General features: G+C 40.0%; 2 protein-coding genes and 1 pseudogene across 5 annotated transcripts; 1 reads left to right on the plus strand and 2 right to left on the minus strand.

Moving 5' to 3' along the window:
* Window positions 1–27,521: 27,521 nt before the first annotated feature.
* LOC134742756 (uncharacterized) lies at window positions 27,522–73,396 on the minus strand. The gene is given in 21 exon segments (XM_063675944.1): window positions 27,522–27,749; window positions 28,204–28,318; window positions 28,918–28,988; window positions 29,685–29,829; window positions 30,214–30,414; window positions 30,722–31,295; window positions 33,784–34,009; window positions 40,568–40,658; window positions 40,872–41,032; window positions 41,370–41,936; window positions 45,003–45,190; window positions 49,064–49,361; window positions 49,706–49,906; window positions 50,169–50,423; window positions 52,040–52,580; window positions 65,181–65,752; window positions 65,882–66,067; window positions 67,339–67,527; window positions 67,828–67,977; window positions 71,960–72,123; window positions 73,220–73,396. Coding segments are annotated over 21 exon segments (5,181 nt in total). The 5' UTR covers window positions 73,278–73,396.
* A 5,377-nt stretch (window positions 73,397–78,773) lies between these two features.
* LOC134742870 (protein vestigial-like) lies at window positions 78,774–120,810 on the plus strand. Of its 4 annotated transcripts, XM_063676055.1 has the most exons (7): window positions 78,774–78,996; window positions 90,482–90,634; window positions 94,117–94,279; window positions 95,331–95,492; window positions 101,150–101,264; window positions 105,739–105,974; window positions 116,218–120,810. In XM_063676055.1, the coding sequence occupies exons 2-7, from the start codon at window positions 90,530–90,532 to the stop codon at window positions 116,265–116,267; spliced, it is 831 nt and encodes a 276-aa protein (XP_063532125.1). In that variant the 5' UTR covers window positions 78,774–78,996; window positions 90,482–90,529; the 3' UTR covers window positions 116,268–120,810. The 4 variants fall into 4 exon arrangements, with proteins under 4 accessions (XP_063532125.1, XP_063532126.1, XP_063532127.1 ...); XM_063676056.1 differs by lacking the exon at window positions 78,774–78,996 and having other exon boundaries at window positions 90,470–90,634; XM_063676057.1 differs by lacking the exons at window positions 78,774–78,996; window positions 90,482–90,634 and adding an exon at window positions 91,033–91,109.
* A 13,234-nt stretch (window positions 120,811–134,044) lies between these two features.
* Window positions 134,045–139,786, minus strand: LOC134742757 (uncharacterized; annotated as a pseudogene).
* Window positions 139,787–144,179: the final 4,393 nt, after the last annotated feature.

A 144,179-nucleotide genomic window follows, 5' to 3' on the forward strand; every position in this document is an offset into this window, starting at 1 on the left:
AAACTGTCAAAATTTCACAAAATGTCAATTTTGACAGATTTGACAGATAGTATAAATCTACACTTTACAATGTCACTTGGTGCTAAATTATATCCCAAAATGAGAATTTTCACTGAAAATGGCAAAAACTGTCAAACTGTCAAATTTGACAGATATGTCAAACAACACTAAGTACATTAAACTATGTCACTTAGTACCAAACAATAACAAAACATGTTAATTTTCAGTAAAAATGACAAAAACTCTCAAACTGTCAATTTTGACAGTTTTGACAGATGCGTCAAACTACATTTTCCATCCCATGACCAATGTTGAAAGTCCTATCAAAATCGGACCAGCCGTTTAGAAGATACAGAATTTTTCCTCAAACTGAATTTCGGTCAAGTTCGAGTCGGAATTAGCTTTTTCCATACAAAATCGGTCGAGGCGCCTGATGAAGGTAATAGCAATGTTTCTCTATATTTTTACCTCTAAAAAATTAATATTTCAAAAACGGTAAGAGATAAAAAAAAATGGACTTGAAATTCGAGCTATCGGCACCACGTAGTAGGTGCACGAGGTACGGCATGCCTACCTTATATATTTTTTTCAAAATTTTTGGACGCTAAAAAAAAATTTAAAAAAATGCAAAAATAATCTAACCCGGGTCTAAAATCTTTATTTATTATCCGATTTTAATGTAAAAAACGTCATTCGATGCGCAATTATAGAAATTTTGGGGTAGGGTAGAAACCAAACACCTAATTATTATAAGTTTTTAATAAAAAATTAAAAACCGCAAATTTTCAAAAAAAATGTATGGGAGGTACCAGACGCAGGGCGATTCAATACCAAAAGCGAAAGACCATAGATAGATCAGGTAAAAAAAAGCCCCTATGCCAAATTTGAACGAAATCGACCGAGAATAGACCCTATAACCTAACCTAACCTAACCTAACCTAACCTAACCTAACCTAACCTAACCTAACCTAACCTAACCTAACCTAACCTAACCTAACCTAACCTAACCTAACCTAACCTAACCTAACCTAACCTAACCTAACCTAACCTAACCTAACCTAACCTAACCTAACCTAACCTAACCTAACCTAACCTAACCTAACCTAACCTAACCTAACCTAACCTAACCTAACCTAACCTAACCTAACCTAACCTAACCTAACCTAACCTAACCTAACCTAACCTAACCTAACCTAACCTAACCTAACCTAACCTAACCTAACCTAACCTAACCTAACCTAACCTAACCTAACCTAACCTAACCTAACCTAACCTAACCTAACCTAACCTAACCTAACCTAACCTAACCTAACCTAACCTAACCTAACCTAACCTAACCTAACCTAACCTAACCTAACCTAACCTAACCTAACCTAACCTAACCTAACCTAACCTAACCTAACCTAACCTAACCTAACCTAACCTAACCTAACCTAACCTAACCTAACCTAACCTAACCTAACCTAACCTAACCTAACCTAACCTAACCTAACCTAACCTAACCTAACCTAACCTAACCTAACCTAACCTAACCTAACCTAACCTAACCTAACCTAACCTAACCTAACCTAACCTAACCTAACCTAACCTAACCTAACCTAACCTAACCTAACCTAACCTAACCTAACCTAACCTAACCTAACCTAACCTAACCTAACCTAACCTAACCTAACCTAACCTAACCTAACCTAACCTAACCTAACCTAACCTAACCTAACCTAACCTAACCTAACCTAACCTAACCTAACCTAACCTAACCTAACCTAACCTAACCTAACCTAACCTAACCTAACCTAACCTAACCTAACCTAACCTAACCTAACCTAACCTAACCTAACCTAACCTAACCTAACCTAACCTAACCTAACCTAACCTAACCTAACCTAACCTAACCTAACCTAACCTAACCTAACCTAACCTAACCTAACCTAACCTAACCTAACCTAACCTAACCTAACCTAACCTAACCTAACCTAACCTAACCTAACCTAACCTAACCTAACCTAACCTAACCTAACCTAACCTAACCTAACCTAACCTAACCTAACCTAACCTAACCTAACCTAACCTAACCTAACCTAACCTAACCTAACCTAACCTAACCTAACCTAACCTAACCTAACCTAACCTAACCTAACCTAACCTAACCTAACCTAACCTAACCTAACCTAACCTAACCTAACCTAACCTAACCTAACCTAACCTAACCTAACCTAACCTAACCTAACCTAACCTAACCTAACCTAACCTAACCTAACCTAATAGGTTTTCCATTTTCCATCCCATGACTAATGTTGAAGGTCCTATCAAAATCGGACAAGCCGTTTCGATTTGGGAACCAAAACGGACAAAATGTCACAAACTGTCAATTTTGACAGATAGTATTAACAATGTCACTAAAACAGACAAAATGTCACAAACTGTCATTTTCACTGAAAATGACCAAAACTGTCAATCTGTCAAATTTGACTGATATGTCAAACAACTCTATACTATGTCACTTAGTACCAAACTTTAACAAAACATGTTAATTTTCACTAAAAATGACAAAAACTGTCAAACTGTCAATTTTGACATTTTTGACAGATGTGTCAAACTACATTTTCCATCCCATGACTACTGTTGAAGTTCCTATCAAAATCGGACCAGCCGTTTCGATTTTGGACCCAAAACTGTCAAAATTTCACAAAATGTCAATTTTGACAGATTTGACAGATAGTATAAATCTACACTTAACAATGTCACTTGGTGCTAAATTATATCCCAAAATGAGAATTTTCACTGAAAATGGCAAAAACTGTCAAACTGTCAATTTTGACAGATATGTCAAACAACACTAAGTACATTAAACTATGTCACTTAGTACCAAACAATAACAAAACATGTTAATTTTCAGTAAAAATGACAAAAACTGTCAAACTGTCAATTTTGACAGTTTTGACAGATGCGTCAAACTACATTTTCCATCCCATGACCAATGTTGAAAGTCCTATCAAAATCGGACCAGCCGTTTAGAAGATACAGAATTTTTCCTCAAACTGAATTTCGGTCAAGTTCGAGTCGGAATTAGCTTTATCCATACAAAAACGGTCGAGGCGCCTGATGAAGGTAATAGCAGTTTCTCTATATTTTTACCTCTAAAAAATTAATATCTCAAAAACGGTAAGAGATAAAAAAAAAATGGACTTGAAATTCGAGCTATCGGCACCACGTAGTAGGTGCACGAGGTACGGCATGCCTACCTTATATATTTTTTCAAAATTTTGGACGCTAAAAAAAATTTAAAAAAATGCCAAAAATAATCTAACCCGGGTCTAAAATCTTTATTTATTATCCGATTTTAATGTAAAAAACGTCATTCGATGCGCAATTATTGAAATTTTGGGGTAGGGGTAGAAATCAAACACCTAATTATTATAAGTTTTTATAAAAAATTAAAAACCGCAAATTTTCAAAAAAAAGTATGGGAGGTACCAGACGCAGGGCGATTCAATACCAAAAGCGAAAGACCATAGATAGATCAGGTAAAAAAAAGCCCCTATGCCAAATTTGAACGAAATCGACCGAGAATAGACCCTATAACCTAACCTAACCTAACCTAACCTAACCTAACCTAACCTAACCTAACCTAACCTAACCTAACCTAACCTAACCTAACCTAACCTAACCTAACCTAACCTAACCTAACCTAACCTAACCTAACCTAACCTAACCTAACCTAACCTAACCTAACCTAACCTAACCTAACCTAACCTAACCTAACCTAACCTAACCTAACCTAACCTAACCTAACCTAACCTAACCTAACCTAACCTAACCTAACCTAACCTAACCTAACCTAACCTAACCTAACCTAACCTAACCTAACCTAACCTAACCTAACCTAACCTAACCTAACCTAACCTAACCTAACCTAACCTAACCTAACCTAACCTAACCTAACCTAACCTAACCTAACCTAACCTAACCTAACCTAACCTAACCTAACCTAACCTAACCTAACCTAACCTAACCTAACCTAACCTAACCTAACCTAACCTAACCTAACCTAACCTAACCTAACCTAACCTAACCTAACCTAACCTAACCTAACCTAACCTAACCTAACCTAACCTAACCTAACCTAACCTAACCTAACCTAACCTAACCTAACCTAACCTAACCTAACCTAACCTAACCTAACCTAACCTAACCTAACCTAACCTAACCTAACCTAACCTAACCTAACCTAACCTAACCTAACCTAACCTAACCTAACCTAACCTAACCTAACCTAACCTAACCTAACCTAACCTAACCTAACCTAACCTAACCTAACCTAACCTAACCTAACCTAACCTAACCTAACCTAACCTAACCTAACCTAACCTAACCTAACCTAACCTAACCTAACCTAACCTAACCTAACCTAACCTAACCTAACCTAACCTAACCTAACCTAACCTAACCTAACCTAACCTAACCTAACCTAACCTAACCTAACCTAACCTAACCTAACCTAACCTAACCTAACCTAACCTAACCTAACCTAACCTAACCTAACCTAACCTAACCTAACCTAACCTAACCTAACCTAACCTAACCTAACCTAACCTAACCTAACCTAACCTAACCTAACCTAACCTAACCTAACCTAACCTAACCTAACCTAACCTAACCTAACCTAACCTAACCTAACCTAACCTAACCTAACCTAACCTAACCTAACCTAACCTAACCTAACCTAACCTAACCTAACCTAACCTAACCTAACCTAACCTAACCTAACCTAACCTAACCTAACCTAACCTAACCTAACCTAACCTAACCTAACCTAACCTAACCTAACCTAACCTAACCTAACCTAACCTAACCTAACCTAACCTAACCTAACCTAACCTAACCTAACCTAACCTAACCTAACCTAACCTAACCTAACCTAACCTAACCTAACCTAACCTAACCTAACCTAACCTAACCTAACCTAACCTAACCTAACCTAACCTAACCTAACCTAACCTAACCTAACCTAACCTAACCTAACCTAACCTAACCTAACCTAACCTAACCTAACCTAACCTAACCTAACCTAACCTAACCTAACCTAACCTAACCTAACCTAACCTAACCTAACCTAACCTAACCTAACCTAACCTAACCTAACCTAACCTAACCTAACCTAACCTAACCTAACCTAACCTAACCTAACCTAACCTAACCTAACCTAACCTAACCTAACCTAACCTAACCTAACCTAACCTAACCTAACCTAACCTAACCTAACCTAACCTAACCTAACCTAACCTAACCTAACCTAACCTAACCTAACCTAACCTAACCTAACCTAACCTAACCTAACCTAACCTAACCTAACCTAACCTAACCTAACCTAACCTAACCTAACCTAACCTAACCTAACCTAACCTAACCTAACCTAACCTAACCTAACCTAACCTAACCTAACCTAACCTAACCTAACCTAACCTAACCTAACCTAACCTAACCTAACCTAACCTAACCTAACCTAACCTAACCTAACCTAACCTAACCTAACCTAACCTAACCTAACCTAACCTAACCTAACCTAACCTAACCTAACCTAACCTAACCTAACCTAACCTAACCTAACCTAACCTAACCTAACCTAACCTAACCTAACCTAACCTAACCTAACCTAACCTAACCTAACCTAACCTAACCTAACCTAACCTAACCTAACCTAACCTAACCTAACCTAACCTAACCTAACCTAACCTAACCTAACCTAACCTAACCTAACCTAACCTAACCTAACCTAACCTAACCTAACCTAACCTAACCTAACCTAACCTAACCTAACCTAACCTAACCTAACCTAACCTAACCTAACCTAACCTAACCTAACCTAACCTAACCTAACCTAACCTAACCTAACCTAACCTAACCTAACCTAACCTAACCTAACCTAACCTAACCTAACCTAACCTAACCTAACCTAACCTAACCTAACCTAACCTAACCTAACCTAACCTAACCTAACCTAACCTAACCTAACCTAACCTAACCTAACCTAACCTAACCTAACCTAACCTAACCTAACCTAACCTAACCTAACCTAACCTAACCTAACCTAACCTAACCTAACCTAACCTAACCTAACCTAACCTAACCTAACCTAACCTAACCTAACCTAACCTAACCTAACCTAACCTAACCTAACCTAACCTAACCTAACCTAACCTAACCTAACCTAACCTAACCTAACCTAACCTAACCTAACCTAACCTAACCTAACCTAACCTAACCTAACCTAACCTAACCTAACCTAACCTAACCTAACCTAACCTAACCTAACCTAACCTAACCTAACCTAACCTAACCTAACCTAACCTAACCTAACCTAACCTAACCTAACCTAACCTAACCTAACCTAACCTAACCTAACCTAACCTAACCTAACCTAACCTAACCTAACCTAACCTAACCTAACCTAACCTAACCTAACCTAACCTAACCTAACCTAACCTAACCTAACCTAACCTAACCTAACCTAACCTAACCTAACCTAACCTAACCTAACCTAACCTAACCTAACCTAACCTAACCTAACCTAACCTAACCTAACCTAACCTAACCTAACCTAACCTAACCTAACCTAACCTAACCTAACCTAACCTAACCTAACCTAACCTAACCTAACCTAACCTAACCTAACCTAACCTAACCTAACCTAACCTAACCTAACCTAACCTAACCTAACCTAACCTAACCTAACCTAACCTAACCTAACCTAACCTAACCTAACCTAACCTAACCTAACCTAACCTAACCTAACCTAACCTAACCTAACCTAACCTAACCTAACCTAACCTAACCTAACCTAACCTAACCTAACCTAACCTAACCTAACCTAACCTAACCTAACCTAACCTAACCTAACCTAACCTAACCTAACCTAACCTAACCTAACCTAACCTAACCTAACCTAACCTAACCTAACCTAACCTAACCTAACCTAACCTAACCTAACCTAACCTAACCTAACCTAACCTAACCTAACCTAACCTAACCTAACCTAACCTAACCTAACCTAACCTAACCTAACCTAACCTAACCTAACCTAACCTAACCTAACCTAACCTAACCTAACCTAACCTAACCTAACCTAACCTAACCTAACCTAACCTAACCTAACCTAACCTAACCTAACCTAACCTAACCTAACCTAACCTAACCTAACCTAACCTAACCTAACCTAACCTAACCTAACCTAACCTAACCTAACCTAACCTAACCTAACCTAACCTAACCTAACCTAACCTAACCTAACCTAACCTAACCTAACCTAACCTAACCTAACCTAACCTAACCTAACCTAACCTAACCTAACCTAACCTAACCTAACCTAACCTAACCTAACCTAACCTAACCTAACCTAACCTAACCTAACCTAACCTAACCTAACCTAACCTAACCTAACCTAACCTAACCTAACCTAACCTAACCTAACCTAACCTAACCTAACCTAACCTAACCTAACCTAACCTAACCTAACCTAACCTAACCTAACCTAACCTAACCTAACCTAACCTAACCTAACCTAACCTAACCTAACCTAACCTAACCTAACCTAACCTAACCTAACCTAACCTAACCTAACCTAACCTAACCTAACCTAACCTAACCTAACCTAACCTAACCTAACCTAACCTAACCTAACCTAACCTAACCTAACCTAACCTAACCTAACCTAACCTAACCTAACCTAACCTAACCTAACCTAACCTAACCTAACCTAACCTAACCTAACCTAACCTAACCTAACCTAACCTAACCTAACCTAACCTAACCTAACCTAACCTAACCTAACCTAACCTAACCTAACCTAACCTAACCTAACCTAACCTAACCTAACCTAACCTAACCTAACCTAACCTAACCTAACCTAACCTAACCTAACCTAACCTAACCTAACCTAACCTAACCTAACCTAACCTAACCTAACCTAACCTAACCTAACCTAACCTAACCTAACCTAACCTAACCTAACCTAACCTAACCTAACCTAACCTAACCTAACCTAACCTAACCTAACCTAACCTAACCTAACCTAACCTAACCTAACCTAACCTAACCTAACCTAACCTAACCTAACCTAACCTAACCTAACCTAACCTAACCTAACCTAACCTAACCTAACCTAACCTAACCTAACCTAACCTAACCTAACCTAACCTAACCTAACCTAACCTAACCTAACCTAACCTAACCTAACCTAACCTAACCTAACCTAACCTAACCTAACCTAACCTAACCTAACCTAACCTAACCTAACCTAACCTAACCTAACCTAACCTAACCTAACCTAACCTAACCTAACCTAACCTAACCTAACCTAACCTAACCTAACCTAACCTAACCTAACCTAACCTAACCTAACCTAACCTAACCTAACCTAACCTAACCTAACCTAACCTAACCTAACCTAACCTAACCTAACCTAACCTAACCTAACCTAACCTAACCTAACCTAACCTAACCTAACCTAACCTAACCTAACCTAACCTAACCTAACCTAACCTAACCTAACCTAACCTAACCTAACCTAACCTAACCTAACCTAACCTAACCTAACCTAACCTAACCTAACCTAACCTAACCTAACCTAACCTAACCTAACCTAACCTAACCTAACCTAACCTAACCTAACCTAACCTAACCTAACCTAACCTAACCTAACCTAACCTAACCTAACCTAACCTAACCTAACCTAACCTAACCTAACCTAACCTAACCTAACCTAACCTAACCTAACCTAACCTAACCTAACCTAACCTAACCTAACCTAACCTAACCTAACCTAACCTAACCTAACCTAACCTAACCTAACCTAACCTAACCTAACCTAACCTAACCTAACCTAACCTAACCTAACCTAACCTAACCTAACCTAACCTAACCTAACCTAACCTAACCTAACCTAACCTAACCTAACCTAACCTAACCTAACCTAACCTAACCTAACCTAACCTAACCTAACCTAACCTAACCTAACCTAACCTAACCTAACCTAACCTAACCTAACCTAACCTAACCTAACCTAACCTAACCTAACCTAACCTAACCTAACCTAACCTAACCTAACCTAACCTAACCTAACCTAACCTAACCTAACCTAACCTAACCTAACCTAACCTAACCTAACCTAACCTAACCTAACCTAACCTAACCTAACCTAACCTAACCTAACCTAACCTAACCTAACCTAACCTAACCTAACCTAACCTAACCTAACCTAACCTAACCTAACCTAACCTAACCTAACCTAACCTAACCTAACCTAACCTAACCTAACCTAACCTAACCTAACCTAACCTAACCTAACCTAACCTAACCTAACCTAACCTAACCTAACCTAACCTAACCTAACCTAACCTAACCTAACCTAACCTAACCTAACCTAACCTAACCTAACCTAACCTAACCTAACCTAACCTAACCTAACCTAACCTAACCTAACCTAACCTAACCTAACCTAACCTAACCTAACCTAACCTAACCTAACCTAACCTAACCTAACCTAACCTAACCTAACCTAACCTAACCTAACCTAACCTAACCTAACCTAACCTAACCTAACCTAACCTAACCTAACCTAACCTAACCTAACCTAACCTAACCTAACCTAACCTAACCTAACCTAACCTAACCTAACCTAACCTAACCTAACCTAACCTAACCTAACCTAACCTAACCTAACCTAACCTAACCTAACCTAACCTAACCTAACCTAACCTAACCTAACCTAACCTAACCTAACCTAACCTAACCTAACCTAACCTAACCTAACCTAACCTAACCTAACCTAACCTAACCTAACCTAACCTAACCTAACCTAACCTAACCTAACCTAACCTAACCTAACCTAACCTAACCTAACCTAACCTAACCTAACCTAACCTAACCTAACCTAACCTAACCTAACCTAACCTAACCTAACCTAACCTAACCTAACCTAACCTAACCTAACCTAACCTAACCTAACCTAACCTAACCTAACCTAACCTAACCTAACCTAACCTAACCTAACCTAACCTAACCTAACCTAACCTAACCTAACCTAACCTAACCTAACCTAACCTAACCTAACCTAACCTAACCTAACCTAACCTAACCTAACCTAACCTAACCTAACCTAACCTAACCTAACCTAACCTAACCTAACCTAACCTAACCTAACCTAACCTAACCTAACCTAACCTAACCTAACCTAACCTAACCTAACCTAACCTAACCTAACCTAACCTAACCTAACCTAACCTAACCTAACCTAACCTAACCTAACCTAACCTAACCTAACCTAACCTAACCTAACCTAACCTAACCTAACCTAACCTAACCTAACCTAACCTAACCTAACCTAACCTAACCTAACCTAACCTAACCTAACCTAACCTAACCTAACCTAACCTAACCTAACCTAACCTAACCTAACCTAACCTAACCTAACCTAACCTAACCTAACCTAACCTAACCTAACCTAACCTAACCTAACCTAACCTAACCTAACCTAACCTAACCTAACCTAACCTAACCTAACCTAACCTAACCTAACCTAACCTAACCTAACCTAACCTAACCTAACCTAACCTAACCTAACCTAACCTAACCTAACCTAACCTAACCTAACCTAACCTAACCTAACCTAACCTAACCTAACCTAACCTAACCTAACCTAACCTAACCTAACCTAACCTAACCTAACCTAACCTAACCTAACCTAACCTAACCTAACCTAACCTAACCTAACCTAACCTAACCTAACCTAACCTAACCTAACCTAACCTAACCTAACCTAACCTAACCTAACCTAACCTAACCTAACCTAACCTAACCTAACCTAACCTAACCTAACCTAACCTAACCTAACCTAACCTAACCTAACCTAACCTAACCTAACCTAACCTAACCTAACCTAACCTAACCTAACCTAACCTAACCTAACCTAACCTAACCTAACCTAACCTAACCTAACCTAACCTAACCTAACCTAACCTAACCTAACCTAACCTAACCTAACCTAACCTAACCTAACCTAACCTAACCTAACCTAACCTAACCTAACCTAACCTAACCTAACCTAACCTAACCTAACCTAACCTAACCTAACCTAACCTAACCTAACCTAACCTAACCTAACCTAACCTAACCTAACCTAACCTAACCTAACCTAACCTAACCTAACCTAACCTAACCTAACCTAACCTAACCTAACCTAACCTAACCTAACCTAACCTAACCTAACCTAACCTAACCTAACCTAACCTAACCTAACCTAACCTAACCTAACCTAACCTAACCTAACCTAACCTAACCTAACCTAACCTAACCTAACCTAACCTAACCTAACCTAACCTAACCTAACCTAACCTAACCTAACCTAACCTAACCTAACCTAACCTAACCTAACCTAACCTAACCTAACCTAACCTAACCTAACCTAACCTAACCTAACCTAACCTAACCTAACCTAACCTAACCTAACCTAACCTAACCTAACCTAACCTAACCTAACCTAACCTAACCTAACCTAACCTAACCTAACCTAACCTAACCTAACCTAACCTAACCTAACCTAACCTAACCTAACCTAACCTAACCTAACCTAACCTAACCTAACCTAACCTAACCTAACCTAACCTAACCTAACCTAACCTAACCTAACCTAACCTAACCTAACCTAACCTAACCTAACCTAACCTAACCTAACCTAACCTAACCTAACCTAACCTAACCTAACCTAACCTAACCTAACCTAACCTAACCTAACCTAACCTAACCTAACCTAACCTAACCTAACCTAACCTAACCTAACCTAACCTAACCTAACCTAACCTAACCTAACCTAACCTAACCTAACCTAACCTAACCTAACCTAACCTAACCTAACCTAACCTAACCTAACCTAACCTAACCTAACCTAACCTAACCTAACCTAACCTAACCTAACCTAACCTAACCTAACCTAACCTAACCTAACCTAACCTAACCTAACCTAACCTAACCTAACCTAACCTAACCTAACCTAACCTAACCTAACCTAACCTAACCTAACCTAACCTAACCTAACCTAACCTAACCTAACCTAACCTAACCTAACCTAACCTAACCTAACCTAACCTAACCTAACCTAACCTAACCTAACCTAACCTAACCTAACCTAACCTAACCTAACCTAACCTAACCTAACCTAACCTAACCTAACCTAACCTAACCTAACCTAACCTAACCTAACCTAACCTAACCTAACCTAACCTAACCTAACCTAACCTAACCTAACCTAACCTAACCTAACCTAACCTAACCTAACCTAACCTAACCTAACCTAACCTAACCTAACCTAACCTAACCTAACCTAACCTAACCTAACCTAACCTAACCTAACCTAACCTAACCTAACCTAACCTAACCTAACCTAACCTAACCTAACCTAACCTAACCTAACCTAACCTAACCTAACCTAACCTAACCTAACCTAACCTAACCTAACCTAACCTAACCTAACCTAACCTAACCTAACCTAACCTAACCTAACCTAACCTAACCTAACCTAACCTAACCTAACCTAACCTAACCTAACCTAACCTAACCTAACCTAACCTAACCTAACCTAACCTAACCTAACCTAACCTAACCTAACCTAACCTAACCTAACCTAACCTAACCTAACCTAACCTAACCTAACCTAACCTAACCTAACCTAACCTAACCTAACCTAACCTAACCTAACCTAACCTAACCTAACCTAACCTAACCTAACCTAACCTAACCTAACCTAACCTAACCTAACCTAACCTAACCTAACCTAACCTAACCTAACCTAACCTAACCTAACCTAACCTAACCTAACCTTTTTTTTTTTTTTTTTTTTTTTTTTTTTTTTTTTTTTTTTTTTTTTTTTTTTTTTAACCCAGGGGAAATCCGTTAGGGATCCCACCCGGCCCGGGAGAGGCCGAGTGGGTATGTCCGACTCGCACGGACTAAAACCCCTGGGGTGTTCCGACGCTCGCTTTTGGGCGGGGTTACGGGAACAACTTTGCAGACCTCCGAGACCCCGCCGGCGTTGCCCTTGCGGGCCCATCAATTTGGGGCTGCTCCAGCAGCCTACTCCGCTGAAGGCACTTCGGAACACTTGAGGGCCTTCCAGCTCGGAAACCTCTTCAGGCGAGTGATGGGGCTCCCGACCCATCACTCGCAGGTTCTGTCACTCGCAGATTCTGTCACGCAGTTTCTGTTAGGGTGGCAGCATTCGGGCTGCGAAGGCTCTTCGCCGCCTGCCTGGCCTCCTTCGGCGCTGAGGGAGCGAGTTGGCGTCGTCCTCGCGCATTCGTTCAGCGGCCTCCTTTTGCGTCAGGACGGTGACGCTAAAGGTGGCCACTGCCGCCCATGCCTCTTCACTGCCGATCATACGGCGTATCAGCGCCGGCAGTGAGAGGTCTCTTCCTACAGCCATGGACAGGACAGCGCGAGGCTCCGCCCACGCAGGGCACTCCTCGCGCGTGTGTTGGGCCGTGTCCACGGCTCCTCCGTCACAATGGTGGCACGCTGTCGTCGGCTCTCTTCCAACCCTCTCACACAGGTACCAGCCGAAGCAGCCGTGCCCCGTCAGGAGCTGTGTGAGATGGAAGGAGGGTGTGCCGTGCTTTCGTTCCACCCATTCTTTTAGAACGGGCCGAACAGCGGCCACCAGGTCCCGGCTAGCTCCCGGGATCTCCAGACGTTCCGACCATTTTTCGAAGAGCACATCTCGTGCTTCTTCCCGCCAGTGTTGAACTTCTTGGGGGGCGGGCCAGTTTTCATTCCTCCTAGCTGCCAGCACCCGCCAATAGACCGTGGCCTGAACGCCGGCTTCAAGGTCCCAGGGCGGGCTCCCAGCCAGCAGGCAGGCTGCTACATGCGAGTTATCGCGGTATGCTCTAGCCACCCTGAGAGCTATGGCCCGCTGCGGCCGGCGCAATAGGGCCGCACTTCGAGTTCTCAGGGTGTCCGCCCATATTGGCGCCCCGTATAGCGCCATTGAGCGCACCACGCTCATATAAAGCCGCCTGCAGGCTCCTCCTGGACCGCCCAGATTTGGCAGAATCCGCCCAAGCGCTCCGGCTGCAGCTAGCAGTTTTGGAGAAAGGCTCTTGAAGTGCTCCTCGAACTTCCATCTGCCGTCGAGAACGAGTCCCAGGTACTTCATCGTTGACCCGACGGCGATGGAAGTTCCTGCCACAGTGATATGTGCCCCTTCTGGTGGTTTATTTCGAGGCCCATGGAACACGATGACCTCGGATTTGTGTAGAGCCACTTCTAGGCCCAGCGCACGGATCCTATGTACCACATATGCCACTCCTGCTGTGGCTATGTAGGCGGCCTCTCTGTGGGTCCTGCCACGGGCCGACACGAGGGTGTCGTCAGCATAGCACGTAACGCTGATTCCCCGCAATGTGGGCCCGCGTAGTACCCAGTCATAACCGATGTTCCACAGGAGCGGCCCTAGCACCGAGCCCTGTGGAACACCGCATGTCATTTCCCGCCTCCCCCAGCCGTCTTTTGTTGGAAATACCACAACGCGTCCGGCAAAGTAGTCCGCTACAATTCTTTGTAAATATTCGGGCACGTTGTGGTATTTGAGTGCCGCCTTTATTGTCTCCCAGGGCAGAGTGTTAAATGCGTTGGAGATGTCCAGTGATACGGACATCACAACCCCACCCTGAGAGACTTCCTCCTCTGCTAATTCCCTTACGCGGGCAATCGCGTCCAGTGTCGAGCGCTGCGGGCGAAAGCCATATTGGCATTCGCTCAAGCCCGGCTGCATGCTTCTGACTAGACGAGACGCGATTATCCGCTCAAAGAGCTTGCTCGTCTCGTCGAGCAGCACTATGGGGCGGTAGGCCGAAGGCTGATCAGGTGGGCGTCCCTCCTTCCGGAGGAGCACCAGCTTGCCTGTTTTCCACCTATCAGGGAACCGCCCCTGAGTCAAGCACGAGGTGAATAACTCTCGGACGCTTTCCTCCAGCTCACTGAGTGCGACTGCCAAGGCACGCCCAGGTATGCCGTCGGGCCCGGGGGCTGTCTTTTTAGAGCGGAGCTTGACGACTGCCACACTCATTTCGACCTCTGTCACCGGCGGTACTTCCGTCACCATTTGGCGTGGTCTCATGGTCGGCGCCATAACTGGTGGCACGAATTCACCTCTTTCAGGGAAGAGAGCGCCCACGACTCGGTTTAAGAGCTCTGGTTGGAGGCTGCTTGTTAATGGGGGTGCCCAAGATCGGAGCTTTTGCCTTACAGCTCGATACGGCCTGCCCCACGGATCCCTATTGAGCATATCTAGCCACTCCTGCCAAGCTGCCTCCTTGGCCTGTGCGATTGCCGTCTTTAGGTTTGTACGAGTGGCCCTGTAGGTGTCGTACAGAGCATCTTCCTCGGCTGGGTTTCGGATCCGCCTTCTTCTGTACCTGGTGTACTGGCGACGCGCGGCCACGCAAGTGTTCCGCAGTTGGCGGAGTTCAGGTCGCCACCAGTACACACGACGCTTTGGACTGAAGGGTTTGGCCCTGGGCATTGCTGCGTCACATACGCGAGTCAATGCGGCGCTAAGATGTTCGGCCTCTCGTTCTACCTGCGCTGCCTCCGCCAGGCCAGTGCTGGCATTCCAGGACTCGACAATGGCCGCCTCTTTTGCAAGCTCTCTATCCATTTTTGACACTAACCATCTTGGGCTGTCCCCTGCAGCGGGTCGGTTTCCCCTCCCAGCGGCAGGATGTGTCGAGACGTCGAACCGGATATATCGGTGGTCCGATGCCGTCTCTGCATCCACCACCACCTTCCAGTTTTGAGCACGGCGTGCCATGGCGTTTGACGCAAAAGTTATGTCCACTATGGACTCGCCTTGTGGCCGCACGCACGTGCTTTCCGACCCGGTGTTGAGGACAGCCAGTCCTAGTGATATAGCCCACTCTTCGAGAACTTCCCCTTTGACGTCTGTTGCTCGACATCCCCATGCCGTGGATTTCGCGTTAAAATCTCCGGCGACCAGCACAGGTATAGGGGATATCTGTCCGACCAGAGCGCCGACATGTGAGATCACCTGCTCGAACTCAGCGAGCGTGAGACTGGGTGGGAAGTACACGCTGATGAAAGCAATGCCACCTATGACGGCAAGCACGAACCCTCTCCCCCTCACGATGTTCTCAAAGGATCCAGATGTAGCGGATGTTATGATGGCCACTGATTTGTCGTGGTCTGAGACCCAGTCGTCCCGATTGGGAATAAAATAAGGCTCCGAGACCATAGCTACTCCTATATCCCACTCTGCCATGGTTTGCATCAAGAGGTCTTGGGCCATGACACAATGGTTGATGTTCACCTGCAGACACTTGAGAGCCATATTATTATTGTCCGGTGTCCATCTGTTCCGCCTCGTCCGCTTGGGATTGGTTGTTGGACCGATCAGGAGGTTGTGATCGAGAAGATCCATTTTCTGTCGTTCCTCTACCTACTTTTTTGCCCTTTTGGGGCTTCCCGCCACAGCAACCTTTGCTGCCTAGCGAGTGTGTCGCCGGTTTTCCAGCAGCCTCACAGACAGCGCAGTGCGCTTCAGCAGCAGAGCAATCTCGAATCTTGTGTCCGGGTTTTCCGCAGCGGAAACAAATGCTACTGCGGTCTATGCCCCTGTCACATTTTGCGCCTACGTGTCCTTCCTCCAGGCAACGGTAGCACCTTAGAGGCCTGGCTTCCAGTAGCACCACCCGTGCTGAAACCCATCCCACTTTGAGACGGCCTACGTCTACCACTTTCTTGGCTGCTGCTACCGGACAGCTTAGCCAGAGTGATCCATTTCCATTTTGGCTACGTGACATAACGCCTGCCTTAATTGTATCAACGGCGCAGTCCCCCTCTGCAGCCAACGCTGCGATTACCTCTTCGGTGGTTGCGGAGTCGTCCAGTCCGGTAACTCGAATTTCCGCGCATTTGACGGGCCGCTGAACCTGCACGTCTGTGCCAAGAACTTCTCTGAGTTTGGCGGCCAGATCATCTGCCGCCTTTACGGCGTTTTCGGTTTTAGGGGGAATCTCTAGCATTCGAGCGCCTGTTGCCGTGATTTTGAAGTGCAGTTGGGAGATGCCGAAATCCTCCAGCTTGATATTAGCCTTGGCCTTGACCAGGACTGCATCATATTTTGCACCTTTCTCCATTGCCTCCGGTTTCAGCGTCAGGGTAATGGCGGCAGTGCGGGGAGGCTTAAGTTTAATTTTCCGCGGGGCCGTCTTACTGGGTACCCTGGACCGATTTGCCGCCTGTGCTGTCGGCTTTTTACTTTTCTTGCCCCCTATGGTACTCCAATTTTGTTTAGCGGGCACCGGATCCGGTTGAACGGTGGGTGCCGCAGGTGTCTGTGTAGCCGCGGCTGCTTCCTGCGCTGCCATACTGGGACGCTTGCCCTTCTTACCTTTCTTGCCGTTTTTGTTTGTTTTTGCCTTCCCGTCGGTAGGGGCAGGACCAGTGACCGCCGTTAGTGTTGCTGATACCTGGGATTGCGTGTTCGAGGTACTAGGACCTACCTCATCCGGTGCGGCACGAACAGCTTCCGCTGCTTTTTTGTCGGCTGCTAACGCAGGGCGCAGCCTAGGTTCTGGCAGAAGCCGACTCTCAAGGCCCTCAAGACGGGCGTCTAGCAAATTGTTAAATTGATCGCGGGTGGAGCGCGATACTTCCTCCATAATTCGCCGAATGTCGGCCTCAGCCACCGCTGCAGGCTGGTTTCGCATCTCGTCCACTTGTTTGCGCAATTCTGCCAGCTGCCATGAAAGCTGGGCATTTGCTACCTCTAGGCGGGCAACCTCTTCCGTGGCAGTGCGAGATCTTACCTCAGCGAAAGCCCCGCCAATAGCCTCCACCGAGGCTTTGAGTTTTTGTTGGTGAGTGCCTTTCAAGTGGCCCGAAGTATTAGTCACGTATATGATGGCACTAAGGGCATCCTGCACTTTTTTATCTATTGCAGCCAATGTCTGCTCCCCAAACTGGCTGCCAGCGGGAAGATCTCGACTCATTAGACGCTCGGCTCTTTTCCGAGCCGCTGCTTCCGCCGATGCGTTAAGGGCAACCAGGTTTTTCTCTGCCTGTATCTGCCTTTCGTGCGCTTTTTCTTCGCTTATCGCAGCCTGGAACTTTCCAAAGCCCACGTAATTGCCTGATGTGGGCGGCCGGCCTCTGCCCCGTTTTGGGGTTGGTTTCAAAATTTTGCGGTAGTTTGAGATCGCGCCTTCGCTTAGCGCTCCGATGTGCACCCCAACCTAACCTAACCTAACCTAACCTAACCTAACCTAACCTAACCTAACCTAACCTAACCTAACCTAACCTAATAAGTTTTCCATTTTCCATCCCATGACTAATGTTGAAGGTCCTATCAAAATCGGACAAGCCGTTTCGATTTGGGAACCAAAACAGACAAAATGTCACAAACTGTCATTTTCACTGAAAATGACCAAAACTGTCAATCTGTCAAATTTGACTGATATGTCAAACAACTCTATACTATGTCACTTAGTACCAAACTTTAACAAAACATGTTAATTTTCACTAAAAATGACAAAAACTGTCAAACTGTCAATTTTGACATTTTTGACAGATGTGTCAAACTACATTTTCCATCCCATGACTACTGTTGAAGTTCCTATCAAAATCGGACCAGCCGTTTCGATTTTGGACCCAAAACTGTCAAAATTTCACAAAATGTCAATTTTGACAGATTTGACAGATAGTATAAATCTACACTTAACAATGTCACTTGGTGCTAAATTATATCCCAAAATGAGAATTTTCACTGAAAATGGCAAAAACTGTCAAACTGTCAATTTTGACAGATATGTCAAACAACACTAAGTACATTAAACTATGTCACTTAGTACCAAACAATAACAAAACATGTTAATTTTCAGTAAAAATGACAAAAACTGTCAAACTGTCAATTTTGACAGTTTTGACAGATGCGTCAAACTACATTTTCCATCCCATGACCAATGTTGAAAGTCCTATCAAAATCGGACCAGCCGTTTAGAAGATACAGAATTTTTCCTCAAACTGAATTTCGGTCAAGTTCGAGTCGGAATTAGCTTTATCCATACAAAAACGGTCGAGGCGCCTGATGAAGGTAATAGCAGTTTCTCTATATTTTTACCTCTAAAAAATTAATATCTCAAAAACGGTAAGAGATAAAAAAAAATGGACTTGAAATTCGAGCTATCGGCACCACGTAGTAGGTGCACGAGGTACGGCATGCCTACCTTATATATTTTTTTCAAAATTTTTGGACGCTAAAAAAAAATTTAAAAAAATGCAAAAATAATCTAACCCGGGTCTAAAATCTTTATTTATTATCCGATTTTAATGTAAAAAACGTCATTCGATGCGCAATTATTGAAATTTTGGGGTAGGGTAGAAATCAAACACCTAATTATTATAAGTTTTTAATAAAAAATTAAAAACCGCAAATTTTCAAAAAAAAAGTATGGGAGGTACCAGACGCAGGGCGATTCAATACCAAAAGCGAAAGACCATAGATAGATCAGGTAAAAAAAAGCCCCTATGCCAAATTTGAACGAAATCGACCGAGAATAGACCCTATAACCTAACCTAACCTAACCTAACCTAACCTAACTCAAAACCTAACCTAACTCAAAACCTAACCTAACTCAAAACCTAACCTAACTCAAAACCTAACCTAACTCAAAACCTAACCTAACTCAAAACCTAACCTAACTCAAAACCTAACCTAACTCAAAACCTAACCTAACTCAAAACCTAACCTAACTCAAAACCTAACCTAACTCAAAACCTAACCTAACTCAAAACCTAACCTAACTCAAAACCTAACCTAACTCAAAACCTAACCTAACTCAAAACCTAACCTAACTCAAAACCTAACCTAACTCAAAACCTAACCTAACTCAAAACCTAACCTAACTCAAAACCTAACCTAACTCAAAACCTAACCTAACTCAAAACCTAACCTAACTCAAAACCTAACCTAACTCAAAACCTAACCTAACTCAAAACCTAACCTAACTCAAAACCTAACCTAACTCAAAACCTAACCTAACTCAAAACCTAACCTAACTCAAAACCTAACCTAACTCAAAACCTAACCTAACTCAAAACCTAACCTAACTCAAAACCTAACCTAACTCAAAACCTAACCTAACTCAAAACCTAACCTAACTCAAAACCTAACCTAACTCAAAACCTAACCTAACTCAAAACCTAACCTAACTCAAAACCTAACCTAACTCAAAACCTAACCTAACTCAAAACCTAACCTAACTCAAAACCTAACCTAACTCAAAACCTAACCTAACTCAAAACCTAACCTAACTCAAAACCTAACCTAACTCAAAACCTAACCTAACTCAAAACCTAACCTAACTCAAAACCTAACCTAACTCAAAACCTAACCTAACTCAAAACCTAACCTAACTCAAAACCTAACCTAACTCAAAACCTAACCTAACTCAAAACCTAACCTAACTCAAAACCTAACCTAACTCAAAACCTAACCTAACTCAAAACCTAACCTAACTCAAAACCTAACCTAACTCAAAACCTAACCTAACTCAAAACCTAACCTAACTCAAAACCTAACCTAACTCAAAACCTAACCTAACTCAAAACCTAACCTAACTCAAAACCTAACCTAACTCAAAACCTAACCTAACTCAAAACCTAACCTAACTCAAAACCTAACCTAACTCAAAACCTAACCTAACTCAAAACCTAACCTAACTCAAAACCTAACCTAACTCAAAACCTAACCTAACTCAAAACCTAACCTAACTCCGAACCTCACCTAACCACTCTATTTGTAAAATCGCCACATGATTCGGTGGAAAATCTTAACAGCGCCATTTATCTTAGACGCTTGTATTGATTAGTGCCATCTATCGGATGCATATTATTACTACATTTTTAATTAGTTCCCTGTGTAGAACTATATTTTATTAAAATCTTAAAATCGTACATGGCTGTGTCGTTTCGGTCGGGTCATAATTTTAGTTTAAATATCATTTGTCTTTCCGAGATCTGTAATAAATCTCAAAAAAAGTTTTATCTGATAGGACTACTAATGCCATCTATGAATCGGTTGGAATCAACATACTATTGAGGCGTAAGTGTTTGTTAATATTAAGCATTTTTAGTATAGTGGAGATATCGTGAGGACTTGAAAGAAAACGTGGGAAGTTCTGTGCACAGAAATTTATGATAATATATGATATTGTCATGGTGTAACGCGAAGCTTTCCCAGATACATCAATAAGCCCATATGATTAAGTTACCCTTAGGACAACCAGATATCGCTAGTAGTCTTCGATATCAATGTAAAGTATAATCAAATTTTACCTTCCCCGTGGCTTTAAAATAACGAAATCTTGTGTTTTATTGTTACCTATATTTTCATGAAATCGTACCGAATGTTAAAACATTCGACTAGTCGAGATTAATAAATTTATTAATTTAGCTTGAAAAATATATTTACACCATCATTCTTTCTTTAAATTTTTTAATCTTACATTTTTTTTATTTAAAATATACATTTTTTTAGTATAGATTATTAAAATATTAAAATTCTTTCTTAATTTTTTAAAATAAATGCTTATAACAAGCTCATTAATTAGTTAAAAATTTAATTATCTCAATATTTACTTAATAAAGTAAATAAAAGTAAAATAAATAAATAAAAAAATAAAAATAAAGTAAATAAAAAAATTATATAAAGTAAGAAAAATAAGTCCTGTAATAATTATAAGGTTCTTCTACAGGTCGAGCTCCAATTCAAGTTAATAAAATAACTGTTGTTAAATACTATAGATCAAAATAAAATTTGGTTGATAGGGTAGAATTGAATTCCTTGAGTTCTTTTACTAAAAGTTATAGGTAACCCAGTCAACCATTAGGTTAATGTGTAGTTCATCAATTTGTTACTAGGTGTCGCTATTATAATTCGTTATCATGGGAACCGATTTCAACAATTTTTGTTTTATTTTAAAGAAGGTGTTTTTATCTTACTAGACAAGTATAACATGCAAATGAGCTGAAATTGCAAATTAAATTAGAAAACGTTTTGTTAATTAAAAATAAATTTATTATTAATATTAATTATTATGTTAAAATTTTATAATTTTTCGTGAGATAAGGGGGGGGGGATGGTATTTTTTTTCACATTTTATTTCTATGTAAAACAAACAAAAAATTGTTTTGTTATGTTCAATCCGAGCTCTTTCAGATGATATCCCACTCGAGCTAGTAACTAGTAGACTTTGAAATTTTGCGCCCTCTTTATATTGGGCAGTTCATAATTAATAAAAAAAAACACTTCCAATGTGTTTGGGTTAGCGTTGTTCATAACTATTCGGAATCGATAGCTTCAGTAGTTCTCGAGATATTTAGCAATGTGACAGACAGACAGAGTCGAACCATAACGGTTCCTTTTATACCTTTTTGGTACGGAATCCTAAAAACAAATTTTACAGGTTATATTTTTATTTATCTACTACCTACATTAAAATAGTTGTATTGAATCTTGTTCTTGTCGTTTTGGCCAACGGTGTATGCCTACTACCTATGCCTCTTTCATTTATATCAATTTCGTTGCGCTTGAGCCTCAGCTTGCATAAAGTTCGTGCCTGCTGCTTCTCGTCCGTACGGTCTATTCATCTTCGAAGTCTCCACTTTAATGTCTCGAGGAAAATTCACAAGAACGTTTTACATACAATTGTTCAAAATAAAGTATTTAGTTTTCTAACAATGAATGCATCAATGCATCATAAGGCCAGCCAGGCTACGCGAGTGGAGTAGGTATAGGTACGTAAGTAGGTAGGTATCCTAAATAAAACACGTAATAAATGTAAACATTATTTAATTTCATCCCTGTCGTACATAGCTCTAGGAAGTTGTGACATTAACTTATTGTACTAGATATACTTTCAATCATCGTTGCTATTACATTTATTCTGCGGTCAACCCGTTATATATTACTTGAAGTTCAAACGATAGCAAAAAAAAAGAAATAAGCATCGTGAAAACTATAAAATTATTTGCCAGTTAGGTAGATATGCAACTTAATGTCAGATATTGCTATCATTTGTAATTGAATAAAAGGATTATTCGGAACCTCTGAAATACGAGTAGGTTACTAATAAGATAGTTTAAGCCTCATCGGATAAGTGATGATGGTTCATTTTATTTGGTCCGGCACTAAAGCATAACAAAGTCAATAAGTATAGGCTGGCGCCAGCCCTTACGAGTCAACCTACAGGGCCCCGTTGATCAAAAGCTTTTAGCTTGTAATAGGTACAATACAAGTGGAAGTCCCTTTCTAACAAAAGCTATCAAAAAGGGACTTCCACTTGTATTAAAAGCTACAAGCTTTTGATAAACGGGCCCCTGATATCAATTAATGTATGTATGTATGTATGTATCTCTCTACGTACCTATGTACACAACCTGCAGTCGCAGGGAGGAAGGAATAAATAAAACTACGTATAGGTACAGTCATATCCTATGTACTATAAAAATATATTGTATATAATGAATATAATATCGAGTTAAAGCGATCAAGTCTTATCAGTAGCCACGAGTGCAGTTGGGTTTGTAGTACTTGGTAGTACAAAATTCATTCAATGGAACCTGTTTTTATTCGTCTTAAAGAGGTTTCGAGTTACAGAGGTAAAATGAATGAAAAGTTCGTATTACAGAGGTGATTATACATACGCTTAAAGTACCTACGGTCTTATTATTTTCTTCGCGTTACAGAGGTTTGTTGAGATATAAATTCGAAATAGACGTGATATAAGAATATAGGTAAGTCTATTTTTCGAGTTATAGAGGTCAAATTTCAGTTTTCGAGTTATGGAGGTTAAATCTGTACTGGACAGCCAAGAAGGGAATCGTTGGTTACTTCGTCTTAATGAGGTTAAATATTTCAAGTTATGGAGGTTTTGGGTTTTGAAGGGAAGGGAATAGCATTTTATTTCGAGAATTTCGTCTTATCGAGGTTCCATTGTACCATGCAATAAACTGGGGTTAAGGGGCGGGGTGCGGGGTTACTGTGAATCGCGGGGAAACATTGATTAGGTATCGATTTTTAAACTATAAGGAATTGGTGTCTGAACGCTTCATTGTGCATTTCTGTTAAGGTGTTCAACCACTTCAACCATGCATGCATAATTATCATAAAATTCTTAAGCTTGCGTTCATAAATTAACAAGTGCGCTGGCGCCAAAGAACTTTCATTACAACATCATATCATTTAATAAACTAGTTTTGCTGCAGGGTTTACTGCTCTAAATATGTACCTTCCTTGTATACTTACAAAGACTTGCTTAAAACTGAGTTTTACGCGGCCTTACGCGCCATTTCGCTTGCACGGCTTGCACCAATGTCAGCACTAGGGAGATGCATTGTGAGTTAGTTGATGCAGTCGCTAGCGAATATGTCAAACTCATGCATGGTTTATACAGGTAGGTATGTAGGTAAGGTAAGGTAAGGTAAGGATACAGGAGCTAGGTTAGGTAACTGGTATGTCACGATCACCACTCGTGGCCCGATAATACAGATACCTGCGGATACTTCGCTCACTCTAACAATATGTTCCTATTCATTTTTATAAAAGTGCGTTTTATTTATTTTATTTGATATCAACTTGACGATATATGTCGGACCAAGTCGGACTAAGCAGCACGTCTGTAGAAAACGATATTTCATTGACAACTATCGGTAAAAGAAATTGAAAAAGAACTTGCTCAGCCGAGAAAGAATCTTATTTCTTGCCGATGAAGTACAGAAATTCATGACACCTATATTTGACCTCGTCTGATAACAAATACAATAAATAAACAAAGTCCAAAATATACTCGTATATTTATACAATAATATTTAATAATATGATTAATATTAATAGGTACGAGTATTTCACGTGACGAAGCGTACAAAAATATGAGACACCGTTTTTGGATTTTGCAATACGAGTAAGCTCACATTACTCACACATTTGTGTGCGTTTCGGCGTGTAATTCTATTAGCGTAACATTTGTGACGTGCCACGGGTAAAGGTACCTTATGGCGCGGCTTACGTCGCGTAGCACCGGATTGATATTGGAGCGTCGTTAATAACAGCCTAACAACCAACAGCCAACCGCCATCAGGTACCTTTACCCGTGGAACGTCACATTCAGCCTCACGCCTCGCAGTAGGTACTCACAGGTAAATCTTAAACCTCACATAATAAAACATTATAGGTAAATATAATCACTATTGAGCACATTGAATTGAAGCTATATACCTACCGCATAATAAACATTCAATAAAAAGCACCATCTTAGGTATATTACAGCGAGTAAAATTAAGATTAATTTTAGCTTAGGCCTAAACTCGGAATAAATAGGTGATGTTTTCTTAAAACACATATATTCTAATACCTAGGGGTAAACAAACAAGCACAAATTGTCACGTTTCTTAACTATCGAAGTGTGAGCAGAGAACGTATACTTTTACGTATAATTAATTACTTAAATCTAGTCTGTTTAAATGTAGGTTATAAGACTTATAAGCTACTCGCAGAGTTGAAGCGGTAAACAGAGCAAATGGATGATCCCACTTGATACCCCTTGTATGTAAATTTCCATACAGCGTGACCTATTTTCATTGTTCTGTTTGTACATACATAATTTTAAGTTTGAGGTCCAGTGTTCGCCGTATCAACAAAAAAACGCAAAAAGGAATTCTTAAAACAGCACCATCTTTGTCCTTATCCAACCCCAATAAGCCTTGTTTCTATACATATATATACTCCGATACTACATTTAAAATTTATTTTCTAATACGATCTGTCATTTTAGTACAAAACTGGAACAATAACAAGATGATTGGGTAAATACGTAATAAGTTGCCCAATTGAGCTGTCATATTTAGTGGGATATATATAAAAACAGCTTATGTATACAAGCAAGTGATAGTCGCGCATCGAATAGCCCTCATTCCCAAATATAGTAAACTCATGCGAATCACATCCGCGTTGGCAAGAAATAGTACACCTTACCTTACAACTTGTAACGTTAACAATTTACAGCATTGGGAAGAGCGAAAGAAGCTCTCATTCACTCATACAATTGTACCTACATAATAATATAATAAAATGTATGACCAAATAAGGCTAAACAAAGTTAGGTACTTAACTACAATATTTAATTAGAATGTAATTAAAACTAGTGCACAAATTGTTCTATATATTTCACATAGCTAACACACGAGCGTCATCGTCATCATCATCACATTCATTTACCATTATATTATATCTCACGGAGTCTAGTTTATTAATTCGTGTTCTATCTACTCGAGTAGGTATAGTATGCAGAAGTGTGACAAGGATTTTTTTCGATATATGTACTTCATAATTTTATGCTTTAAAGATTCGTTCGTGCCTTCATGATTATTTTAAAATTTATTCGTCATAAGTTTTCCGTAAATCTATTGTGTTATTTACCTAAAGACATGATTATAAATAATGTATATTGTATATGTAGGTATATACTCGTATTGAGAGAAACACATGCAGTATACTTTTTGTTTTAATAGTTACATAATAATTGTTTCGGTCGTCACATAAGATTTAGGTTTTTTATTGTTTTTTTTTTTTCAGGTGTCATCAAAATATACATAAAAGGACAATCAACGATGTTAGAGCATTGAACTCTGTCGCAGATAACAACATGCCTGCTCCAATGGGAACTCAGGTCAGGAACCGGTTTTGGGAGCTTCACAAAGAGTAGAAATAGAAACTGACAAGTAGGTACCTTATAAATATTAAACACAACTCTTTCATTAAGGCGTTAAAGTGTGTCGCAAATAATTATCAGTTATAGATTGTGCGTTTAATTTTTCAAACGTTTGAAATTCCATTCTAGTCATTTGATTTTGAACCGTAATACTGAGGAGATGCGTTTTTGTTTTAAGTATTATGTGAAGTATGTTGCCACTGTGGATTTAAGGACCACTCGCACCGTTCACTACCCCGGGGTTTATAAATCGGTTAAACCTGGAGGTACCACGGTGCCCGGTACAATTTAACCGCTTAACGCCGCAAGGGGCGCTAAGGATTAAAGAAGGCTTTCTATTTCTATTAGTCGCGCTATATCTAGTAGATCGTTAACAGAGGGTCAAAACTATGCCCTTCACTCGAGTTAAACGCTCTACTTTTCATTTCGAATACGAGGAAAGAAAAATGATATTTGCAATGTAACCGGAGGGCCGCGGAGGGCACGTTCGACGATGACGCCAACCGCCACGCATTCGTTTTAACCAAAGCACGGAGCTCGGCGTCCGCGTCGCGGCCGATGCGCGCGAGCGGAGCTTCGGCCAACATCGTCGTCACGTCCTCCGTCCGCGAGGTGCACCGCGACCGCGCGTGCAGGCGCTCGGGCGGGAGCGGGAGAGGGAGAGGGTGAGGGAGCGGGCGGCGCTCATCAGGAGGGCGGGGGGTGCGGGCGCGGGCGGCGCGCGGCCGCGGCCAGCGAGTACGTCTCCGGCACGAACGTGGGCGGGCACTGCAGGTGCGGGTAGTGGTGCGTGCGCCACGCCCACTCCGTGCGCGTCCCCGCCCCCGTCCCCGCCCCCGTCTCACCCACCCCCGCCCCCGCCCCCGACCCCGCGCCCGAGCCCGCCGGCGGCGTGCCCGCTGACGACGACGACTCCTGCGATCACACATGCTTATAAACATAGTTTACCGAGGAGAGATATAAGTACATATGCATTTCTTTCATTGCGACGGGAACTTGCCGATTCGATGGCCGTGGCCGGGGGCCGTATCGGTTCCTTTCCGTGGACCAGAAGTCAAAGCTCGCGAACTGGATACGGCCATCAGATCAGTTCGAAACAGCTTTTTCTCTCCTGGGCCGTTCGTATAAAAAATATTATTAAAAAAAAACTACTTATAAACTGCACGGTATCCTAATCCTTAGGCCGCTTTCCCCCCGACGTTCAGTTTTTTGCGGGTACGGTTTTCTGCAGGATCCAGTTTTCTGTAGTATGAGTGCAGTATCCCGCAAACAGGACGCTCGCGTGAACGTTGCTATATTAGCTCGTATACTACTAAAATGGAATCCTGCAAAAAACTGGACGTCAGTGGGCAGGAGCTGTTAGTGTTACCTGTCTCGAGGTGTCCCTCGACGCGCTGCGCCCGAACATGAGCCGCAGCCGCGACACGCCCGCGCCCGCGCCCGCCCCCGCGCCCGCCCCCGCCCCCGCGCTCGACGCCGGCGCACTATGCAGTAACAATACTACATCGTGATACAAGTCTGCTAAGGTGGTTACTACAAACGAGGCGATATTGTGCACGCGAGCTGTAAGCGAGCGCGCAGTAAGAAAGCCGATGTGTGTAATTACCAATGCCCACACGTTTCATACGTTTTTCAACACACTTGCACACAAAAAAAAACTTCCATATTAATCAAATTTGAATAGTTAAAACAATTATTATTGTGTGTAGCATCTGTCATGCTGCCGGCCCTCGCTCGCCCCGGCCGGGCCGCGCGCCGGTGTCCGACCAGAGGGCTCCCTTTCCATGCATAGTACCAATCAGTTACCTTCTTAATTAACTCAGTCGGATAATATAATGAAAAACCACGAGTGTTATAATATACTAAAAAAGCACGCGTGTTTAATATCTAGGATTATGAGCCAAAAATCGGTGGAATAAAAACGTCGTTTTGAGCAAGTGTGTTGGAAACATTTATTATATCTCGCACATTCCCTCCCTCCCACTTATGTAGCAAAATGTATGTTAACACTACAATGGTAAGTTAATACTAAATATGAAAATAATCATAATAAATATAGTATTCACAAATAGTGTTATGTTACCTGTCCGGTGTGTGGGGCGCGGACGCGGGGGAGTGCTGCAGCGGAGCCACGCGCCGCGCGCCGCTCGGGCCCTGCCACATGCCACCGGACACACGTTACAACACGTTACAACACGCACACCACAATACCACTACATACAACACATCAACAACAACGTCTCCGTTCTATCCAACATTTGTTCAGTAGGCCACAAAAGTTTCCCGTTTGAAGTAATTCATTCAGCAACGTTTTCTTTTTAACCCACTACATTCAGCCCCCAGAGTTAAATTCTAGCGTACTTTAGGGTTCCGTAGTCAACTAGCGACCCTTATAGTTTCGCCATCGCCATGTCCGTCTGTCTATCCGTATGTCCGTCCGCGGCTTTGCTCGGTGGTCGTTAGACGTTAGAGCTACAAAGCTGCAATTTGGCATGGATATACATATGTAAAATTAATTCTTAGTATAAGTATGTTAACTCATGTAAGTGAATTGTAATATTCTTATGAGTAATAAAATTTGTGCCGACAGAGAATGTAAAAAAAAATGTTCTAGAATCTAATCCCCTCCCCTCTACGTTTCTTAAAACGTAAAGCGGGGGTGAAATTATTTTTCTCTTGAACCCTGCGGTGTAGGGTGTCGTCGGATGGCTGTTTAAAAACTAATATGGGTCTTCAAGAACTATTTCTGATAAACATAATATTTTCGGAAATAATCGCTCTGAAAAAAAAAGCTCAGTGCTTATCGAGCCGCAAGTACCTAAGTAGATTAGTGAAAACGCAATGTGTTACCTTATCGTGCCTGGGGCTGGGGCTGGGGCCGGGGCCGGGGCCGGGGCCGGGAGTGCCGGCGCAGGCGTGGTCGGACGGCGGCGACGGCCGACGCATGCGCTCGGCTCCGATCGGCTTCTCCCCTGTGTACACTATCTTCTCATATCTGGAACGACACTAACATAAATACCGTGTCACATTCGCTTGCTAAAGTGGTCAATAAAATAGTAATAAAAAAAAATCGTCATATGTTATAATGGGTAATAAAAAAACGTCGGTATTTTATCGGCAGTTCTTGGAACTTATGTACGAAATATCATTTGATATCACATAGTCTAGAATAGTATTTTTTCCATGAAGTAAGAAATCGGATTAATTCCAACAAGGCCTAGTTTTGTCCTGAGTTGGCGGGTCATATCAGTCGCTTTCGTACAAATGAATGCCTGCGTATTGACAAATGTAAAGCATCGTCCTTGGATTCGATTGCCGGTTGCCGGGCGGGCCTCAGGCTTTTTAGTGAGCTGCGATAAATAAGGATCGGTAGTCTCACCCATCCTTGCCCTTGACGGAGATGGGCTTGAGGTCGCGGGCGGGGCGCGCGGCCACGCGTGGCGGCGGCGTGCGCGGCAGCGAGCGCGCCTGCACGTGCGCCGAGTGCACGCCGTGCGCGCCGTGCGTGCCGTGTGCGCCGTGCGCGACGTGCGCGCCGTGCGGCGGGAGCGTGCGCGACGCGGCCGCGGGAGGCTCCGGGCTGTGTAATGTTCGAAAGTGGTAGGTATATCCGATCAACATATTTGAAGTAAACGAGCACATTCGAAGGTATTGACGCGAGTCTGAAGTGACATAGAGCCCTCTACATCGCAGGGATATTTACTATGACTATAAATAATCCAACAGCGACGCAGCGAGCCCGCCTCCACGCCCGGCAGCACCCTGTCGTAGTCACCTGTGCTCGGGCTCGACCCGGGAGGTGCCGTACAACACGTCGGGCACGACCCGGTCGAGCCGCCTCCGCAGCGAGCCCGCCTCCACGCCCGGCAGCACCCTGTCGTAGTCACCTGTGCTCGGGCTCGACCCGGGAGGTGCCGTACAGCACGTCGGGCACGACCCGGTCGAGCCGCCTCCGCAGCGAGCCCGCCTCCACGCCCGGCAGCACCCTGTCGTAGTCACCTGTGCTCGGGCTCGACCCGGGAGGTGCCGTACAACACGTCGGGCACGACCCGGTCGAGCCGCCTCCGCAGCGAGCCCGCCTCCACGCCCGGCAGCACCCTGTCGTAGTCACCTGTGCTCGGGCTCGACCCGGGAGGTGCCGTACAGCACGTCGGGCACGACCCGGTCGAGCCGCCTCCGCAGCGAGCCCGCCTCCACGCCCGGCAGCACCCTGTCGTAGTCACCTGTGCTCGGGCTCGACCCGGGAGGTGCCGTACAGCACGTCGGGCACGACCCGGTCGAGCCGCCTTCGCAGCGAGCCCGCCTCCACGCCCAGCAGCACGCGGTTGGTGTACAGCTCGCGACGGTCCTCCTCCTGCTTCTGCAGCATGAACTCCTCGAGAGTAACGAAGCCGGAGAAGGAGGCGGGCGCGGGCCGCGGGATGAAGATGCGGGACGCCACGATGTCGTTGTTGCCGAACTCTGCATGGGGGACGAAAACAATACGTTTCACTTTTTTACACAGACCACCCCCTATAGACCGAACTTATAGGACGACTCGCGGTCACCGCCCGTATGGTGTATAGGTCTTATATAAGATTGCTCGCGCGCCGCTCCGATCAGTTGCGCCCAAGAATACGACACGAAAATAAATCGTAAATAATTGAATTCGTTCGCTAATAATTTATATTGCAGTGTAAAATGGTGTGGCAAGTCATCTAAGACTTCCAAATACAAAACAGATGGAATAACATTCCAGTTAATTGTAAAATTCATTATTTTGTTGAAAATTGTTTCTTGTCCGCGGGGTTCATTTTATACTGGTCAATACGGTTGTACTGAGCAGCAACGAAGTATGCCCGTCCCTTTTCGTCAACATGAAAATGCAATGTTTCTCATTAACGACTAGTGATGTGACGGTGATGCTTTCGTCAGTTGCGGAAACTTCGTGCTTTCGTTCGAACCGTATTGTACCATTTTAAAAAATATATTAGAAAACTGGGATTATTTTTTATTGATAATTATTAATATGTAGAATCTGTAGTTTTATTTAGTTGGTAGTTTATCTTAGTAGGTGGATACCTACCACATACCTACGCAGTTTAGTTTTTAGGGTTCCGTACCCAAAGGGTAAAAAACGGTACCCTATTACTAAGACTCCACTGTCTGTCCGTCTGCCACCAGGCTGTATGTCATGAACCGTGATAGTAAGACAGTTGAAATTTTCACAGATGATGTATTTTCCGTTGCCGCTATAACAACAAATACTAAAAAGTACCTACGGGAGTTACTCAGAAGCACCTTATTTTTTTAACGCTTTTACGAAGTACATACTGTGTATTAAATGTCATGAATGTATATTTCACCACGAAACCTTATTGGGTACTTTACGTTTAGAATCTCATATCATTAATATGCTAAGTAATTTTTTTTGGTACATTTATAAAGTACCTACTTAATGAATTATTATATTGTTTTAATATTAGTATTGTTTCTGTAGACTTTATTGATAACAATTTTACCACAATAAATTACGGTACAACTGTTACGTACCACTGCCTGTAATGAACATGTCCCATCCCTACGCATACACGTGTCGTTTGGAACGACCAATCACAACGCCGTGAGCACCCGCCCCGCACCCGCCCCGCACCTCAGAGGTTGGTGATTTCCGTCGCGAACAAAATGGCCAATATTAGGCTTCTATAGGCGGTTTTCTGTGTCTTCTTGCCGAGTTTCTTACAAACTAGCTAAACTGTTTATTTTTATTCCGTAGACTAAAATGACAATGACAATCATAAATGTCAAACGTAGAAATAATGTGACCAGCTTAAACCAAACAGTGCTCATCTTTGATTTCGGTTTGTGAGTACATTTCGATGCTAGTGCGGAAAGTATGTCATTACTTCAGGAGTACCGAGATAACTAAGAAAGACTCGGGATGAGTGAAGAATCACATTTCCGCACGTGTATCGAACGACGTTTTTTAATACAGTTGCGAAAAAAAAACAAGAAATAAAAACTTTGGAAACTTAAAACGCCTCTTAGTAGGTAGTAAAAGTAAGAAAAAACACCTCTTCTTTGACAGGCGTTTCGGCAGCTATTCCTACCTCTACCTTCCATAGCTATTCCGTTCCATTCAGACAACTTATTAAGAACGGTTTTTCAATATTCAATATTAAGAAATAAACGTGTTATAATGATGATGAGGTAAGTAATTAAATTATAAAATATGTATATTTTTCATATTCTTACATTAACAGTAGGTTTTTATGTTGATTACGACGTTTAAAGGAAACTAATATTAACACTCATCAATAAGTAGTCATGAATTGGAACAAGTATAAATTAAAAAAAAATTTGAAAAAGTAAAAAGCACTAGTTCGCGAAAACCAACTTTCCGCACGCTAAACAGCTACGTAAAGTAGCACTTTATGAGCAACTGTATTAAAAAAAATAATTGTTACTCAGTGCGTTTTTTCTCGTCTTTATCAACAAATATAAGTACCTCCCAATAGGTAGTTTATTTTCGGTTAGTACCGGTTGTAGCACATCATTATTTTATAAGACGTAAAAAACTAGCAACACATGAGATGTGTTGTGTGTTGTAGACGTAAAAAACTAGCAACACATGAGATGTCATTTTAGTCTACGGAATAAAAAAACCGACTTTACAGACAGCGATAAAAGGCTGTGTATAAAAAAAACACAATAAAAATATACATATAATGTGCATATAATATACCTACCCAGTACATATAATCTTCATCATCGCTGTCGATGACGCAGTACGGCGATAAATAAACATTAATTAATGAAGGCCAACCTTGCGTCTAAATAGTTTATTGCACGATTTTCACGTGACAATGGAGTCGGCCAGCAGCGTACGTTAAACCCGTATACGTGAAAGGGCTCAAAAGTCCCTCTTTCTGTAGCAGTCATTTTACGTATGAGGTGGTGGATTACCTACCCAGCAAATTCGGATTAGAAGCGTGCATATAATTATGCGGCTTCCTCGGCGGCGCGGGCGGAGCCTGCAGCAGCGGCACCTGCGGGGGCTGCGAGGCCGGGGAGGCCGCGGAGGCCGAAGAGGCCGCGGAGGCCGGGGAGGCCGGCGAGGACTCGGCCTGCGACTGTGACGGCCGCCGGTAGCTGCGGTAGTGCTCCGTCGGCACCGGCACCAGGGACTGCTTGCTCTTTATTGATTAACAAAAACACATGTTTATTTGAATTTGCCCAGTTTTGATTTTAACACAGGGAGAGGCCATTCTCCTGAACCATAAAGCAATGTCGCTCTAAACGTCGGAGATAATTTTTAAGATTTACACGTGACGCAATCTGGTTTTAGTAAATAATAAAGCCCTTGATTCTGATTACATATTATTTTTCAGCAGTCAGGCGTTTTGTAACGTACGCATGTAAACTGCATATTGTTAACTGGTCACCTTGTTGCCTTATAATGTTACTTTTTACATTTCTCAGTAGGTACAATTATCTTGTAGTGGCAAATGCTTTAGCTTAGCTTGTTTATAGCTGCAAGCTGGGGAGGCGACGATGCTGAATGTGCTCGAGCGTTGTAGAGACCTATTGGAATCTAAAGATTAGACGATGGGAAGAAAAAAATGTTATATAATATTTTCTTTTTTAGCGAGCAGGAAAGCGTCTACAGATTTTTTTTAATGCAAAAAAAAAACCACCATGTGGAGTTACTCGAGCGCGTCAGATATTGGTAGTGTCAGTCGCGCAACATGTTTCTGATAACAAGGGTATGTTAATCTGCCGGTTTACATAGGCAGGGTGGTCTTACGGAAGGGTAGAAAATTTGGAAAAAAATAATTTACTCGAGCGCGTCAGATAGTCAAAGGGGTTGTTAAATGGACCCTACAAAAGTGTCTTTTTCAATAATCTGACAATTTCAGCGAGCAGTAAACAAATGGCAGAAACACAAAGTTGCAAAAAAAAACCGCCATCTTGAAATACTCGAGCGTGTCAGATTATTATACAGACAGGCTCAGATTGATGTCTCAGTTATGTAAACCCTTAATCTGACAATAATGTGGAGCAGTCTCTTATTCTAATTAGAAAAAAAAAAATTTTTCAAGATAATTTTAAAAATTCCTGTCGTATGTATTTATTTTATTTGTAATCTTTTTTTGTACCTAAAAAATTGAGCAGAATGTCGCTAAGTAGATCAAAATCGACCAAGGGGTTCAAGAGATTTTGGAGTTTAAATACGCCGAAGCTAGTTCTTAGAAAACTAGGAATTTCCGCGAATTGTGTTGAACTTTGTTGAACTTTTAACCAGTGCAAGCGATTGGTTACAACTCTATGAAGACCAACCGACACCTACAAATATTCAAAATGTTTAATTGTCCAGGGTGTGATTTAAAAGTAGACAGAAATGAGCGCCTCTTTTGCACAACATGCAAATTGTGCTACCACTATTCATGCGTTAACATAACGTCGGCAATGTTTCGAGAAAATCAGCCACGGTTAAAAAAAGAATGGATATGCCCTACCTGTGTTCAGACCACACGACGCCCGCGCCGGCGGGATGATAATACCCCTGCGTCCCCGGCGGGTCTGAGACTAATGGAACGAGAATTAGATGACGCTAATAAGACCAGCGACACGGACATTTTGAATGTGGTGGGCGGCGATACAGACACAGACAATACACCCACTTTCTCCACACCCTCAGCACCCCGCCAGGCTAAAACCTCACAGCAGCGTGCAGCAGAGGCGAGTAACGCAGATAACATAACCTTTGATAGATTTAGCCACCTGATTAAAATGGAATTTGAAGCAATGAGGGAAACTTTAATAGAATCTATAACGAACAACATTAAGCAGACACTCGTAGCAGAGTTTACTTCAAAAATAAACGATCTCAAACAAGACATATCTCATAACACATCTACGTTGACCCTGGAACAAAGACGACTGCAACAGAGCATTAATGCAACGAGCGAACTGATAAAAAAATTAGAATATGAAAATTTGAAATTTCGGACCGAGTTAAATGAACTTAAAAACAAGGTTGAAGAAAAAGAACGAAAAACTACTGATGAAAGTTGCCTAAATAAAACAATAGTACTTTACGGTTTGGATGAGTACCCAGAGGAAAATTGGCACGTACTTATACAGCGTGTAACCAATGTGTTTCGTGAATTCTTGAGCACAGATATCAATGCATTTATTGAGGACTTGAAAAGAATAGGAAAGCGTGGATACCGACGGCCTGTTCAGATAGAACTAATAAGTAAACGTATGAAAAACTACATTTTACATAACAAACATATTTTTAAGAACACAGGCCTCGCAATCTCAGATTTTTTGAACACACAGGAACTGAAAAAAAGACAAGCACTCAGGGATACCATCAGAGACGCGCGTAAGCGCGGTCTGCACCCGATAGTAAAGCAAGACAGAGTATTTATAAATGGTTGCGAATACTTACCACCTCCGATAATCGAACATGGACAACACTGTGCATCTGTTCGAAGCCTCAGCCCCCTCTCTCTGATGAACACAAGCTCTGCCGACTGCACCAAAAGCTCACGGATAACTCAGCAATCTAACAATGCCCACACGAGTGCATCGTCGCACTCTATCCCTGAGAGCTCTCAGTTGATAAATGACAACAGTAGGAATAATTTTCGTCACTAACAAAAACTTTTCTGTCTTATTTCAAAACATGCAGAGCCTCAATAATAAAACACACATTTTAGAGAGTTTTTTAGAAGATCATTGCTTTGATGCGCTTTGCTTAACGGAAACCTGGATGAAGTCATTACAACTTGATCTAGTTGATATACCGGAATATGAGGTAGCCACAGATTTTAGCCGAAGCGAACATAGTGGAGGAGGAACTTGCATTTTGGTTCGAAATGGAATAGAATACGTTGTAAGGAATGACATTAACAAATTATCGACTGAATTTGTATTCGAATGCTGTTGTATTGAATTACCCAAGCTAAACACTATACTTTTATGCATCTATAGACCTAATAGAAATATTGAAATATTTTTTAACTGTATGGAAACCATATTAGAAAATATTAAACACAAAGAACAGAATAAAAATATTGTGATAGGGGGTGATTTCAACATTAATATGCAACAAAAATCTAAATATTCTCGCCGGCTTTCTGATCTTATGCTGACTCTTAATCTGCTAGAAATAATCAAAGAACCAACGCGAACAACATTGAACTCTGCCACTTGTATCGATCTGGTTTTTACTAACAATAATTCGTACGATACTTTAATCAAAGACTACGGGCTATCCGATCACACAAGCATTATTTGCAAATTTCAGATTCAATCGTACAAGGACATAAACAGACCTAATAAATCTTATATAACACATAAAAGAATCCATAATCTGGAAAACCAATTGTCGTTTAAAAATGAACTCTCAAAAATCAACTGGACCCAAGTACTTACCTGTAATAATATAAATGATAACTACAATACTTTAGCCGAAATTTTAAGCAAAATATTAAACGATACAATCCCCATTACACGCCTAACTGTTAAAAGAAAACAAAAAAAAACATGGCTTACCCGAGGACTTAAAATATCTTGTAAAAATAAAAGATTATTAAAAATACATGCTTGTAAATCAAATAGCTCCATTCTTAAAACACATTACAAGCAATACACAAGCATTTTGAAAAAGACGGTACTAAAATCAAAAAGATTAAACTACATACATGAAATGCAAAAATCAGTCAATAAAACGGCTACAATGTGGAAAATTATAAATAACTTAAAAAATAATGTAAAAGTGAAGAAAAACCTAAAAATTACGGTCAAGTCACAAAATATTACAACAGATAACCCTAACCTCATAGCAAATACCTTCAATAATTTCTTTGCTTCAGTTTACCATAGTCAAGATACTCACGACGACAATCCTCAAGTCGCCCCACGTGGTCGTCCAGTTCGCACTCCAGTTACTACATCTATGTTCTTGTATCCTGTCTCAGAGCTTGAGGTTTTTAAACTTATACGCGGACTTAAAAACACACATAGCACAGGAATTGACGATATCCCTTCAACATTAATCAGATTGTGTGCCACCGAACTTGCAACACCACTGTGTATATTAATTAATCAGTCTTTTAATGAAGGGGTGTTCCCACAGCAACTTAAAATATCAATTATAAAACCTATACATAAAAAAGGTAGTACTCTGGACACTAACAACTATCGGCCCATAGCTCTCTTACCCACCCTTTCTAAAATATTCGAAAAATGTATGTGCAACCGTGTCTACAATTTTCTGGAAAAAAATGAGGTACTGGACGACAGACAATATGGCTTTAGAAAAAATCGTTCAACTGCCCTTGCCCTAACCAACTACACACAAGAAATCATGGAAACCATAAATAACAAACGCCTGGCCGTCGGATTACTCTTAGATCTTACAAAAGCATATGATAAAGTTTCTCATGAGATTATGCTAAATAAGCTATACGGGTCAGGAATTAGAGGCATAGCTTATAACTGGTTCAAATCTTACCTGGAAAACCGAACGCAGCTTGTTCAGATAGACTACCTAAATCCATCCAGTCATGAATTAGAAACAGTTCGGTCTGACATTACAGAAACAAAAGGCTCAATCCCACAGGGCAGTGTTTTAGGCTGTCTTTTATTTCTGCTATATGCTAATGACCTACCGAAAGAAATTGATGCCAAATGTACATTATTTGCAGATGACGTCTCCCTCCTTTTTAGTTTTAATAGAAATGAAAACTACAACGTAAAGCTCGCTCATACCTTAAATAATATTAACCAGTGGATGCGCGACCATAATCTCACAATAAACTCAAATAAAACAAAATTAATGCAATTTTATCCATATCAAAGAACACCATTACAATTAAAACTGTCACTTAACAGAACAGATATTGAGGAAGTAGATAATTTCAAACTCTTAGGTATTACCCTTGATAACAATATTAATTTTAAAACACACATAACATGCACTAAAACTAAGATATCCCAGTTTCTATATGGACTTTTTACGCTTCGCAAAACCACAAATTTAACAACAGCTCTAACTGCCTACTACGCCTTTGCAAATTCATGGTTACGATATGGGATCTTAACATGGGGTAACAGTACTGATGCACACGACTTATTTGTGATGCAAAAAAAATGCATTCGTGTATTAATGGGAATTCGAAATAGGGATAGTTGCAAACCTCATTTTATTAAACTTGGCATACTTACTCTACCATCTATATATATTTTTGAATTGGGCATGTATGTAAGGAAAAATATTAACTTATTCAGAGAGCTACCAAACAAAAGACTAAAATATAAGCTTGAGCAACCTGTCCCAAATCTAGAAATATATCGGAAAAGCCCTCATTATGCAGCAGTAAAATATTATAATCACATCCCAAACCATATAAAAGCAGAGGAAAGAGACGCGACATACGAAAAAAAGTTGAAATCATTCCTTGCAGAAAAAGCATACTACTCAGCCACAGAATTCCTAGATGATATTTTTCATAAGTAATTAATATAATTTTGATATACCGCTATTATAAGGCTTGTTAATGTTCCAAAGTTAGTACGTAAGTAAACTTATTAATACTTAGCTTAAGAAAATGTTTGCAACACCCTTCTGGGGTCCATGTGATACTTATATACTCTGTATTTTTTTGTAACAACTTTTTACCATGGTGCAATAAACGATATTATGATTATGATTATGATTATGAGATGTCACAGATTGAAGATTTCTAATTAAATGTTGGTTAACGACGAATTTATAAGCACGGGTTACTTCAAATTTAGCATCTTGGGCTCCCCTGTTAATAACATTGTTTAATTATTTTGTTAAAAGCGTATTATTAGAATAACGACAACGGAGGGCTATATGGGAACAGTGTGAGAGAGAAAGAAAGGAAAAAAAAAATGCAACAACTAAAAATATAAACAACAATAAAATTTTACACCCATAAATTATACTTAACCTAGATAAAATCTATAAAAGAGCTTAATTTACAAATAGGAGTCAGATATAGCGAAGGAGTTTAAAGGAAAAAGAACTGGGTGCTCTAAAACTTCATAAACGATATTTGACATTTCTGCTTGCTCAAATCGGCAGATTTTTTTTATTTAGTTATTCTTGCATTATTCCCTTCAAAATAAAATAAAAATCAAACGCGCTCGAGTAAGGTCGCGATTTTTTTTGGAAACTTTGTGACCCTGCCACTCGCTTACGGATCGCTAAAATCGTCAAATTATTGAAATGGGCACTATTTAACAAGTAATTAATCCACCATATCTTAATCTGACGCGCTCGAGTATTTTAAGGTGGCGATTTTTTGTACTATTCTGACGGGCTGTTCTCGACTCCCTGCTCGGTCGGTGTCAAGGACGCATACTTAGTGGAGGTACTCAACAGGATGCAAGGTATCCCCCATATTTTAATCTGACGCGCTCGAGTGACTCCAAAAATCCCCTCTTGGGCTCCCCGACCATTATGTTTGTAAATACGTGTGTACTTAAGCTGTTAAATAAGAAATGAAATATTTCTATTTCTAAATACCTATGAAATGTACGTCTTAATTTAATTTAATCATATATTATCATGTAATTCGTTTTAAATGTTTTAACCTCATATGGAAATATTTACTGGATAAAATAATTTCACTCATTCGTTAATTATTTAAAAAGGATAATTGTAGTCGTTTTGTAGGTTTCCTGGAGGACAAAAGCATGGTGCGTACCTTTTTGTCGTCTTTGTTCTTGTTCCTTGAGAAGAAGCGCAGATACTTGCGGTCGAGACTCGCCGCGCCCACCGTCTCCGTCGACTCGCTCCTGCAACCGACACCAGACACCAATACAGAACACCGAAGCCTACTTACCACATACCACATAAGTCGGAGAGTTTTAATTCTTAGAACAATTCAAGGAAAACCGCATAATGATTGAAGGCTTATAGGAGCTTTATTGTGAGGCGCGTTCGGGTAAGGCTTATCATATTTGTAGCTATTTTTTATAAAATAATTTGGCATACACATATTCTATTACCTATGCATGCGATGTGTCAGTTTCTTAAGCGAGCCGAACTTCGACTTGTCCTTCTCCTTGTCCTTGTTGTCGCGTTCGCGATCTCTCGGCCTCTCGGCCTCGATGTCCGAGTCCGTGGAGTAGTCCGTCTCGGAGTACTGCTTCAGTAGGTCCGCTGATAACTGTAACACGAATGGTCTGTTAACATTGGGGTTTCTTAGAAACAGTGGAAAAAAGAGGGCCTAATAATAACTTTTACAGCTTATTTATCACGCGAAATAACTCATCGGTCTTCATGTGTCATTCCATATGGTTGAGGTGAGGTGCATTGGTTGTGGAAAGAGAAGAAAGTTATGTCATTATCATACAAACTGATTATAATAGCCGATCCGTCTCGATTAGAATGAGTGAGAAGAGTACTGCACAATGAGGCAGGGTCGCCATGTGATGCACGGAGCACTCATGGGCGTCGCTAAAAGACTAGGCAGATGTGGTAGCCCTGCAGGGAGCAACACTCACGGGCGCGGGCTGGTCGTGCGTGGCGCGGGTGATGAGGTCGAGCCAGGCGCGGGTGGCGTCGGCGCTGTCGCACGCGAAGTAGAAGGCGGTGCCGGTGTGGTAGCCCTGCAGGGAGCAACACTCACGGGCGCGGGCTGGTCGTGCGTGGCGCGGGTGATGAGGTCGAGCCAGGCGCGGGTGGCGTCGGCGCTGTCGCACGCGAAGTAGAAGGCGGTGCCGGTGTGGTAGCCCTGCAGGGAGCAACACTCACGGGCGCGGGCTGGTCGTGCGTGGCGCGGGTGATGAGGTCGAGCCAGGCGCGGGTGGCGTCGGCGCTGTCGCACGCGAAGTAGAAGGCGGTGCCGGTGTGGTAGCCCTGCAGGGAGCAACACTCACGGGCGCGGGCTGGTCGTGCGTGGCGCGGGTGATGAGGTCGAGCCAGGCGCGGGTGGCGTCGGCGCTGTCGCACGCGAAGTAGAAGGCGGTGCCGGTGTGGTAGACCTTGAAGGCGTGCGGTCGCGACTTCACCTCCCCTGCTGCGGCGGCGGTGAAGCCTGCCAGCTGGATCATGCAGTCCGCCCGTGTGCCCTGCGATGCGATTCATTACATTTACCTATTCATTTCATAATAGTAACTATACCAATATTAATTATTTTAGTTTTAGACAAAGGCCGTAGCAGGATAGAGGGAGAAAAAATGCCCTTTAATGATTATGAGCTGAGTTTTTTTTCTATAGCCTGTGCCAAGTTTTATTTACAAATTCCCAGTGGTTCAGCCGGGAAAAAATAAAATCCGAATTCATAAAATATGACTTTTCTCTAAAACTATAAAATTTTGGGAAGTAATTAAATGATCAGCCATTTTTAAAACTGATCTGCAAAAAAAAAGCCATTCAATCTTTGGGCAGCATACAAATATGTTGCCGGCAATAAATAAAAATCGAGCTGCAACTCTTGTTCAGCAAATAAATCACAAACGGTCAACATTATAACCAATATCCATCTGCTTAATAAATAGTTGAGCTGCAAAATTATTATTTGGTCAGCAAGATTTAAAAATTGGTTGGCAGTTACTTGGCATGCATATTAAACAAATGGTAATCTGATATAATAAGATGGGTTGCGTTTGATTTGAAAAATCGGCAGGGTTGCAGGCGGAGCGGAATCGTGTGCGTGCATTTCATTCGATGATTATTAGCAGTCACATTGCGGTGTTCTAACGTATTTGTTGGGGATATTATTATATATTATATGAGAGTATTATAGGTGTAAAATGGAAGATATTAGCTACTAGAAAAGTGGGTTAGATTAGGTTAGAACTGCGACCTTCACAGAAAACATTTTAACGCTGCCGTCCCTGTATATCTTTGAGGTAATAATGTATGTAAGGAGAAATTTGTACAATTTTCCAACAAACGCTGATAAACCAAAGGTTACCAGAAATTGGGGTAAACTGAAAGTTTCTTCCTATAGACTTGTAAAAACAAAAAAGACCTTCGTGGGAAATTGTACAAAGTTCTACAACAAAATTCCTTTAGAAATGTGTGAGCTCACGGATGCAAAATTTAAAACCGTTGTAAAACGAGCACTGATTGCAAGGGCATATTATAGAGTTAAGGACTATATCACAGATCGGGATGTATGGAAAATTAACTTAAGTGACAAACCAAGTAGTCAAAGGGCAAATAATTGAAATTGATTTTATTTATAATTCTGTTATATATTTTTGTATTAATTGTAATGTTTAATATGTTAAATAGGTAATTGAAATTGATTTTATTAATAATTCTGTATTTTCTAAGTATGTAAATTGTAATGTATGTTGTGATTTGTGATTATTTGGATGAATGTTTAATTTTAATTTTGTACAACTGTACTTTTTTGACTTTCATAGGTGCATTATGTTAATTAGAGTTTTGAATGATTCACGGTTAGTTTCACTAGACTTATATTGACCGGGATATAGACAGTGATTACCTTTTGTATTATTTGTGAGCTCCCGATATTTCGACGCAGTTACATGCATCATGTTCACGGGTGACTAAAGATAGCGGGTGGGTGTCAAAGTTGTGTAGACAGCGCTCGGTGTACCCTCAACAAGTGTGAATGCGACCGATGGTAACGTTGAAAGTGAACGCAGCCGACACGGTCTATATCCCGGTCAATATAAGTCTAGCATTATGTTAATGCCTAAATTGAAATAAAGAAAAATTGAATTGAATTGAAATTGAAGCGCTTCCACTGGGTAGGTCAGGGGAATAAAAAAGGGTAATAGATCCTAGTCAGGATAGCCGCTGCGGGGTCGCGGACGCATTGCGTGAGCTTCCCCGTAACCCCGCAACCACAGCGGCGAGAGGACACCATGGGGTGTAGTGGGTAGTGGGGCCTCTATACAGCCCTGAGTCCTACATAACCGTCCGGGCCCGGCGGCATGCGTAAAAGCATTCCCCATGTAAAAAAAAAAGGTTAGAACTGCGACCTTTACAGAAACCAACTGCTACTAGAAAAGTGGGTTAGGTTAGGTTAGAACTAATTTTTGCGGATCAGTTAAATTGTAATCCAAAATGAAATAATCCGCTTACTCACTGACTGCTTAACAAAATTTGATTAATGGTGGACCGCTTACTGCCGATAAAATAATTAATTTGCCAACCAAATCAATTTAGAGCAGCTCATTATGACATTAATTGCGAACTGATTTTGAAATACTTGCTAACCTTAAGTTGTTGATCAAATACACATTTTGGCTGACCAAATATATATTTTTGTTCATCAAAATAGGAATATTTTGCAGATCGATTAAATAACACCCTTAAATTTTATCATACCGTCTTTTTCTTTCAGTTCGGTTAATTAAATAGTATACAAGTTACTGTATACAAAGATTCCCCTATACTTGCATTTGTGAATTACACCAACGTTTTTGACAGCGTTACACATTCCGCCATGGTAACTGCACTCGAAAATCAAGGTATCAATTCCATCTATTGTATAAATCTAATCAAAGCCATATACAACAATAGTACAGCGGACGTTAAGCTACAGTCATCCGGTCCATCGTTCCAAATACAGCGAGGCGAGGTGTCAAGCAGGGTGACCCGTTGTCTCCGGAATTATTTACGAGCACCCTAGAAGAAATCTTCAAGAGCCTAGCAGCTTCCTGGCAGGATAGAGGAGTGGTCATCCGTGACAGGGTGATCACTCTTTGCCTTGCCCATTCCGCTGCAGAACTTCAGATATCTAATGCTACAAGACCTGAGCAATGCAAGCCTTCAAGTTGGACTTCAAATTAATCCAACCAAAACTCAAGTGAAGAACAACAGTAGGAAACGTAATTACGGTAGACGGACAGACTCACGAATTAATAAACTAATGGATATGAAATGACAGCTTTTTAGTATGAAAACCAGTGTCGCCAAACTCACACATTCATAGTTAATTATAACACGACACGGCATACATTAATAGCAACTTTATATTCCAATAGGGTTTTACCGGTTGACATTTTTAGAATGAATATCAACTGTATATAGGTATCATATATATACTACGGTCTGAACTAAAATATAATGTCAAAGTTTTGAGACATAGTTTTCGGTCGTGAATACATGGAACGATTGTGAGTTAACCGTGTGGACAATGGTACTGTACTCACCTCTGGGCTCCTGTAAGCGTACAACGTGGTGTCGGCGAGCAGCAGATGCCTCCTCGCCCAGCGCGCCTGCTGCTGCCCGCGCGCGCGCACTCGCTGCCACACGGCGCCCCCCGCGCCCCCCGCACACCCCGCACCGCCCGCACACCCCGCACCGCCCGCCAGCGCGCGTGCGGCCACGCCGCGACGTTCTGTAACACACCGGACACGGGACAGCCTGCAGTAGCAGTACCGATCGAGATTAAATCTATTTTTTCTACTCGTCCTCGGGGGCGCCGGGCCGGCGGCCGCGGCCGGGGCGCGCGCGAGTATGAAGGTATCGCGGGCCCTTCGGGTATTTGCCTCGTAGAAAAAGTATTGTATACAATAGTGATATAATCGAGCTTTTCAATCTCGTACCTTACTTAAGCAACTCGGCAAGCTTCGTTGCTTAAGAGCGTTCTTACAAGAAAAGTCGAAATAATGTAAAATTGATGATATTCCCGACAACATTTAAGGCTTTCCGCTCATTATTAGAAACAAAGAGTACTTGTTTCAGTAAGAGCGTCTTCTCTTTAGGAATATCGTTGTACATTTTAGAAAAAGGACTAATTAAATTAGTAATGATCTTTTTTCTGATGGTCGTTTACGAAAAACCGCGTGAAGCACTGAATTGTGAGCTCTTATTTGTAAATTTTTAGAAGTTTATTTTGCTAAAGTTGGATATTTTGTATTACTAATATCCTGCACTTTAGGAATATCGAATGATATTCTTCCTACATGCTTTTGAGAAAGAGAAAATCAATGTAAAACGAATTGAATTTTCTCTTCGAAACAAGTGTAAATTCCTACAAAAATCTACTCAGTATCGAAGTCATTTTTATACACGAGCAATCTACAACGTTTGCTTATACTGTTGGTATACATTTGTGTTTATCAAATTCTACTTTAATTTTTTGGCAATTTTTTGAAAACTACTCTATATCACCAATGACGCGCGCCCGCGATCTCAGTACCGCGGCAGAGCTTGAAGAGGTCGGACCTGTGTCGGTCGGCTCCGCACGTTTTCGACGGCGACAACGAGGTTTTTTATCGTTGTCTGCGGCAGGCGCCGTGTAAAACGCTATACTGTGTGCGTGTAAACTGCGACTGAGAAACTTTGATCCGAGTACTGTATTTGTTTTTATAGTATTATAATATAGTATAGTAACATAACAAACTACCGAACAACATTAAAAATATTTGAAATGACCTGACATTTTATAGGTAGTAAATTTAAAAAAACAGCCAAGTGCGAGTAGGACTCGCGCACAAAGGGTTCCGTACTATTACGCACAAAACGGTATTTTATACGGCTATTTTATTCTGTTTTTAGGGTTCCGTACCCAAAGGGTAAAAACGGGACCCTATTACTAGGACTCCGCTGTCTGTCTGTCTGTCCGTCTGTCACCAGGCTGTATCTCATTAACCGTGATAGCTAGACAGTAGAAATTTTCACAGATGATTTATTTCTGTTGCCGCTATAACACAAATACTAAAAACAGAATAAAATGTGGTATTTCCCATAAAAAGGGACCTTATTGTCGATGGCGCTTACGCCATTATAAACGATGCTCCGATATAACTAAGACTGAACTTGTATAAGTTTTGAATATGTATTACTCATCCTCCTTATGAACCCTGGCAGTACCTAGTGGAACTTAGGTTTGGTGCAACATAGGCGCACACTGTTTTAGTCATCCGACTGGTCTTGATGAGCACTTAGGAGAGCAGTACCCTTTGATAGAGCTGATGCTGAACCCTGGCAGTACCTAGTGGATCTAAGGTTTGGTGCAACATAGGCACACGCTGTTTTAGTCATCCGACTCGTCTTGATAAGCACTGAGAGCAGTACCCATGATAGAGCTGATGCTGAACCCTGGCAGTACCTAGTGGATCTAATTAGTCATTTGCAGTGAAAATTATCTTTTTGGGATATAATTTAGCACCAAGTGACATTGTTAAGTGTAGATTTATACAATATTTCAAAATTGTCATTTTGACATTTTTGGATCCGAAATCGAAACGGTTTGTCCGATTTTGACAGGACCTTCAACATTAGTCAATCAATCTTTAGGTAGTATGGCTCCATCGATACTGTCGATGATTTCGCCAACGTCAAAGTGGGATCCACGTGGGATCGAATTAATATTTCAGCCAGTGTACGGTAAATAATAAAATAATGGGCCTCTAGGGCTCTAGCCAGACACGGTTAGAGGTAGAAATACCAAATGATCTTAAAGCACGACGTTGTTCGGTAGTTATTATTTGTAGTTGACTCGTAAAACCGATAGCTGGATTTTACGAGAAGCACGTGGACTACCGGCCGTTAACTCCAAAATGGTGGTTAAACACGCTTTGAGATTAATTCTCCATTCACTGCACACTACTACATTAGATTACTGTATAATAAAGCTATCGATATTACACTTTAAACAATATTAATGAGCAAAAAACAAAGTAATTAATCACGAGGCTACTATCAAGATGGCGTTCGAACCGGAATCGGAAGTCCATTTTAGGAATTCTCAACATTAGTCATGGGATGGAAAATGTAGTTTGACACATCTGTCAAAACTGTCAAAATTGACAGTTTGACAGTTCTTGTCATTTATAGTGAAAATTAACATGTGTTGTTAAAGTTTGGTACTAAGTGACATAGTTTAGTGTTGTTTGACATATCAGTCAAATTTGACAGATTGACAGTTTTTGTAATTTTCAGTGAAAATTATCTTTTAGGGATAGAATTTAGCACCCAGTGACATTGTTAAGTGTAGATTTATACTATCTGTCAAAATTGACAGTTTGTGACATTATGACAGTTTTGGATCCCAAGTCGAAACGGCTTGTCCGATTTTGATAGGACCTTAAACATTAGTCATGGGATGGAAAATGTAGTTTGACACATCTGTCAAAACTGTCAAAATTGATAGTTTGACAGTTTTTGTTTTTTAGTGAAAATCCCAAAAAGATAATTTTCACTGAAAATTACAAAAACTGTCAATCTGTCAAATTTGACTGATATGTCAACCAAACCTTTGTTCCACTAGGTACTGCCAGGGTTCAGCATCAGCTCTATCATGAGTATGGCTCTCCGAAGTGCTCATCAAGACGAATCAAATGACCAAAACCGCGTATGTCTATGTTGCACCATGGTTGCACCAAACCTGAATTCCACTAGGTAGTAGTTACTGCTACTACTGCCAGGGTTCAGTCAGGGTCATTTTACTGTCTCATTTTAAAATATCACGAATTTAATTTTATTAAACGTTAATGCAATTGAGAGTAATTCTAATTATTTTTTTGAAACTTTAATGGCCATTGAAGTTAATGGCCATTAACTTCAATGGCCATTAACGTCTCAAAAATTTAATTCGAATTAACTTTAATGCAATTGGTTAATGGCGGAACTAATGGTTAATGCAATTGATCAATGGTTAATTAAAATTAACAATTACGGCCAACACTGCTACATATAGCTAAAATAGTTTCGCTACCCAAGCTGTACGGTTACCCTGTACCTGTACCAAATGTAATGACGAAACATGTAAACAAGCGAGTATAATTTCTTTCTAGTATAAAATAATTCTTTTATAATACAAAAGTAAGTACATTTGCACTGGATTTAGTATTTTCGTACCAAATAACAATAATTAGGATTTTAAGTTGGTGTCTTTATAATTGTTTTCAATATGCTTCACGAAGGATCAAGATTGTTTAATCCATCATTGTAGTGCTAGCGAGAGGGAAAACGTGGTAGAAGGGATCGGCATACTGAGCTCGCACAGCCCGCCGCAGCGCGTTAAATACCTAAACTAGCTCAACGCCGAAATGTAATAGCGCTCTTAAACACGGTACTCGACTGAAAAGCTCTCTATTATATCACGATTGTATAAAATACTATTAATTATACTTAAAATATAAATCCACGAAATACACAATAAAAATAAATATTCAAAAATAACTTGAAAAATAAAAACTACAAGAACACCATAACTTCACATTCATTTCCGAATCTGTATAAATAAATGTAATATAGAACTCACTGGCAAGTAGGGAGTTCTTTTTCTTCAAGCTCTTGGACTTGTACGTCGGGAAGATGCCGCGGGTGGGTGCGTTGGTCGCGCCGGGCGCCTCGGGCCGCGGGCCCGGCAGCCCGGAGCCCTGCGGCCCGGAGCTCTGCGGCCCGAAGCCCGGCGGCCCGGAGCCCTGCGACCCGGAGCTCTGCAGCCCGGAGCCCTGCGGACCGGGGCCCTGCGCACCGGGCGGGGCGGGCCGCGTCGGGGGCTCCGCGGGTGGCACATGCAGGTCGTGCCGCGTCAGGTGCCGGAGCGGTACGGATATCTAGGAGGGCAGGCAGATAAATCTTGTTGATTTCCCTTCGCGAATTACCGCCACAACAGCGACTTGTTTAGACCATCTGTACTTAAATTTATCGATTGGCTCAGTCACGGTGAAGCCAGTTACCAGTAATCTAAGCGACCACCTTGCTATCAAGGGAGAATTAAAATTACGTAATGGAACTCTCACAGGGGGCTCCTGGTGTACAGCTCGCCTGCGACACGTCGGTCCTGTGCGGCCTGGGCGGGCTGGTGGGGGCGGGCTCGGGCGGCACGGGGCGCAGCGCGGGGTAGGGGAGCGGCGCGGGGGCCGGGGCGGGGGGAGGGGGCTCCTGGTGTACAGCTCACCTGCGACACGTCGATCCTGTGCGGCCTGGGCGGGCTGGTGGGGGCGGGCTCGGGCGGCACGGGGCGCAGCGCGGGGTAGGGGAGCGGCGCGGGGCGCGGGCGCGCGGGGGGGTGCGCGGGGCGCAGGGGAGGGGGCGGCGCCCGCGTCAGCGACTCCTGGATGTTGCGGACCGCCTCGCTCACGGACAGCGAGCGCTCCTCCTGAACAACAATCATTGTTTATATCAGAAATCATCTAATTTTAGTTTGACCAAAAAATTAGCTAGATAGCGTAGTTGTTGCTCCGGCAGCCTTCAGTAAGATTGTAATGCCTGCAGACTCTTAGCGGACAGTCGCTGCACACGGCCCTTGGCCTCGACGTTGACATTAACAACCTTAACCGTTTCTAGGCTCGAGTCGGCTTCGAACGCGAACTAGTCAGCCTTTCTCCCGTAATATAGTTCTATATCTACTGAAAAAGTACCTGCGGACTTTTAGCCGACAGACGCCGCACGCGCCCTTTGACATTGACATTAACAGCCTCGACCATTTCCGGACCCGTCTCGGCCTCGCCGAATGCGAACTCGTTGCTCTCGTCCGTGAGCCTCCTCTTCTGCAAAATGGCCTCTTCGATCTGCGAGCTGGACTTTTTGAAGTCGAGGATCTGGTCGGCCTTCTCGGCGGAGTGCACGAACACTGTCGGCGATTCGGCAGGCGTCGTCGGGGATTCGGGGATCACCTTGGTTAAAATGGACAATGTCAGGATATGACCAAAAGTGACGTCATCAGATTATAAATTACCTCAATCATTTCTTCTGTTATCTGACACCACAACGATCCACACTTCTTACTTATGATTTTTAAAACTGTGGGAGACGATCGACAAAACCCAGAGCGAAATGGAACAGACGTTTGCTTGGAACCTGGTTTCATATACAGGGTGGAAATAGATTTTGGGTCAGTGAGGGCAGCTACCAGATCCCCTGTTGCTAGGCGAAAATGGTCTTAGGAGACCTTCCTTCGATTTCAAATTAATGAAGATTGGCGTTTACAGATTTTGGAGAAAACATACAGGGTGCGAGAAAACGGTCATTTTTGACAAAAAAAAATTTTTGGTGCCAATCGATCCCATTCCTGTCGAGGATCAAAAGCTTGTATGGGACCAAAAAGAAATTTCCGGCTAGAAAAGCCATAAATCGGGAAAAACTTTCCCCATACAATTTGTATGAAAATGAAAAAAGTTTTTTTACATGTATTTTTTTATGTCAATCGATTTCATTTCTACCCAGTATTAATAGTTCCCTTGGGGTCAACTTTCGTGAAAGGACAAAAAAGCCAGAAAGTAATGAAAACTGTTTTCATACATTTACTATGGAGAAAAAGTAAAACTTTATTCTCATTTATCATTTATATTTTCGATATTGGCAGGTTACAATTGCGTTGAATTTTGAGTTTCAATTCTGATTCGGATAGAAGAAATTTGTTTTCTTCGGGGTACTTGAGATGGATTTTGAGATTGACGTGTAAAGATCTGTTTGTGATTATATTAGATTTTTTCCTTGTTTTCCGTCAAAGTTAACCTTTTAATCTAGAGGAACGTTTTCTTCTGAAGTTGCCAATAATAACTTGGAGTTCGCTTTACTTCCCGTCGTTCCGCGGCCTTGTTGGCCGTAGTTGCCTGCACCAGGACCTTTTTTAAGGCCACCGTCGAGCAGTGCTCCGGTGGTGCGTGGTTGCCGTAGCAACGACGGGGCGCAGCCGCCGACGCGCAGTCGGCTGTGGATGGTCGTCGACCCCATCAGTCAGCGGTCAGGTATCAGACCCACGGAGCACACGAGCCCGCGTACTGCGTGGTTCGATAGGTCACGGTACAGCTTTGATTGGCCAAACTTTTTCTTAGGAAAGGAACTAGCAAATTGTCATCGTCTACGGAGCTTGAATATTTTTTAACGTTATGGAATCGGTTCCCGTTTAATAACCCTATAATTGTTCATTGTTATTTTTTGTGCCATATTTCTTTTAATTCTGTTAAGCCGCTGTTATCCGTATTCCGCATTTCTTTAAGGCATTTTTTTTAAATTCTAATCGCCCCTAATTGTCAGGCGAAACTAATATTCGGCATTAAATTTAGGTAACTATCACCCGTTGAAACAGCCATTATCGTCCATAATCTCCATCTCATTAATCCATTTCTTTCCTTCTACAGCTAAATTTATACGCCGATATCTTTCGCACGTACACCAGTTCACGCCAGTGCGGAAAGCGGACCGTAAAAAAATATTTGTTTTGGTTGTTAATTTTTTTAAATTACAAATTATACGTGTTGTGCAGAAATAAGTGTTTTTACTGCAATACCTGCTGCGTCAGCGGGCCGGGCGGCTCGGCGTGGAAGTCGTAGGCGGGCGTGGAGTGGCTCTTGTCGAGCTTGCCGCGCGGGCGCTCCTCGCGCCGGGGCGGGTCCGGGTCGGGGGCGGGGGCGGGGGCGGGGCCCGGGGCGGGGGCGCCGGGACCGGGACCGGGGCACGTCAGCGGACGCGCCCGCGGGGACAGCTCCAAGCCCGTGCTGCACGACACCGCCTTGTCCCGCCGGTAGTGCAGGTCGACGCGCGCCTGCTGCAGCGAGCACCACAGCTGGTCGAGGCCGCGCCGAGGCCGAGGGGCGGTGGGGGAGCCGCCGCAGACGGAGTGGCGCCGCGCGGCGAGCGCGCGCGGGGGCGGCGGGTACATCCTGCGGTCCAGCGGGAGCGTGGGCGACGCGGGCTCGTCGGAGGAGGAGTCGTCGGGCGCCGGCGCGGGCGCGGGCGAGGGCGCATGCGCATGCGCGGACGCGGACGCGGGCGCGGGCGGCGCCAGGCGGACCCCGGGCTCCGGCTCCAGGCGGCCGGCGCACACTTTCCTGCTCACAATATCACCATTATTTAGTCTGTTGCCCTGAAAACCAGCGTCGGGACACCATGTCACGTCACAAGCTGTGTGCCATTCTTTTTTTGGTGTATTATTTACTTTAGTTGTAATAAGTTTTTTTTCTACTCGTCGAGTATAATCTGTGTATTACGACTTCATATGGAACTCTACAACCTTACTCTTTTCAACTTTGGATAGTCTATGGCACTTCCGACTTAAGCATAAGAATTTTATCGATACAGTTTAGTCAATTATAAAAATTTTGAAAATAGACCTGTACCAATAACTTCTGAGGTTATAAGAATATTAATGTTGCTTATTTTTTATATATAGTTTCCAGACCATATACTAAACCTAAAAATAATATTTTGTGTCATCCTAGGTATTTGCTTAGGTAGAAATTTAGGTATTTCTATTTTCAATCAGCATTCTGTAAAAAAAATATTAGAGACGAAATTCTTTGTTTCCCTGTAAAGGCAAAGTGGCTTCCGACGTACACACGCATTTTGTGTCATTTTCATCCACGGGTATAATGGCATTTAATAAATACCTAATATTGATCCTAAAACGCCTAAAAAAATATTAGAGTCGGTAAGTGAAGTGTTGTACTTTACAGAACATTGTTATATGTTATTCAAACAAATCTGTGTCAAATTCATCCACCGCTTTTATTTAAAAAAAATTTTTTTCTAATTAACACCCTGTATCTGCCACAAAAAAAAATTCATATTATTAAGTTTACGTCTACAATATTATAATACCACATTGAGACATCATTCATAATTTGGGTCATTTTGATCCACGGTTTTTTTACTATCTGGCAAAATAAAACTCAATTGAGCAAGAAGGGCGTGCGCGGGGAAGGGTACCTACGCGGGTGGGGTGCTTATTATACTTGCCGCAATATCAGCTTGCGACTGAGATCTTAATACTATCTCCTTTACCCTTGTTAAGACCAACCAAGAGTGAAAGAGATGGCATTATGGGCTGTCACTGCCACTTAGTTTTGCGATACAGTGTATTTATTTCATTCGGAGGCATAATTACATTGTCTTATCAATCTTACCGTAGTAGGTATATAAATATAATTAAAAATAAACTGTAGGCTGCACTCCTCATACTGACCAACATTTGTGACGTTCCTAATCAAAAGGTACCACTTTCTCTGACAGGTTATTTGTATAAAGATATAATCAAATTTCGTCTTTATGGTAAACAACAAAGTGGTACCTACCTTTTGATTGAGAATGTCACATCAGCGACTTAAAAATTACTTTTGTTTCGATTTTTAGTAGACTTTTTAAGTTTATTTTAAGACGCAATTTATTGTGATTTTCGTTATGTTTAAGCGTGGCAAGCAACATTAATTACAATAATGATGATGTTCATTAAATACAATATTTTTCATACTATACTGAACTGTCACCCTATACATGAGAATGAACAGCGCCCTCTTGACAATGATCATATATTACTGGTCAGGCTTTAATATGTGTCATAATTTAGTAAAGTCCCCTTTGTGGATTCTAAGTTTCCGAGTTACAGCAGTTTAGTGAAAGCGTTTTTTTTTAAATATAAATTAAGGGTTGAATAAAGAGGAAAGAAAATTTGATTATTTTTGCGCTACGACGCACGGTTTAGGAGATACAGCCCTATAAAGTTTTTTTTATTGTTTTTTTTCTTTTTTTCTTTTTTACATTGTGTTTTTTGTATATTACTTTGGGGTTTCATAAAGGGGAACGAAAATTTAATTATTTTTGCGCTATGACGCATGGTTTAGGAGATAAAGCCCTATAAAAAAAAATCTCTTTTTTTGCGTTTTTTTTTGTATAAATTAATGGTTACATAAAGGGGACCGAAAAGTTGATTATTTTTGCGCTACGACGCACGGTTTAGGAGATACAGCCCTAAAATTATTTTTTTCTCTTTTTCTTTTTTGCGTTTTTAAATCTTAATTAGGGGCTTCTTAATGGGGAACGGATATTGATTATTTTTGCGCTACGATGCACGGTTTAGGAGATACAGCCTTATAAAGTTTTTTTGTTATTATTTTTTTCTTTTTTTTTCTTGTGTTTTTGTATATTATTTTGGGGCTTCATAAAGGGGAACGAAAATTTTATTATTTTTGCGCTACGACGCATGGTTTAGGAGATACAGCCCTATAAAGATTTTTTTTTTTTTAATTTTGCGTTTTTTTTAAATATAAATTATGGGTTACATAAAGGGGAACGAAAATTTTATTGTTTTTGCGGTACCACGCACGGTTTAGGAGATACAGCTCTATAAAGTTTTTTTCCTGTTTTTTTGTTTTGTTTTTGTTTTAAGTATTAATTACGGGTTGCATAAAGGGGAACGAAAATTTTATTATTTTTGCGCTACGACGCATGGTTTAGGAGATACAGCCCTATAAAGATTTTTTTAAAATTTTGCGTTTTTTTTAAATATAAATTATGGGTTGCATAAAGGGGAACGAAAATTTTATTGTTTTTGCGGTACCACGCACGGTTTAGGAGATACAGCTCTATAAAGTTTTTTTTCCTGGTTTTTTTTGTTTTTTTTTTTTAAGTATTAATTACGGGTTTCTTAAAGGGGTTTTTTTTAATTATTTTTGCGCTACGACGCATGGTTTAAGAGATACAGCCCTATAATGTTTTTTTTTAAATATAAATTATGGGTTGCATAAAGGGGAACGAAAATTTTATTATTTTTGCGCCACCACGCACGGTTTAGGAGATATTATATCTATATATATATAACTATAATAGCTCTATAAAGTTTTTTTCCTGTTTTTTTATAAGTTTTAATTAAGGGTTTCTTAAGGGGAACGAAAATTTGATTATTTTTGTGCTACGATGCACGGTTTAGGAGATGCAGCCCTATAAAGATTTTTTTGTTGTTTTTTTTTTCATTGTGTTTTTTGTATATTACTTTGGGATTCCGTATAGGGGAACGAAAATTTTGTTATTTTTGCGCTACCACGCACGGTTTAGGAGATATAGCTCTATAAAGATTTTTTCCTGTTTTTTTTTTTGTTTTTTTTTAAGTATTAATTAAGGGTTTCTTAAAGGGGAACGAAAAATTAATTATTTTTGCGCTACGATGCACGATTTACAAGATGCAGCCCTATAAAGATTTTTTTTTTCATTTTTTTTTTCATTGTGTTTTTTGTATATTAGTTTGGGGTTCCACAAAGGGGAACGAAAATTTGATTATTTTTGCGCTACGACGGTTTAGGAGATACAGCCCTATAAAGTTTTTTTCATTTTTTTTCATTGTGTTTTTTGTATATTACTTTGGGGTTCCGTAAAGGGGAACGAAAATTTTATTATTTTTGCGCTACGACGCACGGTTTAGGAGATACCACGAATTAATAAACTAGTGGATGTGAAATGACTCCTATTTAGTATGAAAACCAGTGTCGCTAAACTCACACATTCATAGCCACGTTAAAATACGTCACACTCTTACAAAATTGCTCTGATTCGTAGCAACTTTCCATACCAAAAAGTAATTACCGGTGGACATTTCTCGAACGAATATCAACTGTAGGCTACATGAGTGACTGTTTAAATTATAATGTCAAAGCTATATGACATACGACTCTTTCATTATCTCATTCATCTCACAAAAGCTCGCTCAACGTTCACCTAATACAACTACTCAACACCAGATGGCGTTATTTTATATAATTTTAAAATCACTTACTTAACAGGCGAGAAAAGGGCTAAAAAACCAGTATAAGTAAGGTCTAATTACGCATGGTTTGTTACGGATCTCACGGTCACGTTACACTGGTGTTTTCGAGACCTCTACACGCCTGCGAGTAGCTAACCGTTGGAACTTCTTTCCATTCGACGATATAGGGAGGGGACAGTGTAATCGGAGTGTTTTATCGATATTTGTGTGTTCAGTTAGGTATTGATATTTCATTACCGTATGTTTTAACACATTTAGATGATACTTTATTTATGACTATAATATAGGTAGTGATAATCGTGATTGTATGAAAAATAATATGTAGTACAGTACAACAAATATCTAACTAGAAATTTGTTTCTTATTAATTGACCAACTAGGTTGTTAATGTGAACATTAAATATATCTTAAAGTCAAACAGATAAAATCATAGTTCTTTAAAGGTTTATTAACTCGGTATTGCTGTTATTTTGTGATCACAAATCTGCAATTACTTACATACAGGGACCGGCCCGCTATCCCTTATCGGGGTTTTATAAGGGTATTGCATAAGGCTTAACTCACCATACCCTTTGCCAGACGAAACCCTTTGTTTTGCTTTTAAAAACCCTTATATAAAACTACCACATTTGAGTAATCGGTAGCCCAATACCCTTACAAAACCCTTATCATCCGCTCACCAACACCTTGCATATTGCTTATAAGGGTTAGCCTTATAAAGGGCTTCCATTTTAGTATATAAGCGTACTAATTTAAGTCGTCTACCTTGTTCATAAAGCACACATTACTTCGAATCCGAGCGATCGTCGGCGGCGAAGGCGGCGTTCTTTGACTAGGCACGTATTTTCTTTCCTTTTCATACACTACCGTAGATATATACTAATCCTGTCTCTTTCACGCAAAGGGAAACCTTTATAAAAAGCGCTTAAAGATAAGGGTAACCCTTATTAAGGGCTAGCCTTATTTTTGGTTAGCTTTTCGGTAAGGGTTAGTCAAAGGTAAGGGTATGAATGGGCTTGCAGTTCAAAAGGGACAGTCTTTCAATGTGTTAGCCGTGTTTAAGTGTCGCCCATTGAAAGGGTTTTATCGCGGAAAGGGTTGTCCGGTCCCTGCTTACATAGGTAAGTATTCGTCTTTAACAATATATTTACTTGTAGCAGCATTTAAGGCCAATCTAGACGGGACAACCTGATTAAATTGTCAAATTAATTGTATGGTGTGAAAGCATACATGAAACTGGCTCATCGATCCCACTTGATTTGATTGTAAGATTGTGACCTATCAAATCAGGAAGGGGTCTGGCCGCGGAGCTCCAGCATGCCAGGCGCGCGCTCCAGGCAAACGAGCTCAGGATACCGCGGGTCAACCAGAGGTCCCACATTAAGATCCCCACAGTCGAGCGCAGGCCTGCCATTCTGCCTTTTGTCAGGGGGGTCACGGACAGGATCAGCCACATCTTGAAGCGTGCTTCTATAAAAACATATTTCAAGCCAATGAAGAAGATGTCACAATTCCTGAGGCCTGTAAAATGCAATACCCCTCTACAGACTGCAGGAGTGTACAGGCTGGACTGTGAGTGTGGCCTATCATATGTCGGGCAGACGAAACGGAGCATTTCCACTCGGGTGAAGGAACACATAGCTGATGTCAAGCACCGTCGACCTAGGTCTGCTGTCTGTGAGCATGTCATGGATAAAGCCAATCACTCAATCAAGTTTGATAAGCCTCTGGTTCTTGCCAAGGAGAAGCGTTACATACCCAGAATGCTGCGCGAGGCCATTGAGATTAAGAAATATCCAAACTTTAATAGGGAAGATGGCTTTTCTCTACCACCAGCTTGGGATCCTGTAGTCCACCTGATAAAGGAGCAAGCGAGACATAGACTGTGAGACCGTAGTGTTGGATGATGCTGGACATTCTGATGTTTTGAAAAGATGTGTCCCGCCGAGTTTGTTGCCGGTCCCATATTGGGATACCCTCCTACAATTTAGGAGGGAATTAAATCTTCTCGGGTCCGTGGTGTAGGGTTGGAGCCGGCATAGTTTATTTTTATCGCGTATATATATATATCTTTACTTGAAAAATAATTATAGTGTATAACTAGCCTTATGAACCGATTTTGCATGTACAACCAGCCTTAAAGTTTGTAGTCTATGATTGTTCATTATTTTAGTATGTGGGTATTTTTGCATTTTGTAATTTTTCCTCAGTCACCCGTTGACCACGAACGCTGTAAAGAGTTCGAAACGTCGGGATGTATTATAAATTCAATATACGCGATATAATCCGTTTTCATAGTTTTATTTCATGAGTAACTATCGCGGTAACCGAAGACAATATTATAAATTAATGGTTACATAAACGGGACCGAAACGTTTATTTTTGCGCTACGACGCACGGTTTAGGAGATACAGCCCTATAAAGATTTTTTTCTCTTTTTTTCTTTTTTGCGTTTTTAAATCTTAATTAGGGGCTTCTTAAAGGGGAGCGAAAATTTGATTATTTTTGCGCTACGATGCACGATTTAGGAGATACAGCTAATACAGCCCTATAAAGATTTTGTTTCTTTTTTTCATTGTATTTTTCATGTATTACTTTTGGGTTACATAAAGGGGAACGTAAATTTTATTATTTTTGCGCTACGACGCATGGTTTAGGAGATACAGTCCTATATTTTTTTTTATAATGCATGTGCTCGAAAAGTGCGTTTCCTACGGAGCCATATCGTGCGGAAAGTACTGCTTTTCCGCACTAGTGCTTTTTGTTTTCAATTTTTTTTTACAGTACATAAGGTGCTACTTTCTCGCACTAGGGCGGAAAAGAGCACTTACCGTGCATATGTCGAAAGTTGAAAGGGCCATATGTACTGTAAAACGTACGATACACGTGCGAATAGGTAATTCGCAACTCGTGTCAATTTAAAACACTCCTTTTAATAATTAAACTTATTTCCCATGATATGTTTTTTTATTTACTCGCACAATGCATAGTAAAACATTGTATGATACACGTGCGTAAAGATGATTTCCGCACTTGTTGCATAAATAGCAATTTTTTTTATCAAAGAATGAAATAAAGTCACGGTATTAATAACCAAATTTTACTTTAGTGGTACCTTTTCCCTATCACTGTCACAAATGTATGTGGCGTTCACGTAAACGCGATATTTTTAAGATTTCCCTGCGCAATGTTGCCAGCTCGCTCGCAAATCAAACATGTACTTACAGTTCTTTTGCATAATGGTGACATTGTACAATATCTATAAGTTTTAAATAGGTAAAAGATAATTCGACGCATTCTTTGCTTGCTTGCTGCTTGTTATTGTGTTGTTTGCGTAACTTCTTTGAATAAGTTGCGTTAATTTGGCGCACAGGCGAAGTAAACATGCGTTGCGTACGGCAAGGTCACGCCGCGGCCCCACCCTGCACGGCCTCCGTTGCCCATTCAGACCGCCCGCTAGCTTCGTTTGAACGCAAATAATATTTTTGTAATATTTGTTTATGCAGTGGATGCAAGTGACACAAATTCATACATCTTATTTATCCCGCATTTCAAATTAATAAGATGTAAACTCTAATATCTTTAATATTCTTTTGTAACGGTGACAGCCTGTTACAACAAAATCATCAAATATCTTATGAAGCTATGCCTTAATAAGACACAAAATCATTTAATAGACCTATTTAAACGATTAAATTCGACCTAAGTAATTTTTTTTAACTCTATTTTTTTTTTTGTGTCATTTAGAATATTATGACATAGTATCAGATTGCAGTGGACGTAATTGACACAAACTATGTTTTCACACTAAAAACACTATCCTAAATGCAACACAGTTACATGTTTTCTCTCGAATATTTTTTTCTCCAAAATAATTCAAAATAAAAAATAATTACCACAAAATAACAAATTACTAGAAAAGCAAATTATATATATGACACAAAACAAAATGTAAGATTTACATCTTAACAAAGTATTCATAAGCGAAAACAGAATTGACTTTAATATTTTTATAACCTAGGGGTCAAAATATAGCCAGCGGTACAGGCCTAAAATAGAACTTCATACATTTCAGTAAAATATTTCTTGTTTAATAGTCATACTTGTTATGAACAAAATGCTGCACTTCATGATAAAAGCAAGCCGCTTTGCACAGTGATAGTAGGGACCAAACTGAGCGATTTGACCCGCAGCAGCGGCAGTTTCACCCCTTAGGAACAGAGATGGCGCCACTTCTTTAAAAAATATTTCAAAAAATTCTACAAGCTAAATTAATGAACCGATTTAAATGTTTAATATCTCAAATGAAAGCGCATTATATACATTACTTTAAAAAAAATACTCAAAAAATATATACTCAATACTTTTGATAAAAACGGGAATTTTAAGTTTGTTTTTTTACTCGATTGATAGTTTTTACTTGATTTCTCAAAAAAATTGTATGGAATATGAATAGTTTAATGCATGTATACATTACTGAATAAATAACAAGTATTATAGAAAAAACCCGACACCGATATCTCTCATACTTCTCGAAATATGAAAGTTTGAATGTGAGTGTAAATTTCTTCAAGATATATTCCAAATAATTCTACAAGCTAAACTATTCGACCGATTTTAATGTTTAATATCTCAAATAAAAGCTCATTATATATACTACTTATAAAAAAATATTCAAAAAACATATACTGAATACTTTTGGCAAAAAACGGCATCTTAAGTTTTTTTTCTTACTCGATTGATAGTTTTTACTTGATCTCATAAAAAAATATTATGGAACATGAATAGTTTAATAAATATATATATAGTACTGAGTATATAAAAGTATTACAAATAAACCCGACACCGATACCTTTCATTCTTCACGAAATATTTAAGTTCAATTATGCACGTTCTTACAAATAAATTCTTTAAAAGAAATCTTCAACCGCAGTAAGTGCACTGATTTTAATATGAAATGTGTCAGATGAAAAGAAATCACCCAATTTATTTTAATAAATAAAAAATTAATAAATAATACTGAATAAAGTTTTTTCCTGGTGCTGAATTACAAAAAAATATAACAAATCTAAAATTAGGAATTATTTTTATTTAAAGTGACTACATTTGTAAACAAAAAACTTAAATGTCCTCTTCGGGTTCACCGGTAGATGTAGAACTGAAAAAAAAAGTCGTTTTGAGAAGTACTCGTACCATTTCAATACTACAAAATCACCGATCATACATGAACTGGTTGCTGTAGATTACTGTTGGATAATTTTTGTGCCTGAAGATTTACTGTTGAATTATTTTTGTGCCTAGTTGATTACCATTAAACCTATAATTTTGTGCCAGACCTATAATCAGTGGTCAGCATGCAAAATAACTCTGGATTGAAAATTACATTAACTTACTTTTGATTTGTACAGGCACCTTTGCATGATTTACACTGGGCTGTGCATGCTAAGCTGACGCGACGACACTCACAACGCATAGTTTCGCAGCCAGATTTGCAGCCACAATGGTCCAAGAGGCTTAATTGAAACCAAATCGCTGAAACTGCCGACCATTCCGGAGTCCAACTCTCTTTTTCCTCAGTCCATCCCCAAGAAGATGGATATGGTATGGAAACTTCTGGTTTCATAGCGTTTCCCCAAATATGGCCCGCTTGGTAAGCCGCTCGAAGTGCATGTTTATAGAGAGCAGCTGATGTAGGTGGCAGGCTTGTCACAAGCTTGTTTTTTGAAGCAAACAAATATTTGTGAACTTCATTTACGTTTATGTGTTCCGTTTGGCCAAACAATAAGACAAATCTAGGGTTACTTTATACTAAAATTAAAATATGTAGTTACACACCTGACAACTGACAAAATCAAAAACTTAAAAGTTGACATACTCCTATTTTCCCGTCTTTTTATAGTGGCCAGAGAAAGGCAGCTTGATCTGAACGAATTCTTCCAGTACGAAAACCAAATTTGTCCACCTTCGTTGTCAGTCAATGGAGGGCGTCGTTCAGGGAACAAATCTGATTTGGCCGAGAAATTAGAACCTGCCAACCCTGCCACCTACATCAGCTGCTCTCTATAAACATGCACTTCGAGCAGCTTACCAAGAGGGCCATATATGGGGAAACGCTGTGAAACCAGAAGTTTCCATACCATGTACATCTTTTTGGGGATGGACTGAGGAAAAAGAGAGTTGGATTCCGGAATGGTCGGCAGTTTCAGCGATTTGGTTTCAATTAAGCCTCTTGGACCATTGTGGCTGCAAATCTGGCTGCGAAACTATGCATTGTGGGTGTCGTCGCGTCAGCTGGCCATGCACAGCCCAGTGTAAATCATGCAAATGTGGCTGTACAAATCAAAAGTAAGTTAATGTAATTTTCATTCCAGGGTTATTTTGCATGCTGACCACTAATTATAGGTCTGGCACAAAATTATAGGTTTAATGGTTATCAACTAGGCACAAAAATAATTCAACAGTAATCTACAGCAACCAGTTCATGTATGATCAGTGATTTTGTAGTATTGGAATGGTACGAGTACTTAACAAAACGACTTTTCTTTTTCAGTTTTACATCTACCGGTGAACCATATAATTTGACATCACCTAATAATAATTAGTTGCCCGTTTATTTTTGTATTTAATACACTGACAATTATCTGATTCAATTCGGCTTATATGTATAGAAACTTTACTACTAAATTGACCTACTTTTATATTATACACATAGATTTAAGATTAGATCCTAAGTATGCATGTAATATTGCTATGCTGCCCCCACGGGGTCCATGTGGAACTACCAAGAATTTGTAATACCTATAAAACCATGGTTGCAATAAATAAATATGAAATATGAACCCAAAGAGGACATTTAAGTTTTTTGTTTACAAATGTAGTCACTTTAAATAAAAATAATTCCTAATTTTAGATTTGTTATATTTTTTTGTAATTCACCACCAGGAAAAAACTTTATTCAGTTTTTATTTATATTTTTTTATTTATTAAAATAAATTGGGTGATTTCTTTTCATATGAAACATTTCATATTAAAATCAGTGCACTTACTGCGATTGAAGATTTCTTTTAAAGGATTTATTTGTAAGAACGTGCATAATTGAACTTAAATATTTCGTGAAGAATGAAAGGTATCGGTGTCGGGTTTTTTTGTAATACTTTTATATACTCAGTACTATATATATATTTATTAAACTATTCATGTTCCATAATAATTTTTTTAAGAAATCAAGTAAAAACTATCAATCGAGTAAAAAAAAAAACTTAAGATGCCGTTTTTTGCCAAAAGGGTTCAGTATATGTTTTATGAGTATTTTTCTTTAAGTAATGTATATAATGAGCTTTTATTTGAGATATTAAACATTGAAATCAGTCAAATAGTTAAACTTGTAGAATTTTTTGAAATATATTTTGAAGAAATTTACACTCACATTAAAACTTTTATATTTCGTGAAGTATGAGAGATATCGGTGTCGGGTTCTTTTTATAATACTTGTTATTTATTCAGTAATATATACATGTATTAAGCTATTCGTGTTCCATACATTTTTTTTGAGAAACCAACTAAAAACTATCAATCGAGTAAAAAAAAAAACTTAAGATGCCGTTTTTTGTCAAAAATAATCAGTATATATTTTTTGAGTATTTTTTTAAAAGTAATGTATATAATGAGCTTTCATTTGAGATATTAAACATTTAAATCGGTTCATTGGTTTAGCTTGTAGAATTTTTTGAAATATTTTTTAAAGAAGTGGCGCCATCTCTGTTCCTAAGGGGTGAAACTTGCGCTGCTGCGGGTCAAATCACTCAGTTTGGTCCCTACTAGCACTGTGCAAAGCGGCTTGCTTTTATCATGAAGTGCAGCATCCGGGCAAAAAATGGCCATAACAAGTATGACTATAAGGAGACTCGATTTAATGCAAATTAGCCTACTTAAACACGCTGCTGCGTCGCATCTGCTTTGTGATTGGTTGGCCAACAATTGCTTCATAAGTCATAAACGCGCATGTGACACCCTTCATATAGCAACATCCATATCCTACGAAAACCGCTTAGCGTTGCTTGTTAGTCTCCATAGGCTACGGTGGCCAAAATCGAGAAAAAAAACTGTCTTAAAATTGAATTTAGCCCGGAGCAGGTACCAGGGCCTCATGAGTTACGAGGAGGTGTCGCTGACCAACCCGCCGGGGGCGCCGGGCCGGCGGCCGGCGCGCGTACGAGTATAAAGGTATCGCGGGCTGCGGCAGCTCGCGTATCTTAGCTGTATACTTTTGGTTTGTTTACCTAAGTATATGATTCTACTAGTTGAAAGTATTATTTTTTTGTCTCGTAGAAAAAGTATTGTATACAATAGTGATATAATCAAGCTTTTCAATCTCGTACCTTAACTTAAGCAACTCAGCAAGCTTCGTTGCTTAAACACGGTACTCGACTGAAAAGCTCTCTATTATATCACGATTGTATAAAATACTAATACCTGTTAATGTGAAAATGTAAACTGTTTTAATATTTTCATTTTAGTTAGGCACAGATATGTCTGCGAATTGACGGTGCATTGAATTCTGGCCGATACATGTGTGTCGATCCCTGCCATATAGTGATAGTTGTGTTTACCAAAAAGCGAGGCCGAAGACTGAACTCCGCGTTAGCCGAAGGGGTAAAGTGCGTGCATATGGCACGTTATCGTGTTAGTGAGAGGCCGAGCTGCAGTCGGGCCAGCACATGATTGGCGCGACAGTATCTCGCGGCGAGATAGACTACCCGTCCCTCTTCTATTAACATAGTTAGAAAAAGACGGGTAGTCTATCTCGACGCGAGATACTATCGCGCCAATCATATGCTAGGCTTACAGGAGAGACAACGCGGTCCCATCTACTGCACACACACACACACACACGCACCTGTCCCTCCTCGTCTGCACGCACACACGGGCGCCGCGCCGCCGCAGCCGCAGCAGCAGCTCGCCGCCGCCCGTCGCCCGCTCCGCGCATGCGCTCTCCACGGCAGCTCCGCTCCAGCCCACCACGCACTGCACACACACACACCTGTCCCTCCTCGTCTGCACGCACACACGGGCGCCGCGCCGCCGCAGCCGCAGCAGCAGCTCGCCGCCGCCCGTCGCCCGCTCCGCGCATGCGCTCTCCACGGCAGCTCCGCTCCAGCCCACCACGCACTGCACACACACACACCTGTCCCTCCTCGTCTGCACGCACACACGGGCGCCGCGCCGCCGCAGCCGCAGCAGCAGCTCGCCGCCGCCCGTCGCCCGCTCCGCGCATGCGCTCTCCACGGCAGCTCCGCTCCAGCCCACCACGCACTGCACACACACACACCTGTCCCTCCTCGTCTGCACGCACACACGGGCGCCGCGCCGCCGCAGCCGCAGCAGCAGCTCGCCGCCGCCCGTCGCCCGCTCCGCGCATGCGCTCTCCACGGCAGCGCCGCTCCAGCCCACCACGCACTGTCCGCCCACCTGTCAACACGAATACTTAGGTATACATATAGTCTGGCAATCCTGTTTTGTCCATAGAAAAAGGCCGCAAATTTGAAAAGTAAGAAGTAAATCTAAACTGTAGGTAATACGAGACCAGCATATAATCACCTGTACGATCTCATCGCCCTCGTGGACGGCCCCCGAAGCGTGCGCCGGGGACCCGAAGCGGATGTTAGCCAGCTGCAGGTGCCCGCTCAGAGAAGGCAGCACGGAGAAGCCCAGCGGCTTGCCGGCCTGGCGCAGCGACACCGTCTCCAGCGTCGCCGGCGCCAGCACGAACGAGTCCGACACGTGCTGAAAACATTACATTTAGTAGTACGGCACGCCTATATCGTGCGCGGCGCGTCATCGTGATGTCAACCTTGTCGGATCAATCGAGTGCTGCTGTTAGTGCAGCATTATCGTCCATACTGTTCAGTAAACTGTAAACAGTACCTGCACGATGGTGTCGGCGGAGGCGGCGGCGGCGGCGGCGGCGCAGGCGACGGTGCGGGCGGGCTGCTCGGCGAAGCGGTCCCCATGGAGCCCGCAGTGGAGCACTATAGTACCTGCACGATGGTGTCGGCGGAGGCGGCGGCGGCGGCGGCGGCGCAGGCGACGGTGCGGGCGGGCTGCTCGGCGAAGCGGTCCCCATGGAGCCCGCAGTGGAGCACTATAGTACCTGCACGATGGTGTCGGCGGAGGCGGCGGCGGCGGCGGCGGCGCAGGCGACGGTGCGGGCGGGCTGCTCGGCGAAGCGGTCCCCATGGAGCCCGCAGTGGAGCACTATAGTACCTGCACGATGGTGTCGGCGGAGGCGGCGGCGGCGGCGGCGGCGCAGGCGACGGTGCGGGCGGGCTGCTCGGCGAAGCGGTCCCCATGGAGCCCGCAGTGGAGCACTATAGTACCTGCACGATGGTGTCGGCGGAGGCGGCGGCGGCGGCGGCGGCGCAGGCGACGGTGGGGGCGGGCTGCTCGGCGAAGCGGTCCCCATGGAGCCCGCAGTGGAGCACTATAGTACCTGCACGATGGTGTCGGCGGAGGCGGCGGCGGCGGCGGCGGCGCAGGCGACGGTGCGGGCGGGCTGCTCGGCGAAGCGGTCCCCATGGAGCCCGCAGTGGAGCACTATAGTACCTGCACGATGGTGTCGGCGGAGGCGGCGGCGGCGGCGGCGGCGCAGGCGACGGTGCGGGCGGGCTGCTCGGCGAAGCGGTCCCCATGGAGCCCGCAGTGGAGCACTATAGTACCTGCACGATGGTGTCGGCGGAGGCGGCGGCGGCGGCGGCGGCGCAGGCGACGGTGGGGGCGGGCTGCTCGGCGAAGCGGTCCCCATGGAGCCCGCAGTGGAGCACTATAGTACCTGCACGATGGTGTCGGCGGAGGCGGCGGCGGCGGCGGCGGCGCAGGCGACGGTGCGGGCGGGCTGCTCGGCGAAGCGGTCCCCATGGAGCCCGCAGTGGAGCACTATAGTACCTGCACGATGGTGTCGGCGGAGGCGGCGGCGGCGGCGGCGGCGCAGGCGACGGTGGGGGCGGGCTGCTCGGCGAAGCGGTCCCCATGGAGCCCGCAGTGGAGCACTATAGTACCTGCACGATGGTGTCGGCGGAGGCGGCGGCGGCGGCGGCGGCGCAGGCGACGGTGCGGGCGGGCTGCTCGGCGAAGCGGTCCCGCTGCGCGCACGTGGCCGCCTCGAGGCAGAGGCCGAGCAGGTGCGCCGCGCGGTCCCGCAGCATGCCGCCCGACATCGGGAAGCGGGCCAGCCAGCACACCAGCGCCTGCAGATATCGATTACATTTACTTTTTGATCAAAGCTACAAACGTCCCGCACCTCATAACTTTTGACAAAAAAGGCAAGAAGGCAACAATGTATGTATGTTCTAGAAAGAGGATGTACAGACAGCTGCCCCTGTGCGGGCTATGTCCATAAGGGCCCGAGTCTCGAGCCGCTCGCGGCCCCCGGACGGGGCCCGGGCGAGCCCGGTGGCCGGCACGGACACTCGCGGCGACATCTGCTGCACGCACTCGCGTGAGGTGTCGTGTTGCTGGCTACAGACATAATAGTGAAGCACTGGTACCTTGACAGCCGCCACTGCACGGGCCACATCCATGAGGGCCTGAGTCTCGAGCCGCTCGCAGCCCCCCGCCAGAGCCCGCGCGAGCCCGGTGGCCGCCACGGACACTCGCAGCGCCATCTGCTGCACGCACTCGCGTGAGGTCTCGTATTGCTGTCGAGATACATGATGTCACGAAAGCTATAACGAACTACTACCCCTTCTCTATAAATAACTATGATGATGAAGTGTAGGCATAGAATATTAGGTATTTATAGGATTCGAATAACATGTAATTAGATCATAAGGATCATATAGCTTAGCGGTACCATATACGGAGAGTCATGTAAGACGACTCTCCCCATATTAGGTTAGGAATGTAATCCATATACGGAAAGTAATGTAAGATGACTCTCTAACAACCATTTGACACCTTTCACGTGTAGACCTCCCAAGTAGTGTGATTCATAGTTAACCTAGATAATTTAGTATATAAAGGATTGTATATTTTAAATTAAGGCATTATATCTTCAGTATTCAACCGACAGTCTTGTGTTTTACTTCTGTCTTGGGTCCCATCCTTACATGGCGACCCTGCCAGGATTTAACCGACAAAAAAAAAAAATCTGAGGAAAACGTAAAAAATAATAATAATTGAAACGATAATTATGTAGTGTGTCTATGAACCAATAAGATAAATACGAGTAAAGCATAATTCAGCTGAAAGGTTGAGGAAACTGTAACGGACAAGTATCTTGATGAGTGAGTAGCCTGATCACCTACGAGCTGTTGAGATTCTTTTCTGCTTAAGTTTAAAAGACGTACGAATATTAACAGATAATAAAATTCCAGTAATAATGACATTGAATAAGATAAGGGCTAAAATAGCATAAAATTAATGATAAAAGAGAATAAATAATATATCGGAAATAAATGTAAAGAGATACATAAGAAAAGAATGCACATTGAGACTATAGTTAATAAAAATAAAATGAAAATGCCATTCGTTAGCTTCAGCCCGACGAGAGCTGGTGTACGAATAAGAGCATTTTAGCAAGGTACACAGGATACAAGGCAGGCATGGAAATCCTTGAACCCCTCACGATACGCTCCAGGTGGTATTCGGGAAGGTTCTTGGACACATGGAATGGATATTGAGTATAGAAAGTAATGAAGTGTCAAAAGAACTGCCTGAAAATACCCACTAATAGGGATAATAATGATAAACAAATAATATATATAATGTGTGCGCGCACTTATACTAATTCCTTGTATCCTTAATTTAATGAATCAAATATACGAAGAAATATGATAAGGTCGGCCGACCATGAAAATATTGTGCAGTGTACCTTTGCAGACGTCATCCAATATATGAATGAAAATAATGCACAATAAATGGGAAAAAAAAAACAACACAAGACCATATTCCCCAGGGCAAATGACGCGAGCCGCCTTTGTCAAAGGAATTGGTAACTTATGAAATAATGACGTCATAAATAGTGATAAATGTGCATTAACGTAGAAAGAATAGAGGGATAGGAAAAGCTGAATAAATCCGAAATGAATAAGAAACCAAGGTATTTAAAAAAAACTACGAGAAAAGTAAACCAAATAGGAAAGGCAATGATAATAATAATAAACGAAGTTCCATATTTAAAAAAAAATAAAATAATAAATAAATATTAAATTTTTGCTTCACATTCTTATTTCATCACTATTCACTGCTTGTACTTTACTTTTTAATTTTATTTTGTTGTAACAAATAAGTAATAAAACAATTAAAAAATAATAGCAATAACAAATAAATTTATAATAAGCGAAGAGTAAGAAATAACTTTCATCAAACTGTTGTGTAATTTATGTGATGTGGGACGTAAAGGAGAACTAATAGAAGAGGAGATTGGAATAATTAAGACAATAAATTAGAAATTAATTTGTTATTAAATATTATAGTATTAATAGTTTATTAAGTTAAGAGATTTATGTATACTTAATGTTTTATTTTACATTAATATGTTAAATTTTATTTTAGCATAATTATGAACCATACTTATTATAGTGGAAGACATATGAATATTATTTTTGTGTTATGGATAAATAATTATGAAAAAAAAAAATGTAAAAAAAAAGAAAAGAGTGTAAAAAAAGGATATAAAAACAATAATATAAAAATGTAAAAAAAAGAAAAAATATATTAAATAATATATTTTTCCTTTTCCAAAAGGAGGGAGATGAAGTGTAGGCATAGAATATTAGGTATTTATAGGATTCGAATAACATGTAATTAGATCATAAGGATCATATAGCTTAGCGGTACCATATACGGAGAGTCATGTAAGACGACTCTCCCCATATTAGGTTAGGAATGTAATCCATATACGGAAAGTAATGTAAGATGACTCTCTAACAACCATTTGACACCTTTCACGTGTAGACCTCCCAAGTAGTGTGATTCATAGTTAACCTAGATAATTTAGTATATAAAGGATTGTATATTTTAAATTAAGGCATTATATCTTCAGTATTCAACCGACAGTCTTGTGTTTTACTTCTGTCTTGGGTCCCATCCTTACAATGACTATAAGAACAAATTAAATTACTTTCTATGAAAATATTTTAATTTATGTTGAAAAGTTTATAAGACAGTCTGTAAGTCATTATCACCTTTTCGTACAGTGGAGCGGCCGAGGCGCTCACAAATATCTGAACACGCCTCTATTGTCAAGGCGTTAGAGTGCGTGTTCGGATATTTTTGAGCACCTCGGCGGCTCCGATATATCTGATGGCGACTGTACATATACGAAATCTCAGCTCAATTAATATGACAGGGTATTCCAGCATTGCCTAATCATAAATTTGGTGGCATATTTGCGATTCAGTTACAGAAAACATTTGCAATTGTTTCAATATCTTTACATTCTTCACTCTCGTGATATTGTTAAAATGATTGAAAATATTTTCTAAAACTTAAAATAGCTGATACATGCATATCAATGTCCTGCACTTGTGTTTTGTTCATTTGTAAAATGTTTGTCGAGTCTGTTTTTAAAGGAGTTCACTGAAAGTGCAATGGTTACGAATTAGGGCAAACTGTTCCACACTTTCACTACGCGGATAGACAGGAAGTAAGTGTAATTAATGTCATTACCGGGTCTAACGCGATTCAATTTCATTATTTTACCTGTTATATTATTATATAAGTGAATGCACAGGCAGCTTAAAGCTGATACGTGCACATCAATGTCCACTTGTGTTTTGTAGTCTTCGAAAGTGTTCATCAAATTTGTTATATAAACTAATGTCGGGTAGCTTAGTGTTGTTTACCAAAATCTCAATCGACATTTTGCCGGGACACCAGTCTTCCGTGACCACAGTAAACGTTAGACTCGGTAATGACATTAATTATGTGTCCAAAACGCGAGAGTTTAAAGAAAGTAGGTGGTTTAGGATTTATTAAATGATTGTTAAGAAATCTTTAATTAGGCTTAACAAAATAAAAATAAACTGCCAACATGAGTCATTATGTGTGAATGTAAGCATTACTCATCCGAGTTGCAGATAAGGCAACAATAGCACATTCTCCATTCCATATATAATATAACAATAATTACTATCACTGTTTCTGGGCATGCCCAATGTCAGAAGTTTTGTTTTGAGCAAGTCATTATCTCATTGTTTATTTTTTCATGGACCATTTGTTAGGTTCCTAAATAGTTACCACAGAAATTTTGTATAAAATACAATAGCAAGCAAGGAAATAAATAGTGTAATTTTGCCCGCAAAATATACCTTATCATTACTGCTACTCCTTATTATATAGTTGAAATAATAATAAAAACAGGAAGAAAGTAATTAAATAGTTTGCCAAAAGCATCTTATTCTTACCATACCAACCAACTCCAGAACTTTGTAAGGAATGCCTTACAAAGTTGAAATAGGTAATTCAACAAGAGACCACAAGCAGTGCCCGCCCGAGTCCTTGATCAGGGTAGAGCGAAATGGGGTTTTGGCGCCCTTTGTTAAAGCTTTTTACCCTTTTTTTCCTCATTTGCCATTTTGGCGCCCCCCTTGTCATCCGGCGCCTAGAGCGGCCGCTCCACTCGCTCTACCCTAGATCCGGCCCTAATCACAAGGTATCAGTAGACAATGAACTCACAAAATTGCGGAGATGCTCAACAGCTTCCAGCAGCAACTCCTGGTGGCCGATGGTGGGCATGCCGAGGTGTTGGAGGTCGTCGCAGCGCAGCATCAGCAGCTTGGCGCCGTCCAACCCGCGCGCGCGCAGCCCCGCCGCGTACCCGCCCACCGGGCCACCCAGACCTGACACACAGAAATGAATTTTTCATTATATTCATTATTACAAGTGTAGTACTGACATGGCTGGTGGTAATTATGTGCACTTTCTCTTGATATTTGGCCTAATAACACGTAGAGTAAACAATCAATAAAAGTATGCAATGAAGACCCGTTTCAGTTGATATTATGAGTTTTCATTCTTCTTATTTTTGTTTTGAAGTTTCTTGTTTCGTACATGGGATACCCAATAGCACAGAATAAATAATAGTACTACCGTACAGAATATTGACTATTGACCCTTTCTAATTTTTGGCACTATCCCTTTTGGCTATGTTGGGTTGTGAAAATTCAAGTCATTATCTTCTCTGTGGTTGTGCACGCAAAGGGACTTCAAGTTGTGTCAACCCTTATAATTGCTCAGAGCAATGCTGAGCCGAACAGAGCCGAGAATGGCCGAAAGGAGGAGTGTCACCCCACTGCCAATAGGCAGTAATGTAGAAAACCCTGGCTACATGTACGAAGATAACATAGGTTCCTTCATTTATTATTATCGAACAATAATATAGAACATAAAATCAAGCCAATATAAGTTCTGGCTTTGGCAAGCAAGCAAGGCAAAGTTGAGACTCCTCACAACTCACAACTGGTATTTATTTGATTTTTAAGGCTAACTATAGTTTTATCTTATGATTGACAAATACTTACAATGTAAAACGCCATATCTTACATTGCTAAATGGAAAGATAGATATATGACATAAACATATGTGTATGGGCTTAGAACTACTTGAAAAGTTGAGAATAATTTTTCACCCAATACTAACTGAAACAACATTACACTACCCTAAATTTACATTTCTGTACAGTATCCACCCTTCTCGTGCAACTTTTATAGTATTTCCTTGGTGAAAGGACGACGTTATCTACACTCAACTGTACTTGTCTACCACACGGCGCTTTCGACACTCGCTATCATCATGCATACTAACTACAGTCCGGATTTTAACTGGTCAGCTGCAGGTAACCAGCTACCGGCAAGTTAAAGCGGTGCCAAAGGCCTAAGCGTCGCAGGGGCCGCCGTGAGTCACGCTTTCGGCCGCCGGCCCCGCCCGCGCGCGTACCTTTCAGCCATCCTTCCACTTGCGCCGGGGACCATTCAGCAACGTTCAGGCAGTCCATTGTAAAGATCCCGGAGCATTTTCTTGCAAAACACGGATGTTTATTGTGGAAAATTAATTGGAAGTTATGGTTATGTCAACTTTTGACAGCTGCGCCATGTCAATGTCAGTTTTGTTGGCTGTCACGCTACAACGCTTGCGGTCCGAATTGTACTGCAATTTATCTTCAATTTCTCTCTCATGAAACCTATTGGCATCCTCAGAATAATAACTAAAGCATAGAAGCCGGGCAAAAATAAAAGCTTGGTAAAAGGTATCGTATTCACAACACGCTATCACTTTTTGTCTATGAGTGAGTGAGACAATAATCCGCAAGTTCTTTCGTTTTTTACAGTATTGTCGTAAGATGAACTGAGGAAAATGTCAAATGGTTCTAATTGGTTCTAATATAATCCAGCCAAATAAAATATATGTTCGTTATTTGACAGGTAGGTGTCAACTGTAACAACTTGACATAGTCGTATTATTTTAGTTGAAATATTTCGCGGAATTTCAGCGGTCATTTCGAGGGTTGTAAATCGCATACAGGAAGCAAAGAAAATACGCACGAACCGGTAACCTTAAATCGGTAAGTTTTGTTCAATTTAGAAGATTTTAATTTATAGGACCTGACCTAAACATTGAAATCGATTGTTTATGTAATTATTACTTGCATTCAAGTCTGTATAGATTTTTGCTTATATTTTCGAAATTTTCTGCTAACTATGAAAGGTTATATTTTTGGCATAGTGATGTACTGTGTGTTTATCGACCTCAGATCAATAACCTATCGACATTTACAGCTTTCGCAATAGTTTGGCCCGGGACTGTCTCATTTTAATTGATGAGTATAGTTTTCTTTGTTCTTACTTACTGACAGATTGTGTTTGCCAGACTATAGTATAATACTAAAAAAAGACAGTAATGATCATTAATGAATGTTCCTTTTATTAATATTGTTGGTTTACCTATCTCACTAAACTCATCTTTTTATTTCAGATTTCCAAAGGACGAGGAATAGGGGATATTACTGCAATGTTCTGCCACCAGAGTGCAGCATTAGGCTTTTTAGTAAACCGTAGAGTAACTTATACATTATACATACTGTAACTTTAGCAGGTTTTTATCAACTTTTCAGAGGACCTACTGGGAAACGCGAATCCGAAATCTCGTTATCTGCCTCTTAATCGCTCGAATACGCAAGAGTGACAGAGATGTTAGATAACGAAAGTTCGATTTTCTTGTTTCGCGATAGACCCTCAGATTGTGGTAATGGCGCCACCTACGTCGAGTTCGCGTAATATTTTCTATAATTAAATAAAAAATAATTATTATACGAACGTTTTCTTTCATTTCCTATTTGGTACATAAGTAGAAACTATACTTATTTTTTAGCATTAGAAAAGAAGTAAACCATTTGCACGTGTCTTTTTATTGAGTTTTTTTTAATAAATATAGCAATATTTTAATTATGAAAGCAAAAGTATGTAAATGATCGTATCTTATATTTTTTGTGACTTATTTTCAAAAGTGTTTTTCGATAAAACGACACGTTAAGGTCGGTCGCCTTCTTTCTAAAGCCCGCTCCACACCCGCCGGCCGGCGCGAAGCCGCGAACGCGAGTGTGGAGCGGGCGTCGCAGATCTGCGAAATCGACTCCACACTCGCGTTCGCGGGTTCGCGCCGCGATTCGCGAACGAGTGTGGAGGGCCCATAATGATGAAAAACCAAGGGTATAGTTAGACTGAGTGACAGACTGCAAATGAGATAAAAGCTATATTAGGTACATGCACAAATCCTCATGTCAGGCGGCTCTTTGATTACAAGGATTGCATATTTTTTATACTTTTTATGATTTCTAGAATATGAAAATTATAAAAAGTATAAAGGTTATGTAATCCTTGTATTCAACGAGCCGCCTGCTACAGATTTTTTGAAATTGCCGCGTTTTTTCAGGTTCAACTTTCATTAGCCAGACTATTATCAATTTGCCAATTTCGTGATTATATTTTTACACTGCACATAAACTTATGCATAATTTATCGATATAAAAAGTCGACACAGTTACATCCCTAGCAAATTGTGAAACTTGTGACACCCGACACAAATGAGGAATAACAAACATATATACATCACTTTTTGACACATTATCTAATTCGTAAGGAAGTTAGGGACGGGTATACATGTTTCCGAAGCATTTTTGCCCGGCTTCTATGCTTTAGTTATTATTCTGAGGTGGTATCATATGATAGAGCTTTTTGAGGCGATCCTACCACATCATTGCATTTTAGCCATTTTTTTTATTCAAACAAAAAAGTTCTAAACATACCATTAATTCAATTCAATTCAAATAATTTATTTCGAAAACATTATGTCCATAGTTGTTAGCTAGTGTATATTATTATTGTGTGTGTGTAGTGTTTGTGGTAGTGTGTGTATTAAGTTTCCTCCAAATAAGATATGGATATGGCTGTTTATTTTTTGTACAATATACCATAAATGATACGTGATATCTCACTTAAACTATCGTGAGACATATTTCAAAATATTTAGATCAGTACGGTTAATAGTAAGTAAAAACCGTACTGATCTAAATATTTTGATACGTGATATCCTCATGTCTAACGTCAAGAAAGCAATTTTGATAATATAGTTGGTCAAGCAAATCTTGTCAGTAGAAAAAGGCGAGAAATTCAATTTTTTTATGGGATGATATCCCTTTGCGCCTATATTTTTTTAAATTTGCCGCCTTTTCTCCTGACAAGATCTGCTTGACCAACTATAATTTCATGTAGTTTTTTTTTAAATTATCCAAAAAAAATTATCAAAAAAAAAAAACTAAATGAGATTATTTTCAAAATTACTTTCTTGGGCTTAGATATGAAGATATTATGTATCATTTATGGTACATTGTACAAAAAATCAGTTAGGAGCAGTGAAGGATAAGGAACTTGATATTTTGTGTGAAAAACTAAATTATACCAACTGATGAAAAGGCGCAGGTAAAGGGTTAAAGAGGTATTCCTCGTCGGATATATGGTTATTACGTATCATTTTATGTATGTATCGTAAAATAGGTAGGTTCTGAAGTAGGACTGTGTCACTTTATAATATTGAAAAATTTAGAAAAAAAACCGGCCAAGTGCGAGTCGGACTCGCGTTCCAAAGGTTCTGTATTACATTACACAATTTAAACAATGTATCTTTTATGTTTTATGTGAAACGTGAGTGAAATTGTCTTTAAAAAACCCGTAGGGGGTAGGGGCCGGATCAAAAACTAAGTAATAATTTATGACTATGTATGACTCACGCTTGACTGCATTCTTCTAATAGGTTTTCCTGTCATCTATTAGGTAAAGAACTATTTTGTGTACCCAGTAGTTTCGGAGATAAAGGGGGGGGGGATGGTAATTTTTTGCCTATTATCTTGAATAACTTCTAATCTTGAAATTATAAAAAAATATATATTTGTAACTAAACTTTGTTATTTTTGTTCTAAAAATGAGCTCTCATTTGATCTCACAGTATAATTTGAAAAACTGTATTTTTTTTAATTCTCATTTACCCACCAAAAGTGGCTCCCATGTCTAAAATTCATTTGTTTATGTTACATGTCCGTCTTTGGGTCACAAATTTACATATGTATACCAAATTTCAAATTAATTGGTCCAGTAGTTTCGGAGAAAATAGGCTGTGACAGACGGACAGACACGACGAGTGATACTATAAGGGTTCCGTTTTTTTCCTTTTGAGGTACGGAACACGGAACGTTATCCCGGCCTTTACCAGGGTCCGTTAAAGCTGGGGGTGGGGTGGAGTTTTGAGGTACGGAACCCTAAAAATACTAAATTAAATTATTTTCAATATTGCTTTCTTTCTTAAACCCAGCCATATCGTATATCTAGTGGAAAAGCCAAAACTTGGTATGTTTTAAAAATTAGTTTTGTTTTAATTTAAAAATGAAGTTTTGAGGTACGGAACCCTAAAAATACTAAATTAAATTATTTTCAATATTGTTTTCTTGGGGGTTAGATATGAGGGTATCACGTATTATTTGTGGTATATTGTACAAAAAAAACCCAGTCATATCGTATATCTAGTGGAAAAGCCAAAACTTGGTATGTTTTAAAAATTAGTTTTGTTTTAATTTAAAAATGAAATTGCTGGTATGTTTTTAGAATCGCCCCAAAAAGCCCTTTCATATACCACACACGATAGGTTTCTGATTTTTTTTTCCCCATATAAAAAAAAATGACAGCACTCCCCTCCTAAGAGATTTTTTAGCAACTAAAAAAATATTAGCCCACAGTGCAACTGAGTTCAGTATACAACTGGGGGAACTAAATTCACAAAGCCAACAAGTAGGTTTAGAAATGAATGAGGAAAAAACTAAAGTTATGACCAACTCAAAAAAAGTGACTATACAAATAGAGAGTACATCATTGGAATACGTTGACGAGTATCTTTCACAGACTGCACATACAAAGAAATAACAAGAAGAATTGGACAGACATGGAAGAAGTACTGGTCTATGAAAGATATATTCAAGAAGAAAATACCAATGAAACTAAAAAAACTAGCCTTTGACTCATGCATTCTACCCTGTCTCCTGTCTAACGTATGGTAGTCAAACATGGTCACTCACAGGAGATATCATCAAACGAATTCAAGTATGTCATGGGTCAATGGAGAGAAGTTAGTTAGAACAGAGTTAGAAACACAGAGATTAGAAGAAGAACAAAATGTATAGATGCGGCGATACATGTACTGAAATAAACATACAATTGGGCAGGGCATATATATAGCCAGAATGAAAAATAACAGATAGACAAAAATAGCAACAAATTGGAATCCAGATTGGTAAGAGAAAAAAAGGCAAACCAAAACCAAGATGGGAAAAAGACCTAATAGAAACAATAGGAAAATACTGGAAAGAAATGGCAACAGACAGACAAAAATGGAAGAAAATGTTGGACAAATAATTAAATATAATAGAAAAAGGCGATTCGGAAGAGGCCTAGGTCAAAAGACCTTACGAACATGCATATGGAAGACACATAATTCAATAAATATTAATAATTGTTACATAAAATGTCAACAGTTCGTATAATAGTATAGATACCAAATAAGTATATAGTAGGTATTTTACATGGGAAAAATTTAAAAGTTATTTCATCTACAAAAAACTCCACGTCACATTTTATGGGGAAATGGGCCCTTGCAACCTATTACAAAATTAAATTTTTCACATGCAACTTAAAAAAAGTGAGTCGTTCTTTCGTGAAGTGACACTCGCTATTGCCAGGTGCCCTGCTATATCTACGCAATATTATAAAATACTGTTGCTGCAAATGTAATCAGTCTCTAGGCAGGGCGACCAATCCGGCGAGGCTCCGCCTCTCGCGCCCTGCGCCACGTGTTCCCCGCGGGTGATAGGGGCGGGGCGGGCGCGGCGCGGGGAGTGTGCAGGCGCAGCCAATGGCGCGCGGGGGCGGGGCGAGCTGCGCGCGCGCGGTGCAGTGTTGCGCGCCGCGCCGCAGCGGCCGACGTGTGGACGTGTGACGTGTGACGTGTCCGTCTCCGCGAGTGTTGTGTGTGACTTGTGTCTCCGATCGCGCTCAGTGTGGATTGAGTGTTGGAATACAGTGTTATTTTGAACGTAGTGCATTCTGAATTGTTGGTGCCGATGTCCAAGTGTGTTTGAAAGGATAATAGTGCATTTGGAATATTAATACCTATAGGTATGTGACTATAGAATTACGTAAGGAAAACTAGTGTAGAGTCTACGCCGTAGACGCAAGAATTTACGTTTAAATAAGCGGTCACTGTCAGAGCTACGTATCGACGGCTTGAATAGGTTAGGTTGTATTAGGCTGCCGACAAATACCTAGGTTCTGTTATAATACAAACACAGTAGTCCGGTAGACACCTGTCACCTAGGCACCTGCCTAAGAGCGTTTTCACATTGTCTGATCGGATATCGGATGTAGGATCCTATATCCGCGTAGGCCGGGCGCCGTCTTTAGCGGTCACGCACACTACAATAAGTATTGTGCCTACACATACGCACACAAACAAATATTATCGGTCCGACAGCTGTCGAGGGGCTCCGACATGGCTGAATTAATCGGAAGGGCCTTTCTGATATCGGATGTCGGAAGGCGCCTATGAGAAAAACAGCTGCAGGAGAGTGCCATTAGCATTAAGTCCGCCTCTTTGCGTAATGTAACGTTTTTTAGTAATAGTGATTTATTAAATGCATATATAAATACATATAGAGAAACACATATCTTACATTTTACTTCCCTCCGACATCCGATATCGGGTCGGGGTCGGATAATGTAAAAACGCTCTAATTCTGCTTTACCTGGGAATATATTTACTAACTACTTGAATACCTATAATAGCTCATTATCCGCCGCGTTTCGTCCGAGTTAAAACACATCCCGTTTCGAGTCACGGTCACAGCCGTGACAGCCGTCACAGGTCACAGAGGACAGGGTTAGGTACTTACATAATAATACTTGTATGTGTACCTTGTGATTAATCCATACTCCATACTAATATTATAAACGCGAAAGTGTGTCTGTCTGTTACCTCTTCACGCTGAATAACGGATTTGGACAAACTTTGGTATGGAGATAGTTTAAGTCCCGAGAAAGGACATAAGTAGGGTAGTTTTTATCAATCATCATCATCATCATTCCACGGAGACGAAGTCGCGGGTACCTAGGTATATATAATATCGCAATGAACCGTGCAAAAATACGTGTTACACACAGAATTAAAACATTTTCATTTTCATGTAAAATGTTGCCAAAAGACGACAGTGACGACACCTACTCGCACTGTCAAAAAGTTATCAGATCTCTTGTATTGTAGAGCCAAGCTTCTAACTCTACATTCTCTACAAGCCCTAACTTCACAAACTCTTAACTATAGTTAGACCTTTTAAAAACCTGTACACTCCTTCGTATATATATGTTATAGGTAAGTAATACAAGGCTATCGTACGATTTACCTGATGATCACTCAGACATTCTGTAGGTATATATATACCTACCTAATTGGTAAAATAAGATGAGATAAAATTTATTTAATCGAAAAATATCCAAAAATTAAAACCATCAAGTAGTAGTAGTAGTTCTCTTTTATCCTTTAAAACAAGTGGGTAAAAACGCATTTTATTCACTAGTGGCTAAAGTAATTTGACCTTGGATGGAGCGTGTTTAAGTATCTTGACAGATAACATGCAAAACGTAAAACGCTCACAATAATGATTCGTTCGATATTAATTATCATTAGGTAAATAAATGATTTAAGAATCTAATAAAAAACATCAAATTTAGCTTTATATAACAAACCTTAAAATTCCATAAGAAACGTTTGTTTTTTTATAATGATGTTAAACATAATTCTGAACGCACAACTTGAGTCGATGCAATTTCAAAACGCATCGTATGAAATATACGTCAGAAATGTCAACACTGTCAACAGAATTTTTACTTAAAAACTTTTCTTACCGACTCACGTAAAAATACCAGAGTTCCAGAGTTTTCTGTTATAATATCGTAAAAAAATTAGTGATTCCAGTGATGAAGATGATCTAACGCCTGTGGATGTTGCACTGTCCTCGCTATAGTGAGGTGAAAAGTTTTGTGTTACACACGGGTGCAAATGTATTTTACTTCTCGTGTGTTGAAACATTCGCTACGCTCATATAGAAGTTTATTTTTTTCTGGATGACATGGGTTTAGATGTAAAGCTTTGATCGGAAACAATAGACAAGATACTAAATTACAATTATAGTACACAATTGAATTTTTTTTCCTAGGTAATACATTTTTATAAGAATTTCCGCGAGGTAGTAAAAAAGCCGATTTTCATGATATTTTTTCTTATACTTCCAATATTGTTTAAGTAAAGGTTACAGTTAATTTTGAAACAATGTTAAGCAATGCAGAAGAATTATAAAAAAAGATCTAATATAATTGATCTAAAGTTATAGTTTTCCCCTAATTTTTATTTTACTATATGACTGATATTTTATTGCGCACAACTGTATTTTACATAAATAGGCACCTAAACTAACTAACTTAATAACTTTTATCTTAGGTATTTCGTGTTAGTAGATCAATGAAGTGTGTGTTAGGTTAGGTTAGCAAAGTGCTTATTGAGCAAAAACAATGAAAATTATATTAGTAACAATAACATAGGTAGGTATGTAAATAACAAGTGAATTAAACGTTTTACCTTTAATATACATAAACAACAAAATAGGTCGTTAATTTCTTTGATACAAGTAGTAAGGCGTGTTAGGCGCCCTCATAGTCTATGCTAGTGTATCTTTCTGGGGGCACGGTAGTGCCCCCGCCAAGACGAGCAAAGCGAAGCGCAAGGGCACTACCTACCTTTTCTCGAAGCGCTTCGTCGTTTTATTGAACCCTCATAACTTGGGTTTGGATTACACCAGATAAACAAAATTCTTGGGATATGATGCGAATAGAGTGGACTTATTAAGCATAAAAAATTTCAATTGCATAGCTCTTATACTTTAGATTTTATTCATATCTAAAAAACCCCGATTTCGTCACTCACTCACTCACTCATCAAAACCTTTAGGGTACTCTCTGAAGTTCTAGGAAGCTGAAATTTGGTATGCAAGTCTTAGTACACAAACAACAAAAAATTGAAAAAATTGAAATTTTTGCCCCTAAGGGGGTGAAAAGGGGGGTGGAATTTTGTATGGAAAATCAATAACCGCTGTGCCGATTTAGTTAAAATTTGGTTTGTAGATAGTTTTTGTTATGGGGAATGATATAGAATAGTTGTCAACCCCAAAATCACCTTGTAAGAGTGAAAAGGGGGTGGAAAAGAGCGTAATCAGATTGTGTAAAAGATGCCCCCAGATACGAAATTACAGGATTTTTAATAGTAAATTAACCCCAACCCTTTAAATTTGGGGATGGAAGATTGTCATAAGCAACTTACAAAAAGAAGTGAAATCCCACCAAAAACATTTCATCATGTAAAATGTTGCCAAGACGAAACCATAAGGTTCGCACTGTCAAAAAGTTATCAGATCTTTTGTAGAGCCAAGATTCTAACTACAGGCCCTAACTTCACAAACTCTACACCTTAGCCGAAATATGTGGCTTGGCCGTTTTGTTACATACAGAATAATTTATAGTGAATACATTTTTCACCTTACACCCATGTGTGGCGGCCATGGTTATTGGTCGCAAGGAGGTATTTATGTTTTAAACTAACTGATAAAATATTGCAAATTTTGAATAGAAGTCTGTAGTCTTTACATTTGATTTTAGTTACTATATTTGCTACTAAACACAAACCTTAGCACTAATCAATGTGTAAACAGGCCCTTAGGACAATAAAACATTTGGACTTATTGCTAGTAGGACATTGTGACTTTGGAAGTCCTCAGCGTTCTGAAACTTGAACGAAGTCATCATTATCCACTATAATGATTTTTATTTTTATTTTTTAATCAAACAAGTTAAACAACATAACAGTAAAAATACCAAATAACTTACACAGAAAATTAAAAGCATACAATATACAATTAATCACAAAATACAATATTAACATTTAAAAATAAATAATTAGCACATTTTAAAGTGTAGACGTGACGTGCATCCATCTTCTCACAAAACCTCAAACATTCATCACGCACAACCACACTGACTGACTGTCTATGTCTGCCTGCAAACAAATCACACTGAGAGGCTGATGTGATGCAAGGCGCGCGCGCATTCAAAAGGAGCAAAGAACGAACCAGAGGGGAATTAATTAATTACAGTATATAGGTACGCGAATGGAAGCCGGGACTGCCATATTGTTCGAAATTACCATTTTAATCACTACCTATATTGTCTTTATTGTCTCGAGCCGTGGACTTCCGCAAAGAGATCACTTAATAAATGTAAATAATTGGTGGGTATCATTAGACTTAGAGGGTAATTTAAAATGATTTTAATTTAGGTATTCCCAGCTTTACATCCTACGGCGCCATCCGCAATATCTCAAAGTTCTGCTATGCTTATTTTTAACAAAGCATTACCTTCTAATATACACAAAGGTATTTTTTAATACAGTTGCTCAAAAAGTGCTACTTTTCGTGGCTGTTTAGCGTGCGGAAAGTTGGTTTTCGCGAACTAGTGCTTTTTACTTTTCCAATTTTTTTAAATTTTTACTAGTTCCAATTCATGACGACTTATTGATGAGTGTTAATATTAGTTTCCTTTAAACGTCGTAATCAACATAATAACCTACTGTACTGTTAATGTAAGAATACGAAAAATATGCATATTTCATATTTTATTACTTACCTCTTCATCATTATAAGTATTATAACACGTTTATTTTTTAATGTTGAAAAACTGTTCTTAATAAGTTGTCTGAATGGAACGGAACGCCTGTCAAAGAAGAGGCGTATTTTCTTACTGCAAGAATGTTTTAAGTTTCCAAAGGCAACATTCGATATTGTTTTTATAAATATACGATACACAAATAATCGTAAATAACGACTGTTTGACTTAATAATATACGTGAGAAACAATATTGGTCAATTTTCTCGTGTAGATTGTCCGGGAAAACAACTGCGTAACACAGGTCGTCTTAGAACAGTTCCTCGTCGCTTGGTGCTTTCAAGAAGGAACCCACGAATCATCGAACCTACTTATTTCGAGCACCTACCTGCCTGCCGAGATAAGAAACGAGCAATGCGACCAAATATTCAGGCGCAAATTGAGAAATCTTTTGTTGTAAAACCCTCTGTACTCAGTAAATGAGTTCATGGAAATGACATTTTGATTCAGAAAGTGTTTAATTATTATTGTTTTCTATATTGAGTGTGTTGACGATTCTTATTGGGAGATATTATTTGTATTATTTTATACCTACTCCATTAATATGACACTGTAACCACTGTTCCCGTTTGGGATAAATTGACTTTTTATTTATTGTTTCTACTTTTATTGTTCTTGTGTGTTGTGTTTTTATTGTTTAGTGTAAGTTTTGACATTGTAAATCTACTTATATTTTGGATTTGTAAGTATTTATCTACTTACTCTTATTGTAATTGTGTTGACAATCCTTATTGGAGCTATAATTTTATTTTCATCAATATTGTTATTATTTTCATTTTTATTTTTATTTTGACGATCATGATAGAAATTCTTATATTTTTGACATTAATGCAAACTTATTATGTAAATTGTCTGTCATGAAATAAATCATCTAATCTAATCTAATCTAATCTATTTAGGTAATAATAGTACAATGTTTTAATATTTACAATTGTTTCTGTCTTATAGAACATGCATTTGAAAATAGTACATTTCGATGCTAGTGCGGAAAGTATTTCATTACTCCAGAAGTACCGAGATATCTTGCCACGAGCCGTAGGCGAGTGGCAAGACTCGGGACGAGTGAAGGATGACATTTCCGCACGTGTATCGAACGACGTTTTTTAATACAGTTGCGAAAAAATAAGAAAAGCAACAAGTAAGGAATGGAATTAAAAACTTTTATATTATTAATTCTGTGACATCATTGACATTGACATTATGAAGAGGTGTTTTTCTAGCTTTTAAGGGGCCCACTGACTATCAGTCCGCCGGACGATATCGGCCTGTCAGTTAGAACAAGAATTTGACAGCTAAGTTGAAATATTCACAGATGATGTATTTCTGTTGCCGCTGTAACAACAAATACTAAAAACAGAATAATATAAATATTTAGGCGGAGCTCCCATACAACAAACATGTCTTTTTTTGCAGTTTTTTTCGTAATGGTACGGAACCCTTCGTGCGCGAGTCCGACTCGCACTTGGCCGGTTTTTAAAACCACTTACATTTATTGAAATATGTCTAATGTTTACCATGATTAATACACATGTGGGACAAGACGGGATACTAAAAAAGGGACAAAGGGTAAGATGGGGACTACCATTATGGTACATTTATTAAGTAGGTACACTAGGTACGGCTATGACGACATTGATAAAATTTTCAAAAGTTTATGTTTAAGTTTATGATTTAAATATAATAGGTATACTATAATTAGTATTTAATTTGTAAATAGTAGGTAGTGATATCGTTTAATTATTTTCAAATACAGTACAAAGCCTGCACCAACAAACGTCTCTTTTTGGCCCAGTGGTTGACTGGTAGAGAATGCCTTAAGGCATTAAGTCCACCATTTGTACTTATTTTATGTGCAATAAAGTATAAATAAATAGTTACCATGCAATGCGAACAATAGATTTTGCAAGGTTGATTGATTCTTGGAGAAATGAATGATTTTTCTCGTAGGTACGGGCTAAAAATACATATCATCTACCATACACGCCATAAATCAATCAATTAATTAATTTCAAGTGTATTCCGTTCCTATGTGTCCTAATAGGGTTCGAGAAATGCTCAGTAGTCAGATATCATGTTTATGAGGCTGGTAGCATATGGCTGTGCGCAGACGGGTCCGCGCAGGCGCAGAAAAAGCCGCGCGCGCGCATTCCGGGCGCCGCGCCGCAGCTCCGCACCAACACACACGTGACCAACATACAAATCAGATACAAGCACTGTTCAGGTTCACTGTGTTATAAGTACCCAAGTATATAGCGACGCATAATTTAACTGAAACATTTTTATCTGCATGAAATGTTTTAATATTTGTCGCCTGATTTTTATCGCCTTTATGTTCTTAGTTCAGAGTCCGTGTAAGCTGCTCGGATAGAACAAACAAAGTGAGGTGGTCTCATTATCAACGACATATTTTCATATAAATTTGACATTAATGATGACATTGCCATTGCCATACTTTGTCATTTTGCAAATGCCATACAGTTAGGTTGGTCCGACTGTTGGTTCAATACAAATACCTACATATATACCTATAGGTAGTCACTGTCACTGTACCTGTTATTCAATTCACTTCGCTTTGTAGATAAAATCAGGTTTGATTCCTGGTAGATTCTAATTTAACAATTTATTTTATGGTTTTGAACTGGTTTTGATTTGACCTTGACGATTGTCTCCTGATTTTCGCGCATTTCACGCACGACTTTCGCTTAATTTCGCATGCACCGATCTTCAAGGTCGTATCAAAATAAGATCAAATCCGTAACAAGTTTATTACACCAGAATCGGGCTCCCCTGTACCTAAGGGCGTGTATGAATTTTATGATGAGCACGGATATTTGTGGACGGATACGAGTTATTAATGTTTTCTACGTAGATAATTTGGCATCATCTAGCATTAGATATCTTTATCTATAATTACCTAGGAAGCGGTCTAAATTTTTAAAAACTTCAAAATTGAGCGTGTGAGGATCATTTTGAACACTTCTCTCAACGACCTGTCTGGTGTCTGTTGAGCCGCTTCCGAACTGACGTGGGTAACTTCGCATACCACAGGAATAAATGGGGATGGTGTGAATCGGCGGCATGCGGATGTGGAGAACCGGAACAAACTATCCGTCACATGGTGCTAGAATGCCCCAACACCAAATTCGGTGGCAACTCGGAAGAGCTCAAGACCTTGACTGGGAAAGCCGTGGATTATTTTTAGGATTCTAGTTTCAAATTTTAATTTTATAATGCAGTGACATGTAAAGATATGCCGTACGATATATAAATAAATAACACTTCTCCCTTTAAGCAACTTCTGCTGGTGACTTTACCCACAACACAAAACATAGGTATAGGTACCTATTGAGTTTAATAGGGTCTACTTCTAGATCAATTTGTGAAGGAAATAAATAAAATCCCATCAAAAACATAAATGTGAAATGAGAGCCAAGTCGCCGAAAAAAAAAATTGATATCAATTTTTTTTTATACTACGTCGGTGGCAAACAAGCATTTACGGCCCGCCTGATGTTAAGCAATCTCCATAGCCTATGTACCAAGGCAAGGTATGTATGTATGTATGTTGTATATGAGTACCAAGTTCAGGATTTGACTTGAATTGATTTTCATGAGTTGGATCCTTCTTAAGTCGGCACGTCACTAAAATTGTAGCTGTTGTTGAAACATGACGGATGGAATACAGCCAAAAATGTATAATTAATATTATACCTACTTAATTAAATTGCACGTATCATTGTCGACATAACTGGCTATTCGTCACAATTTGAAAGTTTTTAAGTGTTGCTGTCACTAGTTGAAAGAAATGCTGTATAGATACTTATAATGAAAAAATAACGAGCGCTCGTGTCGTTTCTTTAAATGTAAGATATAATAGCCGAGTTGTTTAATTGGAACTGTTCGAGGTGGGATTCCACTTCATTGTCAAGCTATTTTAGTCGGAATCCAGCGCCGATGTTAACGAACCGTGTATAACAAACAATACAATCAAGGTCAACTGAGCTGAGACTAATGAAATACAACAAAAATGTAGATAAAATTGTATTTAAGTACCTATACAATAAACATTTAGGTATAAATAAATTCCATTCCAATCATTTTACAAGAAAACATATGACAAATCAGCCCCACTCCCATACAACAAACCATACCACCATACACCACCAACCAACCACCAACCACCACCACCACCATAACTAACCATAACCACCATATTTATTTTATTCTGTTTTTAGTATGTGTTGTTATAGCGGCAACAGAAATACATCATCTGTGCATGAAATTTCAACTGTCTAGCTATCACGGTTCATGAGATACAGCCTGGAGATAGACAGACGGATAGACAGACAGACAAATAGACAGACAGACAGACGGACAGTTGAGTCTTAGTAATAGGGGTCCCATTTCTACCATTTGGGTACGGAACCCAAAAAAATACCGTTTGATAAATAGGAAAATTTTACTACGTTCTATCAATATACGCGATATAATCCGTTTTCATAGTTTTATTTTACTACGTTTATTAGAAAAATATTTATGATTTGAACTATCAAAAATCACAAACTGTTAATTTATTTAAGCTTAAATACATTATTTGCTTAAATATTGCATGACAAATAACGTCTAATAAAATGAATAGTTTCATAACAAGTTATAGGTACTTATGTCAAAACATTTAGCCATTGGAAAATAATTTTATTATAAATTAGATTAGAAACTATGACGCCAACCAAAAAGAACTGCTGCCACTAAACTGCCACTGAAGTGCTGCAAGTTTATTAGGTCCTAACATAACCTATTTTACTGGCAGCATTTTAGGTAACTATACCTAAGACCATTGATTTATTATTACTATCATACCAATTAAATTGTCGCAATCGCAACCTATCCACTCGACCAAAACGTCGTTAGCGCCGTAAGATTCATGCTGACGCTTACGCGTTCAGGTCGCGAGATTAATGCTCCGCTGCTATTATATGGTTTGTTGTCAAACAAAACAGCAACTCATGGCGCAGAATACTAGTTCTCTGTGCCAGTTCTATACGTAGTAAGTAATAATAGTTCAATGCCTAAGAGTTAGGTATATAAATATGCGACCAAAACAAAATTGTATATCGCTACCAGTCAAGTAGATCCCATCAAAAACATTTCATGTAAAATGTTGCCAAGACGAAACCATTAGGCTCGCAGTGTCAAAAAGTTATCAGATCTTTTGTAGAGCCAAGCTTCTAACTAAGGTGTAGAGTTTGTGAAGTTAGGGCCTGTAGAGTTAGAAGCTTGGCTCTACAAAAGATGACAAGAACTTTTTGACAGTGCGAGCCTTATGGTTTCGTCTTGGCAACATTTTACATGAAATGTTTTTGGTGGGATTTCACTTATTTGTGTAAGTTGCTTATGACAATCTCCCATCCCCTAATTTAAGGGTTGGGGGTATTTTACTATAAAAAAACCCTGAAATTTCGTATCTGGGGGCATCTTTTATACAATCTGTTTTTTACTGATTACGCCCTTTTCCACCTCCTTTTCACCCTTACAGCGTGATTTTGGGGTTGAAAACTATTCTTTATCATTCCCCATAACAAAAACTATCTACATACCAAATTTTAACTAAATCGGTACAGCGGTTGTTGATTTTCCATACAAAATTCCACCCCCTTTTTCACCCCCTTAGGGGCTGAAAATTTCATTTTTTTTAATTTTGTTGTTGTTTGTGTACTAAGACTATTTTACATACTAAATTTCAGCTTCCTACCACTATGAGTGAGTGAGTAAGAGACGAAATCGGGGTTTTTTAGAAATGAATAAAATCTAAAGTATAAGAGCTTTGCAGTTGCAAATTTTTATGCTTAATAAGTCCACTATTGGCATCATATCCCGAGAATTTTGTTTATCTGGTGTAATCCAAACCCAAGTTATGAGGGTTCAAAAAAACGAAGAAGCGCTTCGAGAAAAGGTAGGCAGTGCCCTTGAGCTTCGCTTTGGTCGTCTTGGCGGGGGCACTACCGTGCCCCCAGATAGGCTAGATTAGATCTGCGACCCCGATGAAAGGGCCCGAGGAAATGCTGCCCGCAAATAAAACGGGTTAATAATACGTGAATGATGGAACTAAAACAATAAAAATCGTCTACCAGAAAAGTAGGTTGTTAAGTCATAATTGGACTATGATAAAATATATAACTATTTAATTAAAAAAATAAAACCTCCTCTACGCTACAGCGTAAGCGTAGGCATTTTGGAAAAGAGCTGATACTGTTCAAGCTGCGGGATCAATTTCTATCGAACATAGCTAAGAACCACCGCAAGGAAATTCGCTGTCACGTAAAAAAAAACCGCATCGAAATCGGTTCATTCATTGGAGAGCTACGATACCACAGACATACAGACAGACAGGCATTGGCGTCAAACATATAACAACCCGCTTTTTGCGTCGGGGTTGCAGACGAAAAGAATTTGCTAATAGTAAAGAAGGTAATAAGGAAAGAAGGAAATAACCAATCATTGCAAAGGTCCAAAAGCATACTCAGCTTAGATCGAAGGCCCGGCTCATCACCAACATCTATTATTGTTAACAAGCTTTTAACTCGCAATATTTGTATGTACCATCGAGATGATGATGGACACAGGAGGTCGTCATAGGAACTCTGTCATAAAACAACACAACCAACCTAACCTATAACCTGTGTTTGGATTTGTTACAATTGTCTCGATGAGTGTCTGTTGAAAGAAAAGTGCAGTCAGCGACAAAAGCTTGTATCAAGAATGACATTTTTTGACAAAAACATAATTGTCGTGTGTCGTGTATGTTCACGGCGTAGTACATGTTTGTGTTGTTGTTGCAGGCTCGGGCCGGCGGCGGTGCGGGGCACGCGGCGCGGCATGGGGCGGGCATGGCGGTGACGTGCCCCGACCTCATGTACGGCGCCTACTACCCCTACCTGTACGGCCGCGGCGCCCGCTCCTTCCACCACGCGCCGCACTTCCAGTATGACCGGGTCAGTACCTCATCATGTACTACTAATACCACTCCTACCTGTACGGCCGCGGCGCCCGCTCCTTCCACCACGCGCCGCACTTCCAGTATGACCGGGTCAGTACCTCATCATGTACTACTAATACCACTCCTACCTGTACGGCCGCGGCGCCCGCTCCTTCCACCACGCGCCGCACTTCCAGTATGACCGGGTCAGTACCTCATCATGTACTACTAATACCACTCCTACCTGTACGGCCGCGGCGCCCGCTCCTTCCACCACGCGCCGCACTTCCAGTATGACCGGGTCAGTACCTCATCATGTACTACTAATACCACTCCTACCTGTACGGCCGCGGCGCCCGCTCCTTCCACCACGCGCCGCACTTCCAGTATGACCGGGTCAGTACCTCATCATGTACTACTAATACCACTCCTACCTGTACGGCCGCGGCGCCCGCTCCTTCCACCACGCGCCGCACTTCCAGTATGACCGGGTCAGTACCTCATCATGTACTACTAATACCACTCCTACCTGTACGGCCGCGGCGCCGCTCCATAATACCAGCACGCGCCGCACTTCCAGTATGACCGGGTCAGTACCTCATCAATGTACTACTAATACCTCCCCTACCTGTACGGCCGCGGCGCCGCTCCTTACACCACGCGCCGCACTTGACCAGGATCTCAGAAGAATGTCGTATGCACAATTAAACCGCAGTTTGACGTCTGACTTTTGTGGTGTGGGGGTAGTGGTGTTCCTACGCTTCAAGAAACTCGATGTTGCCAGGCTAAAGAGTGTTGCCCTTACCCCCCCAACAGCCCAATGCCTTTCGTCTATCTTTATCTTTTAGAAATAGGATAGCCGAATCTTACTTTCCGGGGTAACTAATCTGATAATCATTAAATGATAAGGACACCTTCCCAGCCCACGATTTTCAACTGATTCCAACATTTCTTTTTCCAAACAATAGACGTACGCATTGCCTTTCCATTGACATATTTTGTGTTTCCAATCCTAATATTTTGTACTTTAATTAGTATATGTAGTAAACTATTATTAAAAGTAACACACAATTAGGAAAAGCGAAGTACAAAGGCGAACTTATCCCTTTGAGGGATCTTTTTCAGTTAACCTGCTATGTAGGTAGGTATATGTTTGCAAACGCACAGTCGACCTGAAGAAATGTGCAACATAAATAGGAACCATAAATAGGATAACTTTTTGACAGTGCGAGCCATAAGTATGGTGTGTTAGCAACATTTGACATGAAAATGTTTTTGGTGGCATTTGTCTTTACTGTTCCCGAAAGTTAAGAGGGGACTAACGCTAAAATTGTAGTTTTTATATTGATATTCAGGCGGGATCTAATCCATACTAATATTATAAATGCGAAAGTCTGTCTGTCTGAAAAGATTTAGATGAAATTTGGCATAGAGATAGGTTGAGTCCCTGAGAAGGACATAGGATAGTTTTTATCCCGAAAATCATCCCTTAAGAAAGTAAAAAGCGGGGTGGAATTGTGATAATTAAGAGGCCGGTGTCGATTTTAGTCGCAAAAATGTAAAATTGATAGATTTAGTCTGTGAAATTGTACACCTTTTGTTACCTAATTGAAATAACAAGTACTGGTTTCTATTAGCGCATCTTCTTATCTTACCTTTTATCAGATCAATTTGTTGAAAACAGACTCACTAAATTAGTAATGTTTGCTTTTCTGATGGACGTTTAGGTAAACGCGCGTAAAGCACTGATTTTGTCGCTCTTATTTGTAAATTTCGTAGTTTGGACGGCTAAACATGGTAATTTTGTATTACACATATCCTGTACTTGACGTTTATCAGACTACATTTTTATTATTATGACTTTGAAGTAGTGTAAATGAAAGTTAGACGAAATCAATTTTCTCCAGAAATTACTTCAAAACAAGTGACAATTTCTCTGAAAATCGACTTAATTTCAACGTAATTTTGATACTTAAACAATCTACAACATTTGTTGAAACTATTCTAATTCATCAATTTGTATAATTTACCACCATAAATTTTTGATGAATTTTTAAAAACTGCCCCTTCTTTTCATATATTACCGGAGACGCACACTTGCGACCTCATTATTAAAAGGCAAGATGAGAAGACGTGCTAATAGAAACCAATACTTGTTATTTAGATATTATGTAACAAAACGTGTGTAATTTCAACGACTAAATCTATCAATTTAAAATTTTTGCTCCAAAATCGACTACGGCCTCTTAATGAAGTGTCTGCTAATTTGTGTGCATAATATGCTCAAATTGAATAATTGCTATAAGACTTTCTCCAGGCGCTATTCTTACTCTAGCTGGGGTTACTAAGTCCACGCAGACGAAGTCGCGGGCAAAAGCTAGTATACTATATTTGCAGCGGGCACACTCCAACCAAAACCTAAAAGGATAAAGTTGGCTCTATAATGGCTCTATAGAAAAATATCATTTATGTATGTATTTTCAGTTGTATATATAGTTGCCTACAATAGCAGTGACTATATTAAAAAGATAAAAAAGATTTGTCACGCATTTTTTTTAAACAGAAGTATATTTTCAGAGTAAGTAATTGAGACAAAAGGTTAAATTAACCTACGCGCCATATCTTCCGTCTAATATCTTTGATGGTTTTATTCTCACTTCCTAGCTTTAAGCTCCCTCTTAAGGCCGTTTCATCGGTTTGCCGCTGTCACTGTCACATTTCGCAAGAAAAAACGCGAAAGATCATGCGCGCCAAGTGTCAATTTTGATCGAATTTTGTCGATTTTTATTTATTTTAAAAACGTTACAATATCGAAATTTGAAAGCTATGAAATTACTATTCAAGTTAAGATAATTTTTTCTTCTTTCTTTGTTTATAGTATCACATAATAAATAACCTAGTAAAATTTGATTAAAAGTCCGAGTTAGAGGTTACTTTGTGAATTAATTGTATCGAGCGAAGAGTCATAATTCGTGTATCGGAAGCTATGTTATTAACAATAATATACTACATATATTTTTTCCACGTCTACGAATATCAACGCCTCTTAGAAAAACATGCGCATATAAGGAGATTTTTCGTCTTCTGGCTCAGGGAACGGCCTTAACTTTTGGAAAAAAAGACTCGCTGATGTTTTGCTGCGTAATATGGCCAAAGTATGCGTAAGTATGAAGTCGTCTTGTAGATTGTGGCCCCCTCCGCCTGCGCCCATCAGCGCTCGGTGTGTCGTCGGGCGAGTTTTTTGGGCGCGGAATGCGGTGACGGCGGTGACACGATGGGCCATCATGCTGGCCCACTAAGATGGGCCAGCGTGTAGAAAGGGTCACTACCCTTATCGGATGTGTCGGATGGCTTATGGCGCGGCGGTACCCAAATAAAATATGATTCTTAAGCTTTAGATGCTTCCTCAATTGGTTTGCTTCAAATTCGAACGAGACACAATTGCGCTTCGGTAATACATCACTAGTTACAGTTCAGTAATTTGTTGTATTGTTGCAGTTTAACGTGCAGACGGGCAACGGCGGCGAGGGCTACGGCGCGGCGGCCGGCGTCAGCAGCGGCTCCGCGTCGTCCGGCGCGCAGTCCCCGGGCTCCCCGCCGCACGCGGCACATCTCCGCGCCAAGGAGGAGCTGTCCGCGCCCGGCCGCGCCAGCGCCGACGGTGGGTACTCCTAAGCGGCATTTCGAGGACTATCAAATGTTTGACCGGCCTTGAACGCCCACTTGTCACCCCGCTGCCCGCTGCATGGCGACTAGTCCGCAATCATCAGTTCAGTTCAGGAGGTATATTCATTCAGTACGTAGTGTTAGTGAGCTTCATTTAGTAACAGATTACTTTGATATATACGTTGTTACTTCTTTACAGGGACCGGACAACCCTTTCCGCGATAAAACCCTTTCAATGGGCAACACTTAAACACGGCTAACACATTGAAAGACTTTCCCTTTTGAACTGCAAGCCCATTCATACCCTTACCTTTGACTAACCCTTACCGAAATGCTAACCAAAAATAAGGCTAGCCCTTAATAAGGGTTACCCTTATCTTTAAGCGCTTTTTATAAAGGTTTCCCTTTGCGTGAAAGAGACAGGATTAGTATATATCTACGGTAGTGTATGAAAAGGAAAGAAAATACGTGCCTAGTCAAAGAACGCCGCCGTCGCCGCCGACGATCGCTCGGATTCGAAGTAATGTGTGCTTTATGAACAAGGTAGACGACTTTAATTAGCACGCTTATATGCTAAAAGGGAAGCTCTTTATAAGGCTAACCCTTATAAGCAATATGCAAGGTGTTGGTGAGCGGATGATAAGGGTTTTGTAAGGGTATTTGGGCTACCGATCACTCAAATGTGGTAGCTTTATATAAGGGTTTTTAAAACCAAAACAAAGGGTTTCGTCTGGCAAAGGGTATGGTGAGTTAAGCCTTATGCAATACCCTTATAAAACCGCGATAAGGGATAGCGGGCCGGTCCCTGCTTCTTTAGCGTCACCCAGTGGACACGTGCAGAGCATTCACGAGCTATGCTTCTTCAAACGCGTGGACTTATTATTGCAGCTAAATACTGCTGTTTGTATGTAGATAACCATCTATGAAGTTTAATAAAGCCTTTCTGCAGTATAAGCATAGATACATTTGATGTTCTTTGGTATAAGCCTACGGAGAAGCAAAACCTACAGAAAAGCTCCCTAAATTAAAAAGAGTTATTGTTTTAGGTGGCGGGTCATCAGAGTCGGAGGGCGAGTGCGCGGCGCACGGACGAGCGCGCGCGCAGTACGTCAGCGCCAACTGCGTCGTGTTCACGCACTACTCGGGCGACGTCGCCGCCGTCGTCGACGAGCACTTCGCCAGGGCCCTCGCCGCCGACAAGCCTAAAGGTGAGCCACAACTGCGCTACTTCAGCGCCAGCTGCTTCGTGTTTACAACTTTACACACTACTCGGGCGAAATCGTCGCCGTCTTCGACGAGCACTTCGCCAGGGCCCTCGCCGCCGACAAGCCTAAAGGTGAGCCACAACTGCGCTACTTCAGCGCCAACTGCTTCGTGTTTACACACTACTCGGGCGACATCGGCGCCGTCTTCGACGAGCACTTCGCCAGGGCCCTCGCCGCCGACAAGCCTAAAGGTGAGCCACAACTGCGTAACTTTAGCGCCAACTGCTTCGTGTTTACACACTACTCGGCCGACATCGGCGCCGTCTTCGACGAGTAATTCGCCAGGGCCCTCGCCGCCGACAAGCCTAACGGTGAGCCACAACTGCGTAATTTCAGCGCCAACTGCATCGTGTTTACACACTACTCGGGCGACATCGGCGCTGTCTTCGACGAGCACTTCGCCAGGGCCCTCGCCGCCGACAAGCCTAAAGGTGAGCCAGAACTGCGTAACTTCAGCACCAACTGCTTCGTGTTTACACACTACTCGGGCGACATCGGCGCCGTCTTCGACGAGTACTTCGCCAGGGCCCTCGCCGCCGACAAGCCTAAAGATGAGCCACAACTGCGCTAATACTTCAGCGCCAACTGCTTCGTGTTTGTTTACACACTACTCGGGCGACGTCTGACATCCACGAACACAGACAGAGAAGCAATTGCCAAAGGGTAAATTTTGTATGTACTTATAGACCAAAAGATCCCTTTTTAAATAGGAGGAGTTGTCGTATGGTGTTATTCATAAACGCGTTACTGGCCTGAATTTCCTTGATATCTAAATATTCTAAATCAAAATACCATTAAAGTTCTTCAATACATAGCGGAGGAAGTTTAGTATCGCTTCGGTTTTGTGGTGGAATGGAGTTCGGCCGCGAATCGCTATTGCCCCCCTCCTCGGTTAGAAAGGGGGTGGGGGTGGGTAAATCAGCCGGGCCTTAATTAAAACCCCTTCATTACAACTAGCCCGCGCGCTGCGCTTCATTGCGCTTCGCAACGACGCTTCATTGTGGTTCACTGTTGAGAGCCGAAGCTTGGCAACGTGTACCTACAGGCTTGAGATAGGTACTATGACATACCTACATCTACCGAGTGATTTTGTTATGTGTGACCATACTCTAAGCGGTGACCTACCTCATAGTCAGGGTATACTGAACATATCGCTTTTACTATATAGGAGAGGGCCAACCCCGAATATGCAAAAATTTCATAAATTTTTTCGGCGAAGCATGTGTAAATGTTTTCTATGGAACAACTGATTTTAATTTCGCGATTTCGATGTTGGCACCATAGTAGAAATTGTACAGTGTAACCTAGGTTACCTAGGTATCTACATATTCACAATTCAGAGTATGGTTAGTCAGACTTTAAAAATTCCCCCTATAGCAAATTCTCATGAAAACAAGGTGTCCTACTAACACCACTTGTGACTTGTGACAAAGATTGTGAGATTTATTAAAAGTAGCTATATTGCATCATACTTGCCTTGGTTGCCTTTCAATGCTGAAATAAACGGGCTATCTACAGACAGAAGCAATTGTCTCTTTACTGGCAATTTCGCAATTATCCAAACTCCGACGACAAATCAGTAAATGCGACCATGATATTCCTTCGAAGCCAGATGTCGGCGCGACCGCGACCCAGCCCGGTGAGCCCGGCCCCGAAGTCCCTGAACGCCGGACACCGATTAGATCGCCAAATCACGTTAAAGATGGCCGGCGCGCAAAAACAAACGCGCTTTGATTCACCGCCGTTTTTCGCGGCCCTTTGTTTAGCGTTATTAAACTAAAGTCGGTTTCATTTCGCCTTTGTCCCGCGCCCGTAGCCGCTCAGACGGCCCGGCTCCGTCTGCGTTTTAATTCGTAATGAGGAATGCCTCGTAATGGCTAAATTGAGAGTACAACGGCCCGACTCGATTTAGAGATGGGTATTTTCATTTAAATAATTGTGAGCTTCCTCGCCTGAGCGAGCTCGCGGGAGCTGCGAGGCCTGCGAGGGGCGCTCAGTTTTTTTTTTCTATTTGTTTTGTTGTTTTCTGTTTGTGACGCTGTATACCAACAACCCCCAGCCACTGAAGATTAACAATATTTAGTGTAATGATTTTGCAAAAGAGATACCTACTAGCATAATTAATCACATAATCAGTATAATCACATTGAAAAGGTAGCAGCTCCGTAAGCGCCACTTCCACCATCCCATCACACTTTTATTGATAAAATAGAAGTATTTTACCTGTCAACACTTTATTTCTATTTAATAGGATCACACATTATTATTTTATAAATGAAACCATACTTATTACTTACACAGAATAAATCACATTTCACAGAATAATTATATCAAGGTACAATTTTCATTATTATTTACAACGACGGGACTTATCGCGTAAAATAAGTTTTAAACGCCGTCCTCGAAACGTCGGATCAAGTCGGATGTAAATTTAAAACTTATTTTACGCGATTAAGTCCCGTCGTTGTAAATAATAATGAGTAAAAATTGTGAAAGTTTAAATCAGTGTTAAGGTACATTATTATTTTGGGTCAAATTATTTCAACTTATTTTTATTACGAATTACTCAAACTGATTTCTATTACATTTAATTATAATTATATATATATATTTTTAATTATCAAAAAGATTAATATTTAACTTATTTCTATTACATGTAGTCAATATGAATATTTTGTTTTTAAGTCTAAAATAAATAAATTACTTACTTTAGACTTCTTACACTAACTACTTATATACATTAAAATTATTTGGTGGTATGGTATATAATTATTATACCTTCTAATTAACATTGGGCTTTGCAAGTAATCAGGTGGTCTCAGATGGCCGAAAAAAATCATTTACAGAGTAGGTTACTATTAGTGCATCCGTAATCAACTTTGCCTTTAGTTTGTTTTCGGACGATCTATTATAGTACTATTTGCACTTCTTGCATTATATATCTTTGGATCAATTGAGTGCAGCAGTTTTTTAGACTTTGCCAGTCTGGTCGGGGGGGGGGGGGGGGGTGGTTGCAATTTATGTCGCTGCCTTGTGTTACGATTGTGAACGTCGCCGCGTATGTCGTGAATTGGTCTAAATGCGTTCGTACATATTTTTCGATTTCCAGGAAATACAGACTTGGTAGTGTTAGTATCTTGTACAAGCTCCTGGAACAAATTTCTTACGTCACTATCCCACGGGACTCCCGTCCGTCACGACTCGCGTCGCTCGTCTTTGTAACACGCTCTGTCTCGCTCTACAACATTACCCCAGAGGTCGACACAACCCGGGGTTAACCCGTTCAACCGTTAACCCAGTGTCAAATTGTACTGGTAACTCCAGGTTTAACCGGTTTACCCCGGGTTAGAGGAATGGTGCAAGTGGCGATGTTAGGTGACAGGTAATTGTTTATTGTTTAGTTCTTGGTTAGTGCGAAAAGTAATCAAATTCCTCATTCAACTTCTGATAACGATTTACGATTTAAAAAAAAATGTATCCAAGTAGGTAATTAACATTTGCCGGAGCCGACCGCGACCGGGCCAATGAGTTTGCGATGCGATCGTTATCAAAAAGTAAACATAAAAGTCTTGGAACACTTGTAGTTTTGCACACTTGATTATTACAGCTGCAATATAAAGTTAGGTGGGTATATTAAACCTAATACGAGTACATTACCGACCTGATGCTGTGCGGTGCGAGGTGATAGAGCTCGCGTGCGAGTACATTACCGACCTGATGCTGTGCGGTGCGAGGTGATAGAGCTCGCGTGCGAGTTTCATTTACCTACTTACATTGCGGTATTTGATCGGTCGGCTGAATTGGATGTAACCTCCACTCCACATAGTCCGTAATGTTACTAAAATCGCATGCTAGTTCGCGCGTCGTCTAAATGAGCCCTGTCTCAAACTGGTTACCTAATGGTTAGCATTAGCAATAATTCAGGACAAATAGCTCCAGTCACCGGTCCCACGTCCCACACCTCTTCCGAGAACCTCTTTTACGAGTATTAGGAATCAGCGATGGATGTTAGGTACTAAGTAAGCTATCGGTTTCCTCTAGGTAGGTATCTGCGCGGTAAAGATGGTATCTCGAACTGGAACTGTGGAGCAAAAAGTGCAGAATGGACGGTGACGGCGGCAGCTGATTGCGTTTTCATTAACGGTACATTAACATTACCGGAATCGTGACTCGCAGACCGACAGACTTCATAAAGGGCCTGCCATCGTTCGAGTTAATCAATATTGTCCTCTTTCTTGTATAGGTAGGTATACCGAATAAGAATACGACATGAGTTTGAGTAATGAAAAGAAACAAAGACCTCGTAGCCAGGCAATAAAAAAAAGACGTTTTAATTGCGTGCAGGGGTGCGGCCCAGCACCGGCAGCAGGATGATGGTTCGTTTAGATGTAAAGTTGTAAACTATCTATGTAAACTACTTCTACCTATCTCTATATTAACTTGTTACACATGGGTAGGTGTGTACGATTAATACCCAGGTGGGTGGCATGCCACTGTTCCCTAATCGAGGACCTCCTCGACTAGGGAACAGTGCAGGTATGCGTGTTACTAACTTACTAATAAACTATCTAAATTAATTCGACATTAGTTCTAACTGCAGGTTAAGTAGCTGAGCTATAAACTTGCTCTGAGGCTAACCTGAGCCGCGAATCTTCCTTTGTCACATTCAGTTTTAAGTTCTCAACTTTGATTATGATCGATGTTGATAATTAAAGTTATAGGGTGGTTATAGGTGTTTCTGAACGCAACCATGCTAGGAGGATTCAGGATATAACCAAACGGAGCCGCCACGTCTGTAATTTGCTCTACAAAAAAGTCTGCCAATTTTTGCGGGGGAGGGGAACGTCAAATGTATACGTAACGTCAAAATAGCCATGTCAGATAAACGTCAGTCCATACATTGTGTTGTGTATGACCATTGGCCGACTATTTTCGACAGAGTGGAATGCCTGTTAATTTAATGGCTACTCCGTTTGGTTATATCCTCCTATGTGTATATGACCGAATGGTTTTATTCCTGTATCCATTCACCGACTCACTCAATCTCTTCTTTCTCAACAACTCCCACGGTTAGGTAACATCGCTCTGTTATTAATTTAAGTTTTTAGTGAAAATACACAGTTTTCATTTAAGTAATAAAAATGACTTTTAATCATCCACCAACAATAGGTTTTTAGAGTTCAGTACCCAAAGGGTAAAAACGGGACCGTATTAAGTACTAACACTCCGCTGTCCGTCTGCCTGTCCGTCTGTTCGTCTGTCTGTCACCAGGCTGTATCTCATGAACCGTGATAGCTAGACAGTTGAAATTTCTTTTGCCGCTACGCGCTATAACAACAAAAGGTGGTATAAAAAAAAACTAAAAACAGAATGAAATAAATATATTTAAGTGGGTCTCCCATACAACAAACGTGATTTTTTTGCCGTTTATTGCGTAATGGTACGGAACCCTTCGTGCGCGTGTCCGACTCGCACTTGGCCGGTTTTTGTATTTTGTATCGTATCCGCCAATTCAACGATTCTGCAAGTTTTTAGACCAAGCAATTTTTTAGAGCAAGTAACGAATAATAATTTGTTAATAATAGTGGTTTGTTTTACAGAGAGTGTCCCGATGGTGTCCCGAAACCTGCCTGCATCGTTTTTCAACGCGGCGGCCGGCGCGGCTTGCGGCGTCGACCTGTACGACTACGACCCGTGGCATCAGCATTACTCTGGGTACGTCAGCAAGCTTAGCTATCCTTAGTTTAGATGAGTACCTATGTAGCTTAGTTACATCAACATTTCCACCTTCACTTACTGTCGCCCGCGGTACGACCCATCAGACCGATCGACTCGACCTTTAAACCTTTAAGAAAATAGCGTACAAGCGTACTTCCATCTTACAGGCCGGCAACGCACTTGCACTCCCTCCGGTGTTGCAGGTTGCAGGTGTCCATGGGCGGCGGTAGTTGCTTACCATCAGGCGATTCGTCTGTTTGTTTGCTTCGTTATCATAAAAAAAAGATTGACACAAAAACTGATGTAATGAGACATATAACACTACTGCTTTGTATTCTCTCTCTCTCTCCCGACCACTTCGGCCACAGCGACTGCATTATATGTCTAGTTATTTCTGTTAACAACAAATACTAAAAAGTATTTATTTATTTATTTATTTATTGTATAGGTGCACGCGATGAAGCCCCGTTTTAGTTTAAATAATGTGAAACTACGCAATTAGAGATTTATAATCGGCTAAATAAATAAAGTAATTAAACAACAGATACTTACCAAATAAATCAACGTATTTGCACGCTCTATATACCTATAAGTTCTTATTATTACCGAGCAATGCAACAAAATATAAAAATTTCATGACTGACGTAGTTACCTAATTGACATTGTCGAAATAAAACGAGACGGCGCCGCGGTTTCAAATGCTTGGTTCCACCGAGATACATCTGATGACATTCCACACAGTCGACGTTAACATTCCATTCGCGCTCGACATACATGAAACTACTTAGATTTCAGAAACTAGTACAATTAGAACACAATTTTTTTATATCCTTTCCTTGCTTAAAATCGGATTACGAAAATCCGTGTAAAAACACTAATTTTTTTTGAGAAGAGACAAAGCACAGAATAAAGGCTTTTGTAGTAGCTATCTATAAGATGTTTCTACTAATGTCCAGTATCTGAAAATAAACAATTACCTAGTGGTTCCCAACTTCCCATGCCCGAGGCTGGCTGACGGTGACCGGGCCCGCGCTATTGTTCGCTGTCTTCGTCTATTATAGCGGCACCGCAAATGGCGTCGGCACCTCGCTCGGTGACGGTGACGGAGACCCCTGTATCTAATGTTACTCGTCTGAATAAGGGCCGCGACAATTGGCCTGGAGCCCGATTCAGATTGAACGATTTGTTTTTTAACTGGTTTTGATACCTTGAAGATCGCTCACGTTGATTGGTGCATGCGAAATGAAGTGGAAGTCGTGAGATGCGCGCCAGTCACCGGCTCAGTCGTATCAAAACTAGTTCAAAACCATAACAAATTAGAGGCACATTAAAAAAGATCAGAGGCTAATTAACCAACTAGCCAAGTGATAGATTCACCAAACGAGCATTTTTAGGGTTCCGTACCCAAAGGGTAAAAACGGGACCCTCTTACTAAGACTCCGCTGTCCGTCTGTCCGTATGTCCGTCCGTCTGTCCGTCTGTCTGTCTGTCACCAGGCTGTATCTCATGAACTGTGATAGCTAGACAGTTGAAATTTTCACAGATGATGTATTTCTGTTGCCGCTATAACAACAAATACTAAAAACAGAGTAATATAAATATTTAAATGGGGCTCCCATACAACAAACGTGATTTTTTTGCTGTTTTTTTCCGTAATGGTACGGAACCCTTCGTGCGCGAGTCCGACTCGCACTTGGCCGGTTTTTATCTAATAATTTTCATGGAAATTTGATATATCGATTTAATATAAAATGTAATGTGATAATTTGTAGAAAAATAAAATAAAGCCCATATTACTTTCAGGGTACACATGTTCATGAAATTTTGAAAGATATTTCAGTTTAAAAGTTCGATCCGGGCACGGGAATTTTTTTGTCCATGGGAATTGGACTGTTGGCACGGGAATTGGTTTTCTAAGAATTATTCCTATTTAAACTATGTTTAATTATTAATCAAACGTAAAATAATAAACTTAGAGCATTATTAAGGACCTATTTCACATTTGAGATCTATTGTTTTTAAAGCATCATACAAATAAAACTGATGATTTAAAAATTTAACTATTAATGAAGTTAAGGATCTTTCTGAATTAAATAAGAATAAATGTAATTTTTCTACTTTGATTATTATTAATGACAAATAGCCAATTAGCCATCATATGACTTTAAGAAACATCGTCGTAGTTTTCATCATATAAATTTTGAAAATGGCGCCCGCTAATGAAAAAGGGTGGGGGGGGGGGATATTTTTTTTTCTTACTATAGCAATATGGGTACCAAATGAAAGCTAGTGAAAAGACCATTTCAAAAATATACGTAAGTAGTCTAGTTTTTTGTTTGTTTTAATAATAGTTGCAGTTTAATGTAACAGAAAATTATACTTTTTTTCAACTTGATGTACTTCTCTTATTTAGAGTTATATCTGGTTAATTATTTTTAACGTTATATAGAGGATATTCACAGTCACTTGGCATATATCTTGGAATGATCCATTCAGTCATTTTCAATTTAGAGCAGTTCAAAGTCAACTGTGGATTGTGAAATTTTTGAACGTTTTCTAATAATTTGTTAGACGAAGTAGTGAAAATGTTACTCACAAAGCCCTTTCATTTGATTCCCCAAATCCCCATATGGTATGATTTAAAAAAAAAAAAAACTGTACTACCGACTTTTAGACGTCACGGCAACTGCCCCAATGCCCCTATACTACTTTCGCGCTTGTCATCTCATATATTTGTGTTCAGGACATCACATTGAAAAATGTCAATGTCTGCGACGACATGAGCGAAAAGTAACCTAAAGCCTGTTCCGCCAAGCCACTAGGCAGGGCACGGGAGTAGTAATTTGAGCATTTAAGTATTTTTAAGTGTACCCTAAAAACAAATTAATCAGTGAATTCATGTTAAGTGTTGACCCCAGTGAAGTCACTTCTTTATGAAAAAAAATATGGTACAGTCGAAGGTAAAAATATCGGTCCAGACAACTGCCTCAAAAATATGTGAACACGACTTTATTGTCTAAGGTGTAAGAACGTACACATATTTTTGAACCTTTGGGATTGTATATATATTTATGCCCTTGACTGTACGTATTATCTGATGCTACCTTCCGATTTTCATCTCGGACACAAAAAAAGTCGCTTTCAGAAAATCGTTGATAGAGAACACCCTTCGAAACTTAAAATAATCATCTGAATGCTGTGCTTCGTTCACCATTCTGAATAAAATAATCCTCTGAATGTTATTCTTCGTTCACCATTCTGAATAAAATAATCATTTGAATGCTGTGCTTCGTTCACCATTCTGAATAAAATAATAATCTGCATGCTGTGCTTCGTTCACCATTCTGAAATATTCTGAATAAAATAATCATTTGAATGCTGTGCTTCGTTCCAGGGATGTTGCGGATGCCGATTTTTTGACATCCGCGGACGCGCACATAAAAAACGTCAGATATTACATTTTAGAAATTTTTATTAAAAAAAAAAAAACGAAACTTTTAGTATTTGAACAAGAATATAGGTGCCCCACAATCGCATTACTATATTAAGTCCAAATAAAACAAACTTTTCACTTCTTGTCGCTGTCCGTCATAGGCTAAAGTGCTCAATCGACGCATCACAAAAACGAAACGAGATTCCTATTGGCTAATGACGAAATTACCTAGCACTTACGCCGCCGCTAAGACGTTCCTGCACCTATTTGTTCCACATCCGCATCCGCATTAAGCTCCACATAGATATCATACGGATGCAGAATGCGGATGTTGAAAATAATGCGGAAGTTCCGCGGTTGCGGATGCGGATGCGGATGCGAATGATGCGAATGTCCCTGCTTCGTTCACCATTCTGAATAAAATAATCATCTGAATGCTGTGCTTCGTTCACCATTCCGAAATTCCGATACATTTCTAGTTTTCTATTGGCGTTTGTCTATAAATGATTATCACTTTAAGCTGCTACTATAAGATCAGGGGAGTAAGAGAAACACTTGTGTTGCCCGGGGCAAAATAAACTATGTTTCTATTACCCCACCTTACCTAATGTGTCTCTTTCAATCGCGCGGTGTTAATAAGTGACGGTTATTTATGGTTTAAGAATTTATTTCTCCAAAGAATATAACAGTTCACTTACATAGAGAAATACAAACAAACATTATATACATTATTTACAGAGTGCACGAATAGCATAAAATATATTCTAAAACAGAACAAAGTAACTTATTTATTTTTACAAGAAAAAAGTGGGTATGTACAGTATGAATCGGCAACTGGTAAGCTATAATAGTGTACAGTGAAATAAAATTATGATCGCGCGAGCGCAGAGGGACCAGGCTGCCGCGCAGTCCAGTGTAACGTGACCTAGACGTTAATATATTTAACTCATGGATAATGGCTTCCATGTACGCCTGCTGAACTTAGCACTGAGCTTGCTTTCACAGAAGATGGTAAACTTTTATCTATTTCCCCTGCAGGTACGGTCACGCGGCGCACCGGCACGCGGCGGAGTACCACGCGGCGGCGGCGGCGCAGGCCGCGCAGGCGCACAACATGGCGGCCGCCGGCTACCCCCCGCTGCTCCTCGGCCGCTCCCCCCTGCACGCGCAGTACAAGCCCGTGGAGTGGCAGCACTCGCTGGAGCACCACGCGCCGCACGCGCCGCACGCCGCGCACGCCGCCTGCTCACCCTACTCCTACCCCGCGGTGCCTGGTCAGTATGAGCTCATCCATTCATCCACGGCTGAGTATAACGCCTCGGCGACATAATGCGCGTTGACGCTGACGCCGATTGCCATACTTTGATCAGCGTCGAGCGTGCAAGCTAGGAGCGTGCGTTCCGAGGCCGTCGGGTAACCTTTCGTCACTTCTTGTCTCAGTCCTGAGCTTTTCCAGAACTCAGAAGTGATCCACAATCCTCCGAATGTCGTCCACTTATTGCACTGACCGACTCTCTGGAGCATTCGGGTCCCTGGGGTCGTCACTCCCCAACAGCTCGCCACAAGCTGCCCTGCGGGCTTACTGTTATTACTATTAACTTTACGTTCCCGACGGACTTCGGTCCGTTTAAATATTAAACTGTTGGTGACGAAGCTATCAATCTTTCGCAATTAGCCAGAGCCAGACTGGCATAAAATACATATTTGACGTTTTATTAGCGTTTGCGATGTTTTATGTTTGACGTTGGTTTCAAGTCGGTGAAGCGTGTAGCGTGTAGGTGTAAGTTGTTATTCATCAGGACTTATCGCAGTCATTCCCGCGGTACGGCACATTTTTTCTAATTCACGTGAATGATATAAATAACGGCACAGTTCGAAAAGTCCGAAGCAAATTCTTGATTTTTGTAAAACAAAAATCCTAACAAATTGTTACCATCAATTGGCTGGTAAGCTACGTGCAGAAACTGATAGGATCAATTAAGTATCTGTGGATTAGGATTACTGAATCTAAGCTGGTGCTGAAGCTGCAGGTAGGCTGTCTTAGTATTGTCACGGACTTATCAACAATCCTGGCGTCTCGTTTTCTTGATATCATACCTACATTATCAAAACTCCTGAATATCGGGAGAAATCTTTTCATCAGAAAACCTCCCGGGTCGTGTCCCACGCCAGACAACGCTCTTCTATTTTAATTATCAGAGAGATCCCGCGCGCGGCAGCTTTATTGTGATGATTGAAGGACGGAGGGGGCAAAAACCTCGCGTGCTGCGCCATTTTTAGACCCCGAGTAATTGCGGGGCAAAAACCGCCGGCGAGTTGAAAGGGCGGTCTAATGACGCCGATTAAAATTAATTTGCGCCCCCGCCCCGCCTCGCCTGCTAAATTAAATTCCTCCCTCGCCTCTCCGAGGGTCTACGCGCCATCCGCTTGATTGATAACGTTCTTCCGCCACTACGTGCCTCCCTCTCCCTCGGAAGCATTTGTCTTGGCTATAACTTATGCTTTTTAATCGATATCTCAACCACTTCACTTGTCAGGTCAGGTTCCTCTAGCAATTATTGTCGCAGCGTCCCTTCGCGGCAGACGTGACTTCAAAGGGGACTTCTCAAATCTCATCAAGCCTTTATAGAGAAATAAAGCGTATCTAGACGGAATAGGGTGGTATTTGATGCAGGTTGCGGATGTATTAGCCGCCCGGTTAATGGAATGTTTCTCGCGCTGGACACGAGAAGGGTTGCGGGAGGGGCGAGGGGGCATCAAAGGGCGGCCGCATTCCGGCGCGGGGTGGTGGCGTGTAAGGGGAGGGCGGGGGGTGCTTTATTGACAAATACCGCGCGGCCCTATTGTGCGACGCCACATACCGACCCGCGGGGACGGAGACATGAGTCGGCTCGATGCGAACCGAAAAACATACGTAGCTACCTATACATAACATAACATACCTAACAACATAACGTTTACGTTTGTAGTAGTAGATTGCATCATTCTATCGCCAACTGAATAGGCACTTAAATAGTTTTAGATCGTATCTCGACATTTCAGTTATTTTATTTATTAAAGAACATCCACATCATACATACATTTTAAATACAAAAAGTTATGTAATTTCAAATACTATAAATGTCACTGTATATACTGTCAATATATATCAAAAGGGACCTTATAGAGTTCGCGCTACGTTGTATAGTACCGCATTAGAATTGGGGCGCCACTAATAATGGCGTAAGCGTCGACCGCCGTAGGGTAGCTTTTGATATGGACTGTTATGTGTGTTGAAATACGAAACAACATAATCATAAAAATCCTGCTGAAAAAAAAAACCTTTATAATACCTATGTGAGTGAGTAACCTACATATGAGTCGCTTAACTTTTCAAACTCGAATAAATCCACTCTATGCTTATGATATAGTAGTAACTCTATGATTTAGGTAATTAAAGAATATCAGCTTGTTAGTGAACACAAAGATATTTTATAGAATTCCGTACGTAGTTTCATTTTGCACCAATACACAAAATAATTTAGCTATTACGAATTATGTCCATTCCACCGCACTAAGCGGACCGTGAAATGACTAGAGTAAAGATATGCCAAGTTCCTATATATGTTGTAAACGGTAATAATTACCTACTACTGCCTTACCGAAACTTAATCACATTGTGACTCTAATTTGAGTGCCAAAAATTGTGCCATAATTTTAATACAGTCAAGGTATTTTTTATTAAAAATACATTTATTTACATACAAGATATATACAGTGGTACTACGTAAACGAAATTAATAACTAGCTTAAATCTAAAAAATCACATTTAATTCGATATTTAAGCCTACGCAAAAAAAATATAAATATGAAATATTTAATAAGGTAATTGAAATATATTAAATTTACCTACGTACATTAGTTTTATTCGGTAGATATTGTAAACTTAGTAAGCAAGTGGCTATTACCCTCTATGCCCTACCCGCTTTGCCTAAAACCACTTATTGACATTGACAAGATATAACTTTGAAATACGAACAGAGACGTGAATGCATTCGATCTCATTTAAATGTAAAATCTGGCTAAAATCATAGGTGCAGTAACACTGCTAACTAGGTAACTAGTAATCTAAGATATTTGACTACACTCAACACTCAACAGGTAATTCTAGCTACTGAATTCAATAATAATATTCCTCATTGAACGATCTAAGTACGATCACATCCCTAAAACGATTTATTTTTTATTTTTTATTTATTTATATATTCTAATTTACAACTTAATTACTAAACATTTATATTCTCGCCAAACTGTTACGTTTGATGGCGAGATGCGCTCAGTTTTTATACACTTAACCTATTAAACTAGTTTTATAATTTAAACTATCAGTTTCATTAGCCATAATATACTTATACAAACTATTGTTCAAAAACAAATAAAATAAAAAAAATAAAAATGGCAAACAATGTAAACAAATATGTCAGTATGCGTTTCCATTTGACATATACCCTAAAAAATTTACGCGGGTGATTTTCACTGAAATATTAATAATTAACAAATTTGTTTGTTTACATTATTTTCCACTATCTAATTAGGTCCAACTTATAATCGTGATAAATTGAGAAGATGTTCTTTTAATCTAGTTTTTAACATGGATTTGCTTAATTTAGGACTTTGTCTTAGTAAGCTAATTTTATTTAATATTTTTGGTACCATGTACTTTGAGCTTCTTTTGCCATAATAGTTTTTAACTTTAGGTGGGTAAGAAATATGGGTGCACACGTCATACTCAAAAATATGTCCCATAGCTTTTATGTCAGCGAATTAAGAACTATGGGCCATATTTTTGAGTAAGTAAGTTGAGTAAGTAAGCACCCATATTTTTAGGATTCCGTACCCAAAGGGTAAAAACGTGACCCTATTACTAAGACTCCTCTGTCTGTCTGTCTGTACGTCTGTTTGTCTGTCACCAGGCTGTATCTCATGAACCGTAATAGCTAGACAGTTATTAAATTTTTCACAAATAATGTATTTCTGTTGCCGCTTTAACACAGCTAAAAACAGAATAAAATACATATTAAATCTTCGTTTTTCCGCCTTTTTAAAAACGGGACCCTATTACTAAGACTTTGCTCTCTGTCTGCCCGTCTGTCACCAGGTTGTATCTCATGAACCGTGATAGCTAAACAGTAAAGTTGAAAATTTCACAGATGATGTATTTCTGTTGATGCTATAACAACAAATACTAAAAACAGAATAAAATAAATATTTAAGTGGGGCCTTGCTTTTGCCGTTTTTTGCGTAATGGTACGGAACCCTTCGTGCGCGAGTCCTACTCGTACTTGGCCGGTTTTTACCGGTTTTTACGTTAACTAAATTAACTATACGAGGTACTATAAACCTACTATAAACCTAAAAACTAAAACTAAAAACTAAAACCTAAAAACTTACAGGCTACGATTTTCATGCAATGCATGCAATTATATACAAAATGATTTTCCAATTAGATTATATATAAAATTAATGAATAATTAGTACAACTGGCGGACATATATTATTTTACAATATATTTACTAATTAATAAACAGTACAATTTACATTTGTTTATTTGGTCATTTGTTTTGTTAGATAGATAGGTAGCTATTTTTTGTGGTTGTCATTTTAATCGATCTGCGAAATATTCCTATTTCGATGAACAAAAATATATATATTGGTCAGCCAAAATGTATACTTGGTCAGCAACTTAAGGTTAGCAAGTATTTCTAAACCAGTTCGCAATTAATGCCTGAAATAAATGCTTTGGGTTGTTAATGCCTGAAATAAATGATTATTTAATTTAATTAATGTCATACTGAGCTGCTCTAAATTGATTTGGTTGGCAAATTAATTATTTGATCGGCAGTAAAAGGTCTCACTTCTAACCTAACCCGACCGATTTTTCTAGTATCAGTTGGTTTTTATGAAGGTCGCAGTTCTAACCTAACCTAACGCGCTTTTCCAGTAGAAGTTGGTTTCTGTGTAGGTCGCAGTTGTAAACTAAGCTAACCTACTTTTCTAGTAGCAGTTAGGTTCTGTGAAGGTCGCAGTTCTAACCTAACCAAACCCACTTTTCTAGTAGCAGTTGGTGTTAAACAAGTAATCATCGAATGAAATGCACGCACACGATTGGCTGCTCGTGTCACGTGGACTGACTCCGCTCCGCCTGCAACCCTGCCGATTTTTCAAATCAAACGTAACCCATCTTATTATATCAGATTACCTACCATTCCTTTAATATGTATACGTCTCAATTAAACTGCTTAATAGAGACATGTTTTTTCTACCAACCAATTTTTAAATGTTGCTGACCAAATAATAGGTAATTTTGCGGCTCAAATATTAATATCACATATAAATATTAATATATAAATATTTATCAGTACGGTTTTTACTCACTATTATTTTTATTCGCTTTTGGCGACATGTTTCGGATTCTTAAATATTTTGAAATATGTCTCACGATAGTTTAAGTGCGATTAAGCAGATAAATTACTTATAACAGAAGCAGATCGATATTGGTTATAATGTCGACCGTTTGTGAATTATTTGCTGAACAAGTTGTAAATTTTTTTATATGCTGTCCAAATTATTTAATGCAGGGATCGGCAACCTTTTAGCAGCCAAGGGCCACATTATAGTTAACGAAATTGACGCGGGCCGCACTTTGTTAATATTTATGACTTTATCAGGTATTGCCGTGTGTCAAAATTATATACAAAATAGCCAGGGAGGCATTTTTTTTGTAGATCACTTTTAAAAACGCCTGATTATTTAATTACTTTCCTTTTTTTTGTTAGTTAATCATGTAAACTGATCCTACTGTACACTGTACCTATTGGATTGGGTAATACCTAATTATTACTTATATTGTGCAAGAATTATTAGATCTTCGGAATATATACAACGTGTCCCAAAACTCAACGATAAGCCGGCACCAGAGGATGGAGCTGCTTATGATTAGTCGAGAAAAAAAAAGAAAAAAAATATATCTCAATTATTTATGAAATTACAGAAAAAAAAAAATTCATCGAAAATCGACATCTATCATGGTATTTATAACGACCATGGTTACAAATATTCAAATATATCAGTTTTTTTTTGTTTTTGGAAACTTAAGTAGTCCTGCTATTTAACCCAGCCCTTAAAAATACCATAATACATGTAGTTTCTGCACAAAAAATAATCAAAATTAATTTTGTCCCTACAATTTTTAAAGATTTTTTCTTTCAGTCCACTTTAAATCATCATGGTGTAAAAAAATAGTATTGACACCACTGTGGCAATTATTTTCAAAAGTTGTCGCAACTAACCAAGATTCCAAAATGGTATAATACTTTAGGAAACCTAGTCACAACAAAAAACAACGAATTTTTAAACAAGAACCGACATTTTTTAAATGTGGATATTAATCACTTTTGAAAAGGGTTGTTTGAAAAGCTCACTATGCCCGTGCAGTGTGAGAATACTTAAACCAAGAGTATCCATGACGTTGGATCCGGCGACTTGGTGCTATCTTATGGCCACCCCGTTCGCCCGACCTGAACCCCCTGGACTTCTTCTACTGACTTCTCTACTTAAAAACAAAGTCTACTCAAAACAATCTTCTTCAAAACTTCGCCAAAAAAATCACACAAGCTGCGGATCATATCAATGGTATTAGACGATATGCACGTGCACGACCGATAAATCAATCATTTCTTCGATGTCATGCCTGTATTAATGCCGGTGGCAGGCAATTCGAACATTTACTGTAATATTAATAATGTAATAAATGAATTAAAAAAATGAAAAAATATTTGTACCATTTCTTTTCATTTATTCAACATTTTTCAACAACGAAAATCCTTTTATGGGTACATAGTAAAAGTGATTACTGCCAACATTAAATAATGTCGATTCTTATTTATTTTTTTGTATTTGGTGGTTAGTTTTCCTAGAGTATTATACCATTTTGAAATCTTGGTTAGTTGCGTCAACTTTTGAAAACACTTGCCATATTAGTGTCAATACTTTTTTTTTACACCATGATGATTTAAAGTGGACAAAGAAAAAATCTAAAAATTTTAAGGGCAAAATTAATTTTGATTATTTTTTGTGTAAAAACTACATGTATTCTGGTATTTTTAAGGGCTGTGTTAGATAGCAGGACTACTTAAGTTACCCAAAACAAAAAAAAAACAGAAATATTAAAATATTTGTAGACATGGTCGTTAAAAATACCATTAGGGGTGTCGATTTTCGATGAAATTCCTTTTTTTTTCTCTAATTTCAAAAAATAATTGAGATATTTTTTTTATTTTTTTTTCTTGACTATTCATAAGCAGATCCATCCTCTGGTGCCGGCTTATCGTTGAGTTTTGGGACACGTTGTATATGTATAGAGATAAAGTGTGAAGATGTGTGTAACGTACGTAGCGCCAAGTAGCGCACATTACACATTATTTATATTTTGTCTAATGAAAAGTTGATGATAACTTTGAACTTTAAGTAGGTAGGTAGCTGTTTGTTCATGTTGTAAAGTTACAAAGAAAGGAATGACGCATTATTTCGAGCGTGTTTTATAGGCAGATACTTAACTAAATTATCTAAATCGGTAATAAATCTGTTCAGAGTCGTTTGATGTCGATTGTTGTATTCTTTTAAATATTTGGACTGAAACCTTTTGACCGCTTCTCGCAACTGAAAGAGGTGCAGGTTCCATCACGCCGTGCGGCTTGCCGTAAATCTTGCGTCCCTCCTCCCTGCCGGTGCCCCGCTCCCCCCACCCCGCGGCCGCGGCGCGTCAAACGCAGCAAATTGTTTAATTTGAATATCGCGCGATTTACGGCCGTCACCCGCCATCTTTGATCGCGACAGTACTGATATAATGTTTACAGAAACAATAATTATCGCTCTCTTTTATCTGGAAAATGTAAACGACGTTCTGATAATAATTTGGTTTGGTTTTGATTTATCACATCCACTGCCAGCGCGAGCTACGCGCACGCACGACACGACGCGCGACGGGTTAACGTACTTAGGTAGCGAAAAGACCCTCCGTATAACTTATACTTACAGTGAACCCGCTTTGTGGGTAGCTGGCAGTGAATGTGTTACTAGAACTGTGAATTTGTTGGGGAAATTGTCAGTTTTTCGTAACAATTAGCCTCATGCATGAAGTTTATATTTGAACGAAATATGTTTTATTCGGATGTTTGTTACCGTTATATCATGTTACATATGCATTTCCGTTTCTAAATTACCATTTAATTACTTAAAATTATAAATAAAAAGTACAAAAAAATTGCCCGCGAAAAGCTAGTGAGCGAAACGTTCGAAACGCCACGTGACGTCACGCGTTCGACAGATTAGTGTCATTAGTAGCAAACGTCAGTTGGGCCGCCCAACGTGTGACGTCATCACGCTCTGTCGAATTCGCGCCAAAAATTATGAGCGTTTCAACCGCTCAAAAATTTTCAACATTTTAAATATTTTTTAATAAAATAATGTTAAGGTTTACAAAAGTATTTTTATCATTTCCGGTGTTCCAACGATATAAATTATGAATCCAAAAATAAAAATAAATTCATGCATGGAGCTAATTGACCATGGCATTCATTACAAAACAATTTAAAAGATTGATCAGTATATTGATGGCGTTGTGGCTCCGCTGTCATGCACGGCGAATTCCTGGAGATGGATGGACCTTTTTCACTTGTCATTAACAACTTCATATAATCCTTTCAGTCATCAGTCCTTTGCTTGTGCAACAATAGCTACATTATTACTAGTTACGCTAAAGAAGTGTACTTTACCTACATTTTATCCCATGCGGTATTTGAAGTCCAGTATGATTGTCCGGCATGCGAGCGACTCGCGGGTACCAGGCGCGCAGAGGCCGGCAGCGGTGGCGGGTGCTGCGATGGCGCGCGGGCGGGGGCGGGGCTGCCGACCAATCGGCGCGCGCTGACCGCTCGGACATCGATCCGCCCCCTCCCACCCCGCCACTAAATCACGAGCTCCTGTCAATTATCGCCGCCGCGTGCCCGCGCACTGCAATTAACTATCATCAAGCTCAAGCGGCTTTTCCCGCCGCCGCCGGCTTCACATGCTTTATAGATATTTCTTGTAGCACATCTAGGCTTTTAATTATGTAATATTTATTATAATATTCATTATGGACATGATTTTTATACAAGCTGATTTTATAAAGCGAATAAATTTTAAAAGAGATTAAAGCTGACTTCTAAACTTGCGCAAATAAATTAGGATGATAGTTGTTTCGTGCTGCCGGCACGGCGCGGCACGACGCGACGGCGGAGATGCTATCGCCATCACCACGACATCATTTATAACAATCAGCTGCCCCCGCCCCCCGCGTGCTCTAATAAATCTCGCCGAGCACCAGCTAGAGTGATTGTTCTATGTCCGACAGACATGGCGATATTAATCATGTGGAGATGGAGATACCATAAGACGTCACTCCCGTCGCTGCGAATTGCTGAGAATGATTGCTTCGCACTTCATATCCCAAACATCAAAAACATGTAAATTATGAATAAGTACTAATTTATTTTTATTAAGTACCTTGTACAGACAGTTATAGTTAGTTATACGTAACTTACAACGAATAGGCACTATTATAGTATACAGGGTCCGGGTCGAAAATTTATTAAGTCACAATTTTTTCCATTAGATAGGTATGTAAATAAAAAAATATTAATTCAAATTGCTACAAGAATTTATTGGGTGTGTTCTTAAGTATTAATTAGTTTTTCTAGCTTAAAGTTCACATCCAGATAAAACTTGGGTCAGGAAATAAGTTTCAGTTCGATTTTAAACGAATGTTATAATTTATAATGCACAACATCAACATCAAACAACATCAAACATTTATTCAGCAAATAGGCCACGGGGGCACTTTTACATGTAAATTTTTACAAGCAATACAAAACCAAAATTTACAAAAAACAATTACAAATATGGAATCAATAAAATATTAGATACTTTATTAGAGATGTATCCAGTCTTAATGTCGAATTACACAAAAAAAGAAAATTAATAAAAAATATACTAACAACAGGCAATTACTAAAATTGTTTAGAGATGTAAAAGTCTCTAGGTGTCAGAGATAAAATATGTATAATAAATTAAAAAAAAGATCATCAAATTATCCTTAGAGGTGTAAAAGGTCTCCAAGACTTGAATTGCGGTACATACTACCTAGCTATTATTTAGTGTTATATCGGTGTTCGCTTATAGGTACATTTATGCAACCCGCCTTAGGTATAAAACGATTTTGAAGATACTTATCATTTAAATTATCCATTCAACTATACGTAAGTACGTACTTACCTACATCTTGCAGTTTTGGTTCGGTCCTTATTGCCTCGCGACGCGCGACGTGCGGTCTTTAAGGCTACATTTTATTACCTACTTAGGTTTGGCTGTTTCACGGCTACAATGTTTGCCCTACATGCTTTTTTCCAATGTCCTAACGATTGTTATTATTTGTTGCAGGTCTGGAAGCGCAGGTGCAGGACACATCTAAGGACCTGTACTGGTTCTGAGAGTCCGCCGGCGCCGCGCACTAGCGCCCTCGCCTAGTCTTCACGGGACCGGGCGGTGCATGGCACAGCTGAACGCTGCCAAGGCGGATAGTTTTGGGGAAATCTCTCCTGAACCTGATGAATTGCTTCGAAGAAACAACTCTGAACTTTAACTGTGTGTTTCTAGTGTATATAGTGCAATGGACAATAGGACACTGGATGCAGGTTTCCAAGTACGTTTAGGTATATCCAAAATTGTGTTAAATTGTCAAGTGACAAGATATTTTGTGTTTGTATGATGCCGCGCCGCTTCTGTTAGAGAATTTGACGCAGTCTTATCAAAAGTGTCGCGTAAACTGCGTCCGCCTCACTCGGGTTGTATCTTTATATCTAATACCTATCACTTTGAATTAAAAAGAAACAACTTTTGTGACATCAGTTCACTGAAGCACCTCTTGCCTAGTAGTTTAGGATTACGTCAACTACTTGTGTCCAGAAATCTTGAGCAGATATTAAATTTTTAGAACAGGCTCTTGATGATGACGATTTGGATAATAAACAGGGTTTACCTAAAATTATAGCGAAATCTTGAAGATTTCCAATGGTCAGGCTTGCTGATTGAATAAGCAAGATAGAGCATTTGTTCCATTTTTACATCAGTCAGTAGGACCGGATGATTAATCGTAGGTATCTTGATCCCACAATAAGCCCGACCATCATAGGCTGGCGCGGGCGCGAGTGACGAGTTAATGGATGTCACGGCGCAGGTGGCGGCACGCACTGCGCCCGTAAATTGCCAGATAATGAGGGTTTTTGTGTTGCGACCCTCACTTATAAATATTAAACTTATCGGAACGCGCTACGATCATATTATACGTTTCTGTCACCCGTGATGTGGAAAATATCTGTTTTTTAGACATCGCATGAATTCATGCAACTGCGAGGCGTCATCTACCTTTGAATTAGATGCACGAGATTTATGAGCGCATTATAACAGCGCATGCGATGTTTATATCCCATACGTCTTAACGGATGTTTCCTCGCGTGATGATTATCTTTTCTAAAATGCTGCGCGCGGTGCAGTGCAATAAATCGTTGCGAGTTTACCGAACGTGTCAGTTTCAGTGATGTGATGGTTTGCTGATTTCACCTTGAGACGGTCGTTCACTGACGGTGACGGCGTCACTCCGCCGACGATCCCATTCAAACTGAATTTAAATTAATTGTCTCGGCAGGCAGGCGCAGTTCCACAACACTATGTAAATATATCGTTTAGTACCCGTATAAATATTTAGATAGTACCTACTTATTTAGCGATAGCTAGAATTATGATTTGTATATACTATGTAGAATAAATGTACTAAGATAAGTTAGAATAGATGATATATATGTGATAGGTGAAACGCGTACGGAAAACGCGAGGCGCGGGTCGCTAGAGCGCGCGATATATCTAATAGATCGTTACCTTTACTCAACCCAGTTCTAAACCCAGGAAACAATAAAGTAACAGTAAATTGAGCAGTTATTTCGAGTGATTGAAGCAAGATAGGCGTCCTCTCACGGCTCGCTCGGGTATCATTAGTTCGGGCGAGTCACGGCGGTATCAGATCGCGTGTAGATGCTATCGCTATCAGTGGTCGGATAATGCGGAGGATGAGTGATGTCGGGCCGCGTCGCGTCGCGTCGCGTGGGACCGCGGGGCGCCGCCGCCGCCCCGGGAGCCCCGCCCGCGGGACGCGGAGCAAACATGTCGGCAGCATTGTTACATGTCATTTAATTACTCTCAAGTAAAAAACTTACTGTGTTTTTCAAAATTATATTGATACTTATTTATAAATAAGGCGTTACTTATTTTCACACATCGCAAACATTAATAAATTCTTTAACCTTGCCTATAAACTCTTATCGCATGGTAGACAATAAATCGTTTGTCATTTTTTTTACATTATTTAAAAGGTTTGGGATGCCTTATCATGTGATAAATGCGATTGTAATAGAGTCGGACCAAGCTAACTCTGCATGGCATTTGCAAAGACAAAGTGTGGCCATCATGTCATCATTCATGTATTTTTTTTTAATAAAAATATAACGTTTATAATGCCACTCCATCATCTTGATCTACATTTATGGTATGATGCAAAGCTGTAGGTATACGGTGCAAAGTTAGCTTAAACGAACTCTAAGTTCGCTGCGCTGGCGCATGGCGATGGCGGCTCGCGCTCACCTATAGCCTGCAGGCTGTAGGTACTATAATACATATACGTGCAATAATAATACAATACCTACCTACGTATAGGTACCAGCCCCATGACAATGACATGTTCAACCAGTTGGCTAGCAGCAAACGTATACTGTGCTTAATATAAATATATAAACATTAGACCCATATTATTTCGTCCAGAAAAAAAAGTTTGTTAGAAACACCTAGGTACCTAGTTAAATTATTTTAAACCGGGTCACTCACGTATTATTAAATCGAATAGCGCGACATGTTTCGATCCAATTTACGAGGATAATAAACGATATTACTTAATTACTTAATAATACGTGAGTGACCCGTTTTAAAATAATTTAATATGTTTGAGTCTCACGGGAGCTTTATACCCAGGTAGTTATGGAGAAAGAAATTTATGAAAATATTTTAGAAAGTGTGGGTTCCAAAAGTTCATCGGTTCGATCCTCAGTATTATGTGATATACCTATGATTTATGATATACGGTCCTCAGTATTTGTGAAAAATAGATATGCTGAGCTCATAATATGTATAGGATTTACTGTTTGAGCTAACTCGCCAACTCACTTAGCGCCGCTTGCACCATCCTGCTAACCCGGGGTTAACCCGTTGAACCGTTAACCCAGTGTCAAATTGTCTTGGTTGCCATGGTAAATCCAGGTTTTACTGGTTAACTCGGGTTAATGGGATGGTGCAAGTGGCCCTTAGTGCTTTTGTTATGTCGTTGAGTTGCTGCTTCATTTTCACATTCTTACCATAGATGTCGCTATACGCCTCCCTATTAAGGCGTATACGCTTTAACGCTTTATTAAGCTTCGGTAACTCAGTTGGTATAAAGAGATTGGGACCGGTGTTCCAAAATTCCATTTTTGTTTCACATATTGAAGAAAGAGATGCAAACAGAGCCCGATATCATAAAACCACTTAATAAATTGCTGGGGAAAGAATCAGCAAATAATTGTGTTCGTAGAATCTATTGTCACGGATGGTTCTGATGCGAGGCCTTCTTATTGGACGTTCATCCGGTCGCGAAGTGACCTTGTGTTACTAAACCTAAAAAAATGCCTAATTGCATATAAGAATTCCTATTTACGTGCATACAAAAATGACTGTATTAAAATTATTTTAAACGCTCGACCAGTTGAGACGGCGGCGGCGGTGCAGTCGGTGCTCCAGTCGAGGATCCTCAACAACGTATCGAAACACGGTTTAATCGACTTAATAATTCGGGAGTAACCTGCTTAAAATTTTTTTTTTCTTTATTTTGAGTCCCACGGGAGTTTAATAGTTAAAACCACAAATGAGTGTTTTGCTTAGAAATTTTCGTCCAATTTACCGGATCCAGTAATTAGACCATCTCATTAAAAAATTAGTGCTTGGCACTTTTAACATTAGTGCGTTAGTGAGCTAAAACTATACAAAAGTATTAATGAAATGAAATTGTTTAAGTGATTATTGTCGGCTCCGCCAATATCTTGTGCTTTAGTGTGTACCACACATTAAGAAAACTAAGAATGCTATAAGAATATTTGTGGTATTTTCTATAAAAAGAGAACTTATTGTCGATGTTGTTATTGTATTGCGGCGCTTACGCCATTATTAACGATGCTCCGATATAAATACAATGCCGCGTGACGCTGTGCGGCGTAATAAGCGCCATCGACAAAAAAGGTCCCTTTTCATAGAAAATGCCCCATTTGGCATCTGCCGTTAAGTTTGGTGCTAGACCGGAGGTCGGCAAAATGCGGCTCGTGAGCCGCATGTGGCTATTCACTTAAGAATTTTACTAAGTTTATTAAGACCACACAAAACAACATGTGTGGTTCTTTAAGGTTCCTGAAACTGATTTTTTTATGCGATTGGGTCTTCTACTCAAAAGTATTATGTCGACCTCTGTGCTAGAATCACACATTGCCAGCAAATTTCGAAACGACACCAATTGCTGTAATTTTTTCATAATGTCTTTGTAATCGACCATTCATATTAATATCATTGGGATTGGCAACTGTTAGAGGTTTGTATAAATGGCGCCAGCCATAAGTTTTCACTGCCTCTAGATTTGTTCTATGGGATTTTGCTTAAATATAGGCCTTAAAACTTCCAAAAAATAAACAAGAATTTAACGCTATTCGTTGAATTAACAAATAAAACCTAGCTGGCTCTACTTCTGTGTAAAATATGTACTTTGACCGGCCAACCCCGTAGATGCACGCCGAGGGCGACGGCGACGGCCGGTGTGAATGTGAATTCGATATAAGGTTGCTGGCTGACGAAGTGTGGCGGGGCCCGGGGCCGGACTTTTCCGGGTCTGTAAGTAGACGCATTATTTAAATATACATTTTGAAAACTCTTTTCTTGTCTCATTCTGTTTTACAACTACCTAATACTGTCATACGTTTCCTTAAAAATAATCCTCATTAAGCTAATTAATAACTAAAAGTTGCGGTCTAATGACTATTTTATGAATTAAAATGTAACTACTTAATAAAATATTCTTATTCAAATTAAAATTTAATTTTTAAAAATATGAAATCGTTCCGTCAAGAAGGACTACCTACCTAATTCTTGAGACAAAACTCTTCTCAAAGACCACTTATTCGCAGATGATCGAGTCTGTAAAAGGTAGGTACTTATGCTTATATTATACTTTTAAGAAGCGGCTTCGGGATGTCTCGGATCAAGATTTATTAAAAACCTTTTACACTATCATGTAAATCAGTAATCGGTGACTACGAGTACATTATCTGTTTACTGTTAAACTACCTATTAAAAAATTCATGAGGTGAAGTATTTTGGCACTGGACCTCGTACTACGACTGTCTGTTGGAACTATGCGGGGTGCCTGTGTTCCTGTGTAGCGGGACTAGCGAGGAAAAGGTTGGTAATATGATTATGTATCTACTTTTCATTATTTCTATGATAACCACACTTTCACCCAAATTTAAACCCAGTTTCTCGAGGATTTTATTAGTGTAGTCGGCATCAAAAGTAGCGTATCAGATTACGCGTTAAAAGTATCCAACCTACAACATGTATTTAACATCTTGTAACTTACCTATGTTGAACAAATAAATATTTGAATCTTCTTTGAACATATTTTCATGTAAAACGTTGTCAAGACGAGACCATTATGGCTCGCACTATCAAAAGTTTATCAGATATCATTTATACCAAGATACCAAGCTTCTAAATCTACACGCCTTAGCTTAGGGCGTGGGCGTAGAGTTTGTGAAGTCCCGACTTCCAATCCAAACCCAAGTTATGAGGGTTCAAAAAAACGAAGAAGCGCTTCGAGAAAAGGTAGGTAGTGCCCTTGCGCTTCGCTTGGTTCGTCTTCTGGCGGGGGCACTGCCGTGCCCCCAGATCTACCATTCTCTAATTCTAATAGCTCAACATAAAGGGATCTGTGAGGTCTGTCTTTATATGTAGAACAATTAGCCTGTGGCAGAATGCGAACTGTAGAAATATGTGTCTATTTGGAAAAGTAATCCAAGATGGCAGATATTATTTTCTTTGTCTGTTCCGCCGTTGTTTAATCAGCTACTATTGTTGCTGACTGTACAACACAAATTATAAATAGGATAGCTAGTCAAGGTTTGCGCTCCCCGCTTCGCTGCGCTGCGCCGAGAGCCCTCAGGACTCGTTTAAACTCTTAATTACTTCTAATTGTATCTGTTAGTGAAGCTTGGGTTACACGGGATAATTACAAAGTTAATTTATATAAAATATATATTTCGGGGAAATCTGAATATCTACCGCCTGGGCATCGCTAGTATTTCGTTGCCGGGCGTCAGACCGTCAACATCTCCTGAGGATGCCCCGTATTAGAGAGGCGAAACACGTGTCGAGTATTGTTCTTTTGGTGATTGTTTGTTATATTTATTTGCGAATTTAGTTTTGCAGTTGGAGCGTGGGAATTAGCAAAGTAATATTTTTGTATTAATTAATATGGATTTCCTCAAAGTAACGCCTGATTCTATTCATTAATATTAACCATTTTTTACTTTACCTATTTAACATTGTTTGGGTTAATGTACCTAATAAGTAATAAGTATATAAAAAGGTACATTATAAAAAACTCTAGGATAATATCGTTTTGACAAGCTCCTCGCTTTATTTAAATTAAGTATTTTTTTTAATACAGCAGCAACAAGCAGACGAATCGCCTGATGGTAAGCAATTGCCCGTGGACACGTAAGACCAGAGAGGTTGCAAGTCGTTGTCGGCCTTTAAGATGGGAGTGCGCTCTTTTCTTGAAGGTCTGAAAAAATACTGCGGGGGACAGTTCATTCCACAGTTAAGCTGTGCAACTGCAAAGCAGGAAGTTTGCGGAGAAACGGACAGATAGGACTGCCAACCATCTAAGACATCTAAGTGTTGAAGATGGTATTAATGTTGTCGCGTAGAGCGGTGGAGAAAAGAAGCGGCAGGGATTAATCCGAACAATCCCTCAGAGCACTCCCCGTTAAACCTACATGCAATAGAAAATGCAGAACGAGGCTACAGCTGCCTGACTCTTATTTACGTTACCCATTAATAACAACAAAGATAGATATAACTCCGTAATAGATGGATACAGTCTAAGGAAAAAACGTGCCTCGAAAATCAAGAAAATTTGATTCTCGATCAGAGGGCGCTACTAGCTTTGGCCTACTGTCGTATAGATGGCGTTGACGGTTTCGTTTGTTATTTAACAATTTTAACGCATATCAGTGAAAGAACATGGGTCAAAATCATAAAAATAATTAATGCAAATAAAAAAAACATTTATCCATATTTAAATACATTTTATCGTATTTTTATAAATCTTCATATTTAGTTTTAAGGTGTGTCGATAGATGGCAGTGAATTTACTGGGGTTACAAAATTTACTATGACAGTACCGCTCTATCTTATTATATCCTCTTTGATAACAATAAGCCTCTTACAAGTAAGTATAAGAACAAATTAAAATTATTTTCTGAAAATAGCAACTTTTTCTTAGTATAGGTTATTTATTTCAGTTTATAAATTAAATATATAGTAGTGTTTCTACTTGAAATATTAAAAACAAATTAAAATATTTTCTGAAAATAATTTAATTTGTTCTTAATACTTCTAATAGTATTGATTGGCAGCGCCATCTCTCTCGCTAGCTCGGTATCACGTGAGATGATCCAGTTAGAAGGTCGAACCATACTGTTCTACCTGAATGGCCAGGGAGCGCCATAAGCCTTTCGTAAGAAGTGCACAGACTTGGAAAAATTCGACCTATGCCGCTGTGGCCCGGTGGCCGAATGGCACAGGCACCCGCCACGATAGCAGAGGACGCTGGTTCGATTCCAGCCTGCACCGGAGGCCTTGGTCACTATTTCTTTTTCTTACATTTATTACATTTAATAAGCCTCTTGATTTACGATACACTAGCACGAACACAATACACTTAACGACAGCTGTCAGCACACAGGCGCAGTAGCGATAGCGATTTGTTTTATTGTGTTTTAACTGCGCGCGCGCAACATCGACATGTCATCGCGTTAACGACGTACTTACTTGGTAGGCAAGAGTTTTTAACGTGTGCTGTAGTGTGTTTTATCTACGTGAAGGCATTTTGTAGAAGGTAGATATAGATACCATATTAAGGAATATTCTGAAATATAAGCAAGAAATGTTTTGCAAGAAATAGCTAATTTTATTAAACTGGTTATTAATTTTATTGAGCTGACTTATTAATTGCTGATTAATTTAGATTAACTGCTTTCTGAAATACCTATTTGCGAGAAAAACACTATTTAATAATCATTTCATACATACTTCAATTAGCTTAAGCGTTCGTTACATGGACCACTTCGCCGGTCAATGTAGGTACCTCTACTCAATTATAATAACCAGTTGAATAAAAAATTGCTTTTTATTGCAAAACGTTTCTTCTTCATTATATCAGTAAGTAATAGTAAATTGCACATTATACCAGTAGGCCAAGCAACAAGAAGGTATAGAGGGAGATATGCTTGGGGGGCGGGGGGGGGGGGGGGGGGCGAAAAATGGGACCTTCAAACCCCCCTCTATAACTTTTTTTGAGCATTCGTTGCCTGACCTACAGCTAGTATCAACACTATATTAGGTACCTACACCGTGACATGTACGACCATCACTTTTGAAAATAAGTTTTTTTTTTTAAATATGTTTGAGCAAACGAGCTGACGAATCGCCTGATGGTAAGCCTATTAATAATGGAGTATGGCCTTGGGGATACCGCCGTTTATCCAAATATTTTTCGCCAAATTTCACTTCCCAACAAACTTATGGCATCAGTTTCATTTCCCGAATGAAATTTTACCAAATAATTATTTCGCAACCATTTCATTTCCCAACTATGGGGGAAAATGACGTACTAGGTTGGGTTAGGTTAGGTTGGATTATGTAAAATTGGGAAATGAAATTCGGCCAAATGAAACTTTGGCGAAAAGTTGGTTGTCAAGTGAAATTCTGCAATACAATTTTCGGCGAAACATCAGTAAACCATGGCCTTGACCATGGACACCTGCAACACCAGAGGGGTTGCAAGTGCGTGTGCGTTCTTGAAGGTTTGTAGGTCGTACGTAGGTACCTATATAGCCTATAGGTCCGGAAATACCGCGGGGGTAGATAAACTACTTACCGATCAAGTGGCACAAAAATAAAATTCATTGACAGTAATACGGTACCTAAACTATCCGACACGGTGAATATTGCTTTAGGACATAATAACACACACAGTTATAGCACTAAAATAAGTGTCCGACCGAAACCGGTTTTTACGCCGAAAACGGATTTTTATGCCGAAACCGAAACGAATAAATAAAATTAAGACAATACTGACGTTCTTCCAACCACGGGCCCACATCGTACACGTGTCCGATCTATTATTGGCGGCACTTTCGACGTCTAAATCAGGCACATTGTCACCGGCACCACACAACAAAATAGCCGACGAATTAAAAGCTTTTAGCTTTACGGCGCGTTTATAGACTATAATATAATCAACAAAACACAAGCATAATAAACCATTCTTACAAAGAAGTTACAATTGAGAAACTTAATGACAGAATGTAACATTTGCCTGGTGCTCGGATCTTTTCCGGCATCTAAAATTCTAAATCAGGCGCATCGTCACCGCGTGCACCGCGTGCAACACTAAACAAGTAAACATCAATGCCCGGCGAATTAAAAGCTTTTAGCTTTACGGCGCGTTAAATTAGGTTTTACCGAACGGCATCGGTAAAACCTAATTTACCGGTAAATCCGTACTTCGGGCTTTTACAGTAACATTAGTTATTTGTTATACAAGGGTGCAAAGTTGTATTTTACCCGCGAGTGTTTCAACACACGAGAAGTAGTATACATTTGCACCCGTGTGTAACACAAAACTTTCCCCTCACTATAGCGAGGAAAGTGCAACATCCACAGGCGTTAGATCATCTTCATAAGTGGAATCACTTATTTTTGTACGATATTATAACAGAAAACACTGGAAATTCTGATTTTTACGTGAGTCGGTGAGAAGTGTTTTTAAGTAAAAATTTTGTTGACAATGTGGACATTTCTGTTCTGACGTATGAAATGTCAACGATGCGTTTTGAAATTACATCGACTCAACTTGTGCGTTCAGAATTATATTTAACATCACTATAAAATAATCTAACGTTTCTTATGGAATTTTAAGGTTTATGACTTAAAATTATTAAATAAAGCTAAATTTGGTATTTTTATTAGATTCTCAAACCATTTATTTAATGATAATTAGTATCGAACGAACCATTATTATGAGCGTTTTACGTTTTGTTACACGCTCCATTCAAGGTCAAATTACTTTCCCCACTAGTGGATAAAATGCGTTTTTCCCCGCTTGTTTTAAAGGATAAAATACGGCTTTCCGAGCTAGTGAGGGGAAAATATAATTATAAGATTAGAACCCTAAGAACCTAACCCTAGAATAGTTACTTAGTTTTGCTGAGCATTTTCCGCAAATCGACAACCATTGAAATAAAATGAAATGAAATGCGTTTATTGTGCCTATTTTCCGTGAAAAACGAGGTAGCGCACCTATACCACCACCCCAGCTCCTCCGCAAAACCTATCAAGGTTTTCAAGTTCCTAACTGCCTCTTTTGATTTATAAAACGCGACTAACGGGCGACGCCAACAGCCGCGGCCGCAGTCGCCGCAGAAATGCCGCGGGTTATTAGCGGCGGTATCGGTATTCGTCAACACGCGCTCCAGTTCATTCTGATGCACTTTATGATATTTACGGACCTGTTTATGGACGGCAAAATAAAGAAAATATTTCCTTTATCACATCAACTTCTCAAATCAAATCAAATCTGTATTAATTTCTGTTAAAATTATTATTGAATGTGAGTGTGGTAATATTTAATGAAATAATTTTGTTTGTTCACTAAGTAGTTATTATATGAGAATAAGGTATCCAGTAAGTGAACAGGTATCCACAGGTAATCTGTACAATGGGGAATGTTCTGAAGAACTTTTTGATTTGCTGCCACCGTCACGATTTTACCTCCGCACCTTAAACAAAGAAACAAAGCTCATCCTCACTTTTTTGACACGTGGCAAACCAGGAAAAAGCGGGCATCTCTCTCATTTTTGCCTAGAACGTGCAAGTTGTGGAATGAGCTACCTTCTGAGGTGTTTCCCTTGCGCTATGACATGGGGTTCTTCAAGAAGCAGGTATTTAGGGTTCTCAAAGGTTGGCAACGCATAAGTGGCTCCTCTGATGTTGCTTGTGTTTTTTTTTCCTATTTTCGCCTTCAAAAAGTTTTATATTTAGAATCTATTTTGAATATTTTGCCTTTTGACTAAGTTTGGCTCCATTCTCATCCGCAATGAGAAGTTGTCAACATAACGCATTGTGCCGCGACGCTTGCGACGCTAAATTAACGCGTCACACGCGTTAATGACCGCTGTGTTTGCCTACACCAATCGCCCGCCATCGCGACTTAGCACACGACAATTTGTCGACGGCGATAAATGAGCAATTAATATGTAGTCGATCACACGAGACGCGGGAATTCAAGCTGAAACTGAAACATTTTAAATAAATCTTCACTTTAATTGATTGTGGGCTATCAAAACTAAAATAGGTCCAATGTTGCTAAGGTCAGTGTTGGTAAAATTGTCTAGAACAGCGGTTCTGGATTTTTTTGGTGACGGAACCCTTTTGGAACGCGAAATATTTGACAGAGCCCCAAACAACGAAAAAAAATCGTTCCTCGCTGGACCAGATACCTATACCTATAGAAGAGCTGTTTTTTTATTATTACAAGTATTCTCGCGGAGCTCGAACAGAGATTTTGCGAAACCCTAATGGTTCCGCGGAGCACACTTTGAGAATGGCTGGTCTAGAACGTCATGGTTCAAATGAATGTCAGTTATAAAGTTTTAATGTGTTTAATACCTACTGTCTTCTATATTATAACTGCGATAGTTACCCCTACCCATTATCATGATAAACATATCATAAACTTTAGTAATACATAATATCATATATTTTAGTAATACATATTTTAATTTTTAAGTTTGTATTTTAATTTTAATAGATTTTTATGTTTCAAAGCTTTTATGAGCCATGTTGCTTGAATTAAATGAATACAATACAATAAACACTCTATCTAAGTATAAGTATTCATTCAAAAACCCCAAACTACGACCAGCATAAAGAACAAATCCTCATTTCATCAATCGAGTTAATTTTTATTTAAAATCAAATTGTAGGTACCTAATTGTAAACATCAAATGCCGCAATGGCGGTAGTAACATGCGGTCCCTGAAGACATCATAGAGAGCTTATAATGTGTGCGAAACTGTCTACTTACTTATTATATAGTAGTGATCGGTAACAACGATTGATTGATTGATTGATTAATTGAACGTTTTAGTTTCATGGCAGCGCGATCGAGTTAAAGTAAAGGGAAGTAACAACTTTGAAGGAGACGGTCCATTAAGGTTCATATGAAGGCTATTAACCTTAATTAATAATTTAAGCTGAATTTTACTTTACAGATTATTTTCTCAACAACGCTGCCATGAAATTAAACCATTGTTACCGATCACTACTGAACTTATTAGTTACCATGTTATGTTATATATTATGTCATAGGTATACATTTTATTCAGGATAAAATGAGAAATAAATTGCACTGTCTAAACATCTCACGTCCATTAAGATCTCTGTTGCCGCAGTTTAAAAACCCTGAGGGAGTGATTACGGTCGTTAATATCGGTTCAACTGTCCCCGTTGTCCTCCGAGGACGTTTGGGGAATACTAAGCAGGTGATGATTGTCCCCTGTATTCCAGCTTTAATCTGTCCTCTCCTGTAGCTCCTACTTAGTAATTACTGTAAGCGTAGCCGCGAACTGAGCGATAAATCATTGCTAGGTTAGAGCCAAATATGGTGGTTTTTAATCGGGTTTATCACGTGACAAAGGGCGTTGCCAAGATAAAACGCTTTAACGGTGACGGTTAATAATTCCAATCAAAGTAAACCAACAAAAACATTTGCCATGTACAATGTTGCCAAGACGAGACCATGTGCATGTGGCTCGCACTGTCAAATAGTTATCAGATCTCATGTAGATAGAGCTAATCTTCTAAACTCTACACGTCCTAACTAAATGTGTAGACTTTGTGAGGTTAAGACGTGTGGTTAAAAGCTTGACTCTACATGAGATCTGATAATTTTTTAACAGTGCGAGCCACATGGTCTCATCATCTTGGCAACATTGTACATGAAAATGTTTTGGTTGAATTTCACTTCTTTTTGTAAGTTGCTTATGACAATCTTTCATCATCTCATATAAAAGGTGGGGGTGAATTACTAAAACTACTAATTAAGGCGGTTCCCTGAGCCAGAAGGCGAAAAATCTCCTTATATCATCATATTTTTCTAAGAGGCGTTGATATTCGTAGACGTGGAAAAAATATATGTAGTTCTTGACTATATTATCTTTAATATCATAGCTTCCGATACACGAATTATGGCACTTCGCTCGATACAATTAATTCCCAAAGTAACCTCTAACTCGGACTTTTAATCCAGCTTTACTCGGTAATTTATCATGTGATACTATAAACAAAAAAAGAAGAAAAAACAATCTTAACTTAAATAATAATTTCATAGCTTTCTAATTTCGATATTGTAGGGTAACGTTTTTAAAATAAATAAAAATCGACAAAATTTGATCAAAATAGACACTTGGCGCGCATGCTCTTTCCCGTTCTTTCTTGCGAAATGTGACAGAGACAGCGGCAACGGTTTTACTGTCCGACTCGCCACTCGGTGCTGCGGCAAGTATAAATAGGCACCCCCCAACCCTTCTCCGGTGCAGCAAGAATGCCCCGCGCGCGGCGACGTGGAATGCGCGCGCCGTGGGAACCGCGCCTGCGCCCGCGCAGATTATTCGGGATTTCTGCTGCATATATCACCGAGACAACTGTTCGGAGGAGAGTAAAGGTCGCCGCTTCCGCGAGGCGACGGTGTTTTGGAAAAAATCTGCTATTTTATTATTTAAAATAGGTACCTAAAGTTGAATTAATCCAGCCAACATTATTGATCGATCGAGTGAGGCTGTGGCTAAACTGTCCGTTCTTTTTGTCTGTCAGTTCGTTTGTCCGGCTGACTGTCTGTCTGTCTGCGAGCTCTATACCTAAAGAACCGTTGGTAATAGGTAGCCACTTGAAATTTTCTCAGAATGTATTGTATTTATATAATTTTATACTTTAATTAGTACTGTTGCATGTCGTTAACGCTAAATACCACATTAGCTACTTAACTCAAACTTTTGTAATACAACATTTAAAGTCTCATTAAGTACAATTATTTACAATGATTGACGGTAGAGCCGTAGTGGCTCTCACAAGTACATTTCCCTTCCTTTATGCGCTTGATTAACTCCGACAGGAGCTGAGCATTAAAGTCCCGACGACTCTATCAATTACGAGTTGAAGCTTTTATGAATATCGTCATTATTCTTGGAGCGGGTATATGTAGAGTCGAGCGATGTAGCGTCATGAATCAATCCGTGCTTTGTGCTTCCTGAAATAACAGAAGGGAGCTACTATGCGTATAACTTTGTCAGCATAATACAGTTTACTCTTTTTGGCCCAATGGTTGACTGGCAGAGAATAGGAACCTTATGGCGTTAAGTTTACCATTCTTATTTTATGTGCAATAAAGTATAAAAAATACATAGCTTTAGCTACACACATATTTTAGGATCTCTATGATGTGTTTAGGAACCGTGTGTTATAATATTGCAGCCATATCACACTGTTTGCGATTGACATTTGATTTCGAATGAAACGTAAATGAGGTCAAATCATTTTTTTTAGAGGTCCGGCGAAATTTGAATGTCATCATTAAATCGATATCGATGTTATTATTACGCAATAATAATATTTCTACAGATAATAAATTCGTTCTAACCAAAACAGCTTACCTTTATGCTGGCGGTAGTCTGCGGTTTTTCACGCATCTAAGGGCCTGGCCACATGTACGCGTTGCGACGTCGCCGACGCAACGCGGCGCGTTTTGCGGTGCCGCCGCCGCAACGCAGAAATCTGCGGCGCCGCTCGCCGCAACGCAAAATCTGGCGGTGCGTCGTGCGACGCCGCGCGCGGTACCGCAAAACGGTGCGCGGCGTCGCCCGCCGCAACGCAAAATCTTGCGGTGCGTCGTGCGTCACCGCGCGCGGTGTCGCAAAGCGTTGCGCGTCGCCGCGCGCGGTGCCGCCCGCCGCAACGCAAAAATTAGGCGGTGCGACCGCATGCGGCGCCGCGCTGCATAAGTAGTAAAGAATTCGACTACCAGTGTTTGGCTGTTATTAAGAAGGCGCAGAAATAAGAAGCAATTGAAGAGAAAATTTTGGGTAAACCCATGTCTTCATGTCATGAATGATGATGGATATCATTTCAAAAGAAAATACGAGGCATTGAAGATGACTGAAAATAAATTTCATAACAATTTTCGAATGTATGTGTCGTGTTTTGAAGAACTTTTAAGCAAAATATCGCCTCTAATAAAGAAGAAACACATATTTAGAAGACCCGTTGGGCCTCTGGAGATGTTGGGAATAACAATAAGGTAAGAAATCATAACTAATTTTGTATGTAAATTATTTTTATTCTTTAGACCATAATTATTAGGTAATTATAAATAGTATTGTCTTCGGTTACCGCGATAGTTACTCATGAAATAAAACTATGAAAACGGATTATATCGCGTATATTGAATTTATAATACATCCCGACGTTTCGAACTCTTTACAGCGTTCGTGGTCAACGGGTGACGGGTCACCCGCGATATAATCCGTTTTCATAGTTTTATTTCATAATTATAAATAGGTAAATATAAAAAAAACATGTAGGTATATGTCTTTTTGCAAAATCAACATGATATAAGATTGCCTTTGTTAGGTATATAAAATATGTTTATACTTGTGGCTAACTAAATCGACAACTTTTATTTTTAAATCATCATTTTTTATATACCTGCTAACATGACTATAATTAACTTTTTTTTTAATACATTTTTTTGTATAATTGTTTTACGAAAATCAAAAACTTCCATGAAATTACAGTGGAACCTCGATAAGGCGAATTCCTCGTTAACGCGAAATAAAATGCCAATGCCATTCCCTTTCCTTCATAGTCCAAAACCTCCATAACTCGAAATATTTAACCTCACAAGACGAAGTAACCAACTATTCCCTTCACGACTATAGCTCGAAAAAGATATAAAGATTGTACTTTCTCCGTTTCTACAATTACGCCTCTTTAACACTAATAATTTTTCGTGCGTTTTACCTCTGTAACTCGAAACCTCTTTAAAACGAACAAAAACCCACAAGAACCTCTCTAAGTCGGTGTCCTCTACAAGAGGAATCCTCCTCGTTAGCACGTATTTTTTGGCATTTCCCATGAGATTCGTGCTATCGAGGTTCAACTATATAATTATAACTGTAATCGTTAGGTACAGAAAATCACAACTATGTAGTTTATAATTCTAAAAATAATACCACCACCATTTTACAAAAGCTTAAGTATAATTAAATAATTATACAAATTTGTAATCGCAATTTAGTCAACGTTCCATAAATAATAGTATACTATAGATAGGTATATATTTTTAAAAATCAACAATCGTTTATCTATAAATAAGGTTCTAATTATTACTCACTAATTCACCAACTGTCATACAGGCTTAATATATCTTAGAAAAAATCAACAACAATCACAAACAGCTTTACTTACAAGTCAACATTCCAAAAATAATTTACACGCCTTTAGAGATAATGACAATCAGGTCGTGTTCTAAAATTCTAAAATTAATACCGCCACCATTTTACAAAATATATATATATTTTTTAATACTTAATACGAAAGTGGAGGACCCGCGCGTAATCGCCGTTTCATACAAACGTGTAGTCCTGATTTTCCTCTCTGGTTATTAACATTGTTGAAAATATTTTGACACAATTTGTTATATAGCTATGCCCCTATGGTTAATATATAGGTATATACATCAAATTATGAAAAAATATTTTCCATAATGTTAATATCTAGAGAGGAAAATGGGGAGTACGTTTGTATGGATTAGCGGCCGACCCCTTTGCTCTTGAGTATATTTTAATAATTTTGCAAATCTGTAATTACAATTTGAATATATGTATACTATATAAATCAACTATCGCTTATATAAATATGGCTATAATGAATACTTGCTAAATCACCAACTTTCATACAGGCTTAATATAGGTATCTTAGAAAAAAATCAACAGTTTTCAATGTTTTCATATAGGTACAGTAGTTCACAAACATTTTTACAAGTAAACATTCGAAAAATAATAATATTATATAGGTATATATCTTATAAAAATCAACAATCGTTTATATAAATATGGCTATAATAATTACTTACTAATTCACCAACTTTCATATTAGAAAAAAATTACAGTTTTCATATAGGTACAGTCGAGTCCACAAACATCTTTACAAGTCAACATCCAAAAATAATTTACACGCCTCTAAGACAATGACAATCAGGTTGTGGGGGTGGTTATATTATATTATTTTACTACTACAAAAAAATCACCATTTTTATATAACTTGTTGCCAGTAATGCCAGTTGTTAATACGACACTACGCAGGAGGGCCTACCGCAAACACCGAAATTCGCAAAATTCGGGAATCTTTCTCTTTTACTCCAATTGAGGCGTTATTAGAGTGTTCGCGGTTATAGCCCTGCCATCAAGATATATATGTATTATAAGGTAGTGAAATAGTCTTTGAAAACTGACAGTGTAGCAACGTGGTATTGTTTGCCTGTATGCATCACATTTATTTATGCATACGGATAAGAAATATTAATAAATTATTTAAAACATATTACTACCTATTTCTTATATAGTTGTTGTCAAGTAGCATGCATCTTACAAATATGTTTATGTGTTAAAAGGATAATACAATACAAGTATACTAAGCTAATAGTTTTGTACATGCGAACGGAAATAAAACCTATACTAATATTAAATTATGTTTTACTTAATTGCCAAGTAAGGGCTCCCACATCACTAGAAAAGTATTTACAGAATTCATTTCTTATGTTAACTGGGTTTGTCGAGGATATACAGGGTGAATTTTAAATCGTGAATCGTAATTTTTTTTTTGAAGTCTATACATAGTTAACAATAATTTACAATGCAATTAAACCTAAATTAAGTACGTTTTTATTTTGTCCACTTTTAATTTGATTTATCCTAATTTTTAAAATCTCGTGGTCACCCTACATTCATGTTTCGCACTTTTCATGAAAATTTCAACATTAGATATCCAACCTAATAATTGAAGTTGGCTGGAAAGAATTTTGGCACGTATTGTCAATAATGTAAACATCTTCGACATTGTCAACATAAGTATTTAAATCGTATTTACCCATAAAATAATTCAGTTTTATTACGATTAATGGTTTAAAAATGCCTCCACCGTATCCGTACACGAACATACAAAGGTGATATGGTATCTTGGTATGCTCAGACTGGCCGAATTGGTCAAACGCAAGAACTATTCGGAAGAAGGTATCCTGAGTCGCCGGTACCGAGACAAAATTTAATTATGAGGATGGTGCAAAACCTACGAGATTATGGCCAATTTACTGTGCCTATGCACGCTCAGGCTCGCGGTTGACCACGATTTCATCCGGATAGGCTGTACAGAAACATACGATTATTTTTTAATCGTAATCCTCAAGCGAGTACAAGAGCTGCTGCACGTCTTTTTCACGTAAGTCAACGTTACGTTTGGCAGCTGCTTAATGCATCAGGACAACACCCGTACCACTTCCAGCCAGTCCAAGATCTCTTGTTGGCTGATTACGGAAAAAGGAGGGCCATGTGCTGATGGCTATTAGAAAACCTGGACCCGAACATACTAATGGACTGACGAGGCAACGTTCACGAGGATCGGGCTATTTAATGTTCATAATGAGCATTGATGGAGTGGAAGAAATCCTCACGTTACGAGAAGAGACGCCTATCAAGTAAGGTTCAGTCTTAACGTGTGGGCAGGTATTCTGAATGATGCATTGATTGGACCATATTTCATTCAAGGACGATTAAATGGACAAAACTATCTCCAATTTTTGATAAATGTGGTACCAGATTTGCTAAGAGAAGTACCGGAAGAGTGCTTGATTAATTTGCATTATCAGCACGACGGAGCCCCGGCTCATTTCCACCGCGAAGTTCGAGCTCACCTGGACAGGGAGCACCAACGCCGCTAGATCGGACGAAACGGGCGAAGTCCCGATTTGACTCCCTTAGATTTTTATCTTTGGGGAGACATCAAACGGCGAGTTTATGCACAACCGTCTGAAACTGTAGCGGAACTGCGTCAAAAAATCGAAAGAGCTTTTGAGGCAGTAAAAGCCAACGTTTTTGTGTTAAGAAGAGTAAAGAACAATCTCAGGCGACGAGCAAATTTGTGTTTGGAAGTCCAGGGCGAGCATTTCGAACATTTGTGTAAATAAAATTTTTGTTGCAATATCTGTTTTTTTTTTATGTGAGTAAACTAAAGGAAAAATTTATGAGTGTTTAATTAACAAACTGCACAATGCATTTAATGCATGATATTGATAAGGTAACCTTTGCACTTAGGTAAACATTGCGTTGCAAGTCACGTGACTCGTGTAGGGTGACCAAGGCGGAAGACAAGTGGGGACGCACTTTCTGTTTTTGTTCATAATTAATTAAGCAGGTCCTTAATTGTAATTAACACTAGTGCTCTGTATCAATCTTAAGTAGCTTTACCGGTAAACGTGGTTACGATTCACGATTTGAAATTCACCCTGTATAATTTGTTGAATGATGTAAATCTGAAAAACCGTCGTGAATCAGTAGTTCTTCAGATGGTTTAATTCCATCTCTACTAATAACAAAATTGTGAATAACACCACATGCCTTTATGATATCTGTTACAAAGTTATATTGGACATTCAATGGTCGGTGAAAAATGCGCCACTTATTAGCTAAAATACCGAAAGTACATTCAACGTATCTTCTTGCGCGACTCAAGCGATAATTAAAAACTCTTTGTTGTATAGTCAAGTGTTTTCCTGGATATGGACGCATTATGTTATTCGTTAAAGGTAAGCCTTCGTCTGCTACAAATACATGGGGAATTGACGTCTGAGAACCAGGTAACGGCTTTGGTGCTGGTACGGGAAGCTGGCCTTGTTGTAATAATTCATTCAGTTTTGTATTGTGAAAAACCGTTGAATCACATTCCTTGCCTTAAGCTCCTATGTCCACATATACAAATCTGTAATTGGAATCAACAAGCGCCAGCAAGACTATAGAGTTGTAGCCTTTATAGTTGAAAAAAAGAGAGCCACTGTGATCGGGACTACAAATTCGAATGTGTTTACCATCCAGGGCCCCAATACAATTGGGGAAGTTAGTGTTTTTAAAAAACTCGTCCGCGATTTGTTCTAGTAGATTTTTTGTTATACTAGGTATACCTTTACCTAGAAGGCTTTTCCATATAGCTTGACAGACTTCTCTTACTATTTTTCCAATTGTACTTCTTCCACGATATTCTGTAAATTCCATATCTCTGAATGTGTTCCCAGTCGCCAAAAACCTGAAAATAAATATTTCATATTCATATTCATATTCATATTTTTTATTTGTATTAATCATACATTGTCATGGATGCGTAATTTACATTATATTATATTTTATATTTATTTATATATTATATTATATTTTATTAAATTATAGGTTATATATATACCTATATGTATGCATATTATTGCATATACAAGTTAATAGTTACGCAGCCATACAAAGTGACAACAACCATGCAGTAAATTTATATATGTATATTATTTTATTGAAAGTTTGTTATTAATTATATGGTTGGTTTTAATAGATACCCAAATGTGTATTAAAGTTTAAATGACATAAGTAGGAAACAAATAGTCGGACAATTAATATAAAACTTTATCAGACAATCTCGCGGTCACGTATTAATGTAAATATTAAAATGCTATTTGAGTGACAGATACCATTGAGATGGTTTGAGTCACTCAAGAAACAAAAACAAAGTTAATGAACTTTGTATGCAACAATTTCCAGTTTGACTAATAAAATTTCCTATTACATATTATAAGTAGAGTTAGATCAAGAAAAGTCTGCAACGATTTTGATAGCATACCTACGCAGTGCAAGTGTTATTTATACGACATATTTTCATAGAAGTTTGACGTTTAAAATAACACTCGCACTGCGTGTGCTATCAAAATCGTTGCAGACTTTTCTTGGTCTATCTCTACATGTGTAATTTAATGCAAAGGTCGAAAATTTGCAAACAGTCACTAATAATCTGAATAAGAGATGTTTTTTTTACAATGTAAAATGTTTTAAATGAACTTTATTTTTTAGGAAACGAGGTGATAAAAAAGTGGAAAAACCTCAAAGATAATTTTACAAGATACTCAAAAAGGCTTGAAAGCTTAAATAAATCGGGCGCTGGTGTGACGAGAGTAAAAAAATACCATTTCTACAAGCAACTAATGTTTTTTTTTAAAAATGCTGCAAATTTAACTGACTCGAGCATAGTCGAGGACCAAGAAAGTGACGAAGATGGCCAGACAAATGAAACTACAAGCAGATCTCGGTACCAGCCTTGTTCTCGGAAAAGGAAAACGACCGACCAATTTGAGTCCGATATACTTCAGGCCTTAAAAGAGACAGAAAATAGACCTTAGATTTCTTACCTTATTGTTATTCCCAACATCTCCAGAGGCCCAACAGGTCTTCTAAATATGTGTTTCTTCTTTATTAGAGGCGATATTTTGCTTAAAAGTTCTTCAAAACACGACACAGACATTCGAAAATTGTTATGAAATTTATTTTCAGTCATCTTCAATGCCTCGTATTTTCTTTTGAAATGATATCCATCATCATTCATGACATGAAGACATGGGTTTACCCAAAATTTTCTCTTCAATTGCTTCTTATTTCTGCGCCTTCTTAATAACAGCCAAACACTGGTATTCGAATTCTTTACTACTTATGCAGCGCGGCACCGCAAGTCGCACCGCCAAATTTTTGCGTTGCGGCGGGCGACACCGCGCGCGGCGACGCGCAACGCTTTGCGACACCGCGCGCGGCGACGCACGACGCACCGCAAAATTTTGCGTTGCGGCGGGCGACGCCGCGCACCGTTTTGCGGTACCGCGCGCGGCGTCGCACGACGCACCGCCAGATTTTGCGTTGCGGCGAGCGGCGCCGCAGATTTCTGCGTTGCGGCGGCGGCACCGCAAAACGCGCCGCGTTGCGTCGGCGACGTCGCACCGCGTACATGTGGCCAGGCCCATAGAGGGTTTGTTTGTGATATGACTGTGTACAGTGTATAGTCTGACAAAAAATTGTAGAAAATAATCGAGGACACCACTTCCTACGTAACTGTCACAAGTATTATAGATGCATTTATTTGTATAACAATATTGTCATTTTAGTCATTTATTCAATATTGCATTGTCATGTACATAATAAGGTGTTACATTTTATATAGCCAGTTCATGACACCCTGTAAGAGCATACAATAGTACAGTTTTTCTATTCTATTAATTCTAATTTACATATTGTAATTAAGGTAACATAATAAAATTAACATATTAGCGTATCAGTGGTTTAGTAACCTATTAGTTAGTCTCATAAATTAATTTAGTAACTTCAACAATGTCAACGTCAACAATGCACCGATATAATAATGTCTTAATTAAAAGAAACAGCGACAGAACAATTTTGCCTTAATCACTAACGTCAAATCTGATTTTTCTCATCCACCCTCATTTAGTCATTTGACTTTTATTAATAAAAACGGGTAGTTAAGTAAATGTTGCTAGTTAAATAGGACCAGATTTAGACATTTTTTCATTAAACATGCCGCGCTGCGGCCCGAGGACTACATATATGTGTCCTTTAAACCGTGGAAAACACAAACATCTAAACTGTAACTTAAATAGAGTGAGGATAATACATATATATGTATATACAAAACAAGACTATAAACTATAACCTAACTAAGGCTCTGAAACAGCTATAGAGGCAGAGGGCACAGTAACTGAGGGAACCACAGCCATATATGTATTTTGACTAAGGTGTAGTCGAGTTTGTGAAGTTAGGGCTTGTAGAGTTAGAAGCTTGGCTCTACATGAGATCTGATAACTTTTTTACAGTGCGAGCCTTATGGTTTCGTCTTGGCAACATTTCACATGAAAATGTTTTTGGTGGGATTTGTTTGTCTATGTTCGAGTGTAATACGAGTGAGTGACGGCTGGTACCTACATACAGCTAACCAAAGTATAAAAACTTTATTGAGTTGTCGCGTGTACCTTTTGTAGATAGGTACATTTCTTTAGAGAAAAAAGAGTTCTCTTTATTATTGTTTCAAGTGATTTTCCTGGCAGTAATAGGTTTTTTCAGCCCAATATCTACCTAGCTTGTAGTGGGCCGTGGGGGCGGCACCGGCGCGGCTCACCGCTCGTAACGGTTTGTTTGAACACATCCTGCGTTTTTGCGATTTGACTCGCGTTTCAGTCGCACCGCGCCGCGACAATCGCTAAGGAGTGCACGGCCATTAGCGGCGGCTGTCACACCGCCGACTAACGAGAGTAATGGCATTATGTGACGTGTCACGTGTGTGATTTAATGTCACAAACTAACATGTGTTGGCGCTGCTCGCTGTAGTAGGCTGTTCTCAAACCCATTTGGTATATGGCTATGGATGGTATAGAAAGAATTACAATCTCTTATGCTTATGGCAGAATTGTTGCAAAAGTAACCAGCTTTCAGCTGTAAATAATAGTTCCTAATCTCTCGGGTGGCGCTAGATAGGCTCTGAGACCAAAGAGTATTGTAATATATAGGAGACTCTATGACATGAACCATAGAGGTATGATAATGTAGAGATGAAATGGGGGAGGGGCAGCAAATAACCCGACCAAATTACGTAGGTTGTTTCGGGTATGTTGTCAGGAATGTTAAAACGTGTTTTTATTTGTGTCGCATTGCGTATGTTCTGTCCCCCACGGTCGCACGGGTGCACATCTATATAAAATACTAGGTGTATGGTCTAGGTACTTCAGTGTATGGTGGCGCCGCCTATTTACTGTTTTTTACGGTCACTTTTTGAATTTCGTTACGTCTACCTTCCATATATATAGCACTATATAGTTTGTCAAATGTACGTTTACTACGTTCTTTGTTTACGTCCTTCATTTTCAAAATTTGTGTTTGGTGGAAAAGACAGAAGTTTGCTATGTTTTATGAATAGTTACCTAAGTAAATATTTTTATAGCACCATATATTATATACATTTTATATGTAAAACTATAAAGAAGTTTTAAAGGAATTTTTTAAGTAATGGTTGTAAACCAGCGGGTGTGGTTACTTTTGAAAAACGTACTAGGAGAATTTTATCAATAAAAAAAAAGATAAAAGTCATTTGTACAGTAGCCATCAGATTATAATTATCGTAGCGGGCGAAGTAATCAAATACTTCTGAGCAGCAGTCAAATTCAATAAATTTGTAACATTAATATCAGATCATCCAAATAGCAACGATTTCCAATAATTTCGGAACTCACAAATATCTCTCTTTATTTAATAAAGCGAACATAATCAGTCAAGTCCAAAAACTCGGTGTCACCCTCCAGCATCTTATATGTATTGTGAGCTTTCCTATTGTCCATTTGAATCAATAAAAAGTCTATTGTCCTTCTAATTAACACTGCTGACCGCAGCTCGCAGGTCTCGTCATCAACTCAAAACGTCCACTTTTTATGACCTCAGACACCTGCCGACATAATCGGTGTCATTAATGACGTCTAACGAGGCTCGGCTCATTAGCGAATACCCCCACGTGTGCAGCATGCGGGTTGGGGACTTGGGGTTGGGGGTGCCACATCAAGAAAGCCGCCGCTTGATTTCCTGGGGAAAAAAATGAGAGCAAGAAACTGCTTATGATAAATGGTTAGACAAGTTGATTATTCGTAGGTGTACCTTTAGGTATACCTAGCTTACTTGTTACATTTTAGAAGTTTATTATAATATGTACCTACGTATCTCTCCAAAACCGAGTTTATTTATACTTTAACACTTTCGTAATATATCTCGTCCATCATCAAGGGTAACTTTCATTATGGAAATCAAAAATTTCGAAACCCATAAGAAAACCTATTAAAAAACTGAGAAGTTTACAAACATTTTCCACGTGGAAATTTCGCAATTTTGGAGACTTTCTGACGGCACATATATCATAGACCGCGGGCCAGGAACAGATTTCATGACCAATCGCCTCCCGGGCGAAAACTTGTATAGTGGTTAACGGCTATGTATGATGAACCCTCGTGAACGTCAGCTGCCGCTCCGTTGATGGGTTGAGGAATGGCAGCAAATAAACTCTATAATTTTTTTTTGTCATCGCCTCCCGCTTGGTACTTTGTCAGATGATAGTTCAGATGCTATTGTAAATAAACAATATCGTCAGCTGATTGTATCGCTGTGGAAAGACCGTCAGCTGGTCACATGAACATGTAAAAAAGAAAGTTATTTTCAGTTATCGGCGTCATCGCCTCCCGTTTGATACTTTGTGAGATGATAGTTTAGATGCTATTGTTAATAAAACAAATCATCAGCCGGTTGTATCGCGGTGGAAAGACCGTGTTACGCGCTTCGGTGGCTGCCATTCCTCAACCCACCAACGGAGCGGCAGCTGACGTTCACGAGGGTTCATCATACATAGCCGTTAACCGCTATACGAGTTTTCGCCAGGGAGGCGATGACTGACGAAATTTGCGCCTGGCTCGCGGTCCATCAGTACATGGATGTGCATTCTCGCTGTGTCCTGATTCTTATTCCCACTTATTTTATGAGCTCTCTAAAAGCATTATCCGATGTCATAGATTCTGGTAAATTGAAAATACGATGCATTATAGAGTTGGACAGCGAAATATGCGGTCGGGCACAACTAACCGGCAGCGATAAGCGGTGCCGCGAGATCGTATATCAGTGTCACCGCGCGGTAGGGCTGGCGAGCACTGTCGGCAGATCCGCCGGAACTACCCTACCCATACGAACGCTGTAAAGGGTTCGAAACGTCCGGATGTATTATAAATTCAATATCCTATTTACCTGCCTTCTTCTCCCTCGTAAAGATACTGCCTACGCCAATGACTACGCCAGTTCTTGGGATTAGTTGTCAAGCGGACCCCAGGCTTCCATGAGCCGTGGGAAAAATGCCAGGATAACGCGAGGAAGAAGATCTGATTACTTATAGGTAGTAAGTACTACGTGTTAGGTGTAGGTACTGTATTCTGTTTGCTGCAGCCCTATGCTCTCGCGCAGATCGCGCGATGATAGCGCGATTAACTCGTCGACAAAGCTGCGCCCGCGCACCCCCCCCCCACTTCTCCCTCACCCCCTCGCACCCTAGCGACCGTCCGGCAAGGGACAATCGCACCCAAATCTCAAATTACAGCCTTTTATTTTGCTTCGCGGTTTATTTATTTGTGACCAACTTTCCCAGCGTTTTTGTATTACTTTAGATTGCCGTCGGAATGTGAGATTTCCTCTGATAAATGTAATGCCTGCGTACAATCGTCGACACTGTTAACTGACAATTCGTAAAACTTGTTGCAAATAAATAAGGTACAGTTGACGTTAAAGGTATTTATCGCCTTATAACAAGGGAGTAAGATGCAGGTGGTGTAGTATACGATGCAGTGCACTGTGGTGTCTGTGGTACGCTGGATATGAGAATTTTCTGTTTTTCTATGATGACTTTTTATGGTATTGACAAATAATCGTAAAATTTGGAAGGGATAGCCACAAATTCCCAAAATCCTTACTAAATTTTATAGATTTATGTTAGGAGAATAAAAAGGTATGGTCGAAAATCACAAGTGTTGCTGTTTTATTTTACTTGGCGGGAACAAAACTTTAAAAAACCGGCCAAGTGCGAGTCGGACTCGCGCACTAAGGGTTCCGTTCCATTACGCAAAAACGGCCAAAAAAGTCACGTTTGTTGTATGGGAGCCCCACTTAAATATGTTTTTAGTATTTGTTGTTATAGCGGCTAGCTATCACGGTTCATGAGATACAGCCTGGTGACAGACGGACAGACAGACAGACAGACAGCGGAGTCTTAGTAATAGGGTCCCGTTTTTATTCTATGGGTACGGAACCCTAAAAAATGAAACGCATAATACAGGATATGAACAAACTAGGTACTTCTACTCGTACTCGTACGTACATAGTTTTGCATTATGTTTGCCTGCATCAACTAAGAGATTTGATTATAACAAAGAGGATATAATAAGATACAGCGGTACTGTCATAGTAAATTTTGTAACCCCAGTAAATTCACTGCCATCTATCGACACACCTTAAAACTAAAAATGAAGATTTATAAAAATACGATAAAATGTATTTAAATATGGATAAATGTTTTTTGTTTGCATTAATTATTTTTATGATTTCGACCCATGTTCTTTCACTGATATGCGTTAAAATTGTTAAATAACAAACGAAACCGTCAACGCCATCTATACGACACTAGGCCAAAGCTAGTAGCGCCCTCTGATCGAGAATCAAATTTTCTTGATTTTCGAGGCACGTTTTTTCCTTAGACTGTATCCATCTATTACGGAGTTATATCTATCTTTGATTATAATTAATTTAAATATAATTGAATGTACGCTAACCCTACGAAACGATCTGTTTGGCATTTAGTATAGGTACTGCATGAAAATGGAACTCTAGTTCCATCCTACTACTAATTTCGATTAGTAGGTATCCTGACCATTCAGCTCTGCGTTCCCACGCCCTCCTGTAGATTAGTGGCCCTATCTCTCGCCCATGGTGTTCAATTAGAGGTCCTTAGGTGAGTGTCGTAGATGCCAATATGGAGGCTCGGCATGCAAATGTGCTTCGTAGCCCCGTCGTAGCTCGTAGCACCGCGCGTAGCACCCAGCTAGGTGCACGGGTATTACTTTCTATACGTAATCCCTAATAGTAGGCAGTGTAAGGTATCTTTAGATCTTGAAATTTAAAGAGAAGCAAAGGAAAAACGTTAGAATTAGATAGCAACGGGCGGTGTTA

Source organism: Cydia strobilella, chromosome 7 (assembly GCF_947568885.1).
Source record: "Cydia strobilella chromosome 7, ilCydStro3.1, whole genome shotgun sequence".
Taxonomy (NCBI): domain Eukaryota; kingdom Metazoa; phylum Arthropoda; class Insecta; order Lepidoptera; family Tortricidae; genus Cydia; species Cydia strobilella.

Coding starts and splice junctions, on each gene's coding strand:
- LOC134742870 (XM_063676055.1), top strand. CDS start 90,530: ATGGCGGTGACGTGCCCCGACCTCATGTACGGCGCCTACTACCCCTAC. Junction 94,280..95,330: donor CGGCCGCGCCAGCGCCGACG/GTGGGTACTCCT, acceptor TTATTGTTTTAG/GTGGCGGGTCATCAGAGTCG. Junction 105,975..116,217: donor CTCCTACCCCGCGGTGCCTG/GTCAGTATGAGC, acceptor TATTTGTTGCAG/GTCTGGAAGCGCAGGTGCAG.